General features: G+C 31.9%; 1 protein-coding gene across 1 annotated transcript; it reads right to left on the bottom strand.

Annotated features, from left to right (window-relative positions):
• Nucleotides 1-7,078: 7,078 nt before the first annotated feature.
• LOC144837754 (protein FAM53A-like) lies at nt 7,079-98,976 on the bottom strand. Its single transcript, XM_078692997.1, has 6 exons — nt 98,887-98,976; nt 78,898-79,114; nt 65,661-65,718; nt 60,658-61,379; nt 20,043-20,075; nt 7,079-9,797 (listed from the first exon to the last, which is right to left on the bottom strand). Exons 2-6 carry the CDS (start codon nt 78,967-78,969, stop codon nt 9,507-9,509), a joined length of 1,176 nt encoding a protein of 391 aa, XP_078549123.1. The 5' UTR covers nt 78,970-79,114; nt 98,887-98,976; the 3' UTR covers nt 7,079-9,506.
• Between the last annotated feature and the right edge of the window lie 3,873 nt (nt 98,977-102,849).

The following is a 102,849-nucleotide window of genomic DNA, read 5'->3' as shown; positions in this document are numbered from 1 at the left end:
TATGTGTAAAAAAAAAAAGTATAATGTGCCCATATATGGACATGATGTCATATCACTACCATATTTGGGCATATCACTACCATATTTGGGAACATCCCACTTTTTTTTGTCAAAGTAGTAAAATAAAATTTTAACATTAAACAGTAATTACTAGAATTAAAACTATCTCCATTGATCAATTGATGATAGCATACCCAGTGTGTTGTTTTTTGTGTACATCCTAACAACAAAATCTTGATTACATTCACTAGTATAAGGCCTACAGTATATAAAAGTCAACTATAAATATTATTATTATGATACAGTAGTACGCTTCATCACATACTGAATGTATACAGTATTGTTTCTTTATTTCGAATCACTCATTCTTGTAATAATCTAACCTTTCTTAATTAAACAATAGAGAAGGTAACCTTTACAGAAAAATACCCTTAGGATTACTTAGATCCTTTTCACCTATTCTTGTCCTCTTATGCTATTTTGCATCTAATTAAGGCATTCAATGCAATGGTTTTGTGTGCAAATTACCAGTGCAAAAGCAAATTTACCAACAGACAAGATTTACACAGCAAGGGAGCTAACTTACAAGATACTATTGAATTGTCATAGGCAAGGGATTCTCAACTCGCAGGCCAAATGCAAAAGAGCTACTGCAAAAAATGTGATAATGTCCATTTAAAGCCCATGTGATTCCAGGGCTTTACACCCATGGTTCCCGTAACCTGCACCTCTACAGTATGCTCTATTCTGGCCCGCAACACTATAATTAGTTACAATTTGGCCTGTGCTAACCAATTATTGAGAACTCACTTTAATAAATTGTATGGGTTTTAAATTAAACTCAGTGGTTGGAGTTTCTACAGTTGTATTTTAAAAATGCATTAAAATGACTAACATCCATGGAGGCTATACCCCAATAAATGGAATATATCAATGACAATAAAATTATAATAAATCATAACAAAAAATTAAATGAAGTAACATTTTTGTCATTTTAATACTGTAGGTTTGTCTGGCTGGAAGAAAGGACATCTATATTTAGGCCTATTCTACTGTACTGTACTGTACCAGTACTACTGAGATGCTAGCTAGCCCTGGCCTGGCTATATTAACTAGGGCCAGGGGGCCAGTAATTCGTTCGCCTAGTTATATTGCCAATACTATTGTGGTACGGTATTCATTGTCAGGACATCGATATTAAATATTATTGTTGTTTAATGTTGTTACACGTACAGGATTTATAATACGCCAACTAGGCCTAGCTATTACAGGCTATGCCTACATATTATTAGTTAGACATAGTCTATGAAATATCACGCATGGCATGAAAACTAGCTAGGCCTAGGCTAGTAGTAGGCTCTCCCAAACAACCAAATCTATCGGAGTCGTCGTACCGCTCGAGTCAAGGCTTGTGTAGTAGCTAGAGGCGGAGGCCTAGCCTACACCACCAAAACATCACTCCAAACAAGTTTTACTCACCACACATTCTAAACACTCTGTGTTGAGATAAATTAGTAAATTCACCTTTAACTATACTGCATCATCCAAAACATCTCACAAAAAGTAAGTTTAAAGATAACCGTCAAAGTTTATTGGGCCTTTCCAACGTGATCAAAATGACAACCTTTTCGAAGCGCTTTTTGTACACACAAAGATTTCAGATCATTCATCACGAAAACTCTAAGGTTGAACGACCTTTTAACGTATACGTCACATATCTGAAGCGTGCCATTGGCTAAAAAGCAGTCAGACTTAAAGTTTTTGCACCACAGAAAAATAAGTTCAATCGCGCGATAGGCCTATTGTTTTTTTTTTTCGATTTAAATATTATTTAAATCTTCTGCCTATCTATTTTATGTAGTCTTTGTAACTTTCGGTTTGTTTTAATTTATTGACGGAATGCGACTGACGTGATATCATGAACACTTGCATTGCCATATATCTAACGAGAGGCACAACAATTACCTATCGTAATTACGGCCTTATCGGCAAAATATTGTTGCTTAACCGTAAATGGATTTTAATCCCTAGAGTTCGTTGTCGGCTTGGTATATACGATTTACCTTTGAGACGAGTTATACTTTGTGTTGTCTCTTTGATGACTGCTGGCGGCTTTTTTTTAAATGCCTACGTAACTTTTAATGAAATGTGCTCATCTTGACTGACGTGACTTTTCTTCATTTTCAAGGATGACTAAAAGTAAATGAGAGTACTCTATTTGCACACACCGGTATTAATGATGAGTTAAAGAGAAATAATAACCAAGTTTTAATTGCACACTGAAATGATCGAAGTTTATTGCGGTTATTTTAAGAAATTATCCGCCAATTTCGTCATCACTACGCACGATATAGGCGAAGAGCGAAATGTACAGAGGGCGCTATTGCTGTAATTATAAATATCTTAATACATTTTATTTAAAACGTACACATATTTAGTATTTAAATTTCCAAATAATTATATTTTAATAATTAAGTATACAAAAAATGTAAGACTGGGGTTTAAATATTGAATGTCTAGAGGGCGACATCCAATCGTATATATTATAAGTTGTGAACAGAAAGAAGTCATTGTGATGTGCTATCATAAAACTGTCATAATGTTTTAAATAAAACTACTGTTTGAATACAACCACGTGTAATGTAATTCTACTTTTAAAATGGCTTTTTTAGTTAACTATTCAATTCAATCAATTCGCTTAATTTCCAGCGTATTATACCGAGTACGCGGTAGGCCTGATCGTGTTTACGTTCTTTCAACGTTTAGAGTGACTTCACAATTTGACGTCGGTATGTCAGGGGTGGTGTGACCACCTGCGGTTTTGAACGCAAACTATACAGAACATATTCTGCCAATAATTTCGTAAATTTAGTTAAGTTGGTTTCCTAATACTAGCTTTGTAAACGGTGTCTACGAAATGCTGACGGCGATTAAAGGAATCTGAAACGACGACGATATGTACCGAAGCTTTTACTACCACATTTCGTGACTTTACCTGTAGTAGTGTAATGATTCTCTTTAATTAACGTATTATCAGTGTTGGTAATCGTTAATAAAACCTACTGTATTACGTTTTCCTTCTACCATTGTGTATTTACAAATTGTACCATATTGTGCCATGGAGGAAGACACGCCCGTTACATTGTATCGCATCCCGGGTATCACCTGCATATTATTGCATCATATTCCTATTCGTACGAACAATAAACTAAAACAAATAGGCCTACATTTTAAATAAAAGCATTGTACTCACTGTTGATATTGACTGTCGCGATCATGATGTGATTTTTAATATGACACCGGCGAACAAAACATGCACATTTTTTTCATATCAATAAGCAATGTTCTAATAGCGGTTCACAAAAACTAGAGCAAATTCTGATTTGGACAAAATCTATTCACTTTTATTAAGTAGGTTGGGTAAATGTGACGTGGTTATTTCATTGTCTTCTACTATATTCTGCTGATGGATATAATACTGTAGGGAGTGATGATGTGCCTGTATACATACATGATGGACCTAGTTGCCGGGGGCCTACGGTCAAAAAGTGATAGGCCTACTGAATTATGCTTTTTTTTTGGTCTGAAAAATACCTTATACAAATGGTGTACACCCTGTCTATGAGCTCTGAGCACCGACAAGACATAATTATGATTGAAGCCTTATTCAATAAACGTTACAAACACTAAATGCGTTTACGATGTAGGCCTACACACTGCGGGCGCTGGAAGGAGACGAATATCTTAGGAACTCTGTAAAAATATATCAGAAGCATTTATGCGTGATTAATGATGAGTTACGTAGCTGAACGAAAGCAGAAATGTCATCGAGAACACACTTCTCGTTTCCCCCCGAAGCTACAGTAATATCAAAATAAGTAATATATTATCTTTTCTTCTGTGAATAAATCATAATTATAATATATATACTGAATAACGGCCATGATGAACAAAAACTAATTCTACATCACTTTAATCGCTTCCAGTTATGTACAGGTACCTTGCCGACATACCCTAATATATTCTGAACGAAAACATTTGGTACACATATAGCATGGTTTTTCGCTAGGACGCAACAGAAAGGCGTAAGCGTAACAAAAGTAATTTGACCAATCACAAGCGATGGATCATCCGAATTGTCGCTTGTAATTGGTCAGCTCACTACTTGCGTTGCGCTGCGTTGTCCTAGTGGGAACCAAACTTAATGATTGAATAATTATTATAACCATACCATAGGTAGTAAACAATTTCGTAGGGCTGTACAATTCGACGGAAGAAATCCAGGGTACCCTTTTTTTGCTACCGGATCTTTCATATAAAACTGATATTGTATGCGATGCTTATATTGCACGCAATGCAATTATAGTAATATTTAAAACTAGTATATGCATGGACTTCTAATTAGAGGTCTATGGTAGCAGGGAAGAATGACATTCACTCGTCCCTGGTATATGCAACAACAGTACATCGGTATTTGCAGAGAGCACTTTCAGAAAAAGTACATAGCGCCCTCTACAATTACTTTTTTATCCAGGTACCTAAAAATGTGCAGTAGGCTAGTATACAGTTATTAAATTCTTCAGCGTACATCAGAAACTTAATAATTATGCACAAAAGCTTTGTGTTGTGATTTAAATATATAGATAAGAATAATTAAAAGCTGATATGCGAAGATAACATGTCTTTACGAGTCTGTAAATGCATCTTTTTGTTTATGTAGTAACAGTATTGCATGCTGAGTATTAGGGGAAAAAAAAAAAATAATAAATTTGATATCTATTTTTGACAATAATATTATATGTTAGCGCTCCCCTTTTCTTGATCCACCCCTGCCTCTCATTGTATTAAAATAAGTTAAAAGGGACGGAATTAGGAGTGAAGCTTGAGTTGTCGAAGATCTTTGGTAACATCTCTTGAAATATGCTTATTGCATCTCTTAACACACCTCTCTCACCACCCAAATAAAAACATGTTCACATCCTCTGACTTTCATTCCTTTGTATTTGCAGCACTGTTCTTGTTGTTTTAGTGCCAATAGCAATATCTTATTTCCATTAATTGAAAGAAGAGGGCTATATATGCTGTATTTATTCAAATAAACGCCCCGCTTTGAATAAACTGCTCTCCAGAATAAATGCCCAAGTCCTTTATTCATTTCCTCCGCCCTGTCAGATGCATATCTCGAATCTCTCGAATAAATGCCCTTCCCTAAAAATCCCCCTGAACAATATATGCCTCGCAGCCTTTATTTGAACGGTTGTATAATGTACTACAGATACATAAAAGCAGACAAGAATAAAATAAAGTATTTATATTGGCATTAAATGTTGATATATAACAGGCATAGTTCAATAACTTGAATATATATGATTTAAACGAATTATATATCATTTTGTGTTTATTTTTGTATTGCTTTTATATACGAGACAAACAGTCTAGAAAATAATGAAGACAAACACAAGCGTGTTATTTTATATTAGCAGTCAATTTTTATTCATTCGTCACACAAAATACATGAGCTATCCCAGCCATCTACTTTAAAAAACAAGCCTAGGATGGTTGTTATAGCTGGTATAGCTTTGAGCACTTATACAGTGCTACCTCTAAACATACCAAGATCTCACTAGCACATTATGTACACTTCAAAGCAGGACACTTTGATGGAAAAAAGAATGACAAACAAACCCCTGAGAGATACTGCCCTTATTTGATAAAAAAATTACAAAATACGGGTGGAAAAGCCTGCCCCTGTTCTCGTTATCCGCATCTAAACCACTTATCTAACACATGCCAATAAATATGTACATTGGTCCACACTCAAAATTATCAATTAAAAAATGTCAACTTGTGTATAACGTTATTTAGTTAAGCATGCAGTTATATTCATCTTCATATACATTTCCTTGTCTAGTTTCCAAAATTATACATCGAAAAAGACAGGCACAGTTTTTAAAACTTTTTTTTTCTCCTCCTTCTCCTCACTAACACTTTTTTTTTTAAAGAAGTGGCCTGACAAATAACCAGGCATTGCCATTAATGAGGCACCTACTTTATATAAAACACTATGGACTTTGTCGACATCTTTAAAAACATTAATAATGTATAAAAAAATTCTGAAAACTTTTCCTCCAAGTAGTAAATGCTCGAGCATGAACTAGAATACTGTTTCTCTACATATCACACTTGTTTTTACCATTCAAACACCTTTTGATCAAGTACAATTATCCTTTGGTCGATTTCTATTTCATTTCTCATGTAACACATTCTTTAGTTTCAATCACAATGGTTTTGATAACCCATGTTTCATTTCCACTTTAAGAAAGTGATTTGTTTTTGGTATAATACTTAAATCTATAACCAAAAAAATACCATTCCAAACTTTCTACATTTTTATACTATTAAAAATATGAATATGATAAACCTTATCAAAGCATTAGAACATGTTTACAAAATGGAAAGGAAAAACAACTGAAGCCATTATAGCTTATAATATAATACTAGTTAAGCCACACCCACATAATATGCATATTCATAATTAATATCAGATAATATATACCAAAGCCATACCCAGTTTATGAATATTCATACATATTCAAACTATACCAATGAAAGCATGTCATTAAGCCACACCCACAACACAAATATGGTCATTCATATTCAAAAGGTTACCTATACTCGGATGAAAACAAAATACATAAAACCAAGTGAAAAAACAGTTTTGACACAATTGCACAGCTAAACCTGATCATGTCTAAGTTATCTAGTGATCCAGAGGGCGCACATTACAGGGGCCTATAAAGTTAAAAACGAGTCATATTAATAATTTCAATTTATTTTAAGAATTACTTCTCACTAGAAAGTTATATACCAAGCTAAACAAAAATACCTTGATACATATTTCAGAATATAAATCTTACTACTACTATATTAGGAAAAAAACATATGCCCTTATATAGCCATAATATCCCCATATTTGATCATCATAATGATGCCATGCCCATATATAGCCACCTGTTGGCCATGTGTGATAACCGTGTGTCAAAATGTCAACATAAAAACATTTTTTTTTTGCTTAAAAAATTGGACAGATCTTGAAATTGAAAAAAAATTGTTGGAAACACAGGATTTAACAATTTTTTCCTACTAAATTTGTAATTGGACAAAAGCAAATATAAATGAATATTTTCCTTTCACAAAATGATTCTTTGTTGATTACAAAAAGCTTCACGCAAGACACAATCAAAATCCATGGCCAGTGGCGTAACAATGCAAGCGATGCATAAATACATTTAACTAACACAATTTATGGGATCAGAAACAGCAGTCAATTATTTATCAATGAAAAACAATAATGTTGTAAGATACTTGAATAATTGTTGTATATGTGATGTACCCAAATATGGTAGTGATAAGCCCAAATATGGTGGTGATATGACATCATCATGTCCATATATGGGCACATCACATTTTTTTATCACATAAAGTTTGATAGTGTAGACAGAGCAGCTTAAAACACCTTTTTTTTTATTACGGCACTGGTCATGCATAAACTGTGTGATAATGTCTCGCCACATTTCATCAGCCTCGGTACGATTGGCGTCCTTACAATAACAATTGATTATATAACACAAACACACCCTCTTTGATCAATGAATTCATCACGGCATTCAATGTATTAGCCACTACCATCATCATCGTCATCATTGGAAAATATAAAACGAAAAGTACCACAAATTGAGTTTAGATAGCAACGTTATGGGCAAGAATGTGAAAAAAAACCTAGAAAAAGACGCAATCCCCCAGAATCAACACGTACATAATGTATTTTTAAAAGGTTTTGCATTGCACTGCACACGAGTAACACACACTAATAATATATAGGAAAACAAATGCTGTCTATGAAAAAAAAACTTTAACAAACATAAAACATATACTAATAAAACTATAAACAAATTGTTTGAAACAGTAAAAATAAAAAATAATAATATAGATATTCATCTCAACTTAATAAATTAATAATTAAAATATAAACCAATTAGGATATTTCCCCCACATTACTATACTAGAAATTTCAATTATTAATAATTTATTTGAATTTGAAAATAGTAAAAAGGAAAATAACATTAATTTGAAAATGGGATGACATCCAAGGTTAAAATTTTGGAACACAAGAGTTGAAATTGCAAATTAAAAATATATAAAGAAATCCTTGTGAATTTAGGGATTGAAATTCATCAGGAGTTCCTATAGAATAAAGTGTGTGTAATTAACCAGGTTAATCACAGCATATACACTGGATAACAAGCAGTTCCACACGCACTGCCACGAGACTAGAACCCTACCATCTGCGCGACAAACTATAAAATTTCATTGTACGACTAATAACAGTTTTTAAATATTTCTGAATAATTTTTATATACTCTCTACATTAGGAATAAACAAAAAAATGAACAGGGATGATTTCAACTAACAGTGGAATAAAATGCTGGATATTTAGGTTACAGAAATTGCCAATCAACTAGCAGTAACAAAGCAATTAAACCATGAGGTGAACCACCTCGTATACTGTTAATGCAATAGATTGTGTTACATCATTTCACATACATTTGTTCATTTTGTGTATTTTAAAAGGATATGGTTACAACAAACACTCCTTTGAAAAAATCAAAATGAAATTCGTTTTCAAGTAAATTCCGCAGCCAGCTTTCTATAGAAAGCATTAGTATTACAAATTTAAACAGTCACGTATTAAGGTAGCTACCTGCGAACTCAGGTAAAAGCCAAATGCTAAAACGCTACTTAAAACCACCAACATTTTATATATTCCAAGTACAGTGGTGTTAATCAATAAGTGCAAAGATCTACCTTCCAAGGGTATAGAGCATGTCACTTACAGAATATACAACACTAACACAGGAGGGGAGATGAGAAGCACAAAGAAAAAGAAGACTATATGTAGAGTAAAGATTGTATTTGACTAAAATAGGTATTTTCCCTAAATCTCAATTTTTATAAATTATGACATTCTACACAAAACATATTTTACATATTTCTAGTTATTTTATTATTACTAGTAATTTAAAAATAAACAAGGAGAAAAAAATGAAATTGCCTCAATAACCTTTTATATATCTTCAGTCACACATATGTACAATTAAATGTAGAAACTAACAAATGGTTACCAAGATATCTTCTCCAATATTACCATCATTCTTATTTCGTAATCTCGTAATTGAAAGCCATGAAATTTATGTGACTAGAAATCTTTTAACGTGAACTTTCAACAATTGAAATTCCTTGCGCGTATTTATACGATCTTTAGAAAAGTAATATCAAGGTAAACCTGTATATAAATATTACAGATATTTGTACCAAGGTAACAATTCGTAAACGTTGTTTGCATTTTTGTATGTGTGAATTGGGTAGCGGTTTGAAATGTCTGTCGCAAACGTAATGTTTTGGCAGAATGAAAAACGGACTTGGCAACATATAAAGTTTTAACAAATTCAATTATTTTCGATTTCATCTAAATCTAATTCGTCGTCAGGATCAATCGGGAAGATAATATCCTCTAACGTGTCTTCAAACTCGTTGCCGCTGTAGTCATCATCGCTCGTGCTACTGTCTCCACCCTGCGCATCGTCTGACTTCTCAAGCTCCTTCGTGGGGCTTGATGTTGGCGTTATCATGATGCTTGATGCATGGTTGCCATCGCACGGTGACGATGCTATCGTCTTCAAACCTAAAAATCGTTCAGTTTCTGTACAATTCAACATTCCTCGTTGCTTTGACGTTTTCTGAAACAAAAAAAAAAAATCTGTAAGCGTATGGGTCAATATATCAAGTCAAAATGAGTTAATAGCGCCGTAGTTGGCTGCTGGTGACACGATGGGACCCTTTGGGGAGAAGAATGTTGTTGAAAAGGGTTTAACATCCACAGTGCTCTGATCTTCATGAAATAGCGCTATATAAATGTCACATTATATTATATATATTACAGTATTATATATATAAGAACATTTCAAAATTAAAGGTAGATGTTGTGTAATACCTCAGCAGATGATTTATTAAATTTTAACAGATCTACAAATCCAAGGTTTTCTACACATGTTACAATTCACAAAGAACCCTGTCGCTCAAAACTAGTTATAACATTCGTTGTCACTTACTTAACTATGTTTTCAGGTTTTTCTCGCAAAGCTGACGACGTACGTCATAGCTGTGCTGATTAATGATAATGGAACCTTCGCTATTTTCGCAACTCAAAATCATCGAGGATGACGACGATGATAATAATTATATTACTAACAATTAGGTATCGCGGACAAATCGCATAAATCTTGAAATGTTACAAAAAGTAATAAATGATGTGGAATAAACGTACATAAATATGCAATAACGATGGGAGACTAAGTTGATACTCTTGACAGTACTCATTTATTATACTTGTTATTTTTGGCAGTACATTACAATTTCCTGTAGACTTATTTTCATGTTTAATGGAATGAAAGTAACCATCAATAATGGCCACTATTAATCATGTTGTTAAATATACAAACTAATACAACCAAATATTGCCTTGAATATGAACATTGAATATAGTAATGATATTCGTAAGACCCTAGGACTGAATTATTTAAATTACTGTACCTATACACATTTACATTAAAGCCTTGTTCGCACTGCTGGACTTGGTAAATTATTAAAAAAATACCAAGTTAAATTTGACCGTAATTTCACGCAGTTAGTTTTACCAACATTTAACCGTGACAACTATAACTGACTGCATTGAATGATATGGTGAAGGTTTGAATGAGTCTCACATTAAGATTAGACTTTTTAGCCAGCGTTGTTAGTTTAGCGATACCAAGTTCTACTGAGCAGACAGTTGTCTGTAAAAGTAACCATTGGACTTGGTTAATTTAACCCCAAGGGATCTGTAGCCAGTTTTCGGATTGCACTTTACTTGGCCAATTTAGCCGGCGATCAACTTAAGTCCAGTGCGATCAGGTTGTATTATATACTGCAGTTTATTTTAGGCTGAACAATTGTAGTTATTATAACATTCAGTATTGTACTGATGTGGGTATAAGCCCATGATGGATTATATAAGCACGTACAAAAATAGGAGACCTTTTTATGTAAAATAAAAAGATTGAATTATGATAGCCTGCTACACACTACAGTATGTGGCAAGCTTCATGCTAACTAACAGGACATTTGAAATTACCAACTGTAGAGCCCAGCGACAAATTACATCAATACATAATATTGCAACAGCATGATTGTTATATCATTGATCTGCTAAGTTGAGCAAAGGAACAATTGTGACGACGAGAAGGGTCAAAAACCTGTTTGAATGGACACATGCTTTGATTAACAAATGAAAAGCAGATATTATTGGCAACAATTCGAGCATAATCTAATGAAAAGAATGCATTTTGCTGGCAATATTATCTTACATAATGAGGCAAGTTACAATCACCCAGCATTCTGTACATAAACAGAAAACCTCACGACTAATCATCGCCGCATACAACGTATCCAAGTTATTCCAAAATCAATCATTTTAAATTAAACGCAATTTGATTTACATTTTTCCTCATTTTCTCTACAGTTATAAATCATGTTATCGTCAGCAATAAGCTGGAAATAGGTTTAGCATCACTGGCCAAGAGCTCTGGAAGAGGCTTTCAGAGGATGAATGGAATCTCTCTGGAGTGGCTTTATGCCGTAAAATGACAGTTGGATTTCCCTCACAATGGCTCTCAAGTGACCACACAGAAGTTGGCTCATTGAATTTCGTTCAGATATGATTTATTTTTTAGGTTAAATTATGTAATTTTACTTTATTATTAGTTAGAAACTGTATCAATTACTTTATAATCGTCTTCTTTAATTTAAAATGTACATAATCACCATTTTTTTTTTTTTTTTTCTAAGTAAGATTGAGAATGACACGCAAGGACCAAATGTGTGTCCCACATCCATAGTAAGACAAATATCACACAAATATTTAAGCCTAAACATAGCAACTGCTTTCTTATATTCAAATGAAGAATTGATCAGTAGGGACGAATGGAAATCTACGATGGAAATTTGAAATACGATGTGACAAAATGAGTTGGTATTGATAGTCCATCTAGAGGGAAATCATCTGCTATTTTTAAAATTCTAATATTGCATTTCATAAATTTTCATTGCCACTTACAAATATACAAAACTACATGAAATGAAATTAGTAACGATCAAAAACAACTGCAAATGTTTGTAGAAACATTTTGACAAGAAGATAAAAGCAAGGTAAAATCGAGGTGAATTTGAAAATGAATTATTGGCATTGAGTCATAGCAAGGTGTATTTTGAATTTTCTGTAAATGTGAAAAATGGCTTTGCTCAGATGGATGGTAGAAGATTTACTGTCAATTAATGTCAGGAATTTTTAGTCTTTAATCGAAAATGATGAATTAGAATAGAGAAAATGGGGTTGGGTTCAAAGAAAGGAAAGTGATGGGGAGAGAGTTTTAAAGGGGGATAGTGATGAGAGTGTGTTAAAGTGTGTTCTAAAAGAACTAGAAAGAAAGTCAGGTCCATTCTATTCACAACTGACTTCTTCATCAGTACTTCTATGAATGGATGATTAGTTGGGAACACCAACGCTAGTTGATCATACCCAGTTCTCTTTTGATCGTACGATTAATCGGTAAAACACCTCAGGGGATTGTTAGTCCTGGATTTTATGGGGCCTCTGAGCAGGAGGAAAGAAAGGCATTAAAATATGCCTCTGGCGTTGGAGAGTTATAAAAGGAGAAAGAAGGAGACGCATTGAGTGGAGGAAGTGTTGGAAAAAATGTTAGAGAAAGTGTTCTGATGAGAAAGAATTGGGAGAAAGAGGTGTTTGGAAGAGGATAAGTGTTGTGAAGAAGAAACATTGGGACAAGTCAAGTGCTGGTAGAGGAAGTGCTGGACAAGTGTAATGGGTTGTAAAAAGTGTTGATTCCTTTGAAATAGAATATGTTTGTCATTATCAATGTGTGTATATGACATGAATCTATATCTAGAGCACATGCTGTAGTAAACAATACAATATACAGCATTAGTGGAAAACTACAGTACGTTGTATCAGTCATCGACCCGCTATCAAAAATACTCCACACTTTTAATATATCGCTCAAAATCATAATGCGATATTTGCTCAAACCCCTGGGGGAAGTAGACCATGTCAATGCACGGGAAATATGTTACTGTTGCTCTCCAATGAAATCCACGGCAAATCACTTTTAATCTATTAAACGAATTGGTTTCTGAATAGTACCACGCTAATCAATCAATCGTATTCTACAGAGCACCTGGCATGTTACAGTGAAAATATAATTACAGTTATCAAACTTATTTTGAAGTTGGCTTCAGATTGGTTTGATTAAAGGCAATTGCAACCAGAGACCACTTTCCAATAAGAGACCAAAGTTGTCTAAAATCGGTAAAGCATTGGCTCTACAATTATTTATTTAAAAGATATGTAATATACCAAAAATCAAGTTTATTCTAGGTTTTGTTACACTATTTTAGTAAATTTATTTGTTTAACTGTGAATTTTATATTTTAAAAGGGTTTTTTAAAGCAATTTTAATTCTGGATTATATGTATGTTATTATATGTATTCTTGTTCTAAGTCATTGTATTCCATTTAAATAGTGGTAATGCAGCTTGGTGGTTTCCACTTAATCTTAAGATCACTGGTTCAATCATTTTTGAATTTCAACATAATGTGTACAGTACATACTTGAAAATAGTGATATTGTTTTATGTGAGATAACATACCATATAAATGTATTAGAAAAAATATAAAAAGCAACATTTCTTTTATATGCAAAATGGTAAAGACTACAAGTCTGATACTTCAGCCATTTGCATTTAATATGATAATATTTGATATTTACTTTATTGATCATTAAATGTTATTAACTATAATCAATCATATCAGAGAGCATGGACAATAGAATGCATACAAATAGATTTTGTTTGTCTAGATATACATTAGTAGTAGATATAGTAGTAGTAGGAGTATAATTAGTATAGATATAATGTTGGAATAATGTCATATAATGAATATGTACATGTTTAAACGTTTGTTTCCTTTCCTGGGACAATACACAGCCCGAGCTCTACTCCTATATGTTAGACTGTACATCACAGTCTGAAATTATATTTCCTCCTCAAAATTAGTTAAAAATAAAATACTTAAAAGATTGCTATCTAGACAGTTGCCATAGAAACTTAACAGCATCAGTTAGTAAGTGACAACTAATGACTTGTACATTTCCTTTGCAAAGGTCATAGGTCGGGAATTAATGACATAAAAAGCCATGTGTGAATGAACGAATCTGATCATTATGTTTTTGAAGAAGAATAATGTCACGAAGAAGTCCTACTTCGCGATAAACATGACAAGATGCAGTCGTCTAGGGTACTAACATCATCATCATTATTACAACCTGGTTTCGGTTTCCAATTAGAAGATTTGCTCAGTCTTCAAAAATGTACACTGCACAACTAAAAGCAGTAACAATATGAGTTATTGGGCCCAAGATGAAAGTAAAGCCAAGTTCAAGAGAGTAACACAACCACCCACAGTTAAAAAACATTGTTTCTGACTCTATGGGAAGTTACAATTTAATTAATACTCTATCTAAATTACTCTTGATATAGGAAAGCATATTACTATATTATTTTGTGTGTTAAAGCAACAGCTATGGTACGATGCACAAAACATCAAACATATTGCATTTCTACTAGGGTTATTTTTGCCAATATACTTTACTACAAAATGATTTCTGCTAGTAGTAGTAATTGGGAAAAGATATGGCATTAAAAGATACAGCCTAATGTATGGTACATTTCGCAATACAGCAATGACATTTAAGGTCGGTGTAACATGACTTAAACATGAAATGCTAAAGACCAAAGTTCAAAACAAACACCTGTAAGAATTATTTACAGATACCACTGGAAAAGAGCCAAATTAGAAGACATGAATATGATTACCATGTAAGCAATAGGCTTTAGGTATGTATGAAAAAGGTGCTACATGGTGGTTTACAGTTGAACCATAACCAGGCCTAAACTATTTAACATCTCTAGATTTAGAAAATACACACTTATAATATACCCTGCATAACTTGTAACAACTTGAGGTTTGATCTCCTGATTTATTACACGTTTTCACACATGCATACGCGAACCCGGAGAAATCTTGTGAGAAAGTATAGTTGCGCGCTATTAGATTACTATGATTGATCAGTTTGATACCAGGGCAACAACATCTCGGGACCTTTTTGAACAACAAAATTGGCCTCTCATCGGTATGTTTTTCTCTAGAGATTTCACAAGGGACATAAAGGGACAACACTATGCAAATCTGGTTACAACTTGTTACTTTTTGTAGGTGTGAAAAGGGTATTAGTATTTTTCCCTTTCTCTTTGTTTATACCTGAAGAAAGATCTGGGAATCATAAATGGAGGAGAGATAACCAGAAGAAACACATATAAGATGTTGTAGTGTGTCAGTGTCATAATTTTCTCCTCAATAGTTTCAGAGGAAAGTGTACTCTGGATAAGGAGGAGTTCAACTGCATACTATAGATTTTAAAAGAAATTGTTGTCAATAATTTAGCACGGGCAATAGAAGTCTATATCCAAACGAAATTAATACAGTACTTTAAATTAAGAAACCAACGAAGTGAAGAAATTGGAAAATGGCACTATATTAAAAAGATAATGTTCCTTAGTGAAACAACTATGGCACTGGCATGATGAAACAAAAAGTCATTCTCCTCAATACCTATTAAAAATTACAGTCAGAACAATAATAACTTCTTATGGACAGCCTGACTGTCTGAGCTCTAATGTGTACATTGTATAAATCAATCAATATTATAACAGGGTAGTCTATATATATATATAACTCTCTGTACTAATGTTATATACTTTAGGGTGTGTTTTTACGAAACTAAAAGATCCGGGTACGTCCCTGACTAGCTACATCATTAATCATTTTGTAACGAGTCTCAATGGCGGTCCATCAGCATTTAGCAGAACATCGGGGGCCAGGCTTTGGGAGAGTGTAGTGACTTTTTAGATATATATGTAGTGTTCTGTATGCTGACGTTAATACAAGAACCATTAATAAACACTAAACAACATTAGTTAATACTTGGTGTCTTTATTCTTATTCTGTCTCAATATCCATTCTCATATTGTATGTATCCCGTCCTCTACATCTACTGCCCTCTAGCATTTACTATAATTATGATTTGTCACAATACTACAATATAGACAAAGGATTTTGATTAAATTACAAATTTGTTTCGCTGCAAAAAGTTTAGTTTCGACGGCGTTCGGTCTTTGTGAACGGCTAACTAAGTTGGTTTACTTTCAGTTCTTTAGCGCCAGTAGCATATTCGTTGTGTTTACAAATTATGTGAACACAACTGTTGTGGTACAGTCGTTTGGTAGCTAATATTAAAGATCTATGTACTGATGATAAACCACCTTGGATACCTTGATTCATATTTTTATAAGTGTGAATGTACTACATAATACTTCATTAAAGCCAGACAGAGAAGTTTTATTACATTTTACCAATAAAAAACATTAAACTATATAGCCTGCATTGACTTGTATCATTTTCATTAAACAGAGACAGCAAGGGATGTAATAAATATATACTATGCATATAAAGTGTTTTTCAAATGCTAAAAAAATAATAGTAGAACTATAATATTTGTTTTCATGTCTGACTGAGAGTAACGATACTTGAAATAAAATGACTTGACTAAAGTATGACTCATAAGAATATTGAAGGATCATGGATTTAAGAAGATAAATTTGTTTTCGTTTGAAACACATTTAAATGTACAATTAAATGCATCTACAGTAAGACGTAACTAACGAGAACTGCATTGCATACAATTTGAACCAAGAATTCAAGAATACGGAGTAAAGCACCATACTGTTATGCCACATTCATACATATCATTAAAGATGTATTGTCCCCCAAAACCATGAAAAATGAAGATTAATTAAATCAGACTTTGAATAGATTATTTTGTCATTTTAATAAAGTTAATCACTTCCGTAGAAAAAAAAACGAAAAAAAAATAATGTTTTCACTTATAAAATGACAAAATAAATGGTTAAAGTCAACCAAAAACCTATTGGCAGCTAATATGACCATTTTTTGCTTTAAATTACATTTTTTTCAGTTAAATACATTTTTTTTAATCCAATTTTTTTTTTTTCAAAGTGAATGACTATTACATATGTTACATTAAAATGGAATATTCATGAAAAATGTTGTTAAAAAATATTTTTCAGGGGGACAATACATCTTTAAATAATTGATACAAAATCATCGAACCTAGATTTTTGGAATAAAAAACTGGTACCTAACAACTAACCATACTTCATCATTCCAGTTAACATTATTAATTATATTTAATTGCATTTTTATATAAATATTAATTCATTTTATATTATATGAAATTCTCTAAATTTAATTAACTTTTTTGTTTGGATTTGAGATCAGCTTTGGATGTAACATACTGTCAATATTAAATAAATAAATAAATATTAATTTTCATAGTTAAATTATTTATTTGTCTGAGAAATATCAATAAAAATAGTTATTATTATAATTTTTTTTATCTACCAGCTCTTCATACATTTTCAACTTATTAATTGCAACAATTGGCAACGATCCAAGTATTAAATATTTGCATAATTACAACAGGTGTAGGAAGAATTTTTGTATTTAATCAGATTATTCAGTCATTGACACTGTAGTAATATAAAGCAATTAAGCATAGGTTCAATGCATTTCTATTCTAATCTGAGTAAATAATTTATGTGATCTGCTGATAGTGCATGGATATAAATAAAAATTGTATTATCGTATATAGCAATGTTAGAATAATCCCACCCTGGGACATACAGTAGGTCTGGCTTACATTGAAACCTATCCACTACATTGGAGGTTAGGCATGGGGTTAGATACACATTATCTCTATGAGTAGAAGTACCACACTTTCGTTTTGTGAAATCAACGGCCTAGGAACTAGTTACGGCCTAGGAACACACAGCCACTGATCATAACTGGGCCCTCTGGGACTGAAGAGGTAATACCCAGTATAAATAAATAAAAAAATTAATAAATTTAAAAAAAAGTTACGTTGCATTACATTGTGTGGGGACATTTGGATATGCTTATTGTCCGCATGTCCAGACTGTGACCAACGGTCAATATAGGTGACCAGACGCTGACCAATGGTCAATATAGGTGTTCTATGGATAATAGGTGGATATAAGTACTGTATTCAAATTATTTCAGTAATAACTGAAATAAATTTACATCTACGTTTCATTAGGATTTCATAGAAAAAAGTAATTACATTTAAATTATGAAGCATATTTTGTATAGCGAGACCTTCTTAATTATAGATTAAAAGATATGTACATTAAAGATTGATTGAACAATATCATAGTTCAGTTTAGAAAAAAAAAATTCACATATCATTATTATTCTATTCACGATATTTTCTTAATTCTCCTCTACTATTATACACACTAATAATATATTATTATATACACTATATGATTACATTTTTAGAGTTGTATACTTTTTCCGATTACTAATGAAAAATATTAAGAAAAGATAGTTAGATTCAGATATTTTTGTAAAATTTATAAATAGGTATCCAAGGTCTAAAGTAGTATTTAGTGTCATTTTTAGAGTAGAAATATACCACTAGTTTGTCATCAATTTGCGGTAACTCGACACAAGTTAGTAGTGTGCACGCACTAGGCCACATCGCGTGTAGCGCCACCCATCCCCACATGGTGCACAGCACATCACGTTCCAGACACATACTCAAATTGACTCGCACGGTAAAAACAGTGAGCAAACAGTGCATACTATGACCTTCGTTAGGGATCAATTTACTACGAGAACAATGTTATTATAATTTGTTCCCTTCTGGTCATTATCAATATGTATTGATTTGAAAACAGTAAAATTTAATAAAGACTTTGGATTAATGGGTTTTGTATGAAAATGAGTACAAAATAATATTCAATTTGTATCAAGTATCTAGTTATACTTTGTTATCCAATTCTGTATTTGTGATCACATTCAGACCGCTGGGGAACGAAAGTACAGTCAACTGCTCGTCGGCGTGTTTGCATCCTGACAAGAAAATTGTCATGTTTATAATTACGGTAATAATACTGGAATTCTTTTTAATCAGTAAGTTATAACGAGGTAGTGTGTCTATTGGCTTGTAAAGATGAACTGTTTGTAGTCATATCGCTAGGATGGACTATTAAAGCAATATCTTGCAAGAGGAGGGTGTATATAATATGCTTGCGACGTTACCCAAGGTGTGTGTGATTTAATGACAGGTCTACTTTGGCGATGAATTATTATGAGGTGACATGAACCACGGAGCTACAGGGGAGGAAAATTTTGGCATGTTCTAATATTCGTTGCTCAAGCCTGTTCACAGCAATAAAATTAAAGTATGCCTTATTCCACTTTCCAATGCTGTGAGTAATGGTCATAGTGGAGCTGACTATGTGTAGTATGTACCAAGCCTAGGTTATTAAACAAACCACCTTTGAATGAGTGCCCCTATTTTAACCTGAAAATAGCAGTGGAAGTGATAGTAGCCTAGCTTGTGATGATTTTCCCCCTTTTGATGAAACAAATGACATTAATGGCAACCAATATTTTTTTCTTTTAACCGTTTCTTTTGTCTTTTTATAAGTGAACTAATTATTAATTAAATCTGCAAAATGGCCTATTCAAAATCTGATTTTATTAATCTTTTTCATGTTTATGGGGGACAATACATCTTTAATTTGTTCGTGTTTTACTCTTGTAATGTGTTTTATCTATCTTTCTAAGGACCACTGGCTTCCACAAATCTAAAATATTAATCAAAATTAAATAATGAAAAAAAAGAAGAAACAAGAATACCACTTACTTTCGGTCTTTGTGTACATCTATTATAGGATGTCTGAAAGATATAAAGAGTTTGAAATTTTACTTCAGAAAATATTGCTATATAATGAAACAACAAAATTGGCGCTTTGAAATTAAGTATTAATTGCCATAAAGTCTGAACTATCTTATTAAAAATGATGATTTTGTGAAAAGTGATTGTCGAGATGACGGAAACTTGACGATGTACGAGATACAAAAAGAAAAATAGCCAGAGGGAATGAACTTCTCTATCAAAAATTGAACTGCATTTAACGAAGAGGTAAATGAATGACTGAGAGCATGTCTTGAGGCCATAGCACTTTGTGTAACATCACCACGCAGCTAGTATGATTTCTCTTTCCCTGTAATGTACATAATTCTTACATAATTATTTTTTTATTGGCCAAGCTGGCATCTGCGCATATCTGCCCGATAAAATCTTCCATGTATGGATTGCGACAGATATTGGTTAATTGATGTTATGAAATGAAACATATTACGTGCGATACGAAGACAGTGACCGGCAAAGTGGAAGATAATTAGATACCGTTTGAATTGCAAAACATTCAGAGAAACTCTGATAAAAAAGCCATTTTATGCATATTTAGCTAGTATTGAGTTCAAGGTACGAATTACTTGATTGAGATGGTATGTAACTCGATTCCGCCACTTTGAAAGAAAATCAAAGACAAATCAAGTCATGAACATCTCCAGGCTGTAATAACATTTTCACAAGATTAACAAGTCAGTATTCCGTATAGTGTATTATTCTAAAATTATTAAATTAATATAATAAAGGTTTCTGGCAGGTTATACAGTACTATGTATCTGCACGAAAGTGTGGACACAACTACAGCTATATAGTACTTTCCACATGTAGACCATTAATGCCCCTAACTGAGCATATGAGTAAATAAGTTGCCTAGAAATACAAACAAACAGCAAAGCCCCCAGAACCCCAATTGCGAAACCATTAGGTCAAAGGTCATATAAAACAAGCACGCAATTACAATAAGTATGCTAAATAATACTTTAGAAGATAGTTTAAAATAAATTTGATTAATAAAACCATTTTCAGGACAAGTGTATTATGACATTTTCATTACACTGATGATACTTTGGACTCAAATTGTTGCAATTCAATCTATTTAGACAGAATAAATTACTTAAAACAATATCGTACAGTGATTTGAAAACTTGAATTGTATATTATTAAAAGCACTTTATTAAACAACCTTGTAATAATAATGGATGTGTGACCTATTTCGCATGATATAAATATTGTAATTGAGTCAGAAATTGACAAAAATGTCTTAATATACTTTGGCAAGTGATGTAATCGTGGTTGAAGGAAGGCGACGTCATAATTAAAAAATATGTCAACGAATACCTTAATTAATGAACAAGCCTTGACATTAATGTCGCGAGGAAGGAGCTTATTACTATAATTGGACAACATTAATGTCTCAAGAATGGGGAGCCTGGAATAGGTTTTCCCTATTGGTGGTACATTCCATGGCCAGAACCAAACACAAGGCACAAGCGTCTTCGCTCTAACTAACTGTAGTTTTTAGCAGAATTTATTATCAATGAATACTGTTGTGATTAGGAAGTCAATTTATATTATTATTTACCATAATAATGTTTGTCCATTTCATTTAAAAACAAATTTGTGTCAAGTTTAGAAACATGGTTTTCAATATAAGAACCAAAATACAATGATTTGGCTTATATCCTAATAATTGTGCATACAAATATTACCAAACATGGGGAAAGAAAGGGGGAGGGGGGTTCTAAACACAATCCAGCCGTTTAACTGATTATATAATTAGCATATGTACTGAAAACAACATAATTGAGAAGGAGGATTTCTATCCTACAATAAATACTTCAATAATATTATCCTAATAATTATTAACCAATCACTCAATAACAAAATAATAATATAGGATATATTCTGTGACAACAGGCAACTCCTTAACGATTGTAATTTGAGACAATTTTGACAAGAAGATTAAAAATGTTACAAGTAACAGGATGTTATACATTGAGCAGTTTCAAGCAAGCTGCTGCAATACTTTGTAGTGTGTCATGGATGCAGGCATCTAACTTTAAGCCTTGTCTACACTATCAAACTTGTGACAAAAAAATGTGATGTGCCCATATATGGATGGGATGATGTCATAGCACTACCATATATGGGCACATCACATTTTTTCATTACAGAGCTTAATACATAATAGTAGGGAGATACCGTAATATTACTGTTTCTTATATCTCGCACACTAAAGCACTCAAAATATTTTCCCATGTGGACGAAATAAAGTTAAAGTTAAGTTAAACCACCAAAAAAGGGTGAAATCTAGATAAGACTATGTGATTTACACAATTGTATACTAATTACTTTAAAGCACTATTTGTTATATTTCTATTTTTATATACTTTATTGTTATATTTGCAATTATATATACCTACAGACCATTCTATTTTCCAGGTCTTCTCTATTATTAGATAATGCATCTAAATCTTATGAGGTGGAAAAAGCATTTTTGCATTTATTGTAATAAATCCATCGGCTTATTAAACGATATCGGGTTCAATGTCGAAACAAGACAATTTTTTGAGAATGTAGTAGCGGTTTATAAAAGATTTATTTTATACATTTGCAAAAGACCACATCCTGGTGTATAAGCAGAAACATAAGCTACTGATATTAAAAGATTGCCAAGTTTTCTACCACTTTCAGAGAAAGAGGAACCATTTTTCCTTCAGAATAATTCACCTGTTGTATGATATACAAAAAATATGATTACCATCAATTGATATCACAATTAACATAGAAAACAAAAATTACATTTGAAGCCAAGTTTAATTTGGAGGTCACATAAAAATAGTTAAATAAAAAAAACCAAAAAACTGAATATTTAATTTAAAACAACATGGAATGATATCAGATGATATTAATTTATATAGCATATATCCTCGGGTATAATTCCACCCCCTACTTTATGTCTGATTTAAAAAACATGCATATCTCCGGGTATAATGCAAGTATTTTTTAAAACTTTTGGTCTAGATGTAGGCCTATCTCTCGCCAGTTTAAATAATTTTAGAAAAAAAAAAGAAATGCATAAACATTTTTTTGCTGAACTTTCTCCGGGTATAGTCCCACCCCAAAAGTTGGCCCAACTTGTGTTCTAGGGGATTATACCAGAGGATATACGCCGGTACTAAAGAAGCACACTTGTTTGTCTACCAGTTACATAAAGTTCAAGATTCTTCTAACAGTATCACAGTTATCACCCACTTAGACAACACCGATAAAATACTTTGTACATATGGGGCAGCATAGTAAATTTACACCCCCTTCATGGTAACAACAAAAGAATTTTGATGGATTAGTTTACTCTAGATCAGTAGCATTCCATACTGATCTATGTTAGGATAGCGCTTGATAAAAAGGACGTTATTTTATTATGTGCCTGAACCTACAAAACTGTACATTCCAAAAGGAATTTATATCCTCTTCGTTTTAAACACATCATTTTGAAAGATTTAGTTTGTTCTGTTATTGGTTTCGGCAGCATTCCTCACTTAGTTTTGTTTTAGTTAGTATAATATTTTATGTTTTATAGAAATGCCACAACTTTTTATAGCTGTTTTATCGTGACAAATTTATACTAAAAATAAAACATCTCTCATCTCAGTGAATTTGTTTATCTTTAACAACAGGCTAATAGAGATTTAGTATACTATACGGTATACAGTACTATCTGTCTTTTGTATAGCTATGGTAGTTTTGGTTGGTTGCTCTACCCAATGTATTATATGTTCTTTGTATACTAGAAAAACAATTGGTACACTCCAACCCTCTAGCCTAAAATTGTAACTGAATTCTAGAGGTTTTATATGAACAATTTCATACAATACTGAACAATAAAACGGTAATGCAATTACAGTACTATTATGATTTAAAATCAGATCAAAATAATTTGGCAATGTTGAAGTTGTTAGCGAGTTTCTGGAAACCGTTCAAAGCACGAATGTAAGCTAGTCTCTAGCGGAGACTTGTTTACTAGCTGAGGATAGAAGATCTAATACTAGGCTTCAGGCTCGAGGGAATTTGCGCAATCTTGCAGGGTACTGAATGGTGTTTTGAGGCTGACACAACAGAAATTTGAACCTAGCATAACACAAACACTAGCCTTAGCACAACAATGCGAGTAGTAGCTAGCAGCCCTCACAAGTAATTCTAAACATGAAACAGAAATGAAGCACTGGTTATCAAACAGCTAATAACTTCACAATGGAAATTTGAGACAACATTAATATAGAAGCATTTACATTCTTCTCAATTTAATCCACAAATTTAAGTGTTAAAATAAACAGCTTCCACAATAACAGAAGTTCTATTTATTTATACTACAATTTGCAGCATGAGTATTGGCAAGACTTGTATAATTCAATAATTTGAGAGATTTAATGGTGAGGATTTGTAGAATGTTGATTTAAAATACATGAGAAAAAAATATGAATAAATAATAAATAGTATAAAGAATTCAAACTCAAATTATGGATAGCGAGACTAGTTAGTCCGAACTTCTAAAACTGCTCCGACAGAACCTAGTTTTACTAGTCCACCATACTGTACACAGTGTTTACAACTAGAAATGTTTTACCGTACATTAGATCAATTGTAAATTTTAACCAAAGTGTAGCTTTGTATATTGTAATGGATGAATGAAATGCAAAAGAAAAAGGGAGTGTGAGAGAGTTCACTGGAACGACACAAATACTAATAGAGCCAAGTCATACCAGAATAACAAATAGAAAGTTGGTGAGAAAATTGTAGATATTATCAAAAACACATTTACCTATTATTCAATAAATAATGGATAACAACCTTCTTGTTTGCATCAAGTCATACAGATAATATTATAGTTCACTGTAATATCTCTATGATGAAGCTTAGATAATACATAAAGCCAAAAATATCCTCTATTACAAACAAAATCATAAAAACTTTTTATAAAAGAATGCATTTTAAAATGTATAGTATGCATATGTACATAGGATCAACAGCTTTACGTCCCATCAAAAGGATGCCTAAATGATACAAGCAATATGACTCCGACAGGTTCCGAACCAATGCATTTCACATGCTAATCCAATATCCCTTAGGCCATATTCTGTCATCTGTTATATATACAAATCCACAAAGATCTGTCTACACTATCAAACTTTATGTGACAAAAAAAATGTGATGTGCTCATATATGGACAGGATGATGTCATATCACAATCATATTTAGGCATATCACTACCATATTTGGACATATCACTACCATATTTGGACATATCACAAACTAGTTTGATAGTGTAGACAGAGCTTAAAATTGATATTCATCAAAACCTATTTAGTACAGATTGATAACACCAGTTAATTAATACAACTCTAAATGAACAGTGATAAAATACACTTGTCGATGATGTACATGTCCCCAATGCCTGCAACGCATCTCCAAAAAAGTTCTTTTTCTGGGGCAAACAGAATTACCGATTTAAATCAAATAAATCATTTGCCATGTTTAAACTAGGTCAGGTTGCCAGCATATTACAGACGTAATTACCACTTTAACAATTATGCCACTCACCTATCGGGGATTATTTGTTAATCAATTTGTGAATTAGAGGGTGCCATTTTACGTATATGACACGAATCTGCATTTACTTAATGAACTGCGTTGTTGAGTCGACTGATTTGTCCAGAAATAGATGCATTCTTTATTAAATCCTTTATAATATCTGTGTCACTGAATCTATACGTACGTCTACATTCAATGTACTCTTTTTTTTTATTTTGTAATTTAGTTAAATAATGTTGAGAAATAAAGTGGATTGTTAAATAAGAAAGTACAAGGATGAATAATAAATAGCATTCCCTATTTAATTTCTTTTTTCAAGTCTGTAGTATAAAGCTCTGTCTACACTATCAAACTTTGTGACAAAAAAATGTGATGTGTACATAATAATATACATATTTATTGTCAAATTGTAAAATAATAATAATTACATTGCTCAACTTATTTGACAGACCAAATAAAAAACTTTCACTTTATTTATAATTCATTTAATCTTCCAACATTTTGTTTTTCAAAACTTTTTCTGCAATCCATTTTGAACTCTATCAAAAAGGAATATTTTTAAAGAAAAAAAAATTATGGCATATATATTCATTTTTTTGTAAATCCTCTAAAAAAAGCATTAATAATATTTCACATTAGATTGTATAACTGTTACACGCTGTAATTGGCATTTTAATGGAAATTAACAAAAAAAAAACCAGAAATGGGTAATAATACAGAATAACAAATGAGAATACTACACACAAGACACTTTGTCTTCTTCAAACAAAACATTTTCAAAAAACCGACACAAAAATTTGATCAACGGCCAATAATGATTTGCGATAGATGCATTTATATAATGAAATTACGACGAGTTTTTCAACAGAACGTTGGAATAGACGTAACAGAAATATCGAGTTTAATGAAAACACCCGAGGGCATGTATAATGAAGCAAATGATGGATACTTTTGATAACACGTTAGAAGGATGCAGTCATCATCGTGCCATGTTTAGTAGTTTTTAGTACATTTGGCACGAACTGCATTCGATTAAACGACCATTTGAACAAATTATGCAATAAATATATTATATTTAGCGGCAAATCCAGGAATTTAAAATAGTGGCCTAAAAAATATTGTAAAATGAGGTGATACCTAAATGAAATTCACCTAAATGATTCCACTGTTTTTTTGCATTGTATTTGCCAAAATGTAGGAGAGTCCAAACCAGGTGGAGAGTCCCACACCCCCTACTCTGAATCAACCTATGATATCATCTATATAGGCCTACATATTCTCATGCCACCATTTTTGTCTGATTTTCGTGTAGTAATCTACAGTAAGAAAATAGTATTACCAACTTAAAATAATTTTTTACAAACATGTACGCCTCCTCCTGCCAAATTCAATTTGTTATTTAAGTTTGACTCAAAAAGCTGACAAAATGGAAAGTTGGCATTTAACCAACACAAAGACGATTTTCGTTCTATAATACTGCAATATAGAACCGAATTAATGTCAGGATACAAGATAAATAGAAAAACCATTGGTTGTCAAGTTAACACCTAGCACACCCACTCCACATGTGATTAGAAGTCCTCCTGGTAAAAACACATTGTGTTTAGTACAGGGACCTCATGAGACAATTAAAACTAATGATGCAGAAAATATCGTTAGTCAATGATGATGTTGGCATTATGCCCACAATAACAATTCTGAAATTATTTTAGAGCTAAAATAAAACAGCAAATGCATATTATTGATAACAAATAATTTTTGGATAAACGCTGAACATATGTGTTGTTAATAAAAACTATTTACTGAAGGCTTTGACACTGTATGATGAATCGAAACGACACTTTAGATCCTACCGAGGCATGACAGTAAGCCCCTTCTTTAAGCTCTGTTTACACCATCTAGTCTAGTTTGACAAAAAAAGTGTGATTTAACCAAATATGGTAGTGATATGATTAAATATGATAGTGATATGCTTAAATATGGTAGTGATATGACATCATCATGTCCATATTTGGGCACATCACATTTTTTTGTCGCATAAAGTTTGATAGTGAATACAGAGCTTTATACTGTATCACAGTTTGTGAAATCACATAACCTCTAGGTTAACGTACATATTAATCGAACTAATGCTTTTAAAAAGTGCTCAGTAACGCAAAGCTTATGAATTGCTCAAATAATCCCATATCAAATTACACATGTGTTAATATTCACATATAAAACATCAGCAGAATTATAAATAAATCTATTTCTCCATGATTAGTTTTAAAAAGAATTGCATTATCGATAAATTGTCTGTGGTAATAGCATTGAATAATAGTATCAAATTATTATTTATATACATATTACAAATGCATTTAGTTAATTTTAAACAACATCGAGTTATTGATGTTTTTAAACTACTCATGTATGTAGCTAAAAAAGTATAGGGGTGGGTGTTAAGCTCTGTCTACACTATCAAACTAGTGTGATGTGCCCAAATATGGTGGTGATATGCCTAAATATGGTGGTGATATGCCTAAATATGGTAGTAATATGACATCATCATGTCCATATATGGGCACATCACATTTTTTGTCACATAAAGTTTGATAATGTGGACAGAGCTTAAAGTCAGGTAAAATACTTATAAAGGTGTTCTGTTAAGCTTTGCCCAACACACTAACCTGTCAAATACCATAAACATAAAAATATTAAAACCATTGGATTTAATATGCAGGTTGGTCCTGTGTATATTTTGGAATATTTTCCATATTACTGTACAACGAAGGAGCTATTTGTTTGATATGGCACTATAATTGCACTAAAGGACAAACGTATGGGTTTCTGCCATCACACAATGAGGTTAATATCTCATATTATAAACATTTATATCGTTAATATTCATAATAATGATGTATTGTTCTTAAGGTCATAGTTCAGTTAAAAAAATATGTTTCACAAGATGGCAAAATCATTTGCCTTTAGTTATTAAACACAATGTTTCTGTAGTATAACACAATGCCATTAAATTATCTCTTAAAAAAAAAAATTATATTGAATATAATATTTGTCATAAAATATTGTTATCTGGAGGGTGGAGTTCAATCAAAGAACAAACTGTGTTAAATTGACCAATTCATGCATAAAAGTGAATTACAACAACCTGACCTAGAAATATGATTTTAATCAGTTTTATAAGTTTAAGGATGATTTAACAGACAAACAGATTGTTTTTTAGTAGGTTAACGACCATCTTTCGTTTTCTCTACTATTTCGAATGTTTTTATTTTATTTCAGTTGAGTAAATTTCTGTCACAAGCCAGCTTTGTCCTTGAGATACACCGGATGTAAAATGAAATTTAAGATCTATTTAAATTCAATTTCATATTCTCTTTTTAGGTAAATATTTACGGAGCGCTAATGAAGCAAAAAGAGCACATGGTAGATTTACAACTAGAAGTGTAAAATTACGGCACAAAAATGAGCGACAAGCATTGTTATTGATGATGTCTAGTTATGTAATCCAGCGGGTGACAATATTATCTGACATAATTATGACATTGCTGCACTTTCTGTTGTAACCTTGCCGAATGAAACACTGTTGGCTCAGGTCCACAAACGAAACAAACAGCAAAATAATGAGCATGATATTCTGTTGACAGTACAAAGCACACAATGTTTGGATGGCTGCCAACATCTAGTCAGATTGTAGTAAATGCTGACAAAGTACTGTGCTTTTTATCATATTTTTATATAGGCTTTTATTCTTGAAATATTGTAACAGAGTGAAATTTTTGTCTGTTGATGTACATCACAGATAACAAACAAGTTAATTTTGTTTTTAGTATATTTTTATATAGAAAAACTGAAATTGAAAAAAACAATGGACAGATTGCATCTTTATATAAAATGCAAGTTGTTCAAAGGCCATACTGGGTATAAGCCCATGGGATAAAGTCCATAAAATCAACTCCCATCCCCCACTCCACTCTCACACACTTTGATGTTCAAAAACGTGGAGATTAGAAGAAGAAAGGGAAGAGAAGAGAGACAAGATACCAAAACCAAGAAAGAAACTTTGTATAGCAATTTCTTTTTGTTTGTGATTATTTTGAAAGATGAATTAATAAATCAAGGATGGAAACTTGGGTTGGAACTTATATTAACTTTAATAAAGCATGCATTATGTATAGGCCTACTAGTATATCTGACATTGTACATAAAACAAGTATTTTTTTGTTGTGTACACACCATTCCATACTTTTATAAATTACGGACAAACTCAATAGATTAAATTTTAGGGCATCTGCTCACATGAAATTCAATGTGGATCATAGTGCTGTTAACTTCTATAGACATCATCAAATTCACACATAAATCAATAAATACCAATATATTCAGAATGTGTCTGTTTATGAGTACCGGGTACACTTTTTATATTATAATATTTTTTTTTATTATATTCAATAACATGTCAAATAAACAACTACGGTATAAATACTACATACATAACATTTGAATGATGAAATGATTGATATTGCGGGTATTATTACATTATATGTAAAAAAGCAACTTGTAGCGACAAAAATTTAACGATGGAAAATGCATTTTATAAAACCGTTATAGTAGTAATCTAGAAGAAAACTGATTATATCTATCACTATTTTCCATGGCACATTGCACAAAAAAATACTTTAGAAAAACAAAAGATCTGTTGTAGCATCAATAAAAAAAGAATAGCATTACCCTAAACGAAACGAAAAGTAGCTGACAAAACACAGCCTTTTAACACCATCAAGGCCAGTCATTCTACCATTTTACTGGGTCATGTTATTCCTGGGGGAGTGGAAAACCAACATAACAATCAAGCTAGCTAAACTCTGTACTGTTCTCAGTAAGCTGTAGTGTACTGTACGTGAATAGGTATATTTTCATTCAAGCAAAATCAATTCATTTTGGTTATTTAGGATTATCTTTAAAAAGCAGGAATTTTGTTTACTGCTACTCGTGTACGGTAGTGTTATACAATTTTGATAAAAATATTGTATAGGTCTTGCTTCCATATTTAGCCTAGATTAGGAGGTGAGATTATATATAAGCATAGTATTATACTCAAGTATAATAGTATATGACTGAGTATAATAGCATTCTCATGTATAATCTCACCTCCTAATCTAGGCTAAATATGGAAACATGACTTCCATTGTTAATAAAATCCATATGTAATCCCATGCCCCTAATTTTTGTACCCAGTCTAAACTTAGTCATAATCGTTAAAAAGGAGGTTACAACATTTTAGAATTTCAAAATTGAATGATGGATAGAAAAAAGAGGTATAATGTAGTATTAATGTTAAATTAAGTATTAATGTTTTATTTAATGTTAAATATCACATTCCTTTTTACAATCAGATGTAAATTTATTCAACAAATTAATAGTCGTTTGATGAAATTATTTGTTCAATATCTTACTTTGATATTTAGTAAGTACTAATGAGTCATGAATACAAAATAGGTTAAATATTCTGAATAAATTAAAACATTATGCAGAGTTGATCATGTTTGTGTTAGTATAATTATAAGCAAACATAACTTGGAAAGAATTTGATAGTGGTATAACATTGGACAGTAGAATGAGGGTAGTAATGCTTTTATTTAAAAAGACATAGAATAGTGATTCAACGCTGTAACACATACCCTAAATATGCTGATACTATGCATCTAAACACTATTAATTTAAAGCAACAGTCCCTATTAACATGTAAGTATATTAATATTTTTAAATCATGTTTTCCAAAAGTAATTCTACAATTTATCTGTTTTTACAATATATACCATATAATATTTCACTATTGAGTTTAAAACGGTAGGTGCCTAGTGATGAATAAACAGAGTGATAATATTTAGTCAAATTCAAAGTTTAAATACACAGTATTAATGTGTATAGGTTGTAGATGGGTTAGCTATTTCATTAGTATTACGTGTGCAACTTTACACTATATGAACAAGAAAGTGTAATAAACGGATTATACTCTATATTCAATTGAAACAAAATTGTCGTCTTTACGCCATTGTTTTAATGCCGAATATTTGCACCTTTGCAGGATGCCATGTGTTGAGGTCGACAACAGCATCATGCAGAATTGTATACTAGAGTGTTATCACCATGCTATCTCATGTGCGACATCAAACACCTTTTTGAATAACCAAGTCTATGGTTGATCAAAAATTAAAATTGATTGATATTTAAAAAAAGGTTAGAATCAGTGGAATGGAAAGATAGCTTCAGAAAAATGCAAAATTTTCCCACCATTTAAAAAAATGCGGTCATGAAATACCATTTTCATAATTACAATCCTGACACCACAATACACACAGTACAGCCATTTTTCCTGTTTTACCTTCCAAACAACAATTTTGTATTTCCCAGTTCATGAACATTTGTTCAAGATGTATTGTCCCCCAAAAACATGAAAAATGAAGATTAATAAAATCAGACTTTAAATAGGCCATTTTTAGTTGTGATAAAGTTATTCACTTCTGTAAAAAAAAATTATTTCATTTGTAAAAAAACCAAAGAAACAGTTAATTTTAACTAAAAACAATTGAAGTATTTTTTGCTTTAAATTACATCTTTCAGGTAAATAATTTTTTTTTCGATCCAGTTTCTGGTCAAAGTGAATATCTATTATGTGACATTAAAATGGCATATTCAACAAAAAATGTGAAAAAAATATTTGTTTAGGGGGACAATGTATCTTTAAAATGTTAATGTATTTGTATAGCACACTATATCATTTAAAAATAAACAATGATGCCATATTTCAATGTGTTTAGTTTTATAAAGATGTAATATGGGATTTATTGAGAATCTGTTATTGTTGTTATTAATCTAAATATTTGTAACCAGCAAATGTGGTAATATACTGAAGTGCCAACGTAAACCATCAGGTGAATTAACGATTAATTGAAAGGGATGAAAAAAATCCAATATCCTGGAATGAATAGCTACGTTTGTCAAAAATACAATTAAACACTCTAGCCATCTTTGTATCTTCTCTTTAAAATAACAAACACTTTGTGAAGCATTCCTGTGTTTTCTATATTTATCCATTAAGTAAAAACAAACAAGTGCAAAGAGTATGGAGCAATGGACTGAAAAAACATGGTAGATAATTGGAAAAGGTGTTTAACGCAAAATAAAAACCTGTCAAATATTTGTGTTTTGTTATGGTTCTGTATAGAGTGATACTGTTATATTCAATACAGTATTGCTGTATGAAAATAACACTGTTATATTCAATACAGTATTTCTGTATGAAAATAGCACTGTTATATTCAATACAGTATTGCTGTATGAAAATAACACTGTTATATTCAATACAGTATTGCTGTATGAAAATAACACTGTTATATTCAATACAGTATTGCTGAATGAAAATAACACTGTTATATTCAATACAGTGTTTTTTCTTATAAAACATAAAGGAACCCGTATACTTATATATTTTCAATTAAATGGAATATATTATAATCATTTTCCACATAATTATAGAATTTAATATAGAAAAGCTAGTTTTTAAAGGTTAAAATGTAATAAATTATAATTATTAAAAACACAGTATGTCTGAACATGAACAATACTGAATATATTAGAATTTTGTAAACAAATTTATTTCAAAATAAATTATAATTGAATGTCATTAATCATATAAAAATAGTTAATTTAAAGTTATTGGGCTTATATTGGAATATATTATCAAAGCAGAACAATAAATACCATCTGCTAGCTGGCATTATGATTAAACACTAAGCCACATACACTAAATTTAATTTTAAGATGCCAAGTAGAAATGAAAAGGATAATATGCAACTATTGTTGTACATAAATAAAGCAAAGCTAGAATTTCTCCTACAGGCAACTTCATTTTCAATCAGCTTGTTAGAAAGATTTGGATAGCAGAAACAAAAACAAAATCACGATTAATTCCGGCATCTTAGGCAGAACGTAATACTTATAAATATTACATAACAGCGATGCGACACGTTAGCCATCTCGCAGAGTTCAATGTTTCCCTGGATGAACACAACCCACATGAGGAACCAAGATAACTTGGCTGTCAGCCAACTAAACATAATTTGTGATAGCAATAATTGTAACATGCCTTGTAAATCGACCAATCAGATCGTTTATCAGGAATAAACTTTCTTTTACCAATCAAAAGCAAGATGAAGATGTTTATAGATTTTAAATTGGGAATTAAATTTCCATTGTTCTTCAAAATTTACATTTCAATTGTTTGATTATTAGTTTTTATCCGAGTACATACTTAGTAGCATGCTATAAACCTTTTACTAGAACTGTTTTCTCTTTCATGAAGTATGGTCAATTAGGCTGGCTTTAATAATTGTGAACAAATTTCATATTTATTATCAGAATTCATGCATCATAAATTGTTTTATTTTTCTATTTATTCGACCAAATTATCTATTATCGTCAAGAACAAATGTTGTTTTTTCTTTGTTAAATGGAAAAATAAAAAATAAATTCTTACAAGTTTTAAACAAAAGGATGTTATGAGGTAGTTTATACATCAACAACGGCATACTTCATTAAATTGCATAACTTTCTATAAAGGCAATATTTTCCAGCGAATTATTTTTAGCCATTGTAATTCATTTTTGAAAAATATACAATTTTATTCAAGCATGTTAAGGACAAGAGAGACTAATTAATTCACATTCACAAAGTAAATGGAGCGTACAGAATAAACACCGACGACATCAATAAGAAGAGAAGTTTGCAAATCGTAATAAATCATCCGATAAAACACAATGTACGCAGTTGACCCACGGGATGGCGGAGATAACGGTGGTCGACCTCCTCTAGCTGCAGGGTAGTGATCAAGATGTGTACGAGGGCAGATGTTGGATATCTCAACAGCTCTAACGTGCGAGAGCTTAACAAACACGAGTACTAGCTTAAACTAAACCCTTGTTTTACATCTCTTTTTACGCCAAGGTCCAATGCATCCATTCTGATATTTAATATCTTGCATATTGTACAGTAAATGATACATTAGCTAAATAATCTTGCCTTTAGGTAGAAATTACACCTCAGCGAAGTTTAAAATGGTCAGCGATAAAAGACGTTCTTGTAAATTCTTCCTGTAACTTTGCATTTTTTGGTTTTTCACTATCCTAATAAGGTCAAACACCCTAATTGGATGAATATTTAATAACAACAATAATGCAATCTATCAGAGCGTACAAAGTAAAATATTTGGGAGTTAGTTCTTATATGAATTCTGTTCACTATACCAAATTATTTGATTTATTTCTCGGCGCAATATGTATGAATTGAGGAAACGTGGACTTTGTCCAATGATTGTCAACAACCCCTTGAACATCAAAGTAACTTTGAAGGCTATCCTGATAAGTATAATGTCTCGAAATACACTTAACATCATCCCAAATCCCTAGTATAGCCTTATATTAACCCGTTATAATGCTTTTAATGTTGTCGGCTTCATCCTCACAAAGCTCACTGAACATTGATAGGTCTCCAAAGACTGTGAGTTCAGTTCATCGATCAACTACATGTCATGGTCAACATATTAATGGACAACGTACTTTAACAATAAAAAACGGTACAATTTATACCGATTTTCTAAATTACTTTTTTAACTATCGAAGGCATATATCATTACATTATTAAACTGGCTATTAGTTAGGAAACTGCACTTTTTACTTATCCAATTTGTATTTATCATCTGCATCAATTCATCTTCAAAGGTAGAAAAGCATCGGAATAAATCATGCAACTGATGGGAAAATATATCATAAGCTGAAACATGTTATCGAACATCAACACTTTGAACCACTTTCCGACAATGACTTCAACCTTGGAATAGAGTACAGTCTTACGAACGTTGCATTCTTAACTAAATGAATCGTTAATATACGCAATTAGCCAATTATCCGAAACTAGTCAGGGCGATCACCTCATCCAAGTTTATGCATGCTTAATCTGGGTTTGCTGCAAAATGATTTATTAGAAAATATCAATTTAAAAATGACAAAATATTTTGTTTTATTTTTAAGCTCATCAATCAGAAATATCCTTTAGGGTTTAACATATGTTGATATACATTTATATATCGGGGCATCTGTCCTGTAGATCTCCAATAGCTACGATTTGTTATATACTGTACAACACTCGTGATATTAGGTTTTTCTTTGACTGAACTGAACAAAGACTATGAGTAGGTTATTATACAGTAGCTGTATATCATGATGTACAAAATAGATGACTATCATTGTTTAAACAATCTCCGACAATTATGGTATACTAGGTGCTGCAGTAATTTTTATACTACTGCTGTATTGATATCATAGATACTGCTGTATTGATATCACAGTTACTGCTGTATTGATATCATAGATACTGATGTATTGATATCATAGATACTGCTGTAGTGATATCATAGATACTGCTGTAGTGATATCATAGATACTGCTGTATTGATATCGCAGTTACTGCTGTAGTGATATCATAGATACTACTGTAGTGATATCACAGTTACTGCTGTAGTGATATCACAGATACTGCTGTAGTGACATCATAGTTTTACTGCTGTAGTGATATCATAGTTTTACTGCTGTAGCGATATTATCAAAGTTTACTGCCATAATTCAACAGCATTGTTGACTACCAAATGATCTATCTTTCAACTTTCATGATTGTATTGGCCTTTGTAAGTTTATTAAAAGAAGTGCAAGTATAGTAACAGTACTTTATTTAATCCTGTAAAGGATCTATAGCAACTAGAAGTAAACAAACCACTGGAAGGAAAGATTTCAGATTTTCCTTGAATCAGAAACTGGGTCAGAATATTTATAAACCTACGTTTATATATAAAGATTGAACATAAAAGCTTATTAAAATATTGACCAACAATACAAAATGCTTTAAAAAAAGGCAAGGTATGTCTGCAAATAAATAATATTTCCCTAAACTCTATACAATATTAATATGGAGGCATTTTAGCTCAGATTGGTTCAATTTGAAAACAATCTTTCAGATGGAAACAATAATTTGGCAATACATTTTTTATGTAATACATTGAAGCAATATTAATTTAGATGTTTCTAAGAAATTGTTATGAGAGCAAAACATCTCAGAAGATAAGTTAACGGACTACTTGAAACGAAGTCAATGACCAGGTTATCAGCCTCTCTTGATACCTCTCAGCTGTCCAAGAACCTCCCTACATCTGGAAAGAGAAGACTAAGCAATGCTCAAAGGATTCATACGCTAGGCTCTTCACAACAGAAGTCAATGACCAGATTACCAGCCTCTCATGATACTTTTCAGCTGTCTATGAACCTTCGTACATCTGGAAAGCGAAGACTAAAGATTGCTCCAAGAATACCAATCTGCTAGGCTCTTTGTACCAGAGGGAGTGCAGAAATAACAGCATGATGTTTGCCAGCGCATGAGTCTATCCTTTGAGGGTATCATGAGTAAACATGTACGTCAAGGCCAATACATGAGAAAATATTTGATGTTTATCCTCATGTCAAGTTTATGCTGATGTCAATCTCAAAACGAACCAAAACTGGGCCGGTGTTGGCCCACTGGCCTAAAGTTAATTACACTTGCTGAACTCAAACGACGAACTGATCGCGGAAGTACTGTTATCACACCAGCATAGAAACACAAACATGGTTGTTGTTATTAAAGTTAGTTTCTGGGTTGCACACATTCAGAATACAGTCCATAGGAGGCCTCGATATTTTGTTTGCACAGAATTTAAGCTTTCAGACATAATATACCATTAATATCAACAATTTTAAAATTCAATTCTAATAACCAATATTTTGTTTGTATAGAATTTAAGCTTTCAGACATAACATTAAATATCAACAATTTTAAAATTAAAATCTCATAACCAATAATTTAACACTCATTAATATGACATTTTTTTTTAAAATATGGAATTTAGCATTTATTTTTCTTGTTCTGAACTTGACATTACAAACTGGTTGTACCCATTTTAGTAGAAAACTTGCTGTTTAAACTTAAAAAAAAGTTTTCTGCTAAAATGGGTACAACCAGTTAGTAATGTGAAGGTATACCAACTGATCTATTGCCTCAGGAAAGGATTCAGTATTTAATATCAATGGCAACCAGAAATAAAACCCTTAGGATTACAACCCCTAATGATTAAAATAAGGAATAAACATGGAAGCTGGGAATGTTAATGATCTAAAATGAGGCTGATCTGTAGGTCAACCCATCTGACCCCACCCTCAGCAAGATGTCATGTTAGTTCAAATACCACAAAAGTACACAAGACACTCATCATTCCTCTCGTAGTTACTTATCTAAACATTATTCATACTTGAAATAATGCATTTAAAATAGAACAGTTAATAATTATATTAAGTTATAAACCTATTTTCAACATTTTTATCAGATGGTATTTGCAAAAGATACTATATTACCCAGGTGGTATATACCCATTTATTTGCTATAGATAAGTATGTACTAACCTGGAAAGATAACACAATTTATCTGATTTTTAGTCAGAATTTGCATTCAAATAACATTTGACCACAAAAGACAAAGTACATAAACAGTTCATACAAAAAAACATCAAAACAACATTTGACCACAAAAGACTCGTATTTAACAGTTCATACATTAAAAAAACAACATCAAAACAACATTTTATTGAAAGACAGTTCTTATAATTGCTAATGCACTATAATCTAAATGAAAGCATTCGCATTTGGATGAGAAATTCTCGGAACTCTGTGTGGTTTGTAAAATTAAACGATAGATTAGTTTTAGGATTTAAAATTTGAAGGTTACAATTTAAACATGATGTATACAATATTATACGATGATATTTCTTTGTAACAACACAATAAAAATGTTTTTAATATACACACTCTCTTGAATTGTATGACAAGGTGTCCTGTTTCGTACTCAATAACATAAGAACAAAACGCGTTCGATCTTTACGACCAGATCAATACCAAAATAGAATAATATTTAATTATATTCTAATATTAATTAATAGGAACAATTACTATAGAGGCCGCTGAACTTATGTCCTAAGCAATTAATTCGGTCCCAATTGTAGTGACTTCCTAAATGACCCTTAATTAAATTGGTTAATGGGATCAGTTTCTCTGCTCTATAAACAAACGTGAAAACCTAAACCGGGACATTTGTCAATACATAACATGCGACAAGGCCAGAAGGGAATATTATTAATCAACAAAGTGGTTTAATGTTCTGCAATGTGGTTTTGTAAATAAAACTATTAAATTAAAAAGAAACAAGGAAAAGGTGGTATTTTTTATACAAGATGGAAATGTATAAATTTTACTGAAATTATCAAATTATTCTCATAGATTTTTGCAGAGAGTATGTCTGTCTTTACATTTTATTTTTATTACATTATTATTGTGATAACAGAAAAAGATATATTGTCCCCTGAAAAAATAGTTTTTAAAATTTTGTTGGTTGTATATGCCATTTTAATGTCACATACTAATAGTTATCCACTTTTAACAAAAATTGGATCGAAAAAACTGTACTTTAAAGCAAAAAATAGTCAAATTGGCTGCCAGCCCATGAGTTTTTGGTTAAATTTGACCATTTATTTTGGCATTTTATATGAGAAAACATTATTTTTTTATGGAAGGGAATAACTTGATTAAAACTACAAAATTAGCTGTTCAAAGTCTGATTTAATTAATCTTAATTTTTCATGTTTTTGGGGAACAATACATCTTTAAATAAAATTCAAAAAGTTTGTCGGCATATTTTACCGTGCCAAGATAGAAACCAGGACAAGGTCGTCCCCTTATAATTAAGCCAGTGGCCTACACACAGAGACTAATCAGGCCTATCATTAGAAGCAGTCATGTATTATTTCACATATTAGGCCAACATAAACATTGGTTTACTACTATTAATAATCATGTCAAATCATAACCTACTGTTACAAGGTCAGTGGTCCCGTAGTAGTATTATAGAAATCATGCGTATTAAACACGGGTGGCAAGCCAAGTATAAAACACATATTGTGTCTTAGAACACAAAAATAGATGCTTTATGGAATGGACACATGTATGTAATTCATCTGAAGAGTGTGACCAGTTTTGCTGGCCATTCGAAACAAGCTTGTAGTGAATAAATATAAAGTCATCTTAGTTCATCTTTGTATCGTTTTATTTTATACATAATCAATAATCTTTTATTTCAGCATACATAATATACAAAAGAAAACAAAAGCATCAGTAGAATTGAATTAAGAAGACAACGACATACAGTAGTAAGACCATTTCTAGGTTAGGAATTCCTATTTTGGAGACATAGACCCAACAAGGTGTCATTTTGCAGGAAAGTGTCCCCTTAATAATAGGAGGGCCCCAAAGAAAGAGTTAACACTATACTCTTCCAGGTCAGCACAAAGTAAAAAGAAATCAGGGTTTGGTACAAGTAGAAACATACGCTCTAGTAGAGAGAGAGAGCAATTAACTATTGATATGATGTCAGATTAGATATTATCTGGCTTTGCGGAACGACTATTCATGTATGATAAACAAGAGTGTAATCACTTTTAATTGAACGGTTTTCATGAGCGTTTGCACGCAAGTGAATAAGGGCTATTTGAGATTGTCGTCAAGCATATAGGCAGATGGACAGATTAAAGTCCATCCACCTTGAATACATTAAAATAAACAATATAAAATAATTTACATGCATGCATAATATAAAGATCGTAGTATATAGAGCGTGTTAATAAATTCAAATGGGGAACGAGGTTAAATTTTATTAAAAATTAATTGCAAACGAAACAACAAATTAGAGAGGGTATCAGTCATACACAATTAATACAGAAAATATAATTTAAAACCAGATTTGATGTTTTATAGGTGCATTTATGCGGAGAGAAAATGGCTGGGGCACTAAGCCATATCTTCATCTTCACCTAGTAGTACCCTCTAATAATATATCTGCTCAAATTCTACTATCCTCTTTTCAATATTTAAAAATGTTAACCATCTTATGTCTTTATGGTATATTATATATATGAAAAGTAATAATAAACTGAACTTAACTCATTTTGTCAGAGGTCTATGTAATCCCACATTTTTTTAAATAGTGGCTAGTAAAGTAACTAATAACATTAATAACATTAATTAAAATTTCGATAAATCTTAATCCATAATTCTTACATTTAGCAATCATCTTTACTTACTATCAATACATGCGTATGCTAATTAATGAAGATAGCTTAGAGATAAGAGAGGGATTAGAGTGAATGAAAGACGCCTAGGGCATGTTAGGTATCTAGTCGCCATGATGATTGATCTTAATCACAATAAGTGTGTACAGCAACAGTGATACAATCAAATGTTATGTATAAATTATTCTCGTAATATAAGAGATTTTTTTGAAAGTATGATCAGGAATTTATTTCTATCGACAAAAACATCAACTCTTCTGGGTTTGTGTAAACAAACAACAATTAATATTGTATTCATTGTAATAATATTTGTATACAGTTTACCTGTTATGGGTTAAAAATGCAATAATAATGTAATAATTGTGCTTACGGCATACCACAAGATAATAATAAGTCATTCTGTATATGATGAATGACTTTTTGACTTGAAAGCTACGTAGCTTAATGCTGTATCATGAAATAAAAATCACTATTTGGAGCTGTATGGTAGAAATTGAAGGCAGGTGGAAACATTTTAGAATTACGATTACAAACTTTATTGATTGTTGCTTTTCTTACACAATGACACCAGTACAGCACTAGTTGTATAATGGACTAGTCAGTCATCAATAATGCGTCGATCATTACATTCAAAGTACATTACTGCACATACACAACACATGTACAGATAATTAAATGATAAATGAAGTGTATGATTGCACAATGGACATTTTATCCAAACAATATTAATACATTCTATTATTTTATGTCATTCTTGACATTTAAAGTTTATAGGAGATAAAAAAATGAAGACTACCCTGGATCAGAACAAAAGTTCAGACAGTTATGCAACATTAATGTTTTATAACATAATATAATGTGATATTTCTTTCTATACAAGTTAATGTAGTAGTGGTTTATTGTGTGATTATTCACAGCCTTGGTTCAAATCTCTCATATGCATCATTTTTGGCCATTTTATCGGACCCCTTTTCAATCATAAATAATAATGAATTACAACTGACACTCATAAATCATGAATTGGTTTAAAACTTGTAAAATACTATGCTCTGCAATTCCAACTTGTATTTATTTTTCCAAATGCTTTGTACAATACTTAGTAAGTTCTTATTCTTTATAAAAAACATTTAATAAAGAACAAGGATATTGAATAAAACTAATGTTTTTGTTTGAAGTTTCCAGGGTAAGAAAATAACATTTAAACTTATAAACATGAATATCTAGGTACAGTAGGTCTAGAAAATATGATAAGCACAAGGGCTTTTAGACAGAATCTCTTCTGTTGATAACAATCTGTAGAAGCCATTATAAAGATATGCTATAATACTAGAGGAGAGATAAGGAAAGTGCAAGTTGACAAAATTAACATATGGCAATGCTTACAAACATTTACAAATTATTATTTTTTAAGTGAAAGGTTTTTGTTTGGAGACTGGTTTTGAGTCCGTGCACACTGTTTGGATGATTGCCTATTCCGACTCCTGTGGTTTAGAGGATTATCAATAATAACAAAAATATATTAATAGTTAAACAAACAATGGAATAGAACTAAAAAGTGTGGATTGTGTTCAGTTATTAGCTCCTTCAGATAAAATATTATAGAAGTATAATAACAATGGGAATGCAGTAGATTTTAGAGGAATAGTAGTTTGTATTTGGAGTTAAAGGACAAAATAATGTAGGCATCGTGTCTGTGAATTAAAAAAAAACCTAAGAAAGAGCATCTGCATTATGTTCAAAGAAATTGTTTAAAAGTCAAAGTGGAAAAAGAGAAAAGAAAAATAAATAGATTTTCTATGAACTTGTAACACAGTGCACCGTTCTCTAGCATACAAAGGTTCGAATTTAATGTTCTTCAGAAATTTACAGATGTGATGGGAACTGACAGTATATCTCTATTGTGTTTCGTATCAAGATAGCAACGCTGTTTACAATTACATGTTCGTAGAGAATGTGATATATTTGCTATTGGCAATCCTTGGCCCATATGCTTCAATATATAAATCAAATCAAATTTATCTACGGTAATCTAAATGAGTTGTTGTTGCTTAACTTCAAGAAAACTACCTTGTCATCGTAAAAATGCGTTTTGAGAGTTCAAATTGGATCGTTCGCATTTGTCCTCAAAGTAGAATTCTGGACTATTCCCAAGAATTCATTCATGAATTTGTAATGAGATATTTTCAACTGTATTCATTTTAAATCTTAACTGAAAAACGATGATCCTACACGTGTATGTTAATAATTTGTCCACAAAAATGTTTTGCAATGGCTGTAAGTTTTTTTATTGTACAGTAGTAAAGATTTATCAAACAGTTTGTAGAGCAACGAACAATGGATAGTTATACAAAGAAAATCGATTTTTCAACCGACAGTCACAAAATCCACTTGGCGATATCATCTTTAACGAGCTTGTCATCTAATATACAGTAGTAGTATAATAGCGATCCAGTATTATAGTACTCAAATTGCAATGTATTGTCACAAGAGCACTATGTGCAGGCTTCATAAAACAGTGTTGAACAATACCGTTTGTACCCCCCACCAACAATATTTAGCCTTTAGGGCAATATGATTATGGAAATTGACAGTAATATGTTGCTAAAAATGGTCACATTCATAGATTATAATAAACGGGTTCAAAAGGTGAAAATAGGTTATGCTGCTTTTCCCAGATTTTATTATTAAATACTACATATAGGTTCAAAAGCGATCTCTTCCTTTAATAATATAGAGTTAGGGGAGAGGGAAAAATAGGGAATAAGAATTAAGAGCGAGGGTGGGGTTGCTTTTCATTGGTCAAATTACATTGTCTCTCATGCCTTTTGATGCGTCCTGGTGGGAACCCAGATTAATAGTGTATTATACAGGTAGATGCATTTTTGCTTCACACAAGTTACGGAAGAGGTATGAATAGGGAATAAGAATTGAGAGTAAGGGTAGGATTGCTTTTCATTGGTCAAAGTACATTGTCCCTCATGCCTTTTGTTGCATCCTAGTGGGAACATAGATTAATAGTGTATTATACAGTAGATGTATTTTTGCTTCACACAAGTTAGGGAAGAGGTAATAATAGAGAATAAGAATTGAGAGCAAGGGTGGGTCGCTTTGGTCAAATTACATTGTCTCTCATGCTTTTTCTTGCGTCCTAGTGGGAACACAGATTAATAGTTATACTAGATCACTGCATTTTTGCTTCACAAAGTAAATAAATCAAGCACATTGGGAATCAGACAGCTATAAATAGGTATTGGCAAGTATTTCAGAAAAGCTTTCACGATAAGGACATTCAATAACAAAACAGACACTTTTCTTAAAACTAAAGCTAGTACGGTTTTTTAGGTGATCATTTAGAATAAAATGATCACCTATTGTTATTGTATAAAATCTTTATTATTATTTTTTTTCTTTTTGGTTTTCCGCAACGAAGTTGCAGGAAAACCTCTTGTGATTGTACGAAATCATCATCATCAACATCAACTTTTTATTTATCTTCTTTCTTTCTGTATGATTTTTGTGTATCGCTTTTCTCTGAAACTTGCAAACATAACATTTTGTGAACTATGTTAACATTTTGACATTTATGTAACGTCGTCAAGCGAAGCTTTTCATGGTGTTTACAATTGCGCATCGTGACGTACGCGCGATTTAACGACTTTCTCGTATTTAACATAGGTCAAAAACCAAATAACATTTTATATTGAAACTTTGCACAAATTTAATTTATATCATGCGCTAACTTTCTGTCGAACCAAAATTGCGTGTTTTACACAAAGTTACGCGCGCACGCGCATTTAAAATTTCAAAATGCGCTAAATTATTTTCTAATCAAGTTTCTACGCGTTTCATGTCGTTTTAAGCATGTAAAAAATTCCCACGCGTGCGCAAATTTTTACGTGTGCGGAGCGCACGTAGCATTAAAAACATATTTTTTTCGCGTGATTTATGTTTTTCCAGCCTTTTCTAGTAATTTTACCAACTTTTAAACAATTTCGACTTAAAGTAACGTCATACGAGCACGTGGAATTGGACAATTTGCGCGAGTTTTTGTTGAAAAAGTTAAAAAAATTGTCAAAATTATGCCTTTTTTTAAACAGTCGTAATTTCTAAACTGCACGGTCAACTTTTTGTGGATGACATTTTCTGGAAGTTAATGAGTTGTAGATATCGGATCATATATTAATATGGCTAACCGGACATTGTGACGTCATCGTATGGCCACGCTAATATAAAATTTAGGATTTTTGTATCTTTCGTCATAGCTCATCACATTTAATAGAGCGCATCTCCACTTATCCGTTTTCCATTTTCACCCAAATCTTGATATTGTCTAGGTCAATCAACTGTCTTTCGCATGAATTATAAATATTTTAATTTTTTTGACGTCATCATTCCTAAAACTTTAAATTACGTGTGGCATTAATTTCATCTTTACAGTAAATTTTAATCTGTTATAGCTCGTAAGAATAAAATTTGATAATCACGATTAAAACGTTTTCTGGAAGCTATTGGATTTTAGATACGAAATCATGTGAAAATTTTGCCAATCGGATGTTGTGACGTAATCATATGGCCAGTTAAATGAAAAAAGTCGTATTTTCATCTTTTGCGTCATAATTCATTGCATTTAAAAGAGCGCGCATCAATATTTCACGTATTCAAATTTCTTTTGCACGTTAATATGTTGTTGCTGAGATAATATCCTTCCGAAATTGCTATCTTTGTATTTAATTTTGATGCCGTCGCCATGTTAAAAATTGCAATAAATAGCGGGTCCCGTAATTTCACCTATTCTACACTGTATGTGATATGGATACAGATTATACTGTGTATACTATATATGAATCAAAATAATAGAATTCAGCAATAAAAACATATCATATTCTTCAGTTCAGGTCATAATGCCAACGTGGACACTTCCTTTTGTCCTCAACCTATCCCCTTAATGTTCGGTACGGTAAGGTACGTCGTTACACGTTCATGTTGCACCACTTGCGCGGCGGAAAACCAAACTCGTCAAAGTGACGAGTTACATGTCTAGTTGGTTTTCCGCAACGAAGTTGCAGGAAAACCTCTTGTGATTGTACGAAATCATCATCATCATCATCATCATCTTTTTTTTTTTCATCTTCTTTCTTTCTGTATGATTTTTGTGTAACGCTTTTCTCTAAAACTTGCAAACATAACATTTTTTTAACTATGTTGACATTTTGACATTTATGTAACGTCGTCAAGCGAAGCTTTTCATGATGCTTACAATTGCGCAACGTGACGTACGCGCGATTTAACGATTTTCTCGTATTTAACATAGCTCGACAACCAAATAACATTTCAACTTGAAACTTTGCAAAAGTTTAATTTATATTATGCGCTAACTTTCTGTGGGAAAAAAATTGCGTGTTTTACACAAAGTTACGCGCGCACGCGCATTTAAAATTTCAAAATGCGCAAAATTAATTTATAATCAACTTTCTACGCGTTTCATGTCGTTTTAAGCATGTCAAAAATTCCCACGCGTGCGCACATTTTTACGTGTGCGGTGCGCACGTAGCATTGAAAACGTATTTTTTTCGCGTGATTTATGTTTTTCCAGCCTTTTCTAGTAATTTTACCAAATTTTAAACAATTTCGACTTAAAGATACGTCATACGAGCACGTCGAATTGGACAATTTGCGCGCGTTTTTTATGAAAAGGTTAAAAAATTCGTTTAAAATATGCCTTTTTTTAAACAGTCGTAATTTCTAAACTAGACGGTCAACTTTTTGTGGATGGCATATTCTGGAAGTAGATGAGTTGTAGATATCGTATCAGGTATTAATATGGCTAACCGGACATTGTGACGTCATCGTATGGCCACGCGAATATAAAATTTAGGATTTTTGTATCTTTCGTCATAGCTTACCACATTGAATAGAGCGCATCTCCACTTATCCGTTTTCCATTTTCACCCCGATTTTGATATTGTCTAGGTCAATCAACTATCTTTCGCAGGAGTTAAAAATATTTTAATTTTTTTGACGTCATCATGCATAAACATTTAAATCACGTGTGGCATTAATTTCATCTTTACAGTAAATTTTAATCTGTTATAGCTCGTAAGAATAAAATGTGATAATCACGATTAAAACTTTTTCTGGAAGCTATTGGATTGTAGATACGAAACTATGTAAAAATGTTGCCAATCGGATGTTGTGACGTCATCATATGGCCAGTTAAATAAAAAAGGTCGTATTTTCATCTTTTGCGTCATAATTCATTACATTTAAAAGAGCGCGCATCAATATTTCACGTATTCAAATTTCTTCTACACGCTAATACGTTGTTGCTGAGATAATTTCCTTTCGGAAATGCTACCTTCGCGTTTCATTTTAAAACCGTCAACATGTTAAAAATTGCAATAAATATCGGGTCCCGTAATTTCACCTATTCTACACTGTATGTGATATGGATACAGATTATACTGTGTATACTATATATGAATTTAAATAATAAAATTCAGCAATAACAACATATCATATTCTTCAGTTCAGGTCATAATGCCAACGTGAACACTTCCTTTTGTCCTCAACCTATCCCCTTAATGTTAATGTTGCACCACTTGCGCGGCGGAAAACCAAACTCGTCAAAGTGACGAGTTACATGTCTAGTTTTTTTTTTTCTTTTTATTGTTTCTGTACACTATTTTGTGTAACAATTATTTCAAAAAGTTTAATGTCAATGATTACAAAAATTTCAGAATATCTTTCAAATAATATAACTTAATCCTAATAAGCTTTCCAGCGTGATCACTCATCCGTGACGACATTTATACGCCATTTTGCGAAATCACATTATCAATCATATCTCCATAATTCATTATCACATATTAATGAAATTCACTACACGTAAACTTCAGATCAAGGGTAAAAATATTAGCAAATAAAAACGCACGCGCACGTAGGTTCATGCGCGTGATATCGCGCGTTAAAAATTTAAAACGCTCAAAATTAAGTTTTGATCAATTTAGAGCATGAATTAGGCCATTTGCGTGTTCCAAAAAATTACTGCGCAAAAATGCGTTTTTGCGCGCGCGATACTTAAAAAGCGTAAAAAATATGAATTTTTTTTACAAATCTCATTCTACTCACCATCCTTAGTACATTCACCAAATTTGAGTCAGTTCTGACTTAAAATAACGCTATACGAGCACGTTAAAAATGACAAAATGCGCACATTAATTTTACAAAAGTTCTGAAAATGGTGAAAAATAGGTCTTTTTTAAAATGAAAATAATTCTTCAGAATGCAAGATGACCCCCGATTTTTTTAACTTATTCTGGAAGCCATTGAGTTGTAGATATGAATTCATGTACACATTTTACGTACAAAATGTTTTGACGTCATCAAATGGCCACTTGAATTTAAAAATTAGGATTTGTTATCTTTTTGTGTAGATTATCACATTCAACAGAGCGCATCTTGGTTATGTGTGCTCGAATTTCACACAACTTTCAGTATGTGCTTGCTTAATTAATTATCTTTATCATGAGTTGACACTATCTTCATATTAATGACGTCATCACGCGTAAAAACTTGAATAACGTAGGCCGTGTAATTTCACCTTCGCAGTAAATTTGAATATCTTACAGCTCTTCAGAATTGAAGGTTACCTTGATGATTATAATTTATTATGAAAGCTGATGAAATGTAGATATTAATTCATATAAAAATTAAGCCTATCGGATGTTGTGACGTTAACATATGGCCAGTTGAAGTGAAAAAGTAGTTTTTTCATATTTTTCGTCAAAGTTATACACAATTCAAAGAGCGCGCACAGCGCTTCTACGTGCCAAATTTTTTTCCAAATCTTATATTTTTTTGCTCAATTAATTATCTTTCGAAATTGTCATCTTAAAGTTTAGTTTGATAACGTCATCATGCCAAAAAATTAGAACATGTGTGTCCCGTAATTTCACCTATGCTACACTGTATATAGATATACAGTATATACTGTACATATTGTATATGGCATAGGCACAACTCAGCACTATAAGCATATAATAGGATGGCATACATCAACATTTTCCGATCGTATGTTAACGTACGTGCATGTTTAAAAAAAATTAATTTCAGTAAAATGATAAAAATGATCACCTATAATTCGTCAAAGTGACGAATTAAATTCTAGTTTAATTTGTATGCGTCGTCGCATTCAACATTTGTTATTCTCACAAAGAAAACTTGAAGGATATTAAAACGATGATTGAATTTGGTAAACTATCATAAAGACGTTTGCATCATTACATGATGGATATCGTAATCCTTTTCATGTCTTTTCCTCATTTATTTCTAATAAAACATTAATTTCTATGCATCTATGATGAGGTGTAAAATGTATCTAGTTACAGATAGTGTTGTGTAGAATGACAAATCATTTTTTTCTTTTGAAGATGTCTTGCTATTTATTTATATTTGTTATATATATTATATGATACATAAATATCACAGGCACAGAATAACTAAACTGCCAAATGATATATACTGAAATTTAATTAGTTTGAAACGATAAAGAGGAGGAAATCTATGAAAAAAGTTTTCCCATCCAAGACCCATGTTTTTTCGGTACTTAATTTTTGTCAAAATTACAAATTATTTGAGCACCAATGATGATAATGAAAGATATGAAAATGATAATCATAATGTCATCACTGATGAGATACTGTATGAAATTGATGATGACCACTAATGTAATACATTAATGACTAAAGTATACAAAAAGTCAGGACACACTTGATATGATAAAACAACATTACTATCAACAATGATATTTACACATAAAACTTGATGATGTAATTTAATGGAGATACTGATATGGCACAATATTTAAGTAGGTAATTGCACGCATATCTCATTAAATGCATGCAAGTGTACACGCAATGCTGACGGCAACGTACCTGCTAACTACGTACCCACAGAATCATTGCACAGCTAGATCATCACAGTCCGCTTACTGTACTTAACTATACAGTAGTACAACTTAGTTATTAATTTTTATAGCAATCTCTCAGCTACACTTTATCCCAACAAAATTATAATTTCCAGAATGGAAGAACCGCCATCCTTTCCATCCATTCTATTGCTAAATCAGGCTCATGTAGAATAATGCAAATTTTTAAAAACATAGGAAAATTCAGATTGTTCCCCCAGCCCATGAATTTAAATTTTAATCTATATTCTAGCAAAAATGATGTTTGCATTGTATATTGTTTAACCGTGTTTGAAATTCTAGATCTTTTGTTTAGTATTAAAAGCTGGTGATTTGATACACTATGGTAAACAATAGTTGTTAATAATATTCACGTTTAGCAGTAATAGCATTATACAGTACATGGTCGCATGACGCCATGATAGATCAATATCATTATAACACCTGTATTTTATGCAAATGATGCATTCAAATCTATTCTAAGCCTAATAGATTGCTCATACGTATTCGCGCATAATTAACAAATCCTTGCATAACCTTTTTCGTTGCTATAAATCTGTCAAAATAAAAATAAAAATCAGGTACTATGCTACCGAAACGTTCCTGTAATCCGTAACTAGCGATGACAGATGCATAAATTGAATGCCTCTTTAAAAATGCTGATGGATCGGCGTTTTAAGGAAACGACAATAACCCCACCGCTCCCCGCTTGAATCAAATGGCTCAATATTGTCCGTGGCCATTGTTTAAGGGTCAACCACACCAGAGCTGATTGATCAGTCCGGCATTAAGTAGGTATTCTCTCCTTTTCACTTCACCGTTCTTTTGCCTGAATGAAGCAATTTTAGCGCTAGTCAATTACCTAAATGGATCGAGTATGACATATTGAAGCAAGTGGAGTGGAATTAGTGGCTGTAAATAAATGACCATGGTGTTGCGTTGATGCAACGGTCAATATCTTAATGAATTGACATAATTTTAAAAGCAGCTTTGTTTTTTCATAATGCAATCTGATATTGCGATTAACAAAACAATTTATATAGGATTGTAAATCTATAACATTTTCAATTCCCACTAAGTCATGTGTATACAATTTCTAATTTTAAAAAATTATTAAATGTTGATTATTACTATTACTTATTAAATATATAATTTCAACTTTCATAATAACATAGTAATTAACCAGCAATTTACTCGAAAACAAAATAATACAGAACGGAAACAATCATTTGATTATTCACCGATATTTTGCACCATTTGAATTTTAATCATTCAACTTATTATTTTTTGTTAAGACAAAAAATTAACAGATCACTAAATCCCAATTTATCAAAGTTTCTATTTATTCAAAGAATATTTTCCCAGTTTATTTGCATTTTAATTTCAAATACTTGTTGTTTTGATTCTATTTTGCGATCCTAATGTTATTTGATTTATTCATCTTCTCAAAATTTGAATTTAGATTATTCGACAGTGTTTGTAGCCGATAAAATCAAATTTATTGTGGATTGTGAATTAAATTTATGAGATTTTGAAATGACTTGAAGAACCAGGGCATTGAAAGGGACCTCAATTATTGATTAGTAAACAAACAGGGCTTTTGAAAGCTCCTTATACCCCCATAGGAATCAATACACATGCATACAAAGGCAGACTAGATCAGGCTAGGGTCAGCATTAGCGCAAGCTCTATGTAAACGTTGTGTAGGATTTGTATATATTATATTATATTATATTATGTAAGGTCAGATTATTTTATACTCTGTTGATACTATGTAAATTCAGCAACCATCTCTTCTGCTGTCTACATAAAGAAAAGAAACGTTCTCTCAATATTTACTATGGAGGATGTATACTATAGTACCAAAAATGAACCATCAAAACATGCCCTTTAATATTTAAATTAATTTGAATCCCAAATAATTTGAATTGCTATAAAATATGATTAAATTTGTAATATTAAACGATTATAATTAAAAAAAAAAAATATATTCAAAATAATTAAAATTCAATGAATTATTAAGAATCTATGTTTTTATGAAATTTTAAAATACCTGTTTAAAATACATACATATGCATATATTTTTAAAATTTAGAAACAAATGGTTTTTAATTGGAAAATTGAATGCAGTACTTTATAATATTTCTGCTAGACCTTCACGATAAATCAGAATACAGCATAGAATATATCTTAATAGATTTCTTATAATATAAATACTAAATTAAAAACAGATTTGAAATCTCAAAAACATGCATAAAAATATGATTTATCTGCTGTGGTTTGTCCATACATTGAGGTTGAATAGAAATAGTCATCAATCACATTGGATGTTTTACCTGGAAATAAATCAAATGGGGGACATTTGTGGGGTTGAAAAGGGATATGCAAAAATACATGCATAATTTGCGTAATATTTTGTAATGTCGATTACCATCAAGTCTAAAGGGGTTTTAAATGTTTAATATATATTATCATATACTAAATTAATTTGTGATAACGCATACAACAGCAAGAATGGGACTTGGCAATTATAGACGGGAAACAAATGTATTAAATATGCTTTTATCTTTAGGTACTGTTGTGGCACTGCTTTGGTTATGACTACTGGGACAGAACAAACAAGGATTTGGACCAAGGACTAAGCAAGTAATAAGATTCAATACTTCAACATTATTAATCAAAACATATTTTAATAGTTGATGATAAAATAAAACATTGGATTACAATTCTGTGAGTATAGGTAATATAATATTGACAAGTCCAAAGAAAGTCCAGAGAAAGAATTGTGCACTTCAATAGTGCATACCTAGAAATGTGTATTGACCCATAATACAGAATTTAAAATGTTCTCACAAAAAGAATTACCAGTTGGTCTTCAATCTATTTAAATCTTCGAGTGTTTTTAATCGAATAAATAATAATTGTTTAAGCGCCATTGTTTCATTTTAAGTTGTACGGAAGTTCCTCTCCATAACAAATATTAGTTTTTCAATACAGCTGTAAATTATTAAAACACAATCAATGTATATCATTTTAATATTCTGCAGTGTCATCAACACTTGAAACATATACATCAAGTGGAATTGCAGAAATCTGAAACCTTCCATAAATTGAGATGCATTCTTCACTAATTATAATTAGCCCGTTCTATGATTAATTTTCATAGGTCAATAGCAGTTATCCAGAATTTGTAAATTTGAAAACAGAATTGGAGAATGAGAAGACATGTGGGGTTCTTTCCTCAAGGGTAACGATTCTTGTCATCGGCATCCCATTGTTAAGTTTGCAATGTGGTATACATTAGGCTAAATCATCCCTTAATTTCAATAATGATTTAATTTTCTCTCCATGCTTTCCTTATCCAATCTTTTTTGTACTTCTTCATGCCCTGACCAATTCATCATTTAACATTTAAACTTTTTTAAACATGTAAGTTTTATTTTTTTTTTAATTGTTTTCTATTTTTATTAATGTATATTTTCTCTATTTATAATTTTGATTACTCTTTGTCTTTACTTTATTATGTTTGTTATGATATTTCCAATTACTGTACCACTTTGAAAATCAGTGCACTAGTACTGAAAGTGCTTGCAGAATAAAGAAAGAATAAATAAATAAATCTCTGTATATTACAATTTACATCATGGTTTGTTGGTCAAATATAATAAATGAATGAAATAAAAAATTTCTGAAAATCTGGAGAACAAGGGATCTATAGAACAATTAAATTATGACGCAATTAAAAGGAACTTCTGTCTACACTATCAAACTAGTTTGACAAAAAAATGTGATGTGCCTAAATATGGTAGTGATATGGCCAAATATGGTAGTGATATGACATCATCATGTCCATATATGAGCACATCACATTTATTTGTTACATAATGAATGCAAAATACATTTTAAAATATCGTAGTGTAAAGGTTTATCAGTTGAGAATAAGAATAATGCGTGCATTGTTAATTTTAGCAACACTTTCTATAATACAAATACTTTGGATGAACTTTCGTAAGCTGTCTTGCAAGGAAGAAAAGGATTGATATAATATGAATCGGTCACAAGTAAAACGTAATAAATCAAGTCATCTTTCAGGGGATAAAACTGTCAAGAACGTACAAATCAAAAATCCATGTTGTTCATCACCGACGAACGACGAATCTGATTTCTCGTTGGATGGCTCTTTAGTCAACGTACCTTTGTATGGATTTGCCTACATCGTATTACGGCTGATTTAACGTTACGCGACATTGCAAAGCTTGATTCATTCGATGTGACCAGAAGTTTTTCTCGTTTCCAGAAGAGATGATACCTAGTCTAGCGTATCGACTTGCGATTTGCAATTATTGTGATTCATATTTTTCAATTTACTCTTGTCAATCATTTCTATATAATATTAATTTAATTTCATATAAAACAAAAATCCAGGGTATAAAATTGACAATATTATTCAAACATCTTTTTGAAAATATTGGAAACAAAGTTTCTTTTATAATCTATGGAATGGAATTTATCATATATATGAATATATCTATTATGAATACAAAAAATCCTAAAAGGGGCCCTATAAAGAACTTCTAGTCATTAGGCAATGAACGTAATCGTGCCTACTCATTCGTAAAAAAACAATAACAAGCAAATTCAGTCAAACGGTTACCGACACAGTGCAAAGTGATGATTTTATCACGTCCCAAAATGAACCTGCGAGGAGGACACAGAACTGATTGTTGCCGGTTTATTTTCTTTGATCAAAATTTGGTCAAGTGAAATGGTCAAACAATCTATAAAAATACCAGCTATAACAATGACCGCTACACACTCTAATCTGGAAACATGACAGATGCTACAAGTATAGTGCAACACAAACATTAAATTGTTAATGTTATTACAAATAACTCATCATGTAAACATAACAAATAGATATTTCATAATTTCTACCATTTGAATGAAACAGACTGTCGATGAGAATACAATAAATTAGTAGTATTAGTATGTACATAAATAACAATTCATGATTATTCCCAACTCAACACAAATGTATGTACACCAATTGTTACATTGATACCTCGCGGGATAATCTAAACCGAGTTACAACACTTTCATGTGATAGTTTGTCATGCCGTAATTAAAATAACAACTATCAACTGAATCAATGTCTAATTTAGTACGGTATACCTTTACGGTTTAAGGTTATTTTGAAAATAGTACATAATATTTGAATAAATTATTACTAAATATGTCTCAAAAGTAATTGGAAATATAGAATTGAGAGAGTACATTACTAAAAATGGCCAGCGGTACAATACGGCAGTATGAAGACATCAATTGACACTATGAATAATAGATCATTGTAACGTGTCATGCTTTTTGTATTGCTCTAATTTCTGTGGTTAGTTGACCTAATTTTATTACATTATCATCTTTCCATAATAAAATGAAACTTGTTTTGAAGTTTGCTTACAACTTCAGTTTAGCACAAAGGTGACTGTGCATTGTGCCTGCAATTGATCAATTTAAATGCGAGTGACGTGGAAACGAACAAGTTTGTTAAATAGAAAACTGTTGTTTATTTCAACGTGCAGCAAATAACGAGTACATAACTCGCAAATGACAAGATAAGAAATATAATTATAAACTAAGTTTAGACTTGGGTACACTAGTATTATCGTTTTAGCTATTCAAGATTCAATTTATTGTCACATAATATAACATACATGATGTTTGTTTTCCTGAGCTTAGAAACATAGATACAATACAATTAAAACACAATATAAAAACGCAACACCTTAACTAATTGTCTTGAAAAATGTACATTAAATAGATGACAAGCATACGAGATCTCACAGATTTGAACCAATGATTCTGACCATCAATTATCTGTGATTTCCTATTTGTGCCTATTAAAATGTGGTCCATATGATGTATAACCGATACCAACAAAGTAATTAGTGAAATATTGCTATTTATAACTTTGAAATTGAATTCAGCATCTATCTAAAATACATTAGCTAGAGACGTGAGTAATCCATTACCAGCCATGCAGAGTAAAATGCATTGATCTTCACATTATTTCATAATAATCATCAACAAAGAAACATTAAATTTGATATTTTTCTACTCAGCCAGGCACATTAACTTGCACACCACTACTTGATCTAGTGTTGCGTATAAATACGAAAGTAATAATCAAATTTAAATAATGCCATTTAAGCTACATTGTGTAGGCCAATGGCCGTGTAAAAATGGCTTGATTCGTGATTGATACAGAGAAGCACGTAAACAGACAAAAAAATATAGTTCGGTGCTGGGTAGTTAGAACATACGATCCGTTTTGTACAGATTTTAAACTGTAATTTTCTCTAGGTACTTGGTTTCTTATGGACTCTGTATAATTAGTCTCAAAATGATTGAAATCTCTCGTTAAAAAATCATTCGGAATTCTAAGCATACATATGCACAAACACATAAAATACGCGTTGTGTAATCAAGTGAGGTGTTAGACCATCTCCATCGGCCATAAACACAGTCCGAACGGACAGTCAGCAATTATTGTCAACTTGAGTTTTATTCCGTTCATTTGCAAATTTGATGTTGCATTAGCAATGCCAATAGAGATGTGAGAGACTTGTCTTGAATGTTCTACCTAGGGAGTTTACGGGGTTGATTGCGTTTGAACGTGTACGCACATGCATACATCACAATCAATTCGTTGTATAGAATTAACAGCATTTATATTGTTATCGTTCGCCGTCGAATTGTCTACTCCGAGAGCCGAAGCTTGGCAGGAATGAATAAATAGCACGAAGCCTCACTGTCAATCTTGCATTGTCTTTTTTTATGACTGTTTTTCCTACTACCTCAAGAGACAGGTTATAAATCAAATTCATCAGTTACATAATGACATTGTAAAGTTTAAATTCTATTTTCTAAAAACTTCCCATAACTCACTAAAATACTTGTGAAAGTTTTTAAGCTTAGCTATTCTACTCAACCAATAACTCAGCCGCAAACAGATATATAGATAAAACAACTTTTAGAAATTTACGACGTGAATATCAGTGTTTTTTTTATTCTTTGCTCAGATACTAATACAGTAATAAAATAGAGGATAACCATGAATGTAACTGGTGCATGACAAATAACCAAGTTATTATACAATGATAAAACTTGGAAGCATCAATAAATTCAAACTGCATTATTGTCTCATTTAATGTTATTGATTGTGATATTTTTTTTTTAACATCTCACCATCAAGAGAATATAAAGTAATTATGAGATGCTCTATAAATTTACATGCAAGTATAATTGACACGAACCAATACGCGAAATTAACATTCAAACTTCAATCTTTAAAATATGGTTCAAAATTTATGCAATTTATAATAGTTTCTGACTTGCTGATACAAATTAAACCATTCATCATCAACATGTGTTTAATATAAAGGAAGAATTTTTGAAGTTTAAAATATTTGGTTATTTTAATTACTTTTGATAAATTAACTTTATTATCTATAGTACTATTACATAAAGGCATTAATTTTTAAATACTGTGTGTTTGTTTTACAATATTTTAATGGGCATTGCAGTAATTTAGCTAAAAGGCAAGCCACAAATGCACTAATTTTAACTGCTAAATATAATTATATCTACTCTACTGTATATAGGTTACTAGATGATATTGATACTAATAGTATAAAATACTAAGGCAAGATAAATTTGTAAAATACTCTTTATAGCATATTATGATTAAAAATTCAAAAGCTTGTAGGGATATTAACTTAACATATACATTTTGTATCAATATTTTAATTGTTGCAATATGACGTCGACGGAAGTATTTCGTGTTTTTCATCTTTCCCATGGAATATGGTTATCAAATTACAGCGGAAAAAATGAGAACAAGTGAGGTTGATCTGGGCAATAAAACGGAGTGTGAATACCAATGGATGTGAAATATACACCTGACAACTGCTAAAGGCTGGTATTAAATACCATTACATTCAACTTAATTAATGCACCCTACTTAATGCTAAATTAACCTGTAATTATATAGCTAGCTTACTTTTTGCCATTTACACAAATTGATAAAAGAAACTCATTATCAGGTCGTGGTATGCACAATTTTTTTTCATCCTAACCAATAATTATTTTTTAATGGAATACTAAAATTATAACAATAAAACATTAAAATTTTAATCTATAAAACATAATTGAAAATAATCTTTAATGTTCTATTATAAACTTGGAAATAATTGAATAAAAATGAATTCATAATTGACAAAATATAATTAAACCATAACTTTTCCTAATGCGTTGTGTTAATAAATATGAATATCGGTGCTTTGGCAATTAATGAAAAGTTAAAAGTCCATATAATTCGTTAGTTGAAGCGTGAAAAACTAGCAAATGCAACTTCTAAACCGGAGATGATGTCATTAAGTACCAATAATTCCCAAAATATTAAATCTTTTTTGCTCTTAATATTTTTTGATTATCTGAAAGCAATGACTGCAGTATGTAAGTGTATTTTGTTTGATAGATGGGTCTAGCGTGGTGGGAGAATCATAAAGTCTAAGATCGACAGTAAACTAATGATACACGGGTCAGAAATCGGGCAACCTCTCATCAGCCCTTCTTTAATGGACGCCGGGTAGATTACCTCTGAGTCACCGAGTTTGCACGCAACATTCAGCATTATATTTTACTTAATGCTAAGGCTGTCATTTTTACTGATTTTATGTACGACTCGGGACTGCTGTAACGATGCACACAAAAGCGTTACGTTGATCATGATTGATTCTATTCTAGCATTGCGCAAGATCGTTGATATTTGCATATTTCTTTCTCTTTAAGAATCCAATAGTTGCAATGAAAACTCTTTGTCAAGTACAAATATCATTGAACGGAGATCTTGGCAGGCTCGTTAGAAATCATTCTACTGAGATCTTAACTCGCGCTAGTGCAGTAATGGAAAATAGAAAATTAATTAGGCCTGGGAAATTAAGAGAGACCTGGGAAATTTACAAAGACCTGGACAATTTGAGGGAGCATTAATTTTAGAGACCCTACGAATTATTAAACACATATTTTTAAATGTACGCTAGTAATGATGCAATAATGGTATTTAATAGAAAATTATTGTAAGACAGACCTGGGAAATTAAGAGACCTGAAAAATTAAGAGAGAGACCTGGGCAATTAAGAGACAGACCTGGGCAATTAAGAGACAGACCTGGGCAATTAAAGAGACAGACCTGGGCAATTAAGAGACAGACCTGGGCAATTTGAGGGATCTGAATTAATATTAGAGATCATATGAAAAAAGTTTGTACTGTATAGTAAAAAATATTTTTGAAATTTAAAATCATGAAAAGTTTAAGGTAATAGCTTACAAATGTGTATTAAATAATCTATTTGCAAATTACTGTTTAAATCTCTAATTTTAATACAGATTCAACTTTAAGTAATGAAAAACTCAGAAAACAACTTCAGAAATTCTAAAATACATTTATGAATGGTCAATTTAAAATGAGACACCATGTCCAGTTTATCTACTGAACCGGGTCAAGAAAATCACATGGGGCATTGCAGAGCTATGCTAATGGATATACAACTTTGTGGTGTGAAATGAATGCAACGTTGCTCAGATGAAACAACTCACTTGAGAGGTTTGAACCGTTGACATTCTATGATTGAATATATCGAGTCAAACACGCAAAAAAAAGTATGAACATGCTGTAATAGTAAAAACTGTGGAATCACTATATTTGCAAATGAGAAATTTCTCTGAAAATGGCAGTTAACTGTTGAGACATGTTTGAAACAGTCATCATTCAACACATAGAAATTTATCTTATGCCCAAAGATATATTGTTTGGAATGAATGGATGATAGTAAACGAGAATGATACAATTAAGTTATTTTTTTTAATTTCTTAAATGCCATGGGGTAAATTACTTAATTTTTGAAGTAGTTACATTTAGTACATTGACACTTTAATATTAGCGTTAGATTTTAAGATCAAAGGCAAGCTTGTGAATTAAATTGGCGACTCTGGAGATGGTATTTAATAGAGTATGCTGGGCAAATTGCTAGATTAGTAGAGTATCTTTTTGCCTGGCCTACTTCATGCGCCATCCGTTACCTAATTTGCATTGGCAACTGAGTACTGAACCATTTCTGATTTCCCAGATGATTTCTAGTTGTCAAATTGCGTTTGGGTCGCCATTAAAGACGATATCACAAGGGGCCATTATATCTTAACATTGGTAAAGGATTTGCAGTCAGTTAGTGCATGTGATAGGCTTTGGTGGGGTCAATTTCCGTTGTGAGCTGTAACCTGATACTCCCTTTTGAAAATTATAAGCCAGAATTTCATTTTGAGTTGGGGAAAGTGGTTAGATAGTCGTTTGGAATGCAGCAGTTGTTTGAGTTGAGCCTGAAACTTAATTATTAGAGTCGTGAATTGAATTCTTAATCACAGGTTCCAGTGGTGATTGCTCTTTTACTGAAGGTGTTATAACGCACGCTTTAAGTACAACGAACAAAATGCATAATGAATTTGTGAATAAGATGCAAGCAATGTCATTTATGTTTGGTTCAATTCATGTCACATTGAAAGCTAATTATATTTAAATCCAACATTCACATGGAGCAACAAGAAAAACAATTCTGGGTGTTTTTATGGTATCACCTGAAATTACTTGAATGAATTTGCATAAATTGAAGGTGTCATTTTAGAAATAATTAAAAACTTACCTCTTCCATTTTTTGAAAGTCTAACTTTGGTCTAGATTCTTCTTCTCTACGCCTTTTCTTTCCTCCTCGCCTTCTCGACACGCAAGGTTGCGATCGGCAACGTAACATGCCAACACCCTTTCGCTGTAGTTCTGGCGTTAACGAAACACTAGGTATCGACACAACTGATCCAGAACTTTCTGAAATCTTGTCTTCGGAACAAAACCAAGATTTCTGCGCTATCTGATGGTGTAGCGAATTGGAATCTAACCAAGGCATATTGAGCGAATCGTCCCACGAGGTCGCTGATGCAGGTCGAGGAACCGGCGACTCTGGAGGTGTTGAGTATTCATTTTCTAATTCAGGATATTGAAAAATTGGATAATTATTTTCGAGGCTTGGTAGGTTACAATTATGCATAGGAACATGTCCTTGATATGTGTCTAACTTGGCTTTTGTTACAGGACGCCAAACCCTAGAAGCACGTGGTTTCCACGGGTATGCTCTCTGTTCTGTTAATTCTCCTGCCGATAGTGACCTACAGTGACGTTTCTTTGGCGGTGCCGCTGTAGGGGTTTGTGCTTGTGACGAATTGATGGAATTGTTTCTATCAACCTCATTTTGGTTTCTTGGAATTTGGCACGGTTTGCTAAGTGCGTGATATTCGGCAACTGGCATTTCTGTACTATACGTGCAGGTCTTACTGTTTGTGGCTGTAAAACTATCTGTGTATGTCCTAGAATCTAAAAGAACAAATTTATTATTAAAATTATCAACTTATTCAATATGAAATAGTTTAATTCGGATGAGGTTACCACTTTTTCTCAATTTTCTATTTAACGGATCATTCTGTAGCTCTATTATCAATGTTGATCAAGCCATGAGGGACTGATACAAAGGTTTCGTTATCAGAAATTCTTCATCATGCATGCTTTTTACTCCCATTAAAACAAGATAAAACAGTTCATAATCGATGCAAAATGTAATGATTAAAATTGATTTTGTAGAGAATTCTAAAAAGACAAGGATAATTAATCCCAGAGTGATAGTATAGAATTTGTGTTTGATTGACAAGGTCTATTACGTTAAGTGTTTAAAGCTTTAATCTAAATCTGTAATTACAAGTGGTTACCACAAATTTGAATAATTTGTAACTCCAGGGATGTAGCTACAAAAGGCTCAGGGGTTGCCAAATTGGTGTACTTTTTAACAGTACTATTGAGGTTGCTAATGGAAGGTATGAAACCAAATGTTGGTGTTAAACAATTTTGGTTAAATAATCCATCAGAAATTAACTATTATCTGTATCAAACATTCATAAATCTAACCATATTTTAATCTTGCATGTCCTTTTAAAAATAAAAACAATTCTGGAGTGAATTCCTAGTTTTACAAGGCTTTCTAAAACTCACATTGTCCCTTTAAATTTAAAAACATTTCTGGAGTGAATTCCCAATTCTTTAAGCTTTCATTTTAAAATTTTCCCTTTAAATTAATCAATTTCTATAGCTCCTTTTAACCAGATAATACTTGCTATATTCAATGATACAAATATTACAAAAGGGGGTACTTAGAGCCAAAGGCACTGTGAATAATTGTATTATAATTGGTTTTCAAAATACGATATCAATATTTTGCAATTTTAAAAGCTACTATTACAATAACATTGGAATTTTACAAATATTTATTTTGTAGAATATCCTATAAAAACAAAAAACTGTGTATGCAAAAAAATAACAAACACATTAATATGTACTATCTTGTTTACTAAAATAACAAAGTTTATAATACATTTATAATAATTTGGCTGGCTGGTATAATTAAGTACTACACTAGTAGTAACATCATTGTTTAGTCTTTTTTGTAACTTTTATGACAGATGTAGCTTTTTTATGATTTGTTTATTCAATTCTGATGACCAGAATTAAAATGGGTTTATAGTCAAATGTTTGTTTATTGTACAGTAATATTAATGGGAGATTATGTTGGTCAAAGTACATTTTTCAGCTTCAAGTCACTCACACATTATGTACAAATACTCTTTCAGAAAACCTTCAATTTAGGAGTGATTGACGCATATTTGACGCAAAAATTGCTACAAATAGAGAATCATTCAAACCTGATGATGGTGCATTTGGGGATGTTTAACTAATTCGCAATAACATCTCATTAAGAGACGTTCGCTTCTAGTCTAAATCCGTCAAACAAAAATGTTCATCGCACGAAGAACATTGACCTAGTAAAATATTCCATGAATTTTAATATTCACGTCGAGTCTGACCTAGAAAGTTGCGTAGGCTTAATCTTTTTGAAGAACGAAAACACGGTGATAAATGAATGCGGCGATATTGAACTGTGGATTCGTGTGTAAATTTAATGGAATCCTTAATGCTTATGAGGAGTTTTTAGTTGATCTTGTTGATTTTTATTGACGCGGGCAACAATATAATATAAATGTAAATACTACTCCTACTCATCACATTGTAATCATCGATTGGTAGAATTATAATGTAGAATTTACAATAACAAAGAATAAATGATCAAGGATAATCTTGAAAATAACATTTTTCAGACGTTTGTCTGGGCCTTCAATATAAAATATGAAATTACATATTCAGCAAAAAACTGAAAATATTACGGTGTTGATGGGATATGAATAGGCAGGGTCATTTTAAGAGTGAGGAAGGGGTATCCAGCTTAATTTTCACATTGTTTTGTTGAGTAGTCTCTTTGTAACATAGTAATATTGGGATCTTGCTATCAATTTTAACCTTTGCTATTTGTGGATATATTTCTGGTATAATGGGTTAAGAAAGAAGAAACTTTTCAGTTAAAATTACAAGATAATTACTAACAATTACCCGCTCTTTTGGAATGCACCTACTCAAGGTACACCCCTATTTTAGAAAATACTTTTCAGTGAAACAAACTTATTCAGGACATTCCAATAAAGGGGAAACTTACTAGGTCCACTGTAGTTTGTTTATGGAAAGTGTTTTGTTGATCTTAATTGTATGCTGTCGAGATAATGTCAATCAAACTGTTAAGAAATTAAACCATTGTTGATCCTAAATATGTACAATAAAAAGCACTAAAACTAAATCTATATTGATATCAATCCTGTTGTCAATGTGGAAACATCAGTAATCTACCATTCCTTCAAGGACAAACTGTTTATCTTTTCTTTTCAAGTGCTGGTAAACACAGAATAAATATTTGAATTCGCCACTATTATGTCACTCTTCTGTTCGTCAAATGCGTACTAGAGAGAAACGGGAAAGAGGTGCCACACCTTATTTCTATTATACAAGTACTTGAATTTGAAGCTGTTTTGGCGACTGAAAGGCTTAGTACGTTGTGAAGTTTAAATAGTTTGTGATGGATAGGCTAGAAGGTGTTCTATAATAATTGCCTGTCTTCTCCCTATGTGGTAGTAAAATAGGGACCATCTCCCTGTTTGAAACACAGCATAATAGCATTGGCAACATGCCTATTGAACGTGACTATATTCACTATAAATGAAAACATTTGCCGTTTGATAGAATTAAATTATAACAGTTTATCCTATTTATTATAATTTATTTTCAGTTTACATACATATTTTTCTGTTTTTCTTTGTGAATTTAATTTTTTTTAAAATAAAACTAATGATCAATCAAATCTAAGAATTTACTGGGTTCGTTTTTTTCCCACAAAAGCAAAAATTGCTGTAGGCTTTAAAGAGGGCATGTAGGTAGATGGCTGAGGGCGCCTTGTTCATTGTTAAATGGTTAAGGACATTATATAATACTTTTACTATTAAGAGATACAAAATTGTTAAATTGGTCCAAATATCACAGCTTTCTTTATAATAAGTTGGTTGGAACTAAATGAATGCATATTGAGAAGGTGCTTGCCTGAATGCTACATGTATTTATAGCATCTGGTTAACAGTCTTACAATCAATAAAATTACACCTTTATTTGTGCGACAGTGTTGTTTGGTGGTAAGCAAACTTTTGCTAAAATTTACTGACGTCAAGGTAGTAATATATACCAAACTAACCCAGATTAGTTTGTTCTTATTTGATTAGAAAGCTTAGAATGGTATTATCTACTAGTGTAAGTGGGCGTTTATTAACTTGTATTTTTCGGAATGAGACTTGTAAATGTAAAGTGCAAAACAATTTGACTTCACAAATTTCATTTAAGCAGAAACATCAAAAATGAAATCATGCACTACTTTTTGATATCTTTTTTCGACAGACGATTAATATACTATATGCTAGCAGTGGCATAACACAGAGGCCAGTGCCCCTGGTTTAGGAACCATAAGTGGCCCTCCAATGCTTGAGGCCTTCTTAAACATATGTTAATACCTGTTCTCTGGGCACTGTTCAGAGGGCCCCATAAGCCCCTGGGTTTAGCAAGTGAGTGCTCATAGCCGTTACACCACTATTATATGCTAGCACTCCCATGTTAAAAAAATACTGGATCCGCCCATAAGAAATATATATTCACTGAACTCAGAAGTTAGAAACAGGCTTAAAAGACACTATAGTAGGCTTCGACATGCATCTTTGTTTATAAGTAGTCTTTACGGTTATTTTAAATAAAGGTTTGTTTTCGTCTTTTTATAAGAGCTTTATTAAAGCCTGAAAAAGTCATATCATATCATACAATGTCCATGAACTTCGTTAAAAGTAGTATGCTTCTCTTAGGCAAAGTAGAGGTAACATGGCCAACTATAATCTGTCTATACCATTAGTGGCAGTGGGGCTTATGTGTAAGTTTCATTGTAAAGTAAAGCTTTCATTTTATGTTCTTACCAATCGCGATATATATAGACAGAGATTTTCATTTGTATCTCTATACACAAATGTCTACATAATTCTTTCCAAATAAAAACTAAACCGGAAAACATAGATTTCAAGAGATAGTTGGGGTTATGTAGGGGGTGGGGCGGGGGAGGGGTTAGGAGTGGGAGGGGTTTGTGGTGGTTTTCTGAGAAGGGATATTGCATTGATAGCATTGCTATGTACTTACCTATCTTATTATGGCTAAGTTGCCATGCTTTGGTCCTACTACGTGTATGATAGGCAATCTGTAAAATACAAAAAGTAAATTGTTTATTGTTTAAATTCATACTTTTATATTAAAACATATTACACTTTATCCCGGGTCTTATGTTCTAAATTTTGTTTTTTTAAATCAGTCAGAAAAGTTTAATTTATTTCAAGTTCTGTAGTTACTATATTTAATTCCCATTTTAAAACATAAAAATGATATTTGCAATACATCAAATTACATTTACATTACTTTTTAAACAATAAATCAGTTCTATGGGATAAATTATTGCCGATTGTTTTACATGATTGAGTACAACATAATATGAAGAATGTTTACTTTACAAATTAAAAAACGAAAAAATGTCCAACGATGGAAATGAAACCAGCGAAATAGTAGACTCTTGAATTCAATCACGGATTATAACAGCTTACCGAAGGATGGCAGAATGACGTCATCAAGTGTATGGTAGAGATAAGTGGTGTACTTGTTAACAGTCAACCTCATTGCCAACATACACCAAAATAAATTCAATTTATGTGTCCTTGGTGTCGTACTGTGTGTATTTTAACCATTTTATCATATTTTTTATGTTTTATATACGTGACAAGCAAGACAATTTTCGAGTGTTCTTGACGGCATAAATAATTGAATTGAATTGAGGCCTCAATATACATCAAAATAAATTCAATTTAAGTATGGGTGTGGACTTCGATTAATCAGTATATGCTAGCAGTGGTTTAGGAACCATAAGTGGTCCTCCAAAGCTTGAGGCCTCAACATACACCAAAATAAATTTAATTTGTGTTTGGGTGTGGATGTCGGACGCCCTTAAATTCAACATTACAACAATCTACTATAAAACTATACCTTATATAACACCCCTCAAAATTACAATACAACAGTTCAACAAATACCAACTTCCTCAAGACGATTAATATTATATGCTGCTAGCAGTGGTTAAGCACTAAGGAACCATAAGTGGCCCTCCAAAGCTTAAGGCCTCAACATACACCAAAATAAATTCAATTTATGTGTGGGTGTGGATAAATTCGAACTCCATTAAATTCAATATTGCAGACAAATGTGGCAATAATCACCAAAATATATCATCAATACAAAATTTCGAAACTGTTTCATTCAATTTATAATTAAAACTGTATTTTCACACAATTGGCCAGTCAATGGAGGTACACACCTAATTGGTGACAGTGGCTTAGGCTGCTTTTGTGCTTTCCTGGCAGCTAGTGATTTTATATTTTCTCCTTGTGTCGTGTTTGTTTAATTTGTTGATTTAATGTTGTAAAATGTATCTTTTGCCTGATTAAATAATAATAATAATGCTGAATTACTGCAATATGCTATTAGTAATATTAAAAAACTGTATTTTTCACAAGTGATGGTTGACATAACGTATACCAGCATATTGATGAGTAATACTAAAGCATTATAGTACAAAGACACAGGATCAATCTGATCAATGTATTGAATTACGCTTTTGTATCAGTGGCAAAAAATACACACAATGATAACTATCACAAACGAAATGAGAGAAAAACAATGTTGCAATCGAAATAATAATAATAATGCGAGGATATCTGAATATTAGAATTTAAATTGTGGGTGGGGGTTTTGGATACCAGGTCACAACTATATTTATCAATTTTGTTCATCCATGCTACATTCTACTATGTCTTATGTTCTTTTATTATGTCGACATATCAAGCCAACTTTTATTTTATTTTACCTTATTTATAGAGAGAGCGACACTAAACGGCAAACAATCAAGGGGCACTCTTGATGAGTTATAATAAGTGTCTGTGTGTGACAATAGCTGTGTGTATACTAGTACACTGTGGTAACCCCTACTCATTTCGAAAGATGTACTAGGTTCTTTAAAGTGCACATAAGCTAGATGTGTACACTTAGCATTATGTTTCACCGATTCATGTTATGTCTTTAAACTACATGTCTTTAATATATGTTTTACATTTTTTCCCACAAATAATTTTCTGTTTGAGCCTTCGAATATTTATAATCATTTTTCTATGGTACTTTTTCAGAAATGTGTTCTAATTTATTCAAAAGCACAGAAACGCTACATACCTACTATTTTACAGTTTATAAAGGTGTGAACCCCACCTGTCTGCTGTTATAAAAGAGTTCAACCATTAAGTGTATTAAAAAAGAAATGATTAAACAAAAGATTTTTTATTTTCCCTCCCACAGATGTTGTTAAATTGTAAGCTGCACAGATGATGGTATAACACCATCGCATTCATTTATTGTTGCGTGATAAAACAAGGATTTGTGGGTTTATAAAACCATGACTGAATGGATGTAAGAGATTTATAATTTAAGCTTTCACCTACAGTACATTAGATCAATTTCAAACAATCACACACAAAAAAACCTGTACCAACTCATATCAGTACCAACTATTTTCTCATATAGGTACCAGCAGTTACCTCAAATTGGTACAAACGGTTTCTGCATATCAGCCAACCTTTTCCTCATATGGGTACCAACCATGTCATAATCCTAACTGACCATTTTTTCATATCAGTACTGACCGTTTCCTCATATTGGTACCCGACCATTTTATAATCCTAACTGACCGTTTCTTCATAACGGAACTGACAGTTTCTTCATAACGGAACTGACCGTTTCTTCATAACGGAACTGACCGTTTCTTCATTAGGAACTGACCGTTTCTTCATAGCGGTACTGACCGTTTCCTCATATCGGTACCAACCATTTTATAGTCCTAACTTTTTTCATAAAGGTATTGGAAAAAGACTGAAAATATGACCTTTCTATCTTGATATACACAGTTTATACTGAAATGCTTACAAACTAAACTTGTGAATTTTTATCAGTATTACAATGCATTCAAACTGAATACATTACCCTTTGTAAAGACTAGAGGTTCGCAACTTCACAAAACACACACATCAGTAAAATGCCACGTTTGTGTTTAGTTAATGTTCAAAATAACACATAACTTAAATGTGCAAATAAACTCTAGAAACTAAGACAGATTGAAGATAAACAGATTCTGATATGTGAGCTTTACTAAACTCTGCAATGTTTATACAACGTTTTCACTACAGAGAGTTCAAGAACATTCGATACATCGCAGGCAAATCAACACATTTCGTACCAATTAAACAAGCTTTTTTTTTCTCCGATTCTCTATCCTTGATCTGAATATGAATATAACTTACCAATTACTCCATTTTGAAGCCCCATGAGGTAAGGGAAAACATCGCTGTAGGCCCATTCATGTATGTCTCTAGCCAAGTTCAACATCAATATTTCATGGTCTAGATATGTTATACTTAGAAAAAGCCTTTAAGTGGCAAAAGAATTGATGATGATTTAGAAATAAATGGACTATCGACGATTGTTTTTCGCATTTTGTAAGTTCTAAAATGTTGTTTTGCTTGCTCATATTGTTCTATTGAGATTGAATATTATAAGAAGTAGATTGTTTGTTACTGTAATTACTATCAGTCATTTCATAAACAAGTTTATTAATAAAGTTTATTTATAAACAAGGAAACAATGATTAATATTGATATAAAACATAATCTGCATTTATCTTTAGCCTTCAACAAGAAATCTACTGCTTAACTGTTTATCTATAAACCAAAATATCCACTACTTAACTTTAAGTATTTATATAAGTCTAAAATAAATCCAAAGGCAAAATACTGAAAAAAATGACAATGCTGTGGGTATCAGTGGCTGGATCTCAATGGAGATACAAAAAAAAAAGCGAAAAGCTAAATCAAAACGATAAAGTAAAACAGCCAGAAAAGTTAGCAAAGCTTTCGGGCAACACTAGCCCTTCATCAGTAAAATATATACACAACTTTAATGGAATATACAAGTAACAATGGTGTGAACTTCATGGTTTGGAATTGGAAGGTTGAAAGGGTGGGAATCATGATTCATTCATCACAATGGGAAGTTTTGATGTATTGTATGACAAAATAATACCAAGTCTATTTCGTGCCTTACCTGGATAAACTAACAATATAGCCCTCTCTCTCCGAAGATAGGATACAACTACGAAAAGATAAATCCGTTGAGTATCTCTATCGGATAATGATATCATCTTATACATATCTACTGAAGATTTCTAGATCCATGTTCATATGGTTTTTCCGGGAGGAGTTTTTCCTACGATTGTCCTTTAGAAACAGTGGTGCTTGCAGGGAGGGGGAAGGGTCTTTCAAACTCAACAGCATTCAAGCTTCAGAATTTAGATATCGAATAAAATTGAAATCAGCTATTTATGGTTCATTGTGAGATTATTACGTTTACCATCTGTTTACACTTATTTATTCAGTACTACAGTAAAGCTTCCTACTATTTAGTATTAGCAATAAAAGTTCACCATAATCTAACCTTAATACCACTGGTAAGTACTTGTTGAATGTTTTGCAATTCAACATTTCGTTTGACGTCATTTGAAAAAGGTGTAGGCAATGTAAATTAAAAAGTGGAAGGTTAGATAGGTAGCAATAATGGAGAAAGTCATGCCTTAATTGAAGCTGGGCCCTACACCCTACAAAATTAAGCATAATAGCCCCTATCGGATCGCCTACCAAACAAATTAATTTGTTTTAATACTCTTTCTACAGAACAGTTTTCTTTATGTTTTTTTCTGATGATGTTTTATTATGCTTTCTGAATATGATACAAAACATTATTATTATTATTAAATTAAAGATAATTTTATAAATGAAACTAATTACCACCCTGGTGTTTATGTAAAAAGTGACATTAATAACTATGTTTACGAAGACATGACACGCTTGATTGACACTTGTCACTCAAAGTAAATGATTGTCTAATGACAACACCATCATCAAAGTAGATAAAATCCTTGCGGACTTGAAATATTAAACTGTATGGCCATGGCGCTTAGAGAATAATAATCTGGGTCAGCTGTTTGTAGTACCTCGCATTAAAATCATTTATTAAAACTATATATTGCAATCAGGCATTCAACACAAATTATTTAAGTACCCTTGAAAATATTATTTCTGCATAATTAATTCATTTCATTATAAATTAAACTTGAATCCTCATTCATTCAACCACAAATTTCGAAACACGCCCTATTTTGTTTTGGGGGAAAAGGCGATGTGCGATTTTAATTAGATACAGCACCAATCATTAAATGTATTTTAAAGTACAGTGGCCGTATTCACCAATCACACTTAAGTGATATTTCCCTTAAATATTAAGTATTTCACTCAACTCAATAAATATTTAAGTATTTCTCTTAAATTGTATTTGTGTTTCCCTTAGCCTAAGTGTGAATGGTGACGGCCACTAGTACTTTATGGAGAGATACAGCACCAATCATTAAATGTATTTTAAAATATAGTACTTTATGGATACAGTAATAACATTAATTTAATAAAGTATCAGAATAATTCCAATGTATATGACACTGCAATTAGGCTCTGTCTATGCCGGACAAAAAATTGCCCAAATATGGTAATGATATGCCTAAATATGGTAGTATAATATGCCTAAATATGGTAGTAATACATCATCATGTCCATATACTGTATGGGCACATCACATTTTTGTTGTCACATAAAGTTTGATAGTGTAGACAGAGCTTTAAACAAATTCACCCTCTGTCTCCCTCTTGTATCTTGTAAAAAGTAAAGCTGGAAATTATATAATTACAACAAATGTTTATTAAATCCCTTAATTAATTACTTTAACCAATTTTAACCTGGCTAATCAAAGTACTTTCCAATGAAATTGATGATTTACAATGTCCTAAGCACATGAACCCTGACCTCAAAAAACTTTTATCTATTCTTGTTCAAACAAAGCAATTGACAACTTTTAAAGGCCATTGCATCTTCAATTTTCTAGGCCATGACTTTAACCTTCATAAAGCAGCTCCAATTAGCAAGTGTGTCTTCTTATTCTTTGAACAGTAACTAAATGAAAGTTAAAATAACAGTACACATTGGAAAATCATCAACGTTCAATACAAAGTATCCATACATAATGACAACAAAGACTACACGTTGATGGTTATTCACAAAGCTAATTCAGAACCGATCAATTTCAACCGTGCGGCGTTCTAATCTATCTTTTTACAGTCATCTACGGTAGAAATATAAATAAATACTGGCAGATCAAAAAACAGTTGTTTCAATATTTTTACAATAAGGCCTAATAAAAATGAAAAATAAATTTTATTATAATTGTCATGTAAAATACATCTGCCAATTTGAATGAGAACGTAAAATTACTTTGTATTTTAATGAGAAAAAAAAATTTATTGTATTTTAATGTTACTTTATGAAAATGAATTTTAACAGTCCAATTTGTGTTCATCTGAATTTTTATTAATAGTTCACAAATTTCTGACCTTCTTTCACGTAATTAATACTAAGCTTAAACATGTTTATTTTTCATTAAACATCAATTATGTCCTAAACATTAAATAAACTAAACATAATAAATTAATAATAAACTACTCTTTTAATATTAAAAAATTGAAAAAAAAACCTTCTAACATTTTAACAATATTTTCGACAAATATTTATGTACTATGTTTATTACTGATTTATCATTCTCCTACTTTAAATTAATACATTAGTTTATAATAAGTAGATTTCTATAAAAAATGGCAATACTTTTTAGGAACAATGACATTATTGTATCAATAAAATTAAGCTTTGAATGTACTCCTCGTATTAGCCTCAATGAAAGAATACATAATTAATATAAACTTCATATAATAATTCCAATTTTATGTAATTCTGAAATCTAATCACATTTGCAATTTGGATTTTAGTTCCATAAATTCCCTAGTGAAAAATAAAGTTGAATTCATTTTATCAAATATACTATATGAAATGATAACTTAGATACAAGATATATGCCGGTTTTAAAATTCCCACAAGCACTTATTTTAATATTAATCATATTAGCATGAAGCTATGTATAATATTGAAAAACATACTAAATTTACAAGCTGTATTAAATGCACGAGAAACAAATTAAGAGTAAAACAAACTCCAAAATTAAGTCAATTTTCAAATTAAATACCCCATAAAACATTCAGATTTCGATCTCAAATTGTTCATAATAATAAATTTTTAATTTAAAAAATAAAATACATTTTAAAGTTATGATTAAAAACAGATTTGATTATTAAGATATTATCTTTTGCATTTGTTTAAAATTCTTCTCATTTATATCAATTTTAAAATGTCTTATTATAAAATGGAAAAAATGTAAGTAATGAATCAGGTTGTACATCTTTGTTATACTTAATAAATGAAATGAAGGAACGTTGTGTCGGTTATCGAACTAGGCTCAATAACGATCAACCTTCTATCTTCACTGTCTTCAAGGACGTATATCATCATTTATAATGAAAAATATATTAACTTTTAAACATATTTTATCATTAATCTTTCAAGGAACTAATTACATGGTTTATTGCAAGTAGTGTAGAATATTGGAATAGAGTAGAACTCATAAAGTGAAACATTTGGTACTAAAAAGTCTCCTCCTTAATAAGGATGTCCCCTGTAACATATAATTCTCGGAAGTTCTCATATTTCAATTTCTATAAATATAAATTCAAAGGCAAAATACTCTCTTTGTACTAATGCTTATTTATATGAATGTGTATGATGATGGAAATAAAGAAAGAAAGAAAAGAACATATAATTCCCAGTATTGTTCATTTCACGGAATGTGTCCCTTGAATAGTGTTTAAAAAGAGTAGAGCTCTAATCTACTATATTAGGTTCACAGATATGGATAATAAGCCCATATCTGGTGTATAATCCCATCCCATTTCAAGATTCAAGATTCAAATTTTATTCTTATCCATTTCTGGAAATTCCATTGCTTGCATTAAAAATTACAGAACAACAATTGAAACTACATTACAATAAACATATTTGATATATATAAAAAAACAATATAAAGCAAAACTATTTTACAGTATATTTCACTTATAATTTTCATCGTTTGTAATTATTATACAATTGTCAAAGGCCCTAAACAAAGCGTATACTTAAAGTCATGTGGGTGTGTATCCAGGTCAGTGTGGCAAATGTTAGCAAATAAAAATAACGTTAAGTTATGGTACATAATTTAATGTTTACTACCTAACGTTTTAAAGTGTATCACAAACCAAGCATAATAAAACATAATGAATAAAATAGATTTCAACTTTAACAATAAAATTAACATCACAGTAGGCAAGTTGTGTATAGAATTCTGCAGGAAATGTTAAACGAACAAAAGCAATTACTGTATGCATGTCCTATTCAAAGACGACATCAAAATAATATTATGGTTCAAATAATAGATTTAATTGTATGGATTCTGGAACTTCATTTTCTGAAATCAATTTTTAATTAAATTATTATAAAAGTTGCCATGTAACTGAAATATACAATGAATAGCATTGCATATATTTATAGAATACTGAATTTTAATAGCACTAATTTTGTTGTTGTTATAAAATAGATTTAAGATATGCCATGCAGTACAATTGCATTTATTTTAAAAGCACAATTACCAAATTATTGATTAACTATAACATTTTTAAAAGTAGTATTTTTTTTTTTAGAATTTAATATTGCTATAGATAAACATTTCAATGCAAATAATAAGAAATGCAAGTAGGTTAAAAATATTACGAATTTATCCCAGAATCCTGAGGATGGACCAGTTCATCCAATTAGTATAGTAGCCTACTGGCCTAAAATCCTTATTTTTACATTTCTCTTATTTTTGTTCTTAGTTCAAGCATATGATTCTTAAAGACATCAAAAGAAACAGAAATTGAAAGAATTCATTAAAATGGCATGTGAAAGAGTATCAGTATGGTTAGATGGGCAAGTATGCTACAGACTTCAATTCTTTTTTTAAAAGATTTCACAGTTGGTATATAGCATTGTATTGTTAACTGTACGTGGTGGGAAAATGAACAGCACTATTTAATTGTGCTATCCATAAGAAAATTCTATTGTCTAACTGGTTTTTAAAGATTAAAAAAGAACAAGTGAATGAAAGCGGAAGGAGCCTACTTAAGGACCTTTAAGACCTAGGATTGGTTTTGTGTTGGTGTTTATATTGCAATTTTGAATACACTGTACCATGTCACGCAATCCCCTCTGTAGGGGAGCAAGTGCCACGCGTCACATTTCTAAGCAGCCTTTCCTCTTGAAAGAATTTTTCAAAGAGATCAATTTTAATAAAAACATGCAGACCTTTGATAAAATAAATTGCATCAAATTTAACTACAAAGGTGTATCAAAATTCAACTCAGGCCAAAAATAACACTTACATTTGCATTGCCTATACAATTTTTACGTCAATAGAGTATAAACCTATGATTATTTTCATTCACTGTACTTTTGCTTTTATATAACCTTTAATAAATATAACCAGAAAAGGCCTATTGCTGATTATTATTTTAAACATACTTTTGCTTTCAGAAATCTACGATAATTTAGTTTTGATATTGCATTTAATTTGTGCAATGTCATATGTAATCTTAGTTTTTTCTTTCAAATTAGCAGAACTGAACCTGTACGTCTGTTGCCTATATTCATAAACAGTCAGTAGAACCCAATTATGATCTAGTGACAGCAGTAGGTACCTTTTACGTTTCCTGCCAATTATGCTAAGTATTATCAAAATAAACAAGTCAGGGTCTTGTTTTTAAAAATAACTTGCTTATATTACTTTTCCTTTTTTCTTCTCACTGTACTTCAATTTCTTCACTTAAAGGCCAATTTATTGACGAGCGGCAACGGTAATAAAAATATAGAATCTAATGTTATTCCTTATGACCATTTACACACAACACGGAGTGGACAGGCGGTTTCTGCTCAGGATAGATACAGATTCTATGTGGGACAAGCTACGCGGTTTTCCGCTTACCGTTACCGCTCGTCTGTGTAAATTGGTCTTTAATGTGAAAGAGGAATTAATTAATGTTTTAATGTCTTGTTAACCCATCTACTGGCATCAATGGTTCACAACCTGAAGGGTGTTATACAGAAATTTTGCACCAATATTAAAGCACATTATTTCGAAAGAAAAAGTTTACGAGGTTTGTACTGTAGCCAATAAATTACATTTCAAATTCTTTCATATTTAACCTATTAAAAACTCTACAAAAGTGTGTCTAATCTAAAAAGATGTACTGTACATGTCGATAACCTACAGCTGTTACATGGAGAAGCTGAGCAACTTTCTGGATTGTTTTCGTTTGCAAAATTGATGAAAAGAGGGCAAATAAGTAGAATCTGATTACCTTACTGTGAAGGCCATGAGACTGTGAATGGTATTTTAAGCTGGCTCTCGTCTATGCAAGTTGTATGAACCTTTTCATTCTCGATGACTATCTCTGCCTTAGGGGTCTATTCTAAATTGCGCTAGTTTAAGGAGGCAGAAAATTTAATGTTTTCTCAGTGAAAATAATGTAAAAATATCAATTCTAAAATTAGCATTCTTGAAATTTCAAAAATTGAAATAATTTCTACAGTACATTGTTGATAAATTGTACAGGCCTAGTACCTTTCCGCTTAATTACATTCATATCTATGGAAAGGTTTTCGTTTTACTACATATAACATTATTGTGACCGTCGGTTGAATTCTTATCAATCAGCACTTTCCAGATTGTTTAATAACGTCGATAAAAAACATGAAATTTAAATTGAGTGATATAACTTCTGGTTTAAACTAAAATGGGTTATGAGCCAGTCAAGTTTAAACAGCAACGCACCTGACGTAACTAACTAACCTGACTTATGATATATCTGCTGTCTGAACACGAGAAACGACAAGATGAGATAGTCAAGTAATGTATCTGTACAGAGCAATTTATAATGGTTAACAGAGATTTAATAGATTTGCAAACGAGTCGAGCATCCAAGCATCTAATCAATGCAATAGCCAGAATCACCATTACAAGGTCTTTGCTAAGCTTAGGAAGAGAGAACGTGACGGAGGAAACACTGACCGAAACCTGATAGCCTGACAAAACACATACTCCATCAGGAATTAGTGTTAAAAATTCTTAATAGCGAAAACTAGATTTACAGTATCAATGATATATTCGTATGTATTACATCAAGTGTAAGGCTTTAAAATGTTAAAACTTGGTAAAATTTAAGCCTACTGACTCCACCCAACTCCAAATTTAAGCTTAATGACTCCACTCAACTCCAAATTTAAGCTTAATGACTCCACCCAAATCCAAATTTAAGCTTAATGACTCCACTCAACTCCAAATTTAAGCTTAATGACTCCACCCAACTCCAAATTTAAGCTTAATGACCCCACCCATCTCCAAATTTAAGCTTAATGACTCCACCCAACTCTAAATTTAAGCTTAATGACTCCACCCAACTCCAAATTTAAGCTGCATGACTCCACCCAACTCCAAATTAAACCTGAATGACCCATCAAACTCTAAATTTAAGCTTAATGACTCCACCCAACTCCAAATTTAAGCTTAATGTCGGACGCCACCCTAAGCTTAATGGCTCCACCCAACTCAAAATTTAAGCTTAATGACTCCACCATAAACCATGATGAACCCTTGCACAGTATTCGGTCATAAAATACAAAAACATAACCATAATTATTATCAGTATCACCATACCAGGAGCTGCTGATAAATGTGTTTTTGAAAGGTTTGCAGCCAAAGAAATATAATATTCACAAAGCAATTCAGAATTTCCTTTTAGATACAATCAATTGACTGACTTGATTCAATCTCTAGGCTTAAAACGAATGCAGTTTAATGAAAAATATTTCCTACTGTCTAGGATTACCTAAAAAGCAAGGAAGATGGATAATACTTAATTGCTGAAAAACATGCTTAAGAGGAGAAATTAAAATAACATTTTATAGAAATACACATTGATTAGATGTATTACATCAAAACCACTACTTTACTCCAGATTCTTAAGTATGAAACATATTAAAAACTAATGTATAGGCTTTGCATCCAGACACCAGTGGATTCTAGTACTAAAGGCCACAGCCAATTATAAAGATCGATTTTATATCCTCCCCGCACCAAGTTTCTACGCCATGGATTCCACACGAAAATCCACAGGTAATCATTTGATCATGTGATAATAAATTTCACGACACAGAAAGCTGTTTGGAATTGAATAGTTTCTGTAAGCCCACATGCAGAGATGTACAGTGAGCTACTTCATAGTATAACTAGTAAGTTTATTAACTACAGGAAAACCTAAGAAGAAAATAAAATCAATACGTTCGCTGCCATGGATTATCTATATCAATCGACTACTAATTTAGAATTGAAATTTCGTTATTTTAAAATTGGAATTACAAATACGTGGGTATGAATGTTAAAAGCAAGAAAATTAAATGGCCTTGTTAACGATACAATAAATAGTTTATTGTCATAACACCGAGAGTTTTAATATGCAGTCAATATTCTAATTTCAAATTTAAAAGAGGTCAACTATAGTACAGTATTTATCAAAGTTTAGTGTTGTGTTTTCAATCCATAAAAAGTAATCCCTTAAATTGTATTCCCGCCTCACGACTACTGCCTCTATTGAAAGTATACAACATAAAAACTGCATTTGTATAATGAATAACAATGGAAACAAAAGACACAATGAAAAATTGATGCATAATATTGTACTAGTTTTGCAATAGCTAATTTATAAACCATAATTTCGCGTAATTGTTTTTTTTTTTTCCAAATTCTAGATTGAATGGGCAGTAATATCTTTGGCACCAATGCTAAGCACGGTCTGAGTAGTAATTTACTGGTATAATGTCTTTATTTATAACTAAAATAAATTTTGTTTTGAATAAAGACAAGCTCTACAAAGTAATACACATCATTATTAAATAAGACTCTAAGACTACAACAACTTTAATGTTTCAGCAGTTACTTAGCAACAGAAATCTCTTGAAGCACTCGCTTATTCAGCTCTCTATTTTAAAACTCAGTTTCTTTGTTAATTAATTAATTGTGATTGAAATTTAGGCCAAAAAGAAAATATATTTTGAGACTGAAAGCAGAAAAATAAGACATTTATTATTATTATTATATTATTATTACATTTCTTGGAATAGTTTTGGAATAACATTTAAGCTTGGAAAAAAGGAAAAAAACTTTTCAAAAAGTGTGAACTTACGTGAGGAAATTCTGGAATGTTTACATCTTCGAGAGACTGATTCTGGAGTTTCTCCGTGATGAGAGTCACCATGGTAAATTGACGTGCCTTTGGGGAAAAGCCTCTTGGTTCTGGTCTACTTTCGAGTCATTGGTTTATCTGGTTGGTTCATGTAGGCTACCTTGTCTTAAACACCATCCAGAGTTACAGTATGGCTAATGTAAAATAATAAGCTTGCCTGCAAGACAAAAAGAAAGAAAAGCTGAGTACGGCATACACAATTGCAAGAAATTCCGCAGTACTCGCCACCATTACCATGGTTTGTTTATTTACTATTGAAAGATTGAATGGGAATAACTTTCACAGAGATAAAAAGAACTTCTAAATACTTGATAGCTGCACAGATAAAGTCTTCAATGACCTCATTTAGGATAATAGCTTCTTTTATTAAAGATCACTTCATTGTTTCAGTTTAGCACAGCTTACTGTACCTGACCAATATGTAACTGGGGTGCTTCTAACCAGCCCTACAGTTTAGCACAGCTTACTGTACCTGACCAATATGTAACTAGGGTGCTTCTAACCAGCCCTACAGTTTAGCACAGCTTACTGCACCTGACCAATATTTTGTACTATTAATTAATATTTTAGGATATTTAAATTTGTTTACATTTATTGTTGCCTGTGATTGCCTCTTATACCAAGTAATTGTCATGCTTAGGTATGTATAAATGTCACATGTCCACTTATTCATTATACAGATGTAATAAGTTATGAATTAAAAAATATGTCCAGTTATAACATTCACTCCAGGCAAACAACTAGATTGATTGCCCATAAGAGCCGCATCTTTATTCAATTATGAAAGGTCCATCCAAAAGTTTCTTATCTACTCGTTGAATTCTAGCCATGAACAAAATACAATTATAGCATATATACGACTTCTTAGACAACAAGGAGCCCATTTGGTTAACAGCAGAAGAACCGCAGGCTCCAAACAACAAGATCATTTCAATATTGGATTACGTAAAGTGTGACCTAGCCACGTTTTCATCCGGACGAGTCAATTAAATCAGTTTGCCGTGGTAAAAATTTTACCAATAGCCACTCGGTTGAATAGCCAGGTTAATACGGTACATCACTGCAGATTGTCTTTTGCATTTAAATAGACTTTACTCTTATATTGAATGTACATAATAAACATTATGAGCTCAAAGATGTATTTGTAGCAGTATGTCTGATATCAGTACAAACAACTTTTAGGAAGACAAATTGACAAATGTCACATATATTCATAGAAAAAAATGGGTTCTATATGGTACCCACCCACCAACCAACCTACGTTGCTAGTGATGATCGATCATTCCTTTATGATTGATTTTAAGAATAAACATAATCATCATATACAGTATTTATACTGTACATATATAGTATTTATACTGTAATGGTTGTTTCTAGGCTTTTAATCTTTTGTTATAATCTTGAAAAGTTGCGTGATATTAAACAAAGCACATTAACCTAGCATGTAATCCATAAGGAAGCCTCACCCTGTACCACAATGTTAAATGCAAATATTGAAAGGAGATAATTCTCCCCCAAGCGATCAAATGGTTTGGGCTATCAACTGGTTTGGGCAATCAAATGGTTTGGGCGATCAACTGGTTTGGGCAATCAACTGGTTTGGGTGATCAACTGGTTTGGGCGATCAACTGGTTTGGGTGATCAACTGGTTTGGGCGATCAACTGGTTTGGGTGACTGGTTTGACCGATCAACTGGTTTGGGCGATCAACTGGTTTGGGCAATCAAGTTGTTTGGTCAACCAGCGTTCTTGCTTCCATAACAATAAGATGGTACGAAAAAAAAGTCGCAAAGACTAGCTTTGACTAATATCCAAACGGTAATCAGAAACACACGGAATTGACTTTAATAAAATCTCTGTAACACACATTGACTTAAACCCCTCCAAATGATGTATGTTATTAAAATCAGAAGTGCTTAAACTTAAACTATCCTGAAAATAATTTTCAATAGGAATTAAAACTCGAAGCAGGAAAAAATTATATAACTTTCAAGGTTGTATTAAGAATAATGGCGTAAGCAGATTTATGATGATATCCTTTAAATTGAGTTCAAAATAAATCGCTGAAATAAGATTATTTTCATGTTATTTTATTTAAATTATGACTACATCAAGTTTATCGACTGAACAGCATGGCCTTCAATGTTTTAAGCATGGTAAACTTGAATCGCACACAAAAAAAATGTTTTTTAGCAATAATTTACTAGTCTTACCATTGGTCAGTTTATTTATTTATTTATTTTATTTCAACAATATTTTACGAGGGTGATCATTAGGGACCATCAGAAAAATACATGCCGATATAAACATGTAACAATATTAACAATTAAATTAAAATAGCATTTACTTTAATACTAACTTACCAAAAATATCAATTCAGTATTCTTAACTCAGATAGCATTGTACCAAACCTGTACCATAGAGTGAACATTGGCAGTTTGGCCGTCACAATCCTGTAGGGTGGAACTTAATTTAAAAGAGGCTAACATCTGTAAACACGGCTTGTAGATTAAAGGCAAAAGCTGCCTATTTCCACTTCATTGACCCAACATTAAACAAAATCAATAACTAAAACTACAATAACCATAAAGTTCCAGAATCAATATTTCTCCACTTGTGAGGAGCTGAGGGTCAATAGTTTCGGAATAATAGTTCCCGTAAATAGAAATTGCAAATCTGAAAATTCTATTCAATCCTCAAAGGCCTTCAATTAAAGTCTTTTTGTGCTGGATGATTACTGTCTTAGAGACAATATAGTACATAGGATAAGTCTACATAGTTGGTATCTTTAATGCCGACATAGAGACAAAGTTTGACAAACATCACTCAGGCCAAGTTGTAAAGCTCTGTCTACACTATCTACACTATCAGTATCAAGCTAGTTTGACAAAAAAAAGTGTGATGTGCACAAATATGGTAGTGATATGCCCAAATATGGTAGTGATATGACATCATTGTGCCCTTATATGGGCACACCACATTTTTTTGTCACAAAAAGTTTGAAAGTGTGGACAGAACTTTATAGTCATCCTTTTTTACACTTCTAAGTTCAACATACTGTACTTACATATTACTTTATGTGTAACACTATTAAATCATTATTATTTTTTTTTTATTATTTCCCTTTTGAAACCAAACATTGACAACATTTCATAGAATTTAACATGATTTAATTGTGGTAACACACATGATCACTAGGTGCATTATGTAATTTGTCCAATCAAGGCGCAAACTTAATACCGAAACTAAGTTGGTCAGACCAGTTCCGATATAATTATAAGTAAAGCAATTTAATTCTGCGCTTGAAGTTCTTTTCAAATGGAAAGAAATTTACAGAACTCGAGCTACTAATAATCGGCCAATTTTCAAGGCTTTCAAAGAAACTAATAAATTTGGTTTATATGTGGATACAGTCAGCTCGCAATTTCCTTTACACATAATATTGAAATTCAAACAAAATCAATACATTTTCCCTATTCATACTTAAGGATATTACCCTACTTTTTTATGTTTCTCATCTAACTTCTGCAGATTATATTTCAACAAAAAGACTACAAACGTATTACTTCTTTGTTGTCAGTCATCATTAAAAAGATTAATATTGCATTTCCTTTAATTTGATATTTGAGAATGGATATTTTGGAATGGACAAAATGAATATTAAAACCATCAATTTGTCTCGTGGATTTGTATAGTGAACCAAGAAAAATGTGATGCTAGGGATTTAGTATTCAAAATGCTGACAAAATCCTTTTTGGCATAAATATTTGAGAACTGTGCACTATTATATAGTATAACACATCATGAAGAGTACATGATGGCTTCATTTGATTAAAATTACATTAATTGTTAATTTCTTTACAAATGTTAGAATATACTGTTAGAGGAAGTGTATTAACAGATCTCTAGCTAAGCCTTCGTAAAACAAAACAAAAGCAATCCAATAGAAACTATTATCAAGCAGAATCGAAGTCTTTATTGTAGCAAAATGTGTGACTATTGGGAATTAGTAAAGAGACTGAACAAAGACACACACAAAATAATGATTAAAGGAGTAAATTACAAGTAATCCTGGTAGAGTTTTAACATAAATGACTTAAAGTTGCTGTTTATACCAATGTATTGTTACATGTGAATAATAACATAATTAATAGATTAAGGGAACATTTTGATCCAACAAAAGTAGGGGTCTCACCTTATAGTGTCAAAACATATTGAACCTTTTTCATTTCACAGAAAAGTGTTCCATATACTGGTGTCCTAAAGGAAGGGTTTTATATCTTAATGACACCACCCTAAAATGTTATTGCTCCCATATCTTTTCTAAAGCCAACTATCTGGGACACATTTTACTATAAAGTACCTTACTTATAGTATACATTCCAAAACTACAGTAGTAATCTTTGAATTGAATTTTAATCGGTAAAATGGTGCCATGGACTTGGGCGTTCACCTCATCTCATCATAAGTCTATTTATCATATTCACTGTATTAAAGTATGAGTCGGTAATCAGGTTATCACCGATCACTGGCCTACAAACACAAGCAACTGGAGAATCAAAATTGATTTTAATTAATAATAGTTCATAACAAGTATCGGAATAACATTGCCTCGTATACTAACAAGATTTAATACAGTTTACATACAGCTAATTTAGTGACTATAAGAGGGCAAGTGTGGAGGTTAGATGGGCTTGTACAGTACTGTACAGTACTACTACCCAGTGGCGTAACGCACAGACGTGAGGCCCCTGGTTTAAGAGCCCCAAGTAGCCCTCCAACGCTGGAGGCCTCAGGCGTTTTTAGCCCTTTTCAACATATTTTAATGCCTGTTTTTTCCTCTGGGCAATGCTCACCCCCATAACCTCCGGGACCCCTGGATTTAGCCAGTGAGCGCTCATAGCCGTTACGCCATGCTACTACTGTACCCCAAGCTAATCGGTAGTGCTTTAGCCTATTGAGTTATCATTTTTAACATTAAACTTGAATTTTTGGTATCATAAATTATTATTATTAATAAATCATAAGGTAAATCCTTATCAATACAATTAAAGGTCAAATTTATATATAGCTGGAAATATCTTGATATTAGATAATATTTGCATGAAAATTAATTTTGAGAAATCAATATGCCTTGCTTGCATGTAGTACTGCAGTAATACTAGCATTGTATGCCAGGTAAATAATCGTACCATGATCATTCTATCAATATCATTTTAAATAATTCACGTTGTTTTGTACTACAGTTATTTTAGATTCTGTCATTTGTAGATCTCTATTTATTTTCCTTTAAACAAAGAGGTACTTATTATCATAAATTATTGTTCTCTCAGTTTTGCTTCTACACAATATCACATGATCATATTTCATTGAAATTCAGCGTTATACAATTGTGTACGTTTCTTTCTACTTTAACAGTAAATGATTGTACAGCGTAATCGTTTTTAGTACTCGATCAGAGCCAACCTACTTTTAAACAAAACCCTCAGATGCCAATAACTAATGTATAAAAAAAACCATGATAAAAATATATTTAAAAAAATCCATCTTCGTTATTAGAAAATATTTCAAATTACTTGAGCACAAAGTCTCAACTGAAACATATCAAGTTTTACATTGGGATTTGTATAAAAGATGAAGTAGTAATTACATTTAAATTAACATACAGTATTGTATTAACGCTACAAAAACGCAATAAGTATTGGAAAATACAAAAATGATATATCACATTAAAATGGGTTTAGATTTCAAAGTATTCGCTATGTGGAACTGACTTAAAGTTTAAAGGTTAAAATGATATTGAGAAATGATGGTTGTTGTTGGACTGAAATGCAAGATTGGCATAGGAAATGGAAAAAAATATAATATTGTGAAGATATTCTCGGTTACAGAAAATGTGTAACGAGATACATTAGAAGATGTGTTTTAAAGACATAGTTCTATCTGTGATCACTGTAGAAAATAGGTGTTGGTGAGTATAGACTTGAAACGCCGTAACATCTTGAGGCTAGTATGGACGTTTATTGAAATGTCCAAGTTAAAGCATGTGCCTAAATGATCTATCTGACAGAATATATGAATAAGTTACGAACAGATTTAAATTAGATATCTATCCCATTAACAAATTGTATTTTGAAGAAAATTGGAAAGAACAGTAAGCAATATCAAAGATGAAGACACATTGCCAGGCATGAGCAAAATTACGTTTGAGGACTTACTAATGCCGTGTCTCTTCTGGCACAAGCAAAACTGGAGACATAGTTTAATGCAATATGTTGTAGCTTTCTGAATTTAAATTGGTGACCATGAAAAAGATAATTTAATTCATTCTAGAAGAAACTAAATAAATCATATTTAGAATCTCAAAACCTAATCGTGTTTAAACGATGCATAATGTTCAATTTAATATACAATGCTACAAAATTATTCATTTTGGAAAGGTTTGAAAAATATATAAATCTATACTGTATCTGAAATGAGACTTAGCTCATAAGCACATGTTTCCATTTAAATAATTGGCAAATTAAATTAACTAAAATAAATGTCACTTGAATAATGAACACTCCTTCAGAAATGTTTAACGTTGTGTCCATGTGTTTAATTTCACATGTATGAAACTATACCAGAATATAACATTATTTAAGCTGACGTAGTAAAACGGCAAATTCAGAAATCTCCAGGTCTGTAGATCAGCAGAATTAATGCTACAAATCTTAGTAGTGACTGCTTACGTCATAGGCAGCCTACTATGTATGCTTTAAGTACTGTAGCGGCAACATCAGCAACATTTCACAATAACAGCGCCGATGGTCGTCGTAATCATCAATGAATAATTACTGGTGCACATGCTTTACAAAATTACTATAGTGTAAGTCTACGGTAGGTTAATAATATTATTAATAATCAATTTGCCACTTCCAAGGGTTAAAGGTCATATAGAACATTCATATTTTGAATTTAATCTGAATGATATTATGTTATTATGTAATAATTTTCATTATTATTTATATATTTTCTATATTATCATGATTGCTAGCCATTTTCAACCCAGTGCAGGGTGAAGGTCTCAAATTGACTCCATAACAGGCTATTTTGTTCTGTTTTCATCAACTGTATACCAATTTCTTGTGAACCTTCATCATGCCATCTCACATTAGCAATTCAACTGGATAAGGAATCAAATAAATAATGTCACAATTAATAATTGCAACATGATGATGGCCAAATTTCATTAGTGATTTGAGTTATTATCTCCTCATACATAATAATTCAAAATAAATTATGGTATTTACTATATACAGATTGGCAAGACCAGCTGGAACAGTAAGACTACATGAATGGCTGGTGTAGCAAGTCTATCATTGGAATAGATATGGCTAAATGTAGATGATTTGGTTTAAAATATACTGAAACTTCTTGGAAACATTCCAGTATAACTATTTGTATAAATAAATCAATAGGACAGCAACAAATTATGTGTTTATATTGTGACAAGCATGATTTCTGCATTTATATTGAAATATGCATCAAATAGATCACTGTATAAACAGCTGGTAAACAAGTCTAGAACATCATTCATGTGTCTGGTAATGGGAGTCTATAGAGACCCCAAGAATAGCTCATGGGTAGCTGGACAAACAAGTCTAGATTAATTACTTTGTCCCAGGGTGGCTAGACAGTTGAAGCCAATGAATCACAGAGAGCTGTCTTGTCTTGTGTTTGTGTAAATGGCTGGGGACAGGCCTGCCAGTTGTTTAGTAGCTGTGTGTTGTTTTTGACACTGATGAGACATGTAAACAATATATAAGTAATAAATATCGCTTCTGAGTTGATCATGATTAACTTACTCATGATGATGTTATTATGAACAGAGCTGAAAATAAACTTCTTGAGCATTACCTAGTTCAACATCAAAAATATCATTCATACAGTAAATAAATAAATAATTGATAATAAAAGTAGCTATGTGTTGTTTTTGACATTGGTGAGACATGTAAACAATATATAAGTAATAAATATCGCTTCTGAGTTGATCGTGATTAACTTACTCATGATGATGTTATTATGAACAGAGCTGAAAATAAACTTCTTGAGGATTGCCAAGTTCAAAATCAGAAAATATATAAATAAATAAATGATAACAAATAAATGATTTTTTTTTAAATGGATTTGTTTTACATGGATATGATGGCCGTGACGCGAGTCAATAAAAACTAAACTTCTTAATAACTGAGTAATTTCAAAGAGTTTTGAAGTTTCAATTAATGATTAACAAAAAATACATTACTAATGTGACTACTATGTAATTAATCAACAGAGTTGTGGCTTTAAACATTTCTGATATGATCAATATGCATTCAGTTGACCCTGTGGCTTTTCATACAGACTCAATCTAAAACTAAGCCCGTCTAAATGGCCTAAGCGTCAGCTTTTTCAAACAGGCTTAGGGTGAGTTGATAGGGTTTACCCAACAAGCTTTGCCAAAGTTAATAAGTTCATCTAATGCTGTCTCAGTGTAGACAGGTAAAATCTGTTTTTTTACCATTTCTAATACCTAAAATAAACGAAACACTATACAGTATTATTTGTTATCATAATTTACTGCACTCTGTACGTCTTTATTCCTGCAATGCTTATACTAAATCTCTGCCTACACAATCAAACTTTATGTGAAAAATGTGCCCATATATATATATGGACATGATGATGTCAGTACCAAATGTGGGCATATCACTACCATATGTGGGCACACTACTATATTTGAGCACATCACACTTTTTTTTGTCAAACTAGTTTTATAGTGTTACTACAGTATTTATTAATTGTTTGTAAAAAAAACCAGAGCACTGCAGGGTCTGAGGTTCCTACAAAAAAGTATCCATTCTGTAGTGGTAGTTCTTGCATACAAAAAAATCCATACAAACTAAAATTAATGACAAAGAAATCAAAACTCGTAATACTGTACATATACATTCTCAATTCTGAGAGCTTTCATTCTCTAATGGTCATCTGGGTATTGGTTTTCATTACGTTTCTTAATGACAGCAGGGATTTTCCAGGGTACGATATTTATAATGAAATGAGACATTTAAAGCATTAATCATTTCTAATGTATAATTAACATTCTCTGGGTGGTTAACATGAATGTATTTGTATTGTGGACTGTACCATTTAGGGAGAGGGGTGTTCAATGAATTTTCTACTTTCCGAGTATATCTCGCTCTTCGATGAGAATATGGCATTTGTCAGTTTATTCGGGTTAGCTAGGCACGAAATAGACTATGTTTTTTATTTTTAATTTAGTTGGTTTTATTTAGTAACATCATTTTTGTATCAATTATTAAAATGAATTTGTACAGCAATAAATGCATTTTTACTAATCTATATCATTTGCATTATACGAGAATTACACAAACATTTTGCCATTAAAATTGAATAAAATAACCATGAAACATCAATATATATTATGAAATTGTTTTAATTTTTAGTAATAAAATATGTTGCTATTAATTTATTAAGAGGAAACCTATAAAAATGTTAATTTTTAACAGAATCTTTTATGAAAGAAAAATTATAAATTTGCATACTGATAGGAGATAATTAATTGGAAATTAACAGCATGCACACTGTTTTTAAGAAGAAAGAATGTGTTTTTTCAATTTGCATACCACTTTTTTCAATAAACTTTTGCATACAAAAGTTTGATGACGGAAAGGTGTCATCGTATCGTATGTTTTAATTTAATTGAAGAGGAGCACATTCTTAAGTGTACTGCACTTGATGTTAAAATAAAATGTTATTATGAAAATAATGTTGAGTGTAGTTCAAAGGCCAATGTGCATGCTTTATACAAAATCAGTCATAAGCCATAAGAAATCCTATAAAGCGAGGTAGATTTGGACCAAAGCTCCTGGGATTGGAAGGCTGGCATCTTTAATTCAAGCCATAAAAGAGTAATACTTAAAAAAATGATTATGACCACCCTCCAGTATGTCTTATAAATAACAAGAACCAGCTTCATTCAAGTTGAGGCCGCTTGAGACAATCCCATCATGAGTAGCATTACTCTACCTGTTAGCATAGCAAGCACTATGAATGGCCAATTCAGTCACATGTCATTCAATGAATGGGTGACATCACTATGGAAACGATCTAACCTCAGAACTTTGCCTCAAACAAACTTGATGGCCCTCTCAGCAAGAACTTGATAATGTCAACATAAAAATAATTATATTCAGATAAATATAATTATATTTACTAGAACGAGACACCTTAATAGGGAAAACAAATTGTGGAGGGGAGACTTATATTTATTTTTTTTCTTTGTGGGTGGACTATCCAGTACAAGATTGTTCTACCAGAGGGCCTAAGAATATCCTAAAGGGAAAAAACAGGGAAATGCACAGACTGTACAGTTTCTATCTAAATCATCATACAGTAGTTCTAAAGTTTATTGGTTTAAATCTTTTGTCTTGTCTTTTATTATTTAAATCTGCTATCATAAATCAATTTTGTTCAGTAATAAAGTTTAATACTCTCTGCTACACTACTTAGAAAAGCAACATAATCTACTGGTAGGTCTTATTGTTTTCATGTCACCCTTTCACACATTAAACTATGATTTAATACCAATGATAGCTGATTATCTTACTATATTTAATTTCAATAAAACTAATATAGAACACTGTACTTTTCTGACATACGTAACTGTAATTTGTACAGTGTCATCTGGCAAATTGTGTGATACAACGTCACATGTATCACATGTGACACCTGTATCATGTACAGTATGATGCTGGACAGATAATGAATGTGGTGATCAAATACAGAATCGGGTGTTGTTATAATGAAAAATAAATTTTGAAAGTTCATTAAAAAAAAGTTGTGAATCTGTGCTAATTCATTAAACAACAAACTTGTCTATATAACACCTATTATACCTCATCTGTCGCCGTATTGGCTACCGGCCAAAGAATGAATCATCCACTATTTTACAGTTATACTAATGCTAATGGTACTATATATTGCACTGTGGCAATATAACAGTATACAATTACTAACAGTAATACTAGTTCCATACCTTAGAATTTGCATCGCTTGATAATCGAACGTGCGTGAAAACTCTTTAAATAAAATTCAAAACAGGACTAGAATTTAGTATTACTGTACCATGTACGAGTGGATGGATAGTGTGGCTTTAATCTAAACACACAAAACATCAAAAACCTTTCGGTGCAATAAAAAATTAAATGTACGGCATGAAAAGCTTTACAGTTTTTCCATTTGAGATATTACACAAGCTACGAGCTGATGGTAATTAAAAATTGAAAAGCGCTTCTTGCAATATTAAAATTGCTTATTTTGTTGACAAAGCAAAAGCTAAAATACAATTTTATTGTATTACGGCTCAAACATCTAGCGATTGTAGTTTGCCTTTGATATTCGATTATAGATGGAAGCGACATGGGATAACACAATATACTGGGCCGAAAATTGAAATATAAACTTTACTAATAGAAAAACTGTAATGTATTTCATATCAAATTTAACACTTGGTAAGCCCGCCTAAAATCAAATACATATTGTGAACAGGGTAACAGTAGTGAGATAAATATGGAATGTTAGTCAATGATCATTAAATATTGACATAAATGTAAGAGGTAGAGTATGTAAACAAAATGATAAATTGGACTGAGTATCAGTGATACTGATGAACAAATGGCAGTGGCATTTAAATAAATCATTTACAAACTAACTTTACTACTATGCAAATGGCCGTATTATGGCCTATCTTTAAAGTTTAAGATACAACGTTTATGGAAACAAAATACTTCAGAATCAAATTTAATGTCTTAATAAAAGTACTATATACTAGTAAGTGCATCTTGGCTACATGTCAACTGTTCTATTTTCATATTATAACTTGGCATAATAAATTTAAATCTATACAGCTAAAACAAATTTCTTAATAAATATTATCAGATACTGCTTTACAGTATGTTTATTATAAAGACTAGATAGTGAATAACAAATTAGTATGATATATTCTATTAATTACAAAAAAAATTCTTATTATTTAAGATTTATATCAGCATTATGAAACATTTGTATATGTATAATTTGACAATGGAAATAATTTTCCACTGATGAATGAATGAATGCTTGTTGTAATCTGTTGCTAGGCATTGTGCAATTTTGATATGATATTATATAAATGGTACAAGGTCTTTTGTTTACCTAGAGACTATTGCCACTGTCAAATCCAGGGTTTACGATCAAGTAGCCAATCAAACGAGAAGCAATGACAAAAGACAATGTCTTGGGATTGCTCGTGAGTTATACAGTACATGCCAGATTGGTTGTAAGTTTACAGATTCATGCAATCATTTTGATGTTCATTTATTATGCTAGTTTCTGAGGACAGCTGCTAGTCAGTTACTGTTGTATACCCTGGGAACTACTGAACGAAGAGCAAAATTAATACTTCAACAATAATTAAATACTAAACACACTAAGAATATATTAATATGTATGCTACTTGTATAACTTCTGGTGACTGTAACACTGTCAGTTATATGATGATCTTGGGGCCCATTCCTGCTGCGATCAAATTACCGATTAATACTGTAAAACGAACATTATCCACACTTTCTTAACAGCAGAAACAGGACAAATTTCAAATAACCAGTTAGTGTACAGTATATGAGTCTAAGACGTCCTCAAAATAACGGTTAAAATCACCCAATTGGGTGTTGGAATGTCATTTTTAATCATATTTCGCTTTAAAAATTTTAGATACAATGAGAAAAAAACAAAACTTTGTTGACCGGTGTTGACCTTCAGTTAACTACCAGAGCATCCTGAACGTTTTACCGCCTGAGCGCTTTGCATTTTCAATAACCCTTTTAAAAAATGGTTTTAAATTTAAATGAGGTTGATAGATTGATTGATAGATTTTATCCTATAATCACAATTCAACGTTCTGTAGCATAAACAGTCCCTTGGTTGAAGACCGTGACAATTTTAGCAGGGTTTGTTTTGAGAATTCCGTCCGGTTGTTGAAGAAATAGGAAGTTGAACAAGAAATAAACAAAGAAATAACAATTTAAAGTCTATTTATAAAGAAAGATATCATTTTCATATTTCAATTCTGTGCTTATTTAACCTTTGTCAAAACTATTAATACATTAGAAATGAAAATACTAAGTACACAATGTAACTGTAGCAAAAATCTATTGCTTCATTGTCCAATGAAAACCTCACAACGCCATTACTTTTAATGGAATTATTGACCTGATGTTGTCAAATAAATTTCTAGTTTTATGGATAAGAGCATGTATGCAGCCTCCTAAGTCGACTTAATCAACACAAAGAAACTGGGAACATGTTTTCTTAATCTATAAGATCATTAATAGAATGCAGCACCATACGGAGAATGTTTTAAATACTAAATTTTGGATGTACATTTTAAAATGAAAAGAACACATACAGTATTAATAATTACTGTGCTGAAATTCAATTATGAGGATAAAATGACTGATTTGATGAAAATGACAGACAGCAATAATAATGATGATGATGATGATGTCAGGTGACGATGATAATGATGTCAGGTGACGATGATGTCAGGTGAAGATGATGATGATGTAAGGTGATGATATAAGGTGATGATGATGTAAGGTGATGATGATGTAATTGTAAGATGATGATGATGTCAGGTGATGAGGATGATGTCAGGTGACGAGTATGATGACAATGATGATGTTAGCAATGGCAGAAGAAGAGTATGATGATGAAAATGATGTAGATGATAATGAGATGACATTGACAATGATGACAAGAGAATTATAATAAAAATGATTTAAGATTATGCCCGATACTATTATACCCCACCTCCCGAGTCCAAGCCTAAGCTAGAGGCTTCCTTGCATCGCGCGAACTAAAATGGTCTCCCCAATTATTCTTTCCTGTCTCCGAGCTATCTTAATACAAAAACATCTACAGTAAGGCTCTAACAACCATACTATAGTACTTATAGTAAATCAAAATGATTCGAAATACCACACACTGTTATGTGTGTGTTTACCTACAAAACATATTTGGCATTAAACTAATTACTAGAGTTCATCAGCGTACCTGACACAATTTATGCACGGCACAGCTGTATCTAGTATATCGAGCTGCTATAGAATCTCAACAAGCATTCACAAATGGCAACTCTTTGTGGTTCAAAGACCCTTTAGCCTATTGTGCTCACTCATATGAATAATATCGCAAGCCCACCCATTTGTTAACTGTTAATTAAATTTATAATTTAAATCGTTTCTACAGCGAGTTCTAAAATTATATACAGGAAATAGACATGTGACTATCTTCTACAACACAGCTTACTGTACGCCATTCGTTATGATTATTATAATCACATTGTAGTTAATAAATTCATAGACTTTAATATCATTAATATGCAATGTATTTTAGTGAGAAACTTAATGGATTTTCATTAAAAATAGAAATTACAATTTAAAGGTTATGTTAGTAAAAGGATCCATCAATGTGTAGTGGTTTTATACAATGCCTCATTATGGGTAATTAATACTAATTTAACTGTATTGTATCTAAACCACAAATATTGAAATGTTGATACAAAATATTATTATGTCGCTACTAAAGATAATTAATGGAATAATGGTAAAATGCAGTATTAAAGAAACGCTATTAATATTAATTTACTACAAAATAGATGCAACAAAAACTATACATTAGGTAGAATCATTATAAGATACTGTACAATCAATGGATAGAATTAGAATTGATGTTATTTACATATAGTCAATACTGTAGCAAATATTTTTTAGAAAAACAAGTTTTTTAGTTAATGTTTTGGGAAAGGGTGTGACAAAAAATGTCAATGTGTATGATTCGTCATTTGGTGGTCCAACATGCCTCTTTATGCTTGGACGAAACGTTAAGAAAAATCTTCCACTTCCCATCCCCCCTCGATTAAAAATGATTGTGACTTGGTCTACCAAGGGTTTAGCAGGATCACCTCTATCCTTTGTACAAGTCCTACTACTACAGTATATTAAACAGGTCAACTAAAGTATGTGCCATTTTCCATTCTTAAATAAATTGATTAATAATTAACCAATCATTGAAACACCTTCCTGCACGTTGAAGTACTGCAGACTACAATCGTGCAAAGTTTTAATTTTGGAACAATAACAGCAGCTGCAGAGGGATAAAGAACATTTTAGAATGATGATGATTATGATGACGACAATGATGATGATGTCGCCGGCTAGATAGCGAATTGCTATACACAATTGCCTCATGGGTACTCTTGCATATTTCATGACAACAGACACGCATGCAGCAAAGTTATCACATACTTTAAAGTTCTACTTATCAATATAAGTTTTCATTTCATAAATAATGCTGTACGTGGTGATGGCTTAAAAACGTACACTGTATAGTCCTCCTGATAGTCCTCTATTAAATTAATAACTGTGACAAAAATTATGATTGTGAAACGAAATATTAAGGGGATTGTTTGACCAAAGTTGTTGATTTAACAGAATAGTAACTGTACTGTACATTAGGCAACTGTAATGGGTTTATATTTAAAAATTTAAAAGAAACTAGGAAAATGTTATTAAAAATTGTATAATAATATTTAAATTTATTGATGGTCACTTCCTCTGCTTAATGCACACTCAGACACTATGGCATAATAAGCCAGCCCGCAACTGGTCTGACCTTATGACCTATTGTCTCCATGCATGAGGCTGTTTGCTACATTCTACAGTATTTTATTCTGTATTGTTTTCAAGCTTTACAGTACAGTAGTTTAAACTTCAGTATTGCTTAATAATGAAAATACTGTAATACAATAATACATCAATTAATATACATGAATGATAATTTTGTATTCTAAAATTTACATACCTTGGGGCTCACTAGTTTACGACGTATAGAAAATTCAGTTTTTAATTTTAAATCAAGTTCATTAAACCTTTCAAAGTACTATTTTGAATTAAACAAGGTAAAACGGTCCTAATTTGTGAAATGAAAAGAAATTCTATGTATTCTATTGGACTACAGTTTGCTATTAACATAGAGACTTTTCAATGGTCCTGTCATACTACATTAATGTAGCGGTCACTCCTAGCATTGGAAAGCAGTATCTGTACTGTAGAATGTATTTTACTATTGGTTGATATTGACATTCTGAAGATACTGTACAGATAGTACAGTACTTTTAAACAAATAAGGGTCAAGATACAATCAGGTGTAGTGTACTGTATAAACCTGTAATACTATTGCTAATGGAAAAAGGGAAAGTCTATTGTTTGTTTAGTGTACATCAGTAGTATGATCATCAACAAAGCATGTACTGTAGCTCCTACATTAGAAGGATCAATTAAACACTAATAATGAATATTAAAATACCACTTTCCCACCACCTTCTCATCTAGTATCCACCATAATAACACCAGGTGCCTAAAAATATTACAATAAATTACAAGTTCATAATTATATCGTGAGACAAGGCAGCTGCACCTATTCAATTTTTATACGCTCCTAGTAACTTTCTAAACTTCTTTTCCTGCAGTGCAACGGGTCATATTGTCAATTCTTTTACACTTAGTTTTCACTTACAGCATGCCAATTGTGCCTAACTTATCAAGCGTGACCGAAGGATAAATAGAACTGCAGGAATGGAGCGTGTCAGTGTGTAGTGAGAGAGAGGATTCCAAATGCTTCAGCGAATGATAAACATCCATGATACAGGACTAGGGGCCATATTTTAATATAATTAGCATACAGAAACCATGCGAAGGATAATCCAGATTTTTAAAGCCGATAGAATTCACTCCTTGGAACCGAGCCAAGAATGTGGGCTATGAATACATTTCAAGAGACTTTCAGATGTTTACAATTGGATTAATAATAATATACAATTTTAAAAAAAAAAGACATCTAGATGTAATGTAGTAGATTATATTTTTTGCATGGAAAATTAAAATCTAATTAGCATACTTTACCACCTGCACAGGATTTGGTAATAGGAGTGTTAGGCTAGGATCCTAAATATCCATAAACATATGTTAATAATAGGAAAAGATTATCCATCTAAATACTATGTACAGTACCATACCATGGTTATACTGATACTGTACTTGGCATGAAACACGCAACTTGAACTATACAGTACAGTAAAAGCAAATATTTGATTCACCAGGAAATTCAATATAACATTATAATATTATATAATTATCTCTACATGTACAGTATCATTAACAAAATATTAGACTTTACACCAGACAATATACCAAATATCAACCATTTAAAGACAATATGAACTTGTGAGATCTTATTGTATAACAAAACAGGGTCAAATGGTAATGAAAGTATGAATAAACATTGGGATATAAGAGGAAATGGCAGCCATGTGTACAAAACAGTCTGACCTTCATTTGTTTTTATAGCTTACACACTGTATTGGCAACCACAGCCAAAATACTCTAAAGCCTAAAATTGTTGGGAAATATCTATACACAGTTATTGTTACTACTAATCACTGTATTAGACAATTTCTATCAATTGTTTCTCGATATAAACTGTAGCCTACCTACAATTCATTCAGGTTTTTATAGCTTACAGTACACACTATATTGGCAACCACAGACAAAATAAAGCCTAGAAATTAGAATTTTTGGCAAATATCAATACTGTACACAGTTGTTACTACTAATCAAGTCTAATCACTGTATAGACAATTTCTTTATCTTATTGCTCTATGCATAAACTTCAGCCTACCTACGATGCATAGGTTTTTATTTATATAATATAATTCTATCCAATATCTAAACGCATGCAAACTGCTATTCCACGTCGTCAGGTTAATGTTCATCATGTTTCTATGGAAACTGATCAAGTAAGGATTGCTTTATTATTATTTGATGGAATTATAAAGTGCACATGCAACCTGTGCATGTGATCGAAATGTTGTAATTTGATTAACAGGCTGAAATTAGCATAAAAGACGATGATCGCTTATTTTAAACATTATTATTATTAAATCTATATTAAATTCCAAGTATGAAAGGTAAATTAAGCATAGTGTACGTTAAAATTAAATCTGATGTTCTATTGGTTATTTTTTCTTCCAAAGAACATTTGATAAATTTAAAATACAAGAAGGATCCTCAATCAATTATGAACTGCACAAACCTTGTAAATATTCTATAAATGCATAAATACAGAATCATCCCTTTTTCTTAAATCTCTGCATAATATTAGAATTATAGATAATTAAATTAATAATGGTAATTCTATAAATTGGGTTAATATACAAACCAAGGTCAACGCAAGCGAGAATATTAGGTCTACTGTACCTTCCTGTATCGAATTGAAATTAATTTTATAGTTCTATTTAAATTTTAAATGAGAAACCAATTTCAGGGAGTGTGAATATCAGCATATCATTCAGTTATTCAATTACGTACACTTGCATTCAAATCCCAAAATATAATTTTGCAGGATGCGGCTGTGATTAAAGTTTCATTTGACGCAGGAAGTTTAAGGAGCTTTAAACAGAACCAAAGCTGCTGGCCTAGACAAAAGAATAAGGAAGCGTGTACATCATTCACATTCTGCTTACAATGAATAAATTTACACAGATTGGAAAACATAATTCTTTTTACCTCTCACACTGTAATATCCAAAGCCATAAAACAACAAACAACCTATAAACTCCTTGTAGGACAGATTGTTTCGTAGATTGAATAAACAAAAACCGTAATGTCATCAGAGCAATAAATAACAAGTTGCAATGTTTAAACTCCAAAATAATATAGTGACTGTTTGTGATTTGACAAGTTTGCAAACCAAACCTTTATTGCAAATAAAGCCAAGATTTTAAAAATACCTTGTCTTGTGATTAATGTACACACTGTATCACACTGATAATGTGGCCTAGGCTATACTTGACAACAAAAAACGCTCATCATTTAGCCTGATCTGGCTTACTGTACTGTACATGGTTGAATCATGATACATTATCGACTATGGCACAGTAAGTTAGGCAATACTTTCCAATTTAAATTGTGGTACCTTGGTCAAGATACCCGATGTAAAGTCTTTCTACATAAAAACGAATATAAATTCTGGGAATATTAATATTTTTTTTTTCATTTTGCATTCCTACTTTACGGTGTGCTTATTTGACATGGTCCGTATATGATTAGTTTGGTCCTCCATTGGACAGTCAATGAGGATACTACAACATAATGATGAATTTGTCAGTTGACCAACAACAAGTGACAGTTCGGATGGTCCAGCGTGTCACGATTGGTCAAATTACTTTTGGTGCGTCGATAGATTATGTGGTATAATCATTAAATTAGGAACTAGGCCTAGCCTATTGTACCTACAGTACTAATAGGCATAGCCTACTGTAGGCGGGTTATCTATATATCAATAATAATGGTTAGCCACTATCCTAGGTCCAAGCAGCCTACTAGAGGCCCTATTTTTTAGATTAGGGCCTACTATAAACTAATGCAATTTAATGATTTATTTAATTATTTATACTTTTCGTTCATTGGCAATTTATTTTTAACATAAAACAAAGGCTAAAGCAACTCAAAATAAAGACATGATATTTATGTATAAAAATATTATTATTTTGTTAAATATTGAGGTCAAAAATTGCTTTAAAAAAAAGTTGCCAGGCTTGTCCACCACACAAAAATGAATAACCTGCCTGCTTGGGCAGGCCTAGGCCTCGAGTCCTACACGCACGTTAATAATAATAAGCGAACAAATAACCGTCATATCTAACATTTCCGACTAGTTTAATAAACATATTTACTAGGCTAGGCCTAATTCTATATACTTGTTTATATTTTAAGAAAATAACGCTTACCACGAAGTAAACTAAGTCCCTTTTCTATGCCTGATTTTCTTGACTTTATACACAACCTACTCATACCAGCTCTCAGCCTGAATGAGCGAATGGTTTCGCGAAACAAGGCAATGTACTCGCGAAACAGCTGCTTGTCGATCGAAGGGTCAATGCTTGTGTTTATTTGATTATCACACACGAAGGCGGGGTCTCCCTCTTTCCGTCATTCATTCAGATCGCAAGCAAAACCGCAGAGGAATTCCCCTGGTACTGGATAAAACCTTCATGAAATGAAGCAAAAATATATTGCAAAATTTCAATAAAAATACCAACCTGTTAAATTTAATGATTTTGAACACTAAAAAATGTATCATAGTCATAACATTTTGTGAACATGTATTTGTTAGGCCGATTGCCAAGATCTAAAATTAAACTCGAGCGTAAGCCTATTTAAATATCCATAATAACAGTAGGTAAATTTATTGATTATTGTATAACAGGAATTATGATAAAATCATATCTTTTTTTTTATTTGAAGGAAAAATTGAAAATATCTAAATGATATACTTTATTTATAAAGTACTGTTAGTTTCTAAAGCAGTTTTGACTATAATAGTTAATAACATTTTATGTTACACCCCTAAGCAAAAAATGGTTGTGTCAAAAAGAATACGTCACGTTGTCGGGATACCCAATCCAAATGCGTTGCTCATAGAACTTCGGGTAGCTTTCACACATTGAATGTGAATGTCAATTTCTCTCTTCTTCTCGATCAATAATAATTATTATATTGTAGGCCTACCATCCATGCAGGGAAGAATTATTGTACATAGTCTATTAACCAATTTATATATAGATTTAAACACTAGAAACAGGTTGAAGAGAGTATACAAATTATTACACACAAAAAATCAATCAGAGGATACTGCACTGTCTGTTACAGTTTAGTACTGTGCCTGGTACTACTGTACACGTCTGCTGTCTTTTGTGGCGCGAAAATATTGAGGATCGATGCGGGCTCTTTTCCATACATTGAGATTATTGATTGCCGTATATTAAAATTCAATTAAATATTATGTAATTTAATGTGTCTGCTCTAATAATAATATTGGAAATGTAGGCCTAAAAATAAACGAATGAATAGTAGGCCTAGAGGCCCTGTCGCCTACGCACACTTCCCTAGTAACGGTAGGCTTACCTACCTACCATTAGCCCAAAGGCCTAACAACAAATATTGTTGACAGCCCATATTATATTTTATTTTTTTATAACATTAAATTGGATAAAATCCACAAGTAGGCGTAGACACGGCACATTTTGGCCCTCATGCGATTTAATTTTCTCCTCTTTGAAATGTAGACAGCTTTCTTGTGCATTTAATCATGTTTCCTGTTATTCCACATATTTGTGACGGTCGTAGGAAACAAACTCACATCGTCAATTTTATCCCTTATCGAAATCTTACAGTCTAATGTAAACTTCCCGTTCTTTGCACACGATACGTGCAACAGTGAGTAAATAAGCCCCGGGTACGCCTAATTATGCGCGCTCCGTTTTTATCATTTGTCGACCCTCTTCGAAAACAGAACAATGTCACCCCATGATGAGAGAGAAGGGGTGCGGGGTTACAATTTATAAAATCAAGTTATTACCAGTTTAAAAAGCACAAGAGTTTTAAATACTGAATAGGCCTACGCATATACGCACAGCACTCATCAAACGTGTTTTATGCAGTATTAGCGCGCCATACATTTGCTATGCCCATGCGTATAACGATTAGCCTGTGTGTGTAGTGTTTTCATTTGCATACAATATACTTTTATGGCTTTACTGTACATTGATTATTCCACACAATTTGTTCTAATTTGTCTCATCATCATACATGCAGGCAGCTTCAATATATCGATTGAATATTACCGGTACCTACTTTCAATTCTTTTATTTCTCCCGACTCGATCAACATTAATTCAATTAGGAATTATATATTAATTTATTATCCTCGATAAGGTAATGCACTTATCGGATGTATATCTGGACTGGATAGTATGCCCTGATGATAAGCCCTGTGGATCGCAATGGAGCGACGTTGATTCGCGAAAAGTTTTTGGCGATTGAGGGCGCTGTGTAAAACTTTTAGGAGAAAAGTTTGCTAGATAGAATTTTCTGGTTTTTACTCCGTAGGACTAATCTGAAATAATACTAGCACTCAGTTTATTATACTTGTTGATTAGATGCCATATTAAATATTATTGGATTTAAATATTGTAAATTTTAAAATAAATATAGTACAAAAAGTAGGCCTACAGCAGATGGATTCGTAAGCAACCATTTAACCACCCATCTCGCTACTATATGTATGCATTGTTGCAATCAGCCCCTGGACAATTTGTCATCATGGTTTCATTCCTTCGTGGATTACTATTCACTACGAAGATTTGCAACAAATCAAAATAAATAATGTGATAATATGTAGTCGTTAGCACGTCTTTCGTATATATTCTCTATGACTCATGCACACTGTGTAAAAGCACATTATAATGAATTGTTTTCGTAAATATCTTACAAAGACACAAAAACATGAAATCCCGTTTCTCGCCTCTTCTTCGTGCTTCCATTCGACAGCTCTCTTCTTCCCCACAAAATCAGCATGAGCACACACACTAATAGATTGACAAATATGTTCTTAATGATTTAATTCAACATTGAACATACAACAATGACATAATTTCAAACCCGTTTATAAAGATAAATTGGCCCGCTTTCACACTTGGACCGGACCACCTAAATGTTAAGTGTTAAGGCCAGACGAGCGGTAACGGTAAGCAGAAAAACCGCGTAGCATGTCCCACGTATAATCTGTAACTATCTTGAGCGGAAACCGCCCGTCCGCTCCGCGTTGTGTACGTTTAAGTGGTCATAAGGAATAACATAGATTCTATATTTTTATTACCGTTACCGCTCGTCTGTGTAAATTGGCCTTTAGATAGATGTGGTTGAGTTTTCGATTATAATTCCGATCCCCCTCTAAAAATTACTCGTCCATCAAATGTTGTGTACTATAAAAGAAGCATAAAGAGGCCTATCTATGTCGGGACGCGGGTATTACTATAAGTCAATAACAATCTTTATACGACGAAGAGAATCGACCCAGAAACATGTTGTTGTTCTATGCTTCGTCGTCGACATTAATGTAGACAAATTTATCCTATTAGCCGTGAGCTTGTAGTCTTTTTGGTATAATCTGCTGCAAACTTGATTGTCATAGTCCGGAAGGTACGTTTGTTGTGCGTTGTACTTCAGGTCAGCGCCAAGCAGACTATAACGGTCGCACTGAATACTTGTAATAATCGATCGATCCTCATCTATAGGGGTTTGCGTAAGTAAAGCACTATTAATTAGGTCATTTATCATCACATGTAACCAACCTAATGCTATCATTTCTCATTTTGTTATCTGCATACAGGCATAAAATATTGATAAGCGTTGTTGTCGTACATGGCAGTGCTTCAACCTACTTAACTTCGATGGTGACCGAGTGTTTATTTGGAATGTGATGGGCCGGGCTAGATGGATGTAATAATATAGCATGGGACACAAGTTGACCTGTGACCCACCCACCCACAAAATGAAGGCGTATATACCCGAAAGTTGAATGAAATAATATCACATGGGACACAAGTTGACTCGTGACCCACCCACCCACAAGATTAAGGCGTATATACCCGAAAGTTGGATGAAATAATATCGCATGGGACACAAGTTGACCTGTGACCCATCCACACACAAGATTAAGGCGTATATACCCGAAAGTTGGATGAAATAATATCGCATGGGACACAAGTTGACCTCTGACCCACCCACACACAAGATTAAGGCATATATACCCGAAAGTTGGATGAAATAATATCGCATGGGACACAAGTTGACCTGTGACCCACCCACACACAAGATTAAGGCGTATATACCAGAAAGTTGGATGAAATA

This window comes from Antedon bifida, chromosome 3, assembly GCF_963402885.1.
Source record: "Antedon bifida chromosome 3, ecAntBifi1.1, whole genome shotgun sequence".
NCBI classification, from domain to species: domain Eukaryota; kingdom Metazoa; phylum Echinodermata; class Crinoidea; order Comatulida; family Antedonidae; genus Antedon; species Antedon bifida.
The sequence above is the reverse complement of the archived record's forward strand: the minus strand, read 5'-3'. Positions and strand labels throughout refer to the sequence as shown.

Coding starts and splice junctions, on each gene's coding strand:
- LOC144837754 (XM_078692997.1), bottom strand. CDS start 78,969: ATGGTGACTCTCATCACGGAGAAACTCCAGAATCAGTCTCTCGAAGAT. Junction 65,719..78,897: donor ACATTCCAGAATTTCCTCAC/GTAAGTTCACAC, acceptor TGTATTTTACAG/ATTGCCTATCATACACGTAG. Junction 9,798..20,042: donor GATGTACACAAAGACCGAAA/GTAAGTGGTATT, acceptor TTTTTGTTTCAG/AAAACGTCAAAGCAACGAGG.